Source organism: Malaclemys terrapin, chromosome 15, assembly GCF_027887155.1.
Source record: "Malaclemys terrapin pileata isolate rMalTer1 chromosome 15, rMalTer1.hap1, whole genome shotgun sequence".
NCBI lineage: Eukaryota > Metazoa > Chordata > Testudines > Emydidae > Malaclemys > Malaclemys terrapin.
The window spans coordinates 8741831-8850892 of record NC_071519.1 but is presented as its reverse complement, the minus strand read 5'-3'; the positions used below and the strand labels follow the sequence as shown (position 1 = coordinate 8850892).

At 47.8% G+C, this 109062-nt stretch overlaps 2 protein-coding genes and 1 long non-coding RNA gene across 3 annotated transcripts; 2 read left to right on the top strand and 1 right to left on the bottom strand.

Annotated features, from left to right (window-relative positions):
- The first annotated feature begins 31998 nt into the window (after nucleotides 1–31998).
- On the top strand, nucleotides 31999–46194 carry LOC128823091 (gastrula zinc finger protein XlCGF49.1-like). The gene is made up of 2 exons (XM_054005181.1): nucleotides 31999–32250; nucleotides 45233–46194. The coding sequence occupies exon 2, from the start codon at nucleotides 45241–45243 to the stop codon at nucleotides 45979–45981; it is 741 nt and encodes a 246-aa protein (XP_053861156.1). The 5' UTR covers nucleotides 31999–32250; nucleotides 45233–45240; the 3' UTR covers nucleotides 45982–46194.
- A 5911-nt stretch (nucleotides 46195–52105) lies between these two features.
- On the top strand, nucleotides 52106–56160 carry LOC128823127 (uncharacterized). Its single transcript, XR_008441679.1, has 3 exons — nucleotides 52106–52332; nucleotides 54332–55161; nucleotides 55590–56160. It is a non-coding gene; the product is annotated as an uncharacterized LOC128823127 (long non-coding RNA).
- Nucleotides 56161–81473: 25313 nt separating this feature from the next.
- On the bottom strand, nucleotides 81474–105358 carry LOC128823360 (zinc finger protein 3-like). The gene is made up of 9 exons (XM_054005603.1): nucleotides 105290–105358; nucleotides 104435–104521; nucleotides 102517–102738; nucleotides 101856–101878; nucleotides 100398–100510; nucleotides 100065–100097; nucleotides 96639–96727; nucleotides 95779–95905; nucleotides 81474–88601 (listed from the first exon to the last, which is right to left on the bottom strand). Exons 1-9 carry the CDS (start codon nucleotides 105356–105358, stop codon nucleotides 87559–87561), a joined length of 1806 nt encoding a protein of 601 aa, XP_053861578.1. The 3' UTR covers nucleotides 81474–87558.
- Nucleotides 105359–109062: the final 3704 nt, after the last annotated feature.

Below are 109062 nucleotides of genomic sequence, written 5' to 3'. Positions count from 1 at the left end.
AACTGGGAGGTGTCCTACCTTTCTATTATATCAGGGTGTGACAGTGTGGCTCAGTGCATGTGTGATGAAACACGGGTGCCAACTGGCAAAGGAGTCTCTGTTCTTCATAAGCAAATCGTGTCTCAGACTTGACAAACTCATCACACCTAATACACTGCTTTCATAATATTTATCCAGGAAGGAGAGCATGTGAGATATCTACTGAAAGCTTGTAAATTATTGATACTCATGATCACTACAGGATGTATGTATGGGTAATATATAAGGAATAATGCAACTATTTTGAAAATTATGCTTATTTGGTCTTGGAGTGAAAGTGAGTCATCCCAATCATGTTTCAGTGAGGACAGCCCATTCAAGTGGGAGGAAATTGTCACCCCTCCGTTGCTAGCCAATTATGTGATGTGGTGCTCAATTGTCAACCTTTTCACCAACCCAGAAAAGCCAATGGAAACCATCAAAGACAAACTATAGACATTGAAACCATTTGGAAGTGAAAAGGATGATATGACAGTGAGGGGATTGCCCTTTCTGTGAATAAAGAAAAAACACTAATTCAGTATATAACATGATGGAGAAAAACACTCTGGGTCCATTCACCAATGAGATCCCTGAGAAGCAATGGTGCTTCATGAAAGATAAGGCCATGGCTCCTAGGGACCAGCAATTTCTGCAATAGAATGAAATGTGAGGTGAGAATCTACTTTATTAGATATAAAAGGTAAACTACCAGTAAGTCTAGGTCACATTTTGTGATTTTGTTTTGTCTGTACCCATTTTTTTCTATCATTCACATTTGTTCCTGTTTAAATCTCTATCCCTTCTTAAATAAATTTCCTTTTGTTTTATAACTGCACTCAAGTGCTATGTGTGAAACAGGAGCACTGGTTTACAATAAAATTAGTTACCTGGGATACACCATTGCTTTGGGAACAGAGGATCTGGGTTTTTTCTAGGTCTCTGGTGAACAGGGGCTCGCCACCAGAAGGGGGTGCATTGAATGGACTCAAGAGCTGGGGTGCATTTCTTATCAACCAGCAGGGCTGGTGTAGCTCAGGGAGGGTGTTTGAATGCCTGACAGGCTGGTTCAATTTTGCTAACATCCAGCTGGCACAGACAACACTCCCCTTTGCTGGTGGCAGGTGACTACTAGCCTGTGCACTCCAAGAAGTGTCCCAATATGTATCTGTGTTGATCACCTGTCAAATCCACACATGGAAGGCACTCAATAGCATATTTCCAGAATCTAAAGAACTCTAAGATCTTGTCTACTTTTTCAACAAAATTTATGTCAATGATCAAAAAGCACTATAAGTTTATCACTATTGCATGTTCACATAACACTCCCTCTGTTGGCAGTCTCAAATGAGACTTTGCTGCTTATGGCTCCAGGCCCACTCCTGAAGCATTGTTGAAACTGCATGCTGAGTTATACCCACTGAGCCGTGTGTGGCAACCAGGTGTATGAATCAGAGCAGAAAAAAAAGACTGGTGCCTAAATATAATTTCTTTCTTATTAAACTGCAAATCCCAAGTACCTCTTCACTTGTCAGGATTAGAGGGAAATGCTCTATTTTAGGGAGAAGGAAAGGCCATTTGGGAGTTGATGGCCCAGAGCAGTGGCAGGCAAGGGCCTTGATGAGGGCTGGATTCAGCCATTGGTATCAGCTATTTCTTTTTTGTCATTCAAATGGATTTTGTGTCATGGCTGACATCCCAGCCATCATGCAAAATATTTCCCTATGGCCTTTTGCCATCCACACAGCCACTGGCGCCAACTTTCTCTGACACCGGTGGGTGCCCGTGCCCACCCGCCCCTGGCCCTGTCCCTACTCCACCCCATCCCCACCCCTGGCCCCGCCCCCATTCCAACCCCAGCCCCAAAGTCCCCGCCCTAACTCTTCCCCCTCCCTGCCCCTATTGGATCCCATCCCCAAATCCTCGTCCCAGCCTCGCCTCTTCCCCCAGTGTGTGGCATTCTCCCTCCTCCCACTCCCTGCCTGCCCCATGAATCAGCTGTGTCATGGCACAAGGGCTGGGAGGGAGGAGAAGCAGGATGCGGCGGCGCGCTTGCAGTGGAGGTGGAGGCAAGTTGGAGCAGGGGGGTGGGGCAGGGCCACGGGGAGCTGCCAGTGGGTGCTCAGCACCCACCAATTTTTTTCTGTGGGAGCTCCGGCCCCAGAGAACCCACAAAGTTGGCGCCTATGAACACAGTGGTATCTCACTGCCAAGTCCCTATCCTAGGAGGGGAGGGGGAAGGCTGCAGGGTGATCTCCCACCTCCATGCAGCCAGTGGCCTATGCTTGCCACTGCCACGCTGGAGCCTCCACATTTATTTATTGACAAAATTTGCAGAATTTTAAAATATTGTGCACAGAATTTAATTTTTTGGTGCTGAATTCCCTCAGGAATATGGGGTGCAAGGCAGTTGGGGGGGCTGTGAGAGGAGCACTGGGCAGGGTCTGTTGGGGGGAGATCGCTGGGCATAGGGATCTGTGGTGGAGATCTCTGGGTGAGGGGCCACTGGGCATAGGAGTTGCTGGCATAAAGGAACGTGGGATACTGGGGAGGTGTGGTGGGGTATGCTGGCAGTGCAGGGCCCGGTTTGGGATCACAGGTGGGAGGAAATGCAGGTGTCGGGGTGAAGGTGGCACTGTGCAGAAGTTGGGGTGAAGGCAGCACAATTAAATTGTTTTTAATAAAGGGCACGTGGCAAGTTTTCCAATACTGTAAGCTTATGTTTGTGTTGCCAAGAGCAAGTCAGGCATAGGGGCACCAGTTTAATAGTACTGTGTAGGGCCCCATAAATCATAAAGACAGCCCTGCTACACTACCAATGTCAATGACAGGTTCCGCTCAATAATGATCCACAGCAGTAGAGACCAATGCACGTTCATTTTCATCCTCAGATGCCACCAATAGAAGGTTGTGGGTTTTTTTGGTGGTTCAGGTTCTGTATTTTCTGAATCAGAGTGTTTCTCTTTTAACACTTCTGACAGCATGTTCCACACCTCATCCCTGTCAGATTTTGGAAGGCATTTCAGATGCTTAAACCTTGGGTCCAATGCTGTAGCTATCTTTAGGCATCTCATTTTAGTACCTTCTTTGCATTTTGTCGTATCTTTGATGAAAGTGTTCTTAAATCAGACAACGCTTGGGAGGGTTAGCTCAGTGGTTTGAGCATTGGCCTGCTAAATCCAGGGTTGTGAGCTCAATCTTTGAGGGGGACATTAAGGGATCTGGGGTAAAAAAAATAGTTGGAGGTTGGTCCTGCTTTGAGCAGGGGGTTAGATTAGATGACCTCCTGAGGTTCCTTCTAACCCTGATATTCTATGCTGGGTTGCCATCTAAGACTGCCATAACACAAAATATAAGGCAGAAGGTGGGTAAAACCCAGGAGCAGGAAGCATACAATTCTCTCCCAAGGAGTCCAATCACAAATGTAATTAACACATTATTTTGTTAATGAGTATCATCAGCATGGAATCATGTCCTCTGGATGGTGGTTGAAGCATGTAGGGGCATACAAATGTTTAACATATCTGGCACATAAATTCCTTGCAACGTTGACTACAAAAGTGCCATGTGGATGCCTGTTCTCACTTTCAGGTGACTAGTAGAGAATTTACCATGGAGACACTGGCTCCATGGAGCCGGGCCCACACTCCAGGGGGGCCCCGACCAGGCTCACTCTTCTCCACCCCCCGCTCTCTCCTGCGGGGGGCAGAAGCTTGGTGCTCCTGGCACTAAGGCTCCTGCTGCAGTAGGGCAGCCAAGCTCCCCTCCCCTGCCTCTTCTCACAGCTTGCTCCCTTCCCGGCCTCCCCCTCCCTGCCGCCGATCAGCTGTTTGCTGGCAGGAGGGTGGGGGATGAGCACAGCTGCAGCATGCTCACCTGGGGAGAGGAGGCAGAGAAGAGGTGGAGGTGGGGTCTTGGGGAGGGGGGTGGAATGAGCATACCTACTCTGACTGCAGAGCTGCACAACCAGGCTGAAAAAAGAAGGTACTGCTCAGCTCCCAGGACTTTGCAGCTGGACACCACCTTCTGGGTCCTAGTGCTGGTTGAGCTCCCTTCTGTGTACTGGGAGCCATCCTTCATCTTGTACAACAGTGAGTGCCCATGGTGGGGCAAGCAGGGCAGGGGGACAGAGGCAGTGGGGAAGGAAGGGGCATGGGATGGGGAAGAGAAGGGGATAGGGCAGGGATCGGCAACCTTCAGCACGTGGCCCGTCAGGATAAGCCCCCTCGTGGGCCGGGCCAGTTTGTTTACCTGCTGTGTCTGCAGGTTTGGCCGATCGCAGCTCCAGGCAAATGAGGGGCTGCAGGATGAGGGATGTGCTGGCGGTGGCTTCTTGCAGCCCTCATTGGCCTGGAGCAGCAAACCGCAGCCAGTGGGAGCTATAACACTGGTCTACAATTTTTGAGAAGTCATCTGCTTCAGAGATAAAATGTGCTATTTATTATGTATTTTGATGTGCTGAATTCAAATATGACAATTAAAACAACTGATTGGCTACTGTTTCTAAGATACATAAGTTTTTACATTTTATGTCTATGTATATTGTGTAGATAGTAGAGTTTTAATCATGAATTGTAAACCTAGGTCTTTTCATGTGTTTATGGTTGCTTTACATGATAATATTTCACCTGTCCTGTTTATTTAACACTTTAAAAATCAGCAAAAGGGTTATATAAATAAAAAATTTTATGAAACAAAAGGCAAAAAACTATTATGTACATAGTTTAGTCCTATTCAGTGTCTACTCGGCGCTTCTTGACTTGTCTCTTGTATTCATTAAATGGAGCATCTCTTGTCACTGTCCAGCAATAGTCTGCAAGCATTGTTGGGCTCCATTTTCTGCATTTCTCCATTGTTGCAATGTCCTGGTGAAATCGCTCGCCGTGCTCATCGCTCACTGCTCCGCAGTTCGGTGGAAAAAAATCTAGATGAGAGTGCAAAAAATGTATCTTTAGTGACATGTTGCAACCAAGGCTTTTGTATGCCTTGACAAGTTTCAGAGTAACAGCCGTGTTAGTCTGTATCCGCAAAAAGAAGAACAGGAGTACTTGTGGCACCTTAGAGACTAACAAATTTATTAGAGCATAAGCTTTCGTGGACTACAGCCCACTTTGATATGCATCCGAAGAAGTGGGCTGTAGTCCACGAAAGCTTATGCTCTAATAAATTTGTTAGTCTCTAAGGTGCCACAAGTACTCCTGTTCTTCTGTATGCCTTGAGGAGGTTTTCCACCAACAACCTGAGGTTGTCTGCCTTGTTGTTTCTGAGAAAATTTATTGCCACTAACTGGAAGGCTTTCCATGCCATCTTTTCCTTGCCACGCAGTGCATGGTCAAATGCATCATCTCGAAGAAGTTCACAAATCTGAGGACCAACAAAGATACCTTCCTTTATCTTAGCTTCACTTAACCTTGGAAATTTTCCATGGAGGTACTTGAAAGCTGCTTTTGTTTTGTCAATGGCCTTGACAAAGTTCTTCATCAGACCCAGCTTGATGTGTAAGGGTGTTAACAAAATCTTCCTTGATTCAACAAGTGGTGGATGCTGAACACTTTTCCTCCCAAGCTCCAATGATTGTCGGAGTGGCCAATCTTTCTTGATGTAGTGGGAATCTCTTGCACGACTATCCCATTCTCAGAGAAAACAGCAGTACTTTGTGTATCCAGTCTGCAGACCAAGCAAGAGAGCAACAACCTTCAAATCACCACAAAGCTGCCACTGATGTTGGTCATAGTTTATGCACCTCAAAAGTTGTTTCATGTTGTCATAGGTTCCCTTCATATGGACTGCATGACCAACTGGAATTGATGGCAAAACATTGCCATTATGCAGTAAAACAGCTTTAAGACTCGTCTTCGATGAATCAGTGAACAGTCTCCACTCATCTGGATCGTGAACGATGTTGAGGGCTGCCATCACACCATCGATGTTGTTGCAGGCTACAAGATCACCTTCCATGAAGAAGAATGGGTCATTCAGTTCATCTTGTGTTATGAGGTGTGGTTCAGAGGAGGAGGAGGATGGGAGAAAATGTGGGTCCTGTGACATTGATGGTTCAGGACCAGAAGTTTCATCCTCTTCCTCGTCTGACTCAAGTGAGAATGATTCTGGTGATCAGGAACTGGCACGCCTTCTCCGTGGGGTACTGGGCGTATAGCTGATGGAATGTTTGGATAATGCACAGTCCACTTTTTCTTCTTTGACACACCTTTCCCAACTGGAGGCACCATGCAGAAGTAACAATTGCTGGTATGATCTGTTGGCTGTCTCCAAATCATTGGCACTTCAAAAGGCATAGATTTCCTTTTCCTGTTCAACCACTGGCAAAGATTTGTTGCACAAGTGTTGCAGCATATGTGTGGGACCCACCTCTTGTCCTGATCTCCATTTTACAGGCAAAATAAAGGTGATAGGATTTCTTAACCATAGTGGTTATACTGCGCTTTTGTGATGCAAAAGTCACTTCACCACAAACATAGCAGAAGTTATCTGCACTGTTCACACAAGTACGAGGCATCTCTGCTCACTTTGGCTAAACAGAAATGTGTCCCTTTGCAAAATCAAACACTGACAAATAAGAGAGCACGACACTGTATGATTTCTAGAGCTGATATAGGGCAATTTGTTCAGCAGAGTGATGTAAGCTTTGTTATGATTACATCATCCATGACTTCTAGGAATAACATGATGCAATTCATATCATGTATGATGCAATACCAGCTTCAGATTGCATCATTCATTGTTTTGCCTAAAAAGCAAGTACTGTCCAAACCCAGTCATAGATTTATTCATAGATCCAGTCAAAGATGTATTTTAGTCATTTCTGGTTTAAATTGAGATCCCTTCCCTTTATAACTCATTTATCCTCTGCCATTCCCAAGTCAAGGGTCGTATATACTGACCCAATAGCATATCTTGAAGACTAGATTCAGAGTAACAGCCGTGTTAGTCTGTATCCGCAAAAAGAAGAACAGGAGTACTTGTGGCACCTTAGAGACTAACAAATTTATTAGAGCATAAGCTTTCGTGGACTACAGCCCACACAATTTTAAGCATCATTTTCATTCTCAGTGACCCAGAATTAGTAAAGTTTGACTACATTTATTTCAGAAGCATTTTGGCTGCAGAGCAGTGTAATCAGCCAAACCTGTGGACGTCAGGGGGCTTACCCTGGTGGGCCACGTGCAAAAGGTTACCAATCCCTGGGATAGGGGAAACGGGGTCCCAGCATGCGGATCCCCTTGGCAGCAGCTGGGGCTCCCTTGTTAAGCAGGCCAATCAAACCCTCACCCTGACAGGCCCCACCTCCCCTGCATCTGTACCACCCCGATTATCCCCCACAGACACCCTCCCCACTGAGCCCTAACCACCTGCACCTGGACCCCAGCCTGTAGATAAATCTCTGTATTAAGCATCTTCACATAACTTTCATATGACTTTGTATGATGCCTCTCTATATAACCTTGTATTAAGTCTATCCATATATAACCTCTAACTTTCATATGACTTTGTATTATGCCTCTTCATATAACCCTGTATTAAGTTATTTTCATACAACTTTGTATCAGGTGCTTTGATATAGGAACTTTGTATCAGATCCCTATGTAGAAAAACTTATAGAATACTTTGTATTAAGCCTTGGTATAATGTTATAGCCCCTAAGGATAGGTAAAGTAAAAGAAAAATGTATTTTTGCTAGCAGTAGAATAAGATTTCCCCCTCCCCACACTCCCTTAATCAATTGGCATGTTGAATGAATGAGGTGTGAATGAGCAGGCGTGGAAGGCAAGCACCTCCAGACAGCTAGTTGGAGAGGGGATGGAAGCCAGATCCAAGGACAATCAAACTTGTCACGTGGGCTCACTAAAGAAGAGCAGACATATTGATGGCCTCGGGGGGGGGGGGGAGTTAGAATCAAGCACAGATTTCCTTCTTCGGATGCATCGGGCTGTAGTACACGAAAGCTTATGCTCTAATAAATTTGTTAGTCTCTAAGGTGCCACAAGTACTCCTGTTCTTCTTTTTATAAATATGAGGTGTCTTGCAGAGGACCCTGGGTCTTGTCAACATCGGAGCATTGATCCAGATCAGCAGAAGCCTGGCTCCACCTATCTAACTCACCTGGCTAGTGAAGTTAAGGGGAGCAACTAGTTGGTAACAACAACAAGACAGAGTGTGTTTGTGTGTGTGTATGTGAGTGCATGAGTGTAATATAGATCATATGCATATGATACAGTGTTGATTGATGCATGTATTACCAGTGAATGTGGCATTTGCCTTATTCCCCCTGAAAAGATCCTGTGCAGTACTTTAAGTACAACAACCCCACCTCCCCTGCACCCAGACTCCCCCCTCACCCCGCTGAGCTCCAACCACTTTCACTTGATCTCCCCTGCAGATTTCCATTGCCCCTGCACCTGCCACCTCCCTGTGCATGCAGATCCCCCACTGAGCTGCCTGCACCCTGACTGCCCCCCACAGAACCCTCTCCCCCCCCCCACAGAACCCTCTTACTCCCATCTGGATACCCCCACACTAAGTCCCTCTGCACTTGGATCCTGATGCTGGGCTGAGCCTCCCTGCCCACATCTGATGTGCCTGGCACAAAAGGGGCAGGGCCCCAGGGTGTTTCTGTGGCAGGCCTGGCCCTTGTGCTGTGTCAGGGTCAGGTTCAGCCTCACTGCCAAGTCCCTGTCCCAGGGGAGGGGGAAGGCTGCAGGGTGATCTCCCACCTCCATGCAGCCAGTGACCTGTGCTCCCCACTGCCATGGTGGAGCTTTCACATTTATTTATTATAAAAAAAATCAGAATTTTAAAATATTATGCACAGAATTTGATGCAGAATTCCCTCAGGAATATGGGGCACTGTACAGCTGTGATGGTGGGACTGTGAAGGGGGTGCTGGACAGTAGGGGGTCTGTGGGTGGGGGAGCTGGGCAGAGGGTATGGTGTGCAGGGTGCTGTGTAGTTGTGGTGGGATGTCAGTGGGAGGGGTCTCTAGGCAGGGGGTGCTGGGCATAAGGATCTGTGGGAGAAGTCTGTGGGTGATGGGGCACTGGCATAAGAGCAGGGCACTGGGCAGGTGGCAATGTGGAAGGGGCACAATGGCAGCGCAGGGCTGGGTGGGCCAGTGTGCGTCTAGCAGTTTGGGGTTTGTAAATAGTGCCCTTGTGCTGGGCTGAGTGGGGCCACTCCTTCTGTGCTGTGTCTCATTGCCCCCAACCGGCCCCTCGCTCTGCGGACTGCCCCCCATCACATGCCCTATTTCCCCAATGGGAGCCCACAAATATGTTTGGTGCTGGGCCCACAAAAAGTTAATCTGGCCCTGCAGGTGACATTGTAAATAAGAAGCGGGTGACATTATCTCTCATAAAAGTAAACAAACTTGTTTGTCTTAGCGATTGGCTGAACAAGAAGTAGGACTGAGTAGACTTGTAGGCTCTAAAGTTTTACATTATTTTCATTTTGAGTGCAGTTATGTAACAAAAAAATCTTACATTTGTAAGTTTCACTTTCATGATAAAGAGATTGCACTACAGTACTAGTATGAGGTGAACTGAAAAATACTATTTCTTTTGTTTATCATTTTTACAGTGCAAATATTTGTAATAACAAATAATAATGTGAGCAGTGTACACTTCGTATTCTGTGTTGTAATTGAAATCAATATATTTGAAAATGCAGAAAAATATCCAAAAATACATTTAAATTGGTATTCTATTATTCTTTAACAGTGTGATGAAAACTGCAATGAATCACAATTCATTTTTTTAATTGAGTTCATTTGTTTTGAGTTAATCGCTTGAGTTAACTGCGATTAATTGACAGCCCCAATAATAACAATTCCTGTGGAAAGAGGCCAGGAGCTCTTGGGTGAGAGTGGAGTTCAGCCTCCAGAGCTAGTTCAGCTTGGGGCTGCCCTGCTGAAGGTATGGAGCATATAGTGAGGGGCAAGGATGCTGGGGGGGTGGGATGGTTCTTGTGATGTCTCAGATCTCTGTACAGCTCTCAGAGGCCCCTAAGACCCCTAGATTGGGGGGGTCCTTCTTCCAAAGTCCCTCAGTAATTGGGGATTCACATCTGGGAGGTCTGTCAGTTTCCTGCCCACTCCCTGCTAAAGAAGAGTGACTGGGATTCTGAAGTAAAGTGAATTAGGGTTGTGATTCCTCCTCTTTTGTGGCCCTGAATTGAGAGTGAGAGCAGCGGGTGGAGAAGCTAATGGCCCGGCTGTGTCTCCGTCACCTGGCTGGTGGTGTCAGGGATCCTGGTGTTACCGCAGTGGGACTCCTAGGCGGAGTTGCCATTTGCAGTCCATATACAGAACTTTTACCACAAGGGAAATCAGCAGGTTGAGAGGTGCTAGGATGGGGGGAGGAAGTGGACAAAGGGAACCCCAGAAATCAGCCAGAATCCAGATCTCACATTCAATGCTATGAGTTTCTGAAGAATTCCCACCTGGAAATTGAACCTTCATCTACATTGCCACTTACTACGGTATAACTTACATCGCTCAGGGGTGTGAATAACCCCCGCCCCCCCCAGCAACGTAAGTTACAGTGACCCAGAGTGGACAGCACTATGTTGGAGGGAGAACTTCCCTCACCAGCATAGATACCGCCACTCATGGAGGTGGATATATTATGCCAATGGGAGAGAGCATGTAGCACTTCTATGCAGATGAGTCCCTAGCATCTGTTCAGCAGAATCCCTTGCCTTCAACCTTCCCATCATGGGTGGCACATGAACAGCAGGTTGAGGGAGGCTAGCCCCCAGCCATGCCCCTTACACCTGAGGCCCCACCTCTTCCATGCACACATACGCCGCTGGAGGCCAAAGCACACACCCCCACTGCAGCCACCAGCCCCTGCACCAGGCTAGACCCCTAGTTGTGGAGCACCGGGAGGGCGGGCAGTATGTGTCTGCAGCTTCCCCCAGCCCCAGAGCATTAGGAAGGCAGGCAGAGTGGCCCCAGCCTCCTCAGCCCCAGAGTGTCGGGGAGGTGGGCAGCATGCCCCCAGCCTGAGCCGGGGACACTACACAGGGGGACTGGAGCTGCACACTGCCACACATAGTGCGGGTGGGAAGGGGTAAACTGGGGCGGGGTGTGCGCAGGGCCATGCCTGGGTGTTTGGGGAGGCACAGCCTCCCCCAGCCTATGGTACCTGCCACCCATGCTTCCCATCCAGACAGATCAGAGCCGGTGACTAGTACTGGGTTTACAATGACACTGGTGCTACATTCAGAAGGAGTCCCAGCACCTGGACGGAACCCTTGCCCCCCCACTCCACCTGTGTTCCACCCTGAGGCCCTGCCCCTGCTCGCTCCTCTCTGCCTCCATCTCGCCTCACCCCCCGTTCACTCCCCTCTGCCCACTGCTTGACCCTCTCTGCCCTCTCCCCCACCCACTGCTCACCTCCTCTGCTCTCTCCCCCACACTTATCCACTGATCATTCCTCACCATCCCCTGCTCCTCATGCAAACGGCTGGGAAGGGACAAGATGCCGAGCAGGGGCACAGTTTTGGGGTGGAACATGGGGGCATGGCCTTGGGGTGGAGCGTAGATGGAGCTGGGGTAGGGTTGCCAACTTGGTCATATTTTAAAACTGTCCACTCCAGCAGGAGTGCCAGAACCTCTCCTACCTTGCCTATTCCCTTGGAGGTGACATTCCTGCCCCGCCTCTTCCCCACAAGGCTCCACCCCCCATTCACTCCTCTTCCGCCCTTCACTGCTTTTCCCTTCCCACCTCTGATGCCTGAGTCAGGAGGGTCTTGTCTGTAGAGCTGGAGCTGGGAGGTGCATCCTCCTGAAGCAGGTAGGAGGCAGCCTGGGCTGAGTAGGGGCTGGTGTAGGTGATGACCTAGCGCTTCCCTGCTTCTTCCACTGACAGTAACCAGAGTTTGGGTTTCTGGTTAGTTGATCTGACCGGACACTGTCAGGTCCCATTTTTGACTGGACTTTCTGGCTGAAAACCAAGCACCTGGACACCCTACGGAGGAGTGGGGGAGGTTCATAGTCTGGGCACTAGGGCGCACAAAATCTTAATCCAGTCCTCCGGGTGACATAAATGAGGAGGTCTCCCCTAGGATCAGACAGGGAATGAGGAGGAATTGCTCCCCCCCCCCAGCACTGCAGGATCACTGCAGAAGGATCAAGCTTTGGGAGCTAATATTCTTCCTCCCACTCTCCAGGTGCCGATGCTGATCCATTGGCATTTAACCGAGTCACACGTGGGGTGACTGTCTGGAATGATGGCCCCACAAAGGGGGTTATCTCTCTCTCTCCTGCCTGAAGTGAGGCCGGAGCAGCTCCCACAAGGGGCCTACATACCCCTTACTGAGCTGGTAATTTTCTCTCGGTGTTTCATGCCTCAGGTCTCCCTCTGTATCTGGAGGTGTCAGAAATCCTCCAATCCAAGTCAGTGACAGAAGGCAGGGGATCACCCCCTGAGCTAAAGCATAGCAGAGCATTTCCCTGGGAAGCTGAGTATGACCTGGCTCCAGAGGGGCAGGGAGCTGATGCTGCTGGAAACAACAGAACCCAAAATCCATGGGATTAAACTCTCATTTGGGGGTAGAGGAAGAGGGGACCAATTTATGATTTTTGAATGGTTTGAGCTGGTGAAACTACATCCTCACCCTCAGCAAATAAATGTCTCTGCGCCCTCAACCTTCTTCCAGCTGGGATCGGAGGCATCCTCACTGGGGGATGAAGAGTAGCCTGTAATCCCCCCTAGCTCCATTCCTGGGATTAGGGAGCTCCTTGATGGGGATAAGGGAGGGAGCAGCCCCACACTGCCCTAATGCTGGGGTGAGGGGCCTGGTGGAGAGGGACGGTGCACAGCTGGTGTGTGAACTGGCAGAAGGCAAGAGTCAATGCTCCGGCTGCTGGAGCATCAAACTGATATGCTCCAGTGTATGGTTGAGCTGAAGTAAAGGCAGCAGGAGCACAGACCGCCACTACAGCCCCTGTGTAACCAACAGCCCTCCTCCCCAAGTTCCATAGCCTCCTCACCCAGATGCCCAAGAACGCGCTGCTGGCGGCCTCTGGCCACCCAGCCACTCCACCCCAGGGGATTGCCCAAGCAACAGAAGGCTGGCCTTCAATAAGTTTTAAAGTGCAGTGTGGCCTTGTCCTTCCCTCCTCCCCCACCCAACTCGGCGCTTCCCTCCTCTCCCACCCCTCCCGGGCTACCTTGGCAGTTATCCCCCTATTTGTGTGATGAATTAATAAAGAATGCATGAATGTGAAGTAACAATGACTTTATTGCCTCTGCAAGCAGTGATCAAAGTGGGGAGGGGAGGGTGGATAGCTTACAGGGAAGTAGAGTGAACCAAGGGGGGGGCGATTTCATCAAGGAGAAACAAACAGAAGTTTCACACCGTAGCCTGGCCAGTCACAAAACTGGTTTTCAAAGCTTCTCTGATGCACACCGCGCCCTGCTGTTCTCTTTTAACTTCCCTTGTCTCTGGCTGCACATAATCAGCGGCTAGGCGATTTGCCTCAACCTCCCACCCTGCCATAAATGTCTCCCCCTTACTCTCACAAATATTGTGGAGAACACAGCAAGCAGCAATAACAATGGGGATATTGGTTTCGCTGAGGTCTATCTGAGTCAGTAAACTCTGCCAGTGTACTTTTAAACATCCAAATGCACATTCTACCACCATTCTGCACTTGCTCAGCCTATAGTTGAACAGGTCCTGACTACTGTCCAGGCTGCCTGTGTATGGCTTCATGAGCCATGGCATTAAGGGGTAGGCCGGGTCCCCAAAGATAACTATAGGCATTTCAACATCCCCAACGGTTATTTTCTGGTCTGAGAAGAAAGTTCCTTCCTGCAGCTTTTGAAACAGACCAGAGTTCCTGAAGACGCGAGCATCATGTACCTTTCCCGGCCATCCCATATTGATGTTAGTGAAACGTCCCTTGTGATCCACCAGTGCTTGCAGCAGCATTGAAAAGTACCCCTTACGGTTTATGTACTCGCTGGCTTGGTGCTCCGGTGCCAAGATAGGGATATGGGTTCCGTCTATCGCCCCAGCTGACCGGTAGCTGTCTGGCGTTGCAAGCTTCCAGAGGGCTATCGCCACTCACTTCTCAACTTGAGGGCTGCTCTCATCCTGGTATTCTTGAGCTTCAGGGCAGGGAAAAGCAAGTCACAAAGTTCCATGAAAGTGCCCTTAGGCATGCGAAAGTTTTGCAGCCACTGGGAATCATCCCAGACCTGCAACACTATGCAGTTCCACCAGTCTGTGCTTGTTTTCCGGGCCCAGAATCTGCATTCCACGGCATGAACCTGTCCGATTAACACCATGATGTGCACATTGCCGGGGCCCGTACTTTGTGAGAAGTCTATGTCCATATCTATTTCCTCATCACTCTCATCACCGCGCTGCCGTTGTCTCCTCTCCTGGTTTTGCTTTGACAGGTTCTTGTTCTGCATATACTTCAGGATAATGCGCATGTTGGTTATAGTGCTCATAATTGCCACAGTGATCTGAGCGGGCTCTATGATCCCAGTGCTATGGTGTCTGGGCTGAAAAAAGGCGTGAAACTATTGTCTGCCGTTGCTTTCACGGAGGGAGGGAGGGAGTGGGGGCCTGACTACATGTACCCAGAATCACCCACGACACTGTTTTGCCCCATCAGGCATTGGGATCTCAACCCAGAATTCCAATGGGTGGTGGAGTCTGCGGGAACTGTGGGATAGCTACCTACAGCTACCCACAGTGCAACGCTCCGAAGTCAACGCTATCCTTGGTACTGTGGATGCAGTCCGCAGACTTAATGCACTTTTGTGTGGGGACACACACAATCGACTGTAAAAAATGATTTCTAAAAAACCCGACTTCTATAAATTTGACCTAATTTCATAGTGTAGACATACCTAAGGGTATTTCTTCATTGCAATGTCAGCCCGGTGTCGCACGCTGTGCTCAGAGTAGCACCCTGGAAGCCCCATATTCACCACTGTCATATAATGACAATATGGTTTGTACAAAGTCTGCCTTGTGAGGTATCATTTTAAAAGCCTTGATCTGCTGAACATTAATATCTTCTTGGATTGTATGTGCTAGCATTGTTTGGGAAGTTATGAAGTTTTGCTCTGGGTGCATTACTGAAATATGTTTTGAGGTTAGGAAATGCCCACAACCAGCCTTTCAGGTGCAACAATGGAAGAGCCAGACTCGCTGCTGGCCCATTAAAGGTATCCACACTCCCAAGGACTATCCCAGGAGCCGTGTACAATGCAGACTTCTCTGAGATAGCCCAGAGACAATGGACACTGCTTGACTCACATCATAGCAAAGGAACTTCCTAGCAAGTTGGAAGAAACTATGAAAGAGGGGAAGAGATATCATGACTTGGCCTCTCTCCCCCACAACTCAACACCTGGAAACACATCTGGAGGACAAAGACTGAACTGAAATAATTCAGAGATCAGAAGAGACTAATAATAATATATTCAAATCAAAGTCCCCAAACAGACTAGTATTGGTTTCTCAGCAGAAAATTTTCAATTTTGGGGATTTTGTTTTCCCAGTCAGACCTTGCCACGGGAAGCAGAAAGAAAATGTTTGAAAAGCCTCCTTCAGAACAGCTTTGCCTAGACACTCTAGGTGTGGGTCACTGTCATGGCCTTGGTGAGAATGGGGGCATTTTAATAATTTGGGGATGTCCCAGGGTGTTTGGGGGAGATTATGAGGATGTTACCTTTTGAGATAAAAACTAAGAAATACAGAACAAAGGTAATTATTTGAGAAATCTGGGATTTAGACATATTTTATTAAAAGCAGGGGTGGTCTGAGTTCCTGAGAATGTTTTTGTTTAGAAGGAAGCAAGGTGGCTTGGTCTGTCATTGTACCAAAGGGTAGATGGATGTTTGTAAAGGAGAGGAAAAGACTAAATGCACATAATGAGGAGAGAATTCAAACCCATGTGTACAAAGCACACTAGAGTAGTAGTCTATCACCTTACCCGCTTGGTCACCTCATCTGAGATGTCAAAACATCGACAGGAGGTAAAATCTAAGTCCAGCAGAGGTAGGGACAATAAGGAGTTTTTAAATACTAAGTGTAAGGAGGGTCTGAATGAGCTCCCCCCTCACATCTAGTGATGAGCTGGGGGAAAGACTTCAGGAACAGACCGTGTTTACATAGACACACCTACTCTGCCCAGCTATGCAGCAAGTATCCTTTGTATAAAACAAACAAAATATAAAGGTAATTCTTCTGTTTTCCTGCAGTCAGTAAAAAATTGATAAAAAGAAAGAATTATTTTTAAGCATTAATCTGTCCCCACCAAGGGTCTGGGAAATGTTTATTTTGTTTTTCAGACACTTTATGGGCAAGCTGGCACCAGTGGAAGAACAACTCAGAACACCATGGGTCCACTGTCGCAACAAAAAATTGTGTTCTGTGTTTGTGTTGTTTGTCTTGTTATTACTGTTATTTTGGTGGATATTGTAAATTCTTCAGGCATGACTCCCCCTTTTCATTGGACACGTCAAGCTGCCCCTTTTGGGATAAAGGGAAAATGTACCCTAATTAAACCTCTTCCACCCCCTGCTCCGCCACTTCCTTCCAAATTGTCTGTGACACAACCATCCCCATGGTGGTCTACCCCCATCTAGAGACCTGTGGTTCTTAATGCAACTGGTTTACAAATGACTATCACTCTGTTCCCCACTGACTGGTATCTCAGTACAACATTTGCTAACTGTTCTCAGTTTACCAAAGTAGGTGAAAGAATGTTGCTATGAGTTTTTTGAAACTCATTTGAATTGGATGGATGGGAATTAAACAAGAACATCCGAAAACAGCGAGCCCTCAGAAATTACCTCTTGGAAGGTTGAAACTCGTTGAAGGAAGCTCACTCAGTGGCTCGAATCCAATGCTTGGAACATGTCCTAGGGCTACTAGATGCGGGGGATTATAACATGGATTTGCACTTAGCTCAACCAACTGTTTGTTGGGAAATGTTATTCTAACCCCCAATCAGAGTTGGAAGGTGTCATAAACAGATAGTTAAGGATTGATGCCTCTTTTACCTGTAAAGGGTTAAGAAGTTCACCTATCCTAGCTGACACCTGACCAGAGGAACCAATGGGGGGATAAGATGTTTCAAAAGGAAGGAGGGAAGTTTCCTTTGTTTAGTTTCAGTTTAAGTTTTGACTGGAGTGGGAAAGCTCCAGAATTCTGCCTCTTATCAAGTAGTGAGTATTAGTGAAGGAAATAAATAGGTTTATTTCTTTGTAACTTGTCTTGGGCATTAGGGAATAATCAAATAGGGTATTTTTTGTGTAACTAAGTTTCTGCCCAGGGGAACATCCTCTGTGTTTTGAATCTGTTGTCTGTGATATCAGCTTATATGCTATCTCCCAGAGGGTTTCTTTTACCTTTCTTTTCTTTAATTAAAAGCCTTTTTTTAAAGAACCTGATTGATTTTTCCTTGTTTTTAGATCCAAGGGGATTGGATCTGGACTCACCAGGGATTGGTGGGGGTAAAAAGGGGGTAAATAAGTAATTTGTCCTTGTTTTAAGATCCAAGGGGTTTGGATCAGTGTTCACCAGGTAATTGGTGGAGGAGTCTCTCAAGGCTACCCAGGGAAGGAAAGGTTTTTTGGGGGGGAAGATAGAGTTTCCCAAATGACTCAAACTATTTGGGTGGTGGCAGTCAGACCAGATCTAAGCTGTTAATTGAGCTTAGGGGTTCACATGCAGGTCCCCACATCTGTACCCTAAAGTTCAGAGTGGGGGTGAAACCTATGACAGAAGGACCTCAGGATGTCATCTAGTCCTACTCCCTGCTCAAAGCAGGACCAACACCAACTAAATCATCCCAGTCAGGGCTTTGTCAAGCTGGGCCTTATAAACCTCTAAGGATGGAGATTCCACCACCTCCCTAGGTAACCCATTCCAGTGCTTCACCACCCTCCTAGGAAATAGTGTCTCCTAATATCCAACCTGGATCTCCCCCTCTGCAACTTGAGACGATTGCTCCTTGTTCTGTCATCTACCACCACTGACAACAGTCTAGATCTAGCCTCTTTGGAACCCCCTTCAGGTAGTTGAAAGGAGCTGTCAACTCCCCCCTCATTCTTCTCTTCTGCAGACTAAATAATCCTAGTTCCCTCAGCCTCTCCTCGTAAGTCCCCTGCCCCCTAATCATTTTTGTTGCCCTACCCTGGACTCTCTCCAATTTGTTTCTGTAGCGGGGGGGGGGGGGGGGCGAAAACTGGATACAATGCTCCAGATGTGGCTTCACCAGTGCCAAATAGAGGGGAATAATCATTTCCCTCGATCTGCTTGTAATGCTCCTACTTATGCAGCCCAATATGACCAGTTACCCATATTGAATGCAGACACAGCAATATTTGATAAATTGGTTACTGTCCATTCAGTAGGTTATTCCCTACTTATTCATAAATAATGAAGATGCTCTAAGTGGATGGGAGAGAGCTGTCCCATCCATGTAATTAATCCATCTCCCGAGAGGTGGTAGCTATATCAGTAGGAAAAGCTATGTCGGTGGGTGTGCAAGGTGGTGTCTACATGTATATATAAAGTTTAAGCAAACCCCATTCTTAAAACCACTGTGGTCTGGGAACAGAAAAGGAGCTCTCTGAGGCAGGGCCTGTCCTTCAAAATCCTTAAGATCACTGACTAGCCTATGCAAATGTCATGGGGGTACAGCTCAGTGGTAGAGTGTTTGACTGCAGATCAACTGGTCCTTGTTTCAAATCCAAGTGTCCCCTTAGAAGCCTCTTCCTTTAACAAAAATAATTGCATATCCATTTCCATTATGTTCAGGAGTTCCACTGAATAGGGATGCCTGAAATCAATGGAAACACTTAATATTTTCCTGTGCAAATGCATAAAAACCTAGCAAACATGTCCCTCAGCTTAAATCAGTTCCAATCCTCTAAGTGTCTAGTTTATGTTTTCATCAATTAAACAAAGGCACATGAAGACACATTTGCAGGTCCTTGGCCTCCATGGGCTACAATGTGTAGAAGAAAATGAACCACATCAACTTGGGAGGAATGGACTAGTCTGTATTACATTTGGTAAGTAAGTTGCCATTGGGACTGAACATTCTACTGGCCGTGGACAGGAACCTCTTACAAAAATAAAATAACCAAGTTTTACCAAACTACCTGTTACACATTCAATCCTCTTTTTGTGCATACAATATAAATTGGGGCTCTAATAAATGTCAACCTTCCTTTAACACAGATCGTTGTTCCTTGTAACTTTCAGATGCATTCAAGTGGCAGCTGTTTAAAGGTAATGTGCTTCTAGTTCATGATCAGCAGCAGAGTCTCTGTAAGTTTACCAACCATAGAGCTGGTTGTGTCTGCATTTAAGTAACTGCAGAGATAGTGTAGGACCAGGTAGTTAATTGCACAGTCTCACTTTCTGGTCTCATTGATCATTTGGGTAGAAACAGCAATGGTTTGGTGGTTTTTGTTTTTTCCCCCCCTTCATTTTCTCCTAAGGAATGTGTGATCTTGACCATGTTATTTTAAGTTCCCTGTGGGTCAGGAAAATTCCATCTCCTTGAAATAGATGGGTAAGTGACCTGTTTGTATAACCTAAAATAAAAGGAGCTTTTGTAAAGCAGTTTCATCTTTAAATATGCTGGGATAAAAATTGTAAATACTAAATTCCACAGCCAGACACCAGGCCAGGATCAATTGATGGGGCCAGGATCAATTAATTACAGAAGAAACAAACTCTTGGGAAGTAGATATAATTTGTCCCCAAAGCTTTCTTTGTTTTCATATGCTACCAGGGATTCTCTTCTAGAGGGCAGAGTTAAGGTTATCTGGGCATGTACCATCGCTCTGTATTCCCTGTTTTTCCAGAGTTTGAGTTTTACTGAACTTGATTTCTGGAAGGGTAAGAGATATTCACAGTAAAAGTTAACTCTATGTTAACAAAGGCTGTTGTTAGTGATGAATAATGAGACTAATCTCTCACTGCGGTAACTCCAATGACTTCAATGTACTCTTTCCCCATTTTTAGTTCCAAAAAAATAAGCAAATTAAAACAACCTTGAGAACTAAAATGCTGTGAGAAAGTGGACGTTTTAGTAGCTCAAATAATTCAGTTTCTTCTGGGTCTTGTGTGTGTGTAAATGGCACAACCCATTAATTTATAAGCACATCTTTCTTAACTTCTTTAAATATTATGTAGTACATTAACTATATCAAGTGGGTTGTTCAATGCAGTGAGGTTTTCATGCATTGCCCCAAACATATTTTTCATATTATGTAAATGAACACAACTCGTTGAACACAAAATTGTGTATTTCATGCTGTGAACTGTGTCGGTAGCTCAGATTCATAGGTTTATTCTCTCTCTCTCTCTCTCTCTGTGAGGCACAACAAAATAATTTAGTGATGCTGAAAACATTCCCTTCTCCTCCAGAACTGCCTTGGAATCATCTTCCCTTTGTAGATTAATCTGCCCCTGTGTCTCTACAAGGAAAATATAGTTTCTATGAAAAAGAAAACAATTTTTTAATTAAAGGGACTGAGACAGAATAGCCACATGATGGTGACACATCAGGAATGCAAAGCAACAGGTTTCTTGTTTGCACATTGATGGTGACAAGGGATTGAACTCGACTCCCCTCTTTTCACAGACACAGTTTTTTAATTCTTTGAGGTCAAACATAAGTTTAAATGTTGTACTTAAAACTCTGCCTTGTAGCTTCAACAGCCACAAGATGAGTTACTGCAGCCTAGAACTTGTTTCTGTGTTTAGGTGGTTTTCACCTAAACATTCAAGCAATTCACAGTAATGTCCCAAGCTCCCCAAGTCCCACTGATAGCTGAGCTCTTCCTGCCCATTGAGCCCAGCAGAGACAGTGGCTGGTGGTGAATTTGTACCCAAATAACTGACAGAACCAAGCAAAGAGCAAAGAAATGTTTGCTTCAGTCAGTAGGTCTCTGTTTCTCTTGCTCATTCTCTCTCCCCTTCTCTGATAATGAGCAACGGTAAGAGAAGAAGAGGTTAAAACATGTGCTAGGTGTTAGCTAGGTTTGGATGACAAATTTAAAACTATCACAGCGCCCTCTAGTGTGACACTGACACTATCAGATTCGGACCTTTTATTGACACTCCATTAATAACTGTTTCCCTGAAGTACTTTGCTATGATTATTTCAATAGCTCCTACACCAATACCTGCTGCCCCTTCTGGCTGGTTCATTGCACTATATGGAACCTGCACCTAAAATTACACCCTTCCTGGGAGCAAGATTCAAAACTGGCCAAGGAAACCCCATTGGGTTTCAAGTGCAGCCCAGGCAGGGAGGTAAGGGGTAGGGTGACCAGACAGCAAGTGTGAAAAATCAGGACAGGGGGTCAGGGGTAATAGGCTTCTATAGACAAAAAAGCCTCAAATATCGGGACTGTCCCTATAAAATCGGGACATCTGGTCACCCTAGTAAGGGGACAGCACAAGGGGTCTCAGAGCTTCTCCTTTGTCACAGGGAGAAGGGTTGGGGGGACTAATAGTCATGACTCCTGGGTTCTATTCCTGGCTGTGGGAGGAAAGGAGTGTCTAGTGAATTAGATTGGGAGGCCTAGGAGTCAAAGGGTATGTCTACACTACGAAATTAGTTCGAATTTATAGAAGCCGGTTTTATTGAAATCGGTTGTATACAGCCGATTGTGTGTGTCCACACAATAAAATGCTCTAGGTGCTCTAGTCGGCGGACCGCGTCCACAGTACGAGGCTAGCGTCGACTTCCGGAGCATTGCACTATGGGTAGCTATCCCACAGCTATCCCACAGTTCCCGCAGTCTCTGCCGCCCCTTGGAATTCTCGGGTTGAGATCCCAATGCCCGGATGATGCAAAACAGTGTCGCGGGCGGTTCTGGGTACATGTCGTCAGGCCCCTCCCTCCCCCGTCACAGCAACGGCAGACAATAGATTCGCGCCTTTTTACCTCGGTTACCTGGGTTACCTGTGCAGACAACATGGAGCCCGCTCAGCTCAGCTGAGCTCACCGTCACCATATGTCCTCTGGGTGCCGGCAGACGTGGGACTGCATTGCTACACAGCAGCAGCTGCTAACTGCCTTTTGGCGGTAGACGGTGCAGTAGACTGGTAGCCTTCATCAGCGATCTGGGTGCTGGCAGCTGTGGGGCTTGCCTTTTGGCAGTAAATGGTGTATTACGACTGTTAGCCATCCTATTACAAGTCGGGTCATCGTACGTTAGCAGAGTCTTCCCTGAGCAGCCGATTGTGCAATAGGCCTGAAGACCATCGTCATACACCGCCCCGTATTTGCTGCCAAGCACCCAGAAAGATGCCGAGGGCTATCAGTCACGCTGCACCGTCGTCTTAAGATGTAAAAAAATAGATTTGCTCTGTATTCATTTGCTTCCCCCTCCCTCCGTCAAATCAACGGCCTGCGAAACCCAGGGTTTTCAGTTTAATCTTTGGGGGGGACCAGTCTGTGACAGTTGTTTGTGTCTCTCCCTGATGCACAGCCACCGTTCTTTATTTTAATTCCCTGTGCCTGTACGCCATGTCGTCACTCGGCCCCCCTCCCTCCTTCCCCTAGTCCGTCAGATACTACATTTGCGCCACAGCTCAGAGAGCCGAGAAGCGGTTCGCGCCTTTTCTTTGAATTCTGGGTTGAGATCCCAATGCCCGGATGATGCAAAACAGTGTCGCAGGTGGTTCTGGGTACATGTCGTCAGGCCCCTCCCCCCTCGTCACAGCAACGGCAGACAATAGATTCGCGCCTTTTTACCTGGGTTACCTGTGCAGACAACATACCACGGCAAGCATGGAGCCCGCTCAGCTCAGCTGAGCTCACCGTCACCATATGTCCTCTGGGTGCCGGCAGACGTGGGACTGCATTGCTACACAGCAGCAGCTGCTAACTGCCTTTTGGCGGTAGACGGTGTAGCATGAGTGATAGCCGTGGGGCTGGCAGCCGTAGGGCTGCATTGCACCAGCCCCTTGCAGGCGATGGTATATTATGACTGGTACCTGTCATCGTCATACTGGTATGGCTGTCAATCATGGCCACCTGGGCAGACATGCTACTGTTTTGATGATGATGGTTACCAGTCGTAATATACTATTTTCTGCCAATTGCCCAATATTGTCTGCTAAGCACCCAGAAGAGGCCGAGGGCGATGCTGGGTGCTGGCGGACGTGGGGCTGGCAGACGTGGGGCTGCATTGCTACACAGCAGCAGCCCCTTGCCTTTTGGCAGACGATGGTATATTATGATTGGTACCCATCGTCGTCATACTGGTATGGCTGTCACTCATGCTGCAGCGTCGGCTGCCACCTTAAGATGTAAAAAATAGATTTGTTCTGTGTTCATTTGCTTCCCCTTCCTCCATGAAATCAACGGCCTGCTAAGCCCAGGGTTTCCAGTTTAATCTTTGGGGGGACCATTCTGTGTGACAGTTGTTTGTGTTTCTCCCTGTTCCTGTACCTGTACGCCATGTCGTCACTCGGCCCTCCCTCCCTCCCTCCCGCCCTCCTTCTCCTGGTCCATCAGATACTACTTTCGCGCCTTTTTTCTGACCAGGCGCCATAGCTAGCACTGGGATCATGGAGCCCGCTCAGATCACCGCGGCAATTATGAGCACTATGAACACCACGCTCATTGTCCTGGAGTATATGCAGAGCCAGAACATGCCAAGGCGAAACCCGGACCAGGCAAGGAGGCGATTGCAGCGCGGCGACGAGAGTGATGAGGAAATTGACATGGACATAGACCTCTCACAAGGCACAGGCCCCAGCAATGTGGAAATCATGGTGTCACTGGGGCAGGTTCATGCTGTGGAACGCCGATTCTGGGCCTGGGAAACAAGCACAGACTGGTGGGATCGCATCGTGCTGCAGGTATGGGACGATTCCCAGTGGCTGCGAAACTTTCGCATGCATAAGGCCACTTTCATGGAACTTTGTGACTTGCTTTCCCCTGCCCTGAAAAGCCAGGATACCAAGATGAGAGCAGCCCTCACAGTTGAGAAGCGAGTGGCGATAGCCCTGTGGAAGCTTGCAACGCCAGACAGCTACCGGTCAGTCGGGAATCAATTTGGAGTGGGCAAATCTACGGTGGGGGCTGCTGTGATCCAATTTGCCAGGGCAATGAAAGACCTGGTGATAGCAAGGGTAGTGACTCTGGGCAACGTGCAGTCAATAGTGGATGGTTTTGCTGAAATGGGATTCCCAAACTGTGGCGGGGCCATAGACGGAACCCATATCCCTATCTTGTCACCGGAGCACCAAGCCACCGACTACGTAAACCGCAAGGGGTACTTTTCAATGCTGCTGCAAGCCCTGGTGGATCACAAGGGACGTTTCACCAACATCAATGTGGGATGGCCGGGAAAGGTACATGATGCTCGCGTCTTCAGGAACTCTGGTCTGTTTCGAAAGCTGGAGGAAGGGACTTTCTTCCCGGACCAGAAAGTGACCATTGGGGATGTTGAAATGCCTATCATGATCCTTGGGGACCCAGCCTACCCCTTAATGCCATGGCTCATGAAGCCGTACACAGGCAGCCTGGACAGGAGTCAGGACCTGTTCAACTACAGGCTGAGCAAGTGCCGAATGGTGGTGGAATGTGCATTTGGACGTTTAAAAGCGCGCTGGGGCAGCTTACTGACTCGCTCAGACCTCAGCGAAAAGAATATCCCCATTGTTATTGCTGCTTGCTGTGCGCTCCACAATATCTGTGAGAGTAAGGGGGAGACATTTATGGCGGGGTGGGAGGTTGAGGCAACTCACCTGGCTGCTGATTACGAGCAGCCAGACACCAGGGCGGTTAGAGGAGCACAGCAGGGCACGGTGCGCATCAGAGAAGCTTTGAAAACGAGTTTTGTGACTGGCCAGGCTACTGTGTGAAACTTCTGTTTGTTTCTCCTTGATGAACCCTCCAACCCCCCCCCCCCCGACCCGGTTCACTCTACTTCCCTGTAAACCAACCACCCCACCCCACACTCCCCTCCCCAATTCGAGCACCGCTTGCAGAGGCAATAAAGTCATTGTTTTTTCACATTCATGCATTCTTTATTAGTTCCTCACAGAAGTAGGGGGATAATTGCCAAGGTAGCCTGGGATGGGTGGGGGAGGAGGGATGGAAAAGGACACACTGCATTTTAAAACTTTAAGTATTATTGAAGGCCAGCCTTCTGATGCTTGGACGATCATCTGGGGTGGAGTGACTGGGTGGACGGAGGCCCCCCCACCATGTTCTTGGGCGTCTGGGTGAGGAGGCTATGGAACTTGGGGAGGAGGGCTGTTGGTTACACAGAGGCTGTAGCGGCGGTCTCTGCTCCTGCTGCCTTTCCTGAAGCTCAACCATACGCTCGAGCATATCAGTTTGATGCTCCAGCAGACGGAGCATTGACTCTTGCCGTCTGTCTGCAAGCTGACGCCACCTATCGTCTTCAGCCCGCCACTTGCTCTTTTCATCCCGCCATTCAGCCCGCCACCTCTCCTCTCGTTCATATTGTGCTTTTCTCATGTCCGACATTGACTGCCTCCACGCATTCTGCTGTGCTCTATCAGCGTGAGAGGACATCTGCAGCTCCGTGAACATATCGTCCCGCGTCCTACGTTTTCTCTTTCTAATGTTCACTAGCCTCTGCGAAGGAGAAACATTTGCAGCTGGTGGAGGAGAAGGGAGAGGTGGTTAAAAAAGACACATTTTAGAGAACAATGGGTACACTCTTTCATTACAAGGTCGCATATTTCGGCTTGCAGGCAGCCATGGTAGGCCACAGTGTTTTGGCTTTTTTAACCTTCTTAACATGCGGGAAAGGTTTCAAACAGCAGCGCATTTCCCATATCAAGGATGAATTGGGTTGTCCATTTAAAATGGGTTTTCAATGTAAAAGGAGGGGCTGCGGTTTCCCGGTTAACAGGCGGCACAAACCCAAGTAAACCCCCCCCCCCACACACACACACGATTCTCTGGGATGATCACTTCACCCCTCCCCCCACTGCGTGGTTAACAGCGGGGAACATTTCTGTTCAGAAGAGCAGGAATAGGCGCCTCTGAATGTCCCCTTAATAAAATCACCCCATTTCAACCAGGTGACCGTGAATGATATCACTCTCCTGAGGATAACAAAGAGAGATAAGGAATGGATATTGTCTGCATGCCAGCAAACACCGGGACCATACGCTGCCATGCTTTGTTATGCAATGATTCCAGACTACGTGCTACTGGCCTGGAGTACATGAAGGAGAGCTTTCTGGAGATGTCCCTGGAGGATTTCCACTCCATCCCCATACACGTTAACAGACTTTTCCAGTAGATGTACTGGCCACGATTGCCAGGGAAAATTAATCATTAAACACGCTTGCTTTTAAACCATGTGTAATGTTTACAAATATTTACAAAGGTACACTCACCAGAGGTCTCCTGTGTGCCCTGAGGGTCTTGGGTGAGTTCGGGGGTTACTGGTTCCAGGTCCAGGGTGGCAAACATATCCTGGCTGTTGGGGAAACCGGTTTCTCTGCTTTCTTGCTGCTGTGAGCTACCTACAGTACCTCCATCCTCATCTTCCTCGTTCCCCGAACCGTCTTCCCTGTGTGTTTCTCCATTGACGGAGTCATAGCACACGGTTGGGGTAGTGGTGGCTGCACCCCCTAGAATGGCATGCAGCTCCACGTAGAAGCGGCAAGTTTGCGGCTCTGCCCTGGACCTTCCGTTTGCTTCTCTGGCTTTGTGGTAGGCTTGCTGTAGCTCCTTAATTTTCATGCGGCACTGCTGTGTGTCCCTGTTATGGCCTCGGTCCTTCATGGCCTTGGAGACCTTTTCTAATACTTTGCCATTTCTTTTACTGCTACGGAGTTCAGCTAGCACTGATTCATCTCCCCATATGGCGAGCAGATCCCGTACCTCCCGTTCGGTCCATGCTGGAGCTCTTTAGCGATCCTGGGACTCCATCACGGTTACCTGTGCTGATGAGCTCTGCGTGGTCACCTGTGCTCTCCACGCTGAGCAAACAGGAAATGAAATTCAAATGTTCGCGGGTCTTTTCCTGTCTACCTGGTCAGTGCATCTGAGTTGAGACTGCTGTCCAGAGCGGTCACAATGAAGCACTGTGGGATAGCTCCCGGAGGCCAATAACGTCGAATTCCGTCCACACTACCCCAATTCCGACCCGCAAAGGCCAGTTTTATCGCTAATCCCCTCGTCGGAGGTGGTGTAAAGAATCCGGTTTAAAGGACCCTTTAAGTCGAAAGAAAGGGCTTCGTCGTGTGGACGTGTCCAGGCTTAATTCGATTTAACGCTGCTAAAGTCGACCTAAACCCGTAGTGTAGACCAGGCCTTGATTTGAACCTGCAGTTTATTCTATCGCTGCTGCAAGCCTGAACCAAGAACTTTGCCATTACTGTATGTAATTGATTCCATTTAACCAATTCTAACTCTCATCTCTATCTTTTTCCTTTTATGAATAAACCTTTAGATTTTAGATTCTAAAGGATTGGCAGCAGCGTGATTTGTGGGTAAGATCTGATTTGTATATTGACCTGGGTCTGGGGCTTGGTCCTTTGGGATCAGGAGAACCTTTTTCTTTTACTGGGGTATTGGTTTTCATAACCATTTGTCCCCATAACGAGTGGCACTGGTGGTAATACTGGGAAACTGTGGAGTGTCTAAGGAGATTGCTTGTGAGACTTGCGGTTACCCAGTGGGGTGAGACCGAAGTCCTCTTAGTCTGGCTGGTTTGGTTTGCCTTAGAGGTGGAAAAAACCCCAGCCTTGGGCTGTAACTGCCTGTTTGAGCAATTTGTCCTGAGTTGGCATTCTCAGTTGGGTTCCTCCAGAACCGCATTGTCACACCCCCCTACTGGGAAGTCAGTCCCTCACTGCCTGCCTGGGATTCCCCCACTGCCTGCCTAGGACCCCCACCTGCCCTCCAGCAGGATCTGCCATGCTGTTTGCCTGGGACTCCCTCCTTCCACCTGTATCTGTGTCTCTGTATGCATCCGAAGAAGTGGGCTGTAGTCCACGAAAGCTTATGCTCTAATAAATTTGTTAGTCTCTAAGGTGCCACAAGTACTCCTGTTCTTTTTGCAGATACAGACTAACACGGCTGCTACTCTGAAACTCCTCCCACCAGAGGCCAAACTGATTCTTTACAGTGGCACCCCTCACACTGCTTGCCTCACATCCCCTGACCTAACATCAGGGATCCTCCCCTCCCCGAGCTCTGTGCACTGGGCATGGCAATGATCCCAAGAGCCAGCAGGGGAAGCCCAGACAGAGCCCCTGGCACAGCACCAGGCTCCCTCTAACCCCGCGCCCCGCCCCCCCAAGAGATGCCCACCCCAACTGTTCTGCAGCCAACAGACCCTCAGCGACCCACCTCCAGGACCCATAGCCTCAGGGCTTAGCACATCAGAACCACTCCCTGAAACCCCAAACCTCCAGAACCCACCAACCTGACTAGGGTTCCCCCTGACCATTCACCCAAACACCTCCCCTTCCCACAATGCCCCTTCAGCTCCAGCTGTAATCTCCCCACACAGATACCCTTCCCCCCCAGCAAAAGTGTTACCTCACAGTGTCTGATAAAGGAATAAAAAGTTATCACCACCCCCTGCTGGCCAGTCGCACAGGCAGAGGGAGCCCTGGGGGATGCTTCTTGAACAGGAGAATGGAAGGCCTGGAGGGCCAAAATAGGTAAGAAATTTCCATGCCCTGTCACTAGCAAATAATGGCCACCATGGATCCACCCCAGAGGTGGCTACATCTTAGCACTGCGGGAAGCAGCCCCTCACAGAGACCATTTTTCATGGGGTTTGGGAAACTTTTGGACCCACACTGCACTCAGAGGGACCTCCTCATCCCGTGCCAGCTAGAGAAAAGAAAAGGGTCCAGCCAACTCTCCTGTTACCAGCTGGGAACCACCGATTCCCCCAAACAGGGGGAGGCCTCTGTTTTGATGGGTATTAAATATGTGGCTGGTCTCTTTCATCGGCAAACATTTTAGCTGACATAAAGGGGGGAACAAATGATTCTCAAAGGAGAGGGGGAAAGACGATCATCAGACCATTTAACCCCTTGCGACCTCCAGGATGGACAACGACTCAGGGCAACAGGTTCCCTCGAAGTAAGGAGAAGTTGCTGGGATTTAGAAACATGGGGAATGGCCCGAAACCTGAGAGGATTTTTAATTGACATTTTATAATGACGGAGAAAGAGGGAAAACCTGAGATATGAGATCAATGTTCAGAAATGAAAAAGAAAGGCTGGAAATCTGAGAAATTTTGGATCCATTTTTCAAATTATAGAGAGGAAAGTGGAAAATCAGAGGGATTTTATATCAGTTGTTGATATGAGGTAAAATCTGAGTGTTTCACATGAATATTTGATAAACGAATAAAGAAGAAATTGGCAACATTTGCAAACATTTTATATCCATGTTCAAGAATCTGAGAAAAGATGTAAATCTGAGATTTTATAATTAGAGAGACGGGAAAATCTCAGGATATATTCAATTAGAAATAGATAACCAGAGAGAAGTGAGGCAAATGTTTAGGATCTTTTATATGAATCTTTGAGATGTGCAGAGAAAACGTGTCACAAACTACGCAATTGATAACATGAGAGAAAGACACCAAGATCTGAGGGGATTTTATGTTGCTATTAACCAACTAATGGAAAAGGGGGACTGTTGGATTGGATTTTATACGACTGTCCAATACATAAACACAAAGTGATGGTTCCCACCACTACATTGACATGGGCAGCAGGGAGCCCTTTGAGGAGCTGATTTAAGAGGGCAAGGGAGGGGGAGGGGAGCTGGAAGGTTCCCTGGATGAGGGAAGGGGGCATCAGTGGGGGATGGGCAGGTGACTGGCAACTGATTGCTGGGGGCAACTGTGTTGGTAGTTAGGGGACAGCAGGTGGGATTGGGAAACCGGGGTCTGGGCAGTCTCCATGGGGGACACTTGCTCCTCCCTTCCTGGCCCTGGCAGAGAACCAGCATCCCATCCTATCCCCAATCCAGGGGCAGCCATGTTTTGGGGAATGACTCAGGGCAACAATTTCCCACCTAAACAAGGACAAATCGCTGCAGATAAAATGGGTGGGAAAATCCCCCTCATTAGAGAAGATTTTAAATTAACATTTGAGACTCATGGAGAGAATGGGGGAAATCAGGGGAGATGAGAGAGCTGATCATTTGAGGGGAAAAGGGGGGAATCTCCCCAGATTTTATAGTCATGTGTGAGATAGAGAGAGAGAAAAGGGGCAGAACTAGAGAGAATTTGTATCGGGGGGGAGGGGGGGTGAGAGGCAAGTGGCACAAACAGGGAAAGGATCCAATTAACTCCCCTCCTCCCACCTCCCACTTCTCCCCTGGGGATTTCCTGGCTGCATAGAGACAGTTCAACCCCTCCCCCGCCCACGACCCACTGACCCCCCCGCAACTCCAGCTTCTCCCCTCCCTACCCGACACCGCCATGTCCGCCCACACCACAGGAGACCCCCTGCCAGGCCCCAGTCTTCCTCCCCCCCCACAAATCCCAGCAGTGCCAGGGGCAGATCCTGGCTGCAGCTCCACTGGGGCTCAGGCAGCTCCAAGGCTTCTCCCAGGTTCCCCAGGGCAGAGTCACTTTCCTGCCCATCCCCAGCAGTCCCCCCCCCCCCCGGGTCTCTCATTCAGCAGGGGGCTCCGGCTCGAGAACCCCCCCCCCGCCCCCGGCCACGTAGAAATGTGCTACTGCAGGGGTAGGCAACCTATGGCACGGGTGGCGAAGGCGGCACATGAGCTGATTTTCAGTGGCACTCACACTGCCTGGGTCCTGGCCACCGGTCCGGGGGGCTCTGCATTTTCATTTAATTTTAAATGAAGCTTCTTAAACATTTTAAAAACCTTATTTACTTTACATACAACAATAGTTTAGTTATATATTATAGACTTATAGAAAGAGATCTTCTAAAAACGTTAAAATGTATTACCGGCACGTGAAACCTTAAATTAGAGTGAATAAATGAAGACTCGGCACAGCACTTCTGAAAGGTTGCCGACCCCTGTGCTACTGGTAGCAGCCTGGGGCAGGGCAGTCTCCACGGGAGACTCTTGCTCCTCCCTTCCCGGGCCTTTCCATACCCTGTTGCCAGCAGAGAGTGGCCCCCCGCCCCCCCTCCCAGCCCAGAGGTATCCCTGTCTCAGGGCTCTCCCAGCCTCTGCCCATTAACCCTCTTCCCAGTTCAGAAATCACTCAGGGGAACGATTTCCCACCTGAACAAGGACAATTCATTGCAGGTAAAAATGGGGGGGGGGAGGAACACCCAAAACCTGAGATTTGAACTGGCTATTGGGGAAGCAGAGAGAAAATGGGGCACAATCAGGGGAGGGGAACAGAGACCTTCTCATGAATTTGAAAAAAAAAAGGGGGGGGTCACCATGGCTGTTGCTCGTTGCTCTCTAGAGAGAAGGGGGGCAGGGCTGGAGAGGATGGGGGGTGCCCACGGGAGGGGACAACGATAAATCCGAGGGGATCTCAGCCCCCCCCCTTCTCTCCCCGCTCCTCGGGGGTCACCTGCTCTTCTCCTCCCTCGGCCACGTCTGGGCTGCACAGACATTTTCCACCCGCCCCTTTCCCAGGTCCCCCCCAGCCCGGCAGCCCCCGTCCAGCCCCACGCCGGGACCCAGTGGGGCCGGGCCCCCCGATCTCCCCCGTGGGGCCCCAGGGCAGAGCCTGGCCGGGCCCGGGGGCGTTGGGCTCCTGCGGGGACAGCAGCTGCGAGCCCCCCGCGGGCGCTGCGAGATGCCGGGTCCCCCCCGGACACTGGGGCAGAGTCACCGCCCGGCCCCGCCCCCGCCCCCGGGGCTCGCTCCGGTCCCTGGAGGCTGCAGCTGCCCACGTGCCAAGTGCTCTGCTAAATGCAGCTTCTGCGCATGCACGGCTCTGCCCCCCCCCTCGATCTGCGCATGCCCAGAGCAGGGAAACACGGCGGGCCGGGGGTTCCATCTGTCCCTGCCCCAGCCTCTGTGGGCGGGACAGAGACAAGCGCTCGAGCTTCACAAATCCCTTCTCCGGCTCCGGGAGAGGCTCCAACGGCCCCGCACGAGCCAGGCAGAGCCGCAGCGTCCCGGACGCGTTCGCAGCCCGGCTCGTCCTCCCCCCAGCCCAACGTCACTTCCGCTCCCGGGAGAGTCAGGAACTACATCTCCCAGCCTGCCCCGGGGCGCTTCCGCCCTCTGCAGCCCAGGTAAGGGAGGGCCCCGGCCCCAGTCTGCCATTTTCCCCATCTCTCATCTCCTCCCCTCGCAGAGACCCCGCCCCCAGCCGGCGCCTCTCACCCCCACCCCCTCGAGAACAGCGGCCCCGCCCGGAGCCCCCGGCCCCTCCCCGCTTCTCAGGCGAACTCTCGTGTCCTGGGGGCGGGGCCTGGTCCGTGGCGGCCCCGCCCCTCGGCCGGGCGCTGCGCTGCGCTGCGGGGGGCGGGGCTGCTCGCGGGGCGGGGGGAGCCTCAGCCCCGGGGTCTCTGGCCCGGCTGCCGGCAATGGGGAGGGCGGGGGTCTCCTGCCCGAGGGGCGAGTCCCGGGGCCGGTGTCGGGCAGCGGGTCGCTTGCGCCCCCCCGCCCCCGCCCGAGTGTCCGATCCAGAGACACCCGCGTGTCCCCGCGCCCGGGGCCTGAGCCCGGCTGGGGAGTGTCCCCCTCGCACCCGAGCCACTCATCCGAAGAAGTGAGGTTTTTACTCACGAAAGCTTATGCCCAAATAAATCCGTTAGTCTTTAAGGTGCCACCAGACTCCTTGTTGTTTTTGTAGATACAGACTAGCACGGCTACCCCCTGATACTTCACCCCGGGGTGTGAGCGCCGCGCGCCCCTGTCCCTGCCCGGCGCGCAGAGCCCCCCGTGTGCTGGTCACTGGCTGCGGGGGTTCAGTGTGTACTGACCGCGCTGGTGCTTTTTCTGTGGCCTGTTGTAAAACTAGGGCCACATCTGGATGAGTTTCTGGACCCCCCGGAAGACCCCTGTGCACCCCCAGGTGTCTGTGTCCCCCTGGTTGAGAACCACTGATGTAGGGAGCCCAGGCCCACCCGCCATCCCGGCTTCCAGCACCGCACCCTGGGCGGCTGGTTCGGCTTTGCTCACCTTGCATCAGCCTCAACTCCGCTTCACTGGGTCACCACCACCTACCTGTCCTTAATCGTTCCCCAAATGAGAAGGGGTTTAATGGGTGCAGCTTGCAGAGCCCTGAGACACAGCTGCCTCTGGGGTGGGCTGGGGTGACCATTCTCTGCCAGCAACAAGGCGAGGAAGGGGACAGGAGGAAAAAGTCCCCACTGGAGACCGTCCAGCCCAAAGTTACACAGTCCTGGCTACTGCTACCCCCAACTGCCCAAGGGAGCTCCCCCCAGCTGCCAGTCACCTGCCCGCCCCTGCTGCTGCCTCCTCCACACTGACAGGGAGTTTTCCTGCTCCATACTCCCCTCACGTACCCTCTTAAACCACCTCCCAAAGGGCTCCCTGCTGCCCATGTGAAGGGTGTGTGTGTGGGGGGGAAATTATTACTGTCTGTTTATGGAACTTCCATATACAATCCTGTCAAACTGTCCAACTCCTCTCACTTAATATAAAATCCCTTCAGATCTGAGTGGTTTTCTCTCATTATCAAATATTTCTTTTTAGACCTATTTCTTCCCCAGTTCTCAAAGATAGATCTAAAATATCCTGTGTGCAGTGCTGTAGTAGCCATGGCCATCCCAGGATATTCGAGGCTGCCCCCTTGATTATATACAGATGTTCGGTGTTCTTCTCCATCCCATTCCTTATGAATCTGAACATGTTCGCTTTTCTGCTGGCAGCTGTGCATTGAGTGGAGCTTTTCATTGATCTGTCTACAGCAACATGCAGATCCCTTTCTTTAGTTGTGTAGCCGATATGTTCTGCTGACACTGCTAGGTGTAATGCATGTTCAGTGGGAGTTTCTCCCCTACTAATGTTGAAGTGTCCTTCTCCTATAGGTTAGTATATTAATGATCTCATCTTGGTGTCATGTGTGTCAATTCGTTGCCATGGCACTCCTGTGCTCAAACATCTGAGGATGCTCTACCGAAAAGCCGGTGTTAGCTCATGTTCCTGTGGTTGGCTGGTGTCTTTACGGATGAAATTCCCCCTTAGACACTTGGTTTCCAGTTCTCCAAACCTTAGGGGTGACTGTTAGGCCATTTATCTGTGCCAGAGTTCATAGGCCTCAGCCTTATGCTAACTGCTCAAGCCAATATTGTACAGGATACAGGCCTGTAGGTTCCTTGCGGTACTGCTGCATAAAATGCTAAAGCTAGATCTATGGGCTATAGTTGATAGTTAATTTACCCCCCAGTGTATAAATAGCTGCAGTTTTTCTCTCCAATGTGCATTGCTTTGCATTTAGAAAGACAAGGTGGGTGAGGTAATACCTTTTATTGGACCCACTTCAGTTGGTGAGAGAGACAAATCTCTGAGGTACACACAGGTCTTTTCTTCAGGAGAATAGCTTAAACATTTGCCCTCCTTTCTCTCTAGTTATCTATTTCTAATTTAATATTCCCTGAGATTTTTTTCCATGTCTCACTCGTAATAAAATATTAACATAAAATATCCTCAGATGTTGACCTTTCTCAAATTTTTGAATAAACTTAGAAAAGTTTTGCAGATGTTTCCCGTTTTCTCTCAATTTGTCAAATAACAATATGAAATTCACTCTCATTTTACCTCTTTACCTATTATTAACTATCAATATGAAATCCCTCATATTTTTCCACTTTCCTTTCTAATTTGTGAAAATTGATAATAAATTCTCCAGATTTCCACCCTTTCCTCTTTAATGACTTAACATGGATATCAGCTGTCAGATTTTGTCATGTAATTATCAAATGTCTGTTAAAAAGCATCTTGTGTTTGGAGACAATCCCATGTTTAGTTGCAGCAAGTTTTGTTTTGGAGAGAATTTATTGCCTTAGTTATTCTCCATCCTGGCTGTTGCAGAGAGTTAAATGGTCAACTTTCCCCTCTCGTTTGAGACTCATTTCTTTCCCCCTTTACCTTCATTAAAATGTTTGCTGATGAAAGTGACTTGCCCCATATTTAATACACACCAAAGCCAGAGGCCTTCCCCTGTTTGGGGGAACGGTGTCTCCCAGCTGCTCACAAGACAGTTGGCTGGACCCTTTTCTTTTCCTTGTGGGCACAGGACAAGGGCTTGGTGCCCAGGCTGTGCCCAGAGTGGCTGCGAATCTCCCTGCTACTGTATTAGCTGCTCATTTTCCCCTCACCATGTTCACCAGCAGTATCTCAAACCCCCATGCAAATGATCTCCATGAGGGGTTGCTTCGCCCAGTGCTGAGATATAGTCGTGTCTGGAGTGGGTTCCTATTGGCCATTATCTGCCAGTCACCGGGGATGGAAATTTCTTTAAAAAATTTGTCTTCTCCATGCCATTCATTCTCCTATTAAAGAAGCATTGCCCAGGGCGCCCCTCACCTGTGTGAATGGCTGGCAGGGGCTGCTGATAACTTTCTATCCATTTATCAATTACTGATATGAAATCACAACAGGTTTTGCTTCTCTCCCCGTTTTCAAAACTGGAGGAACTTCAGGTTTTGGAGGAAAAACTTGCTGTGAATCCTTCTCAGAAGAAGGGGCAGAGGGAGTGAGGGAGGAGGAAAGGACTCTGGCCTCATCCCTCCTGAGCCATGTTTCTGGTTTCACTGAGACCAGTGTTACTCAAGAGACACTTCAAGGAAGAACATGAAGTAACTCCAGATTAACATGGGGGCAAATAAAATCAGGAGATGTCCCTGTGGGGAGGGGGTTTCAGTTGTTGCTAAATGGGGGGAAGCCCTCAGTCTCTCTGTCTCTCTCTCTTCTCAGGATATTGGGGTTGAGCTTCTGGGTCAGATGCTGCTGCCTGCATTGTGATCTGGGAGCCCGGACTGAGCAGCTGCTGCTCCACCAGTGAGGTCTGGGCTTGGGAGTGACTTGGAGTGAAGCTTCCTCTGTGCCCAGGCAAGGTGAGGACTTTCTCCAGCTGTAATTAGCTCCATGGGCGAGCCCTAGGTTCTGCCCACACCAACATCTGAGCCAGATACTCCAAGTGATTGATAGAGACCTCAGGGAATGTGCTGGGATTGGACATGAAACTGACTCTCCTCACCCCACATCTCTCCTCCCCTTAGCAATTGCAGGAGCTGATCCAGCCATAGGAGAGTGAACACCCAGGAATGGTGTCAAGTATCAGAGGGTAGCCGTGTTAGTCTGGATCTGTAAAAAGTGACAAAGAGTCCTGTGGCACTTTATAGACTGACAATATGTCTCCAATACTTCTGTTAGTCTATAAGGTGCCACAGGACTCTTTGACCCAGGAATGGCTGTCTGTCCGCCAGAGGGTGAGGGACAGGAAATGGGAAACACAAAGAGAAAAGGGAGAGAAAGATTAATAGGGGCAGTGGGAGAAATAATTGGAGGGAGAGATTCCCAGATCTCTAACCTAGCCACACACACTTACTGCAGCATCCGTGGACAGATTCACTTTCCAGTGAACAAGGTGAGGTGCAGGGAGAGGAAAAGTCAATTCCTGACTCTCCCTATGCCCTGGGCTGTGGGAGAGTGCTGCCCTGGGGACAATGTCAGGGGGAATCCCCCCCAAGTCACTCCTTTTGTTCTGCTCTTGTCTCGTATTTGGTTCCCAGACTTTGTCACTGGGAGGGTTTCAAAATGTCTTGGTTGTTTAGTGCTAGTAGAGTGGGTCGGGTCAGTGGAGTAATACAATGACCAAACATTTCCTCAGTATAGAATCGTAGAACTGTAGGGCTGGAATGAACAATGAGAGGTCATCTAGTCCATCTCCAACACTGAGGTGTTTGTCCAACCTGTCCTTAAAAATCTCCAATGATGGCGATTCCACAACATCCCTTGGTAACGTATACCAGTACTGAACTAGCCTTCGTCACAACTGAGTCACGTGGCTGGCTCAGATGCAATTTGTGATCCACTATAACCCCCAGATCCTTTTGAGTAGTACTGCCCCCTAGCCAGTTAGTCTCCAGTTTGTAGTTGTGCATTGGATTTTCCTTCCCTAAAATGTAGTACTTTGCAGGGTGGATACCCATCAATCTTTAAAAAAAAAAAAAAAAATCAAACAATTGGAATGTTTTGATTAAATGCTTTTTGAGGAAAAAGCCTATCTAAAGATAGATACCTTATAGCTCAAAGATCTCATCATGGAATAGGGATTATACATTCTAATTCTATAGTATGAGACAGTGTATTCATGTAATGTTTAAGAAAAGTTTTGTAAAATCCAATAGTTCATGGATTAGAGACCCAATCTTATAGGGTTCCAGGGGTATCGGTATCGATTATCGAAGTTAATCTTTCTATCTACCCAGTGGGGCTCAGTGCTCAGTCTAGAAGATACCATCAGAGATGGTTAGTTTTGCAATTCTCAAACTGTGGATTTGTACTCCAGAGATAACATGCTTGTTAACAGCAAAAATGTTTTAAAATAAATAATATATAGAGGTGAGAAATAACAGACCTCAACCTTATTGTCCCTCTGCAAATTTGTGTACACAGAGTCAATCCCCTACCTCTCTCTAAAAGTGCAAAGTTTCAAAAAGTTCAATGAATAGAAGATTGTTGGGGGCGGACTAGATCTGGACAAGGAGAAAAAGTCTGGAGATAAATGTGAGAAGGGAGGGACAGGCAGTAGAAACAAAAGTGAAACTGTTCGAGCAGCATACTCCAGAAGTCTTGAGGTCTTTCTGACTGTAGCCATCATTGAATTGAGATCTGCCATACCATTCTCTCACTAGAAGGAAAAACCTATAATGGCAGCAGTCCGTAAAAGAGACCCAGTTTGGGAACATTTTAATGAAGTTCCTTTACTTGTGGGTAAGACAGGCATGGGTGCAAAATGCAAACTGTGCAACAAAGAAATGCAAGGCCTGGTTGCCCGGTGGGGGCGACGGACCTGTCTGGTTTTAAGATTAAGTTAGATAAGTTTATGGAGGGAATGGTTTAATGGTAAAACATAGTAGCCAAGGAAAACCAAGCAATGGTACGTAAATAGCATAATGGCAAACAAGGGTCAAGCTAGAGACTCTTGCCTACATGCTCGGGGTATTACTGATCGCCATATTTGGGGTCGGGAAGGAATTTTCCTCCAGGGTAGATTGGCTGAGCCTCTGGAGGTTTTTCGCCTTCCTCCGCAGCATGGGGCAGAGATCACTAGCAGGAGGGTCTCTGCCGATTGAAGTCACTAAAACACAGGATTAGGGACTTCAACGGCACAGTCCAGGGAAGGGTCTTGTGGCCTGCAGCATGCAGGGGGTCAGACCAGATGATCATAATGGTCCCTTCTGACCTTAAAGTCTATGAGTCTATGAGTCTATGAATGAAACATCATGAGAAGTGTTACTTTTCAGGAGGAATCTGCGTTGAAGATACCATAGGATATTGGCTATCTTGAGAACCACTTTGTGCACGGGCAGGGCGACCAGGGTGGGCGTAGAGGTGAAAAGGACATTGAAAAGGGTGTCCCCTCCTACTCCGCCATCTCCTGCACCTCCAGCCCCAAGTTCTCGGCCACGTGCCGAAGTAGCGCTTGATGCTCCCTAAAGTCATCAAGTGGGCTAGCCCTCGAAGGTCCTGCGACCGCTTTGTCTGGGCTGTGGGAGGTCCCGGGGTGTCGGCTGCCACTGGGGATAGTGGCAAAAGGGTGGGCACGGGTTGTGTTTGTGACCAACAAGAAGTACAAACAATGTCACACCTCCTCAACTCCCAAGAAAAGAGGACAAAACACTCAACCTATTTGGGAGAAAAGTTTATTCTACCACCAGCTTACAATTTCAGGTGGCAAACCATCAGTCCCTGTTGGGCAGATATAACTTTAACCTCTGGGACGGTCTCAAAAAGTTCCAGGAATCCCTCTCACAAAGTCTAGACCAAGAGTTTGCCACCCCTGGTGGAAGAGGGTACTGCGGTGGCCGGATGCTCCCTGTAGATGGCACGGGATGCGGCAGACTTGGCGGCTTGGGTGGTTGCATCAGCGGTTTTTATGCAGTTCCTGGCTCCAAATGGTGGGCTTCTCCCAGGAGATGCAGGCTTCAAGTCAAGACCTCCCCTTCGACAGAGTTGGTCTTTTCTCTGAGCAGATGGACGCCAGGTTGCATGGGTTGAAGGACTCTAGAGCTACCCTTCGCTCGTTGGGCATGCACACACCAGAGTCTGCTAGAAAGCACTTCCAGCCGCCAAGACTCTAGCAACCCCATCAGGGCTCTGCAATATGAAGGAATGCTAATTTTAGTTGTCGATGCCCTTCTTCCTCCTGCTCACCTGTGCAACCTGAACCCGCCAAACATCTACAGGGCCAAAAGTGCTCATTTTGAGGGTGTGCCGGAAAGCGTCGCCCCAGTCAGCCACCTGGACCCTTCCCACCTTTTCCTCGACCACCTCTCTCCCTACCGTTCGACCTGGTCGCAGGTTATGTTGGACTGCTGGGTCCTGGACATAATAGCTCGGGGCTATACCCTGCAATTTTTGGCCGCCCCTCCCTCCCACTTTTCTGTCCCTTTTCAGGGACCCTTCTCATGAGAAACTCCTCATTCAGGAGGTCGAAAAGCTCCTGGACTTGACGGCTGTGGAGGAAGTTCCTTGGGAAATATAAGGAAGAGGATTCTATTCCTGCTACTTCCTAATCCTGAAGGCCAAAGGGAGCCTAAGACTCATCACCTCAACAAGTCTCTCAAGAAGTTGAAGTTTCACATGGTCTCTCTGGCCTTCATCATCCCTTCCCTGGATCTGGGAGACTGGTATGCCACTCTCGACTTAAAGGATGCTTACTTTGATGTCTACGTATTCCTGGGACACAGGCGTTTCCTGTGTTTCATGGTAGCCGGGCACCACTTCCAGTTCACAGCACTGCCCTTTGGCCTGTCCTCAGCTCCCAGAGTGTTTACCAGTGGCAGCTTACCTGACACGTTGAGGAGTGCAGATCTTCCCATATCTTGACAACTGGCTCATCAAGGGCAGGTCTCCGGAGCAGGTGCAAAGGAGCCTTGATCTGGTGTGCTCCACCTACAGTGACCTGGGCCTGCTAATAAACACAGAAAAGTCCACGTTGATGCCAGTCCAATGCATAGAATTTATTGGAGCAGTTCTCGACGACTCACGGGCTAGGGCCTGCTTTCCGGAGGTGCATTTTTGGGCCATGTTGGACCTGATTTCCCACGTAAAGAGCCACCTGCTCACCACAGCCCGCACATACCTGCAACTTCATCTGCGGCCTCTGTAAGCATGGCTGGCCTTGGTCTATATCCCCAGCAGGCACACCCTGGACCGAGTCGTCATGGTGCCAAGCCACATCCTCTCGTCCCTGGACTGGTGGCTGGATCCCAAGTCGGTGCTGCAAGGAGTTCCCTTCATGACCCCATCCCCGCCGCTCACCCTGGTCTTGGACATGCAGGTCCTGACAGACAATACCGCCGCAATGTATTACATCAGCAGACAGGGCGGTGCCAGGTCTTCAGCCCTTTGTTGGGAGGTGCCCAGCCTCTGAGACTTCTGTGTGCAGCATGCCATTGATCTGGTAGCCGTCCACCTGCCTGGAATCAAAAACGTCCTGGCAGATCACCTCAGCAGGACCTTCTCGTCTCGCCATGAACAGTCACTCCATCTGGAGGTGGAAAACCTAATCCCCCGCAAGTGGACCTGTTTGCATCCAGGCAGAACAGAAAGTGCCACGTGTTCTGTTCTGTGCAGGGAAGGGACAAAAGCTCCCTGTCAGACGCCTCCTTGATTCAGTGGTCGAGAGCGCTGATATATACCTTTGCACCGGTGCCTTTAATCCACGAGGTCCTACTAAAGATGATGCAAAACAAAGCAAATGTCATCCTCATAGCCCCCGCATGGCCTTGCCATTGTTTGGCAGGCTGTTGAGTCTTTCAGTGGCCACCCCGCTGCAACTGCCTCTTTGCCATGGTTCTGGAACAGCAGATCCGGCCAATCTGCTGCATCTGTTCCTGGCAACGCTGCACCTGACAGCTTGGCTTCTGCGTGGATAAGTATGGACAAATGGCAGTGCTCCGATGGTGTCCAGCAGGTCCTGCTGGGCAGCAGGAAACCGTCCACCATGGCTACCTATGTGGCAAAGTGGAAGCAGTTCACGTGTTGGGCCTCTGATTGACACATTTGCACTGAAGAGGCCCTGCTGCAGCAGATCCTGGACCTTTGCTGCCTCTTAAGCTCCAGGGCCTGTCGCTCTCTTTCTTCAGGGTACACCCGGCGACCATTTCGTCATTCCACCCTCTGTTTCAAGGCAGGACCTGGGGATTACAGTGGATGAGAAGCTGGATATGAATCAGCAGTGTGCCCTTGTTGCCAAGAAGGCTAATGGCATATTGGGCTGCATTAGTAGGAGCATCGCCAGCAGATCAAGGGAAGTAGTTATTCCCCTCTATTTGGCACTAGTGAGGCCACATCTGGAGCATTGTGTCCAGTTTTGGGCCCCCCACTACAGAAAGGATGTGGACAAATTGGAGAGAGTCCAGCGGAGGGCAACAAAAATTATTAGGGTGCTGGGTCACATGACTTATGAGGAGAGGCTGAGGGAACTGGGATTGTTTAGTCTGCAGAAGAGAAGAGTGAGGGGGGATTTGATAGCAGCCTTCAACTACCTGAAGGGGGGTTCCAAAGAGGATGGAGCTTGGCTGTTCAGTGGTGGCAGATGACAGAACAAGGAGCAATGGTCTCTAGTTGCAGTGAGGGAGGTCTAGGTTGGATATTAGGAAACACTATTTCACTATGAAGGTGGTGAAGCACTGGAATGGGTTACCTAGGGAAGTGGTGGAATCTCCATCCTTAGAGGTGTTTTTAAGGCCTGGCTTGACAAAGCCCTGGCTGGGATGATTTAGTTGGTGTTGGACTAGATGACCTCCTGAATTCTCTTCCAACCCTAAAAAAAGAAAAAGGTCTTCGCCAATTCCATGATGGTGTGCAGTTCTTGAAAGGTCTGGAGCACCTCTACCCTCGTGTCTGGGACCTTGCCCCCCTCGGGATGTGACTCTTATGCTGTCAAGGCTCATGGGTTCCCATTTTGAACCCTTTGCTTCCTGCTTCCTCCTGCTTCTCTCCTGGAAGATCTCCTTCTTGGTCGCTATAACTTTGGCCCATGGGGTGTCCGACATCAGGACACTCACATCAGAGCCGCCTTATATGGTCTTCTATAAGTACAAAGTCCAGCTGCGTCTGCACCCGGCTTTTCTGCCCAAGCTAGTCTCTCAGTTTCATACTGGTCAAGACATATATTTACTGGTCTTTTGTCCAAAGCCTCATGGAATGGATGAGGAATGCAGGCTGCTTATCCTGGATGTCAGAGGGGTGCTGGCCTTCTACATGGATAGAATGAAGCTGTTCTGAACATCAACGCAATTGTTCATTTCTATCATAGATGAAGGGTTGCCCAGTGTCTGCCTGGAGAATCTCATCATGGATCATGGCCTGTATCCACTACTCTTATGAACTGGCGAAGGTGCCCCTGCCCACTAGCATGATGGGTCATTCCACTAGGGCGCAGGCGTCATCAGCAGCCTTCTTGGTGCAGGTGCCGATCCTAAAAATCTGTCTGGCTACAACCTGGTGAGATAATGCGATGTTTATTGGGGTTAGTTTCCAAGCAAGCATATTCCAAAGCCCTTCACACCAGTTGGGCTTATCTCTATATGCCGATAGAGTCTGTTCCCCAGTGTTCCCTTCCCAGCTCTGACGCTGCAGACCATTTACCCTGTAACCCTCTTCCCAACTCCGATGCCGCAGAGCCTTCCTTGCCTGTGTCCCAGTTCCCCGTTCCCCCCCTTAACAAACATGATTCCAATCTCCCTTCCCATTCCTGTTTGACCCCAGTTTATATAGCAATATTCTCAGCTATACCCTAACCAATCATTTTACTGAAATTTAACTAGCCAATCCTAACATATTGTAACATAATTCCCTAACGAATTCTATCCCATTACCCTAATTAACTTACAGCTAGCAAAATTAATTATACAGCAGACAGAAACAATTAGAGAACCAGACAGATTAACAATAGAAAAGGGGGGGAGCATAAAGATAAAACAATTCAGAAATGAGGGTTTCACAACCACAACCATCGATAAGTGATTTCTTGCCAGACAGGATGCTATCAGACTAAGTTTTCTTTTACATCTTCTAGGCTCTTTCCTTTCTCTGGAGCTGATAGGAACCCTAACCTATTACATCAAATACTCAAATTTATAAGAAAAGATATATCTATGCAAATAAGCAGATTAAACCTGAGGGCTACAACAGGATGCTATCAAACTAAGTTTTCTTTAACCATCTTAAGATCTGTTTCTTTATCTGGTGGTGATGGGCACTATCCGGACAGGATCGTCTTCCTAACAGCCCAATAGCACCTTATTTCAGTGTGATTGGTTTGGGATGTGAGGACGTGACCGTTCGCTTCCCAGCTTATGGATGCCTCTGCTGCTTAGCCAAAGGCCTTAGCCTAAGAACAAGGCCTCAGACTATCCTAGTGAGAGAAGGCCCAGACACAGGCAGACTGTGATTTTGATTCTTTGTTTTTATACCCCTGTAACTAGCTAAGTGATAAAAATACATCTAAGTTCTTAAAGTATAGGCTTTATGGACAGGCCTGAATATCTCTATTCTAACAGTAGGTTCTACCCCTTCCCCCATTCTGTGTCTGCCTTGTCTATTTAGATTGTAAATTCTACAGGGCATGGGCCATCTACTATTTTGGGTTTGTACTTTGCCTAGCACAATGGGGACCCACTGTTGGTCCTTAGGCACTAAGGTAATTAATATGATTTACAATAACAACAACTCTCCTGCCACTTTGAGCCAAGGAAGCGGGTCTTGGAATGTGTGACAAAGTTCCTCCTCTATCTTGGTGGGTCCTGCGCTTATTGGCGGATTTTCTTGCCTCAGACATTCACCATGTGGGTTGGGGAACAGCCCAGAGACCTTCCCCTCTGGAAGAACCCACAGTCCAGGTCAATTGGGAGGTTTGGGGAGAACCCAGGCCTGCCCTCTACTCCAGGTTCCAGCCCAGGGCCCTGTGGACTGCAGCTGTCTATAGTGCCTCCTGTAACAGCTGCATGACAGCTACAACTCCCTGGGCTACTTCCCCATGGCCTCCTCCAAACACCTTCCTTATTCTCACCACAGGACCTTACTCCTGGCATCTGATAACACTTGTGCTCCTCAGTCCTCCAGCAGCACACCCCCTCACTCTCAGCTCCTTGCACCTCTTGCTCCCAGCTCCTCACACTTGCACCACAAACTGAAGTGAGCTCCTTTTTAAAACCCAGGTGCCCTGATTAGCCTGCCTTAATTGATTCTAGAAGCTTCTTCTTAATTGGCTCCAGGTGTCCTAATTAGCCTGCCTGCCTTAACTGGTTCTAGCAGGTTCCTGATTACTCTAGTACAGCCCCTGCTCTGGTCACTCAGAGAACAGAAAACTACTCATCCAGTGACCAGTATATTTGCCCTCTACCAGACTCCTGTACCCCACTGGTCTGGGTCTGTCACAGATGTTACTGCTTAAAAATGAGCTGGGATTAAAACCATGGAATATTCTTTGTGACAAGTATCACACAAATTCCACTGACCTCCCTTGTTTTCTTTGCCTGGAGTAGGGTTTCCAGTTTCCAAACCTAATGTGATCTCGCAGCTGGAACGAGGGGAGGAACCGTGGGTCCCAGACCTCCAGGGCTCTGAAAAAGAAGTGCTCCTGAGAACTGCCTGCACAAGTAGGGAATTGGTTAAACCAACTCAAAAACTATCCATGAATACAGGAAACATTTGGGATGCCCTACAAAGACCTTGTGAGCTCTCCAAGTTCAGAACTGTTCCCTGCAGATGTGGAATCACTAGGCAGAAGTCACTCATGGCTTCCCACCTATCCTGACTGACAACTGGCAGCAGGTCCCTCCCCATCTCGCTTTCCCCTGAGAGTTCTGGTAAAACGCAGACCCAGAACTGATCCCTTCCTCTCTCTCCTCTGGGGAAGGGTTTGGGGAAAATCAGCTCCTGATAGGTTTGATTTCTCCTGCACATATTTTGGTTTCTTCATCCCTTTTTCCATTCTTCTCTCTGAGATTTCCTTTCTCTCCGGTACAGGCAGTGACCTATGTCTGGATTCTCTCTGTCTTCCATCAGGTGTTGGGATGGTGGGTGAGAATGAGGAGGAGAAACCCCAGCAGGAAGATGCTGAGCAAGTAGAACCACATGGAACATTATCAGGAAGATCCAAAGGGAATGTTTCTGGGAGTTGTGGACTCCCAGAAAAATCAAAAGCCTGTGAGACTCAGCAGAGGCCAGAGGAAAACTTCAGTAGCCACTCAGACCTTATTACACATGAGAGAATCAACTTGGAAGAGACACACTACACATGCCATGAGTGTGGGAAAAGCTTCAATGGGAGCTCTCACCTTCTCAGACATCAGGGAATCCACAGAGGAGAGAGACCCTACACATGTTCTGAGTGCGGTAATAGCTTCAATCAGAACTATACCCTCATCAGACATTGGAGAACCCACACTGGAGAGAAACCCTACACGTGCTCTGAGTGTGGGAAAAGCTTCAATCAGAGCTCAAACCTTATCAGACATAGGAAAATCCACACAGGGGAGAAACCTTATGAATGCTCTGAGTGTGGGAAACACTTCATTCATAATTCAGCCCTCATCTCACATCAGAAAATCCACACAGGAGAGACACCCTACATATGCTTTGAGTGTGGGAAAAGCTTCAATAATAGCTCTGACCTGATCACACATCGTAGAATCCACACAGGAGAGAAACCCTACACATGCTCTGAGTGTGGGAAAAGCTTCAATCAGAGCTCAATCCTTACTAGACATCAGAAAATTCACATGAGAGAGAACTGTAATAAATGCCTTGACTAGAGCTGGCTAAAGATTTTTCTTTAAAAAAAATCACATTTGCTGATTCCCAGAGAGCGATCTTTGTACCATCTTCACTGTGGTCTCTCAGCTCCCCCAGATGAGTTGCCTGCTTCTGCCTTTTTCAGCTCACCCTCCTTTGGGGTCAGTCCTGTGATCTATTCTATCAATTCCTTTCCGTTCGAGTCAAAGGAGTGTGTGTCCCTCCAGCCAGGAATGTTCATCAGCTCTTATTCTCTATCCCCTTTTTAATGATCCCTAACATCCTGTTTGCTTTTTTGATCGTCTCTGCACGCTGCGCGGACATCTTCAGAGAACTATCCAAGATGACTCCAAGATCTTTTTCCTGACTTGTTTTAGCTAAATTAGCCCCCATCATATTGTATGTATAGTTGGGGTTATTTTTTCCAATGTGCATTACTTTACATTTAGCCACATTAAATTTCATTTGCCATTTTGTTGCTCAATCACTTAGTTTTGTGAGATCCTTTTGAAGTTCATCACAGTCTGCTTTGGTCTTAACTATCTTGAGCAGTTTAGTATCATCTGCAAACTTTGCCACCTCACTGTTTACCCCTTTCTCCAGATCAGTTATTAATAAGTTGAATAGGATTGGTCTGAGGACTGACCATTGGGGAACACCACTATTTACCCCTCTCCATTCTGAGAATTTACCATTAATTCCTACCCTTTGTTCCCGGTCTTTTAACCAGTTCTCAATCCATGAAAGGACCTTTCCTTTTATCCCATGACAACTTACTTTACTTAAGAGCCTTTGGTGAGGGACCTTGTCAAAGGCTTTCTGGAAATCTAAGTACACTATGTCCACTGGATCCCCCTGTCCACACGTTTGTTGACCCCTTCAAAGAACTCTAATAGATTAGTAAGACACAATTTCCCTTTACAGAAACCATGTTGACTATTGATCAACAGTTTATGTTTTTCTATGTGTCTGACAATTTTATTCTTAACTATAGTTTTGACTAATTTGCCCGGTACCGATGTTAGACTTACCGGTCTGTAATTGCCGGGATCACCTCTAGAGCCCTTTTTAAATATTGGCATTACATTTGCTAACTTCCAGTCATTGGGTACAGAAGACGGTTTAAAGGACAGGTTACGAACCTTAGTTAATAGTTCCACAACTTCACATTTGAGTACTTTCAGAACTCTTGGGTGAATGCCATCTGGTCCCGGTGACTTGTTAATGTTAAGTTTATCAATTAATTCCAAAACCTCCTCTAGTGACACTTCAATCTGTGACAGTTCTTCAGATTTGTCACCTACAAAAGCCGGCTCAGGTTTGGGAATCTCCGTAACATCCTCAGCCGTGAAGACTGAAGCAAAGAATCCATTTAGTTTCTCCGCAATGACTTTATCGTCTTTAAGCGCTCCTTTTGTATCTCGATCATCAAGGGGCCCCACTGGTTGTTTAGCAGGCTTCCTGCTTCTGATATACTTAAAAACATTTTGTTATTGCCTTTGGAGTTTTTGGCTAGCCGTTCTTCAAACGCCTCTTTGGCTTTTCTTATTACATTCTTGCACTTAATCTGGCAGTGTTTATGCTCCTTTCTATTTGCCTCACTAGGATTTGACTTCCACTTTTTAAAGGAAGTCTTTTTATCTCTCACTGCTTCCTTTACATGGTTGTTAAGCCACGGTGGCTCTTTTTTAGTTCTTTTACTGTGTTTCTTAATTTGGGGTATACATTGAAGTTGGGCCTCTATTATCTATTGTCTTTAAAAAGCGCCCATGCAGCTTGCAGGGATTTCACTTTAGTCACTGTACTTTTTAACTTCTGTTTAACTAACCCCCTCATTTTTGCATAGTTCCCCCTTTTGAAATTAAATGCCACAGTGTTGGGCTGTTGAGATGTTCTTCCCACCACAGGGATGTTGAATGCTATTGTATTATGGTCACTATTTCCAAGTGGTCCTGTTATAGTTACCTCTTGGACCGGCTCCTGCGCTCCACTCAGGACTAAATCTAGAGTTGCCTCTCCCCTTGTGGGTTCCCGTACCAGCTGCTCCATGGAACAGTCATTTAAAGTATCTAAAAATTTTATTTCTGCATTTCGTCCTGAAGTGAAATGTTCCCAGTGAATATGGGGATAATTGAAATCCCCCACTATTATTGGGTTCTTAATTTTGATAGCCTCTCTAATTTCCCTTAGCATTTCATCATCACTATCACTGTCCTGGTCAGGTAGTCTATAATAGATCCCTAATGTTATATTCTTATTAGAGCATGAAATTTCTATCCATAGAGATTCTATGGAACATGTGGATTCACTTAAGATTTTTACTTTATTTGATTCTACATTTTCTTTCACATATAGTGCCACTCCCACCCCTGCACGACCTGTTCTGTCCTTCTGATATATTTTGTACCCCGGAATGATTGTGTCTCATTGATTGCTCTCAGTCCACCAGGTTTCTGTTATGCCTATCATATCAATATCCTCCTTTATCACGAGGCACTCTAGTTCACCCATTTTATTATTTAGACTTCTAGCATTTGTGTACAAGCACTTTAAAAACTTGTCACTGTTTATTTGCCTGCCCTTTTCTGATATATCTGATTCTTTATGTGAATGTTTATCATCTGATCTGGCCCTTACATTATCCTCCTCCATCCTCTGCTCCTGACTATAATCTGGAGATTCTCTATCATTAGACTCTCCCCTAAGAGAAGTCTCCGTCGGATCCACACACTCCTCTGCAGCAGTCGGCTTTCCCCCATCTCCTAGTTTAAAAACTGCTCTACAACCTTTTTAATGATTAGTGCCAGCAGTCTGGTTCCACTTTGGTTTAGGTTGAGCCCATCTCTCCTGTATAGGCTCCCTCCATCTCAAAAGTTTCCCCAGTTCCTAATGAATGTACCCCCCCTACTCTTTATACCATCGTCTCATCCACGCATTGAGACTCTGAAGCTCTGCCTGCCTACCTGGCCCTGCGCATGAAACTGGGAGCATTTCTGAGAATGCCACCATAGAGGTCCTGGATTTCAGTCTCTTCCCTATCAGCCTAAATTTCCCCTCCAGGACATCTCTCCTACCCTTCCCTATGTCATTGGTACCTACATGTACCACGACCACCGGCTCCTCCCCAGCACTACACATAAGTCTGTCTAGATGCCTCGAGAGATCCGCAATCTTTGCACCAGGCAGGCAAGTCACCATGCGGTTCTCCGGGTCACCACAAACCCAGCTATCTACGTTTCTAATGATCGAATCTCCCATTACTAACACCTGCCTTTTCCTAGCAACTGGAGTTCCCTCCCTCGGAGAGGCAACCTCAGTGCGAGAGGTAACCCCAGCACCATCTGGAAGGAGGGTCCCAACTATGGGAAGGTTTCCCTCTGCTCCCGTTGACTGCTCTGCTTCCCTGGGCCTTTCATCCTCCTCAACAGCGCAGAGGCTGTCTGACCGGAGGTGGGACAATTCTATAGTGTCCCGGAAAGCCTCATCAACATACCTCTCTGCCTCCCTTAGCCCCTCCAGTTCCGCTACCCTGGCCTCCAAAGTCCGTACGTGATCTCTGAGGGCCAGGAGCTCCTTGCACCGAATGCACACATATGCCACCCGCCCACGGGGCAGGTAATCATACATGTTGCACTCAGTGCAATAAACTGGATAGCCCCCACTCTGCAGCTGGGCTTCTGCCTGCATTGTCTCCTAGTTAATGAAAGGGTTGTTTAAGCAAAAGGTTTTGAATGTAGTTTGGTTTATAGGGTTTAAGGGGAATAAAGGGACCCCGCTCCTTTCCCACTCCCCTTCCAAACTCCCTTGCGAAACTCCCTGTTAGCAGCCCCTGTTTGCAAAAGCTCCCTGGTCGCTTGTGCGCTGCTTTATAAAGCCCTGGCCTATGTGAATGTCCCGCCCACTGATTAAGGCTCAGCCACTTACCAGAGGCTTCTAGCTTTCAGACCTTCCTTTGAAGCTCACAGCTTCCAACTGCCAGCCACAGCACACGGTCCTTCAAACAAACAAACAGACTGACAAACACAAGCTCAGCACACAGCAAGTAACCCCCAAACACAAACAAACACACACTATAGACAGTCACTTACCCCAAGGGTGCTGTATTGCTCCTCCTTCACCTGGAGAACTCCCTTGTGAAACTCCCTGTTAGCAGCCCCTGGTCGCAAAAAAAAAACAAAAAAAAAAGTATAACCCCTTGTGCCTACGGTTACCATACGTCCTCCTTTTCCCGGACATGTCCGGCTTTTCAGCACTCAAACCCCCGTCCAGTGGGAATTGCCAAAAAGCCGAACATGTCCGGGAAAATGGCGGCTCCTCCCCTGACTCTTTGGCTCTGTTTAAGAGCCGAGCTGCCCGAGCGCTATGGGCTTCAGGCAGCCCCCTTGCCTCCAGACCCCAGCCGCCGGCCGGGCACTTCCCCTCCAAGGCTCCGGCGGCGCAGGGTCCAGAGGCATGGAGGCTGCCCGAAGCCGGTAGCGCTCGGGCAGCCCGGCTCTTAAACAGAGCCGAAGAGTCAGGGGAGGAGCAGAGCCTCCGCGGCTGCCCGAGCGCTACCAGCTTCGGGCAGCCCCCATGCCTCTGGACCCTGCGCCGCCGGAGCCCGGGAGGGGAAGTGCCCAGATGGGGGCGCAGGGTCCAGAGGCAAGGGGGCTGCCCAAAGCCCAAGCGCTACTGGCTTCACGGTTTGCCGGGCAGCCTCCAGACCCTGCGCCCCCGGCTGGGCGCTTCCCCTCCCGGGCTCCTGCTGCGCTGGGGAAGCGCTGTCCGGGGGCACAGGGTCTGGGGGCTGCCGGCAAACCATGAAGCCAGTAGCGCTCGGGCAGCCCTTTCCGCGTGGCTAGGAGTGGGAGGGAGGAAGGGGCGGAGTTAGGGCGGGGAAGGGGCGGAGTTGGGGCAGGGCTGGGGTGGGGACATGGGCGGGGCCAGGGCCCGTGGAGGGTCCTCTTTTTTTATTTATTAGATATGGTAACCCTACTTCTGCCACTTGGTGTCAGTAGCAAAAAGGGCTGGGTTCAATGTCTAGGGGACGAGAGCAGCAGAGTTCCCATGAGTGGAAGCAATGAGTGCAGAGTGCAAACCCACCAGCTTAGGGTCTCACAGGAGTCCTGAAGTGACAGTGGCTGCAGGTCCCATGGTCAGCACTCTGAGCTCCAAGGCTTTACAGCAAACCAACACAGCACCAGGAGGTTCCACTGGGATTTGAACTCAGCTCAGATAGCAGGAGTCCATGTGCTTGATTTCCTTGTTCCTACGTGTACCAGAGTGAGTTTCTTTCCTTCCTATTATCTCTATATATTATTATTATAAGGAGATATTGAGTCCAGTCCCCTGCCATCACAGCAGGACCAAGTACTGCCCCTGACAGATTTTCCCCCTCCCAGATCCCTAAATGGCTCTCTTAAGGATTGAGTGCACAATCCTTGGTTTAGTAGGCCAATGCTCAAACTGCTGATCTATCCCTTCTCTCTCTTCCTGCTGGGTCACTGATGCCCACTAGAGCTAGGGCTTTGGTCCAGCTGGTTCAACAGGCTGGCTGCAATAGGTTGGGGCCCTAGAATTTAACAGGCTGGCAAGAGATTCCTGCGGGTTGACCTGATGGTTGTGTTTCTTGCTGCTTCACCTGATGCCCACAAGTTAGGTCCTTGTACCTGCAGCTGCTACGCACTTCCTCTTGCTCACATGGCACTTAAGAGAAGCAGTTCCAGGGCCAGTCTTAATAGTCAGGGAAAGGCAGGAGGGAGAGAGTCCCAGGCTGGAGCCCAACACACCTTTCCTCCTCTGGGCCCTAGAGCAGAGGCAGCTGTTGCTGAGAGCTCTAAGGGAAGGCTTAAATGCCATAGAGCAACCGAGGGCAGGGCAAGAGGAGGGGAGGACCATGCCCATGCGTGAATTCAGAGAATTATTGATATCCACTCTACATACACATTGATAACAGTGTGCAGATACTATGTTGCTGAATATGATAAATTTGATAGACTCTGAAAGAGCACATCTTTATATAAATGATACCCAGAAATTGCTGATATCAATATCAACTGTCAATTTCCCTGTATAAGCAGACATCCTTAGAAATATCAGTATTTGGCCTTACAGAAACTATGAGGCTTCCCTCTACTGCAAATAAAGGATAAATGTTGTCATGTTTTACATAAATTTTCACCTTACAGATAACTTACATGTTTCTCACTGTCCTGAGTTCCACGGGACATGGGGAAGCTCTAGGAGACGGCTCCCCTTGGGATCATGTATTACGTGGATCCAAAGGCTGGGGGAATTCCGCCAGACCCAACCTGCAGCCAGGAATACCAATTCCTAGAAGCTCCCTCCTACAGAGAACTCAACTGAAGGGTCGTGAAGAAGCTGGATGTTAGGTAATTTTGGCGGAGTGCTTAAGGCGATGGATCAAAAATTCATTGGGATGTCCCCACACAGGTGGAAATGCTGCTGACTATGAAACTTCCTGTCTCTTGTTTTTAGTGCTGTAATATTAGTGGTGAAACATGCTACTCACGAACATACTCTCTCTCTCACACACACACACACACACACACACACACACACACACACATTTCAAGAAAATCCTTGCAAGAAGTCAAAAGTGCTTGCTGGATCTCACTGCTCTGCTTGATAGAATCCTAACACAAGCTGAGCTTGTCAGGCATAGGTCAGGGCTGGCAGGGAGTCGGGTGTGGGATGGTTTCAATTACACAGACAGGCACTAGTGACAAAGGTCTAGAATGTGTGGGAGTGTAAATCTGGTTGGTCAATGTTAGACAATGTCAGCTGGAAGGGGAGTGTGTCTATGAGAGGTGCAAATCTCATCTCTAATATGGCACATTCTGCCAAACATGAGAGGTACCTTCATTTATGCTCCGTGAGGTTTGATCTCTGTTTTGTGCACTGTGTCTGCGAATGAAAATGATAGACTACCATATTCAAGAAAAAATGCATCAACACATGTGATTGCCCCGACCACTGACAGAGAAATGCCACTGAGTTGAAGGTAATGATGGTCCTCTGTACTAGATAGGGACTGGCTACAGAGTTTGCTTACACACACACCAGATGCATTCAGCATTAGATCTTTTAATGCTCTACCACAGGGGTAGGCAACCTATGGCACGGGTGCCGAAGTCGGCATGTGAGCTGATTTTCAGTGGCACTCGCACTGCCCAGGTCCTGGCCACCGGTCTGGGGGGCACTGCATTTTAATTTAATTTTAAATGAAGCTTCTTAAACATTTTAAAAACCTTATTTACTTTACATACAACAATAGTTTAGTTATATATTATAGACTTATAGAAAGAGACCTTCTAAAAACGTTAAAATGTATTACTGGCACTCAAAACTTTAAATTAGAGTGAATAAATGAAGACTCGGCACACCACTTCTGAAAGGTTGTCGACCCCGCTCTATCAGGAGTTCATTTAAAGGAGGTATTTTACACACAGTGCCACCTTGTGGCTGATTAATGGGATGCTAAACTCTAGTATACTAAAGGGTGCACTGCAGGGCCTCCAGGCTATTTGCCTATCATCCTTCTCTGGCTTCTGTCCAAAACCCTGGCAGAGCAACGAGACAGGCATTTGTAGATTCACACTCACAGCCCAGTCAGATCGTAGATTCTATAGCCTGGAGAGATTGTTTTCTTCATTCAGGAGTCTTCTCCTCTCCCTGCGTAGCCAGCAGTAATGCTTGATGGTCCTAACACACACGCCCCCTCTCTAGTCAGAAGAGACCTCACTAGAAGTGTGGAGAATAGTTGCCCACCTAGAATAGGGGCAGTTGTAGTGATATGATCTAGCTAAACAATAAAAGGATTAGAAAACACAATTTATAGGGATAGACTAAAGGAGCTCAATCTATTTAGCTTAAGACAGGGAAGTTTAAGGGGTGACTTGATCTCAATCTATAAATATCTAAGTGGGGAACAAATATTTAATACTGGGCTCCTCAATCTAGCAGAGAAAGGTTTAACATGATGCAATGGCTGGAAGTTGAAGCTAGACTAATTCAGACAGGCGATAAGGTGTATATTTTTAACCATGAGAATAACTAACCATTGGAACAACTTACCAAGGGTTGTAGTGGGTTCTCTATCACTGACAATTCTTAAATTGAGATTGCATGTTTTGCTAAAAGATCTGCTCAAAGAATTATTCTGGGGATGTTCAATGGCCAGTGTTATACAGGAAGTCAGACTACATGATTATAACTGTCTCTTCTGGTCTTGGAACCTCGGATGCAAACTGCTTAAGTCTCTTAGGCCTGGTCTACACTAGCCTGTTATTTCGGAATTAGCCGAGTTATTTTGAAAAAAAAAAAAAAAGATTCCGTCCACATGACCAAACGTTTTTTTTCTATTTAAAGGGCTCTTTCATTCAATTTCTGTACTCCTTGGCAAGTGGAGTAGCGCTTAAATCGAGATCGCAATCCCGTGTTAAATGTATTGTGAACGCAATTTGACATTATTGGCCTCTGGGAGCAATCCCAGGATGCTCCCTTGTGACCGCTCTGGATAACACTCTCAACTCCAATGCAGTAGCCAGGTGGGCAGGAAAAGCCCTGGCAACTTTTGAATTTCATTTCCTGTTTGCTCACGAGCAGCACAGGTGACCATCAGCACAGTCCACCATCACAGGCGACCATGCAGAGTCCATCATCACAAGAGATCACGCCGTCCCGGATTCGCAGATGAGCTCCACCATGGTCTGAACAGGAGGTACTGGATCTCATCGCATGCTGGGGAGACGAGTCTGTTATGGCAGAACTACGTTCCAAAAAAAGGAACGCAAATACCTACGCTAAAGTCTCCAGGGCCATGACGGAAAGGTGCTACTCCAGGGACACAGAGCAGTGTCATGCAAAAATCAAGGAGCTCAGGCAAGCGTACCAAAAAGCCAGGGAGGCAAACGGGTGCTCTGGGTCACAGCCCCATACATTCCGCTTTTACCGTGAGCTCCATGTAATTATGGGGGGTGATGCCACCACTACCCCACCACTGTCCGTGGACAGCTGCAAGGGGGGAGTTGCATGGAGCGAGGAGGAAGAGACATTGGAGGACGAGGAGGAGGAGGACAGTGCACAGGTGGCAAGTGGGGAATCCATTTTCCCCCCTAGCCAGGAACTAATCTTAACGCTGGATCCAATAGCCTCCCCTGACTCCCAAGGCGGGCTCCTGGTCCATGACCCTGGAGAAGGTACTTCTGGTGAATGAGAGCCTGATCGGAGCCACACGGTGGGGGACGTGGGGGGAACCCAGCCATGCTGGGTTGTTCGCATTTAGTGTAAATGTAGTTCTCATCCCTGCTCTGAGCCTTATTGGAGCCACATGGTGGGTGCGGGAGCAGTGGTGGTGGTTTGCAGTGATCATCCCAGAGAGCCCGCAGGCCCTCCTTTTATATGGCAAATCCACCAGGCATTGCTTGCTGTGGGAAAGGGGGCCCAGCAGTTTGAAAGCACTGAAATGAATGTAGAAGAAGCAGAACCCCGCGTGCCCCTAGGGGCTGCCTGCAAGATAAATTCTGTTGCCCGGCCATGTGTGATGCCTTACTCATACCAAAGTGCCCCCTTTGTTCTCTGCAATGTATTTTTTAAAATACTACCCTCCCTTCTTCTCCTCCTGCAGGTGCAAATATTTCAATGCGGCCCCTATCTACTCTGTCCAGAGGCTAGTCCAGATTAGAAGATGGAAAAAATGAATTTGGGATGACATGTTCGCTGAGCTCATGCAATCCTCCCGCACTGATAGGGCCCAGCTGAATGCATGGAGGCAAACAATTGTAGAGTCCCGTAAAGCATTACAGGAACACGAAGAGAGGAGGGACATGGGTGATGAGAGCAGGCAGGATGCTATGGTCAAGCTCATGGGGGAGCAAACTGACATGCTCCACTGTATGGTGGATCTAATGCGGGAAAGGCAGCAAGACCATAGACTTCCGCTGCAGCCCCTGTATAATCAAACTCCCTGCTCCCCAAGTTCCATAGCCTCCTCACCCAGACGCCCAAGAACAGGGGGGAGGCTACGGGGATCCAAACACTCAACCCCAGAGGATCGCCCAAGCACCAGAAAGCTGGCATATGCAAATTTTTGATTTGGTTTCTGGACTTGTCCTTCCCTGCTCCTCCACCCCCCCTAACACAACCCCCCTCTCCCCAGTCTACCTTCTAATTTCTCTCAATGCGTTGTGCATCAAATAATAAAGAACAGTTTTTAAACAATTTTGACTTTATTTACTTTCATATATATAGGGTGCGGGTAACTTCAAGAGAAACAAACACAACTGTCACACCGTACCCTAGCCAGTCATGAAACTGGCTTTCAAAGTTTCTCTGATGTACAGCAGGCCCTGCTGCGCTCTTCTAATCGCCCTGTTGTCTGTCTGTGTGAAATTGGCCACCAGGTGAGTTGCCTCAACCTCCCACCCCGCCATAAAAGTCTCCCCCTTACTCTCACAGATATTGTGGAGCACACAACAAGCAGCAATTACAATTGGAATATTGGTTGTGCTGAGATCTGAGTCAGTAAACTGCGCCAGCTCCCTTTCAAACGTCCAAAAGCACACTCTACCACCATTCTGCATTTGCTCAGCCTATAGTTGAACTGCTCCTTACTATTGTACAGGGTGCCTGTTTATGGCTTAATGAGCCATGGCATTAAGGGGTAGTCTGGGTCCCCGAGGATAATTATAGGCATTTCAACATCCCCAACAGTAATTTTCTGGTCTGTGAAGTAAGTCCCTTCCTGCAACTGTTCAAACAGACCAGAGTTCCTGAAGATGTGAGCGTCATGCACCTTTCCCGGCCATCCCACGCTGATGTCAGTGAAACGTCCCTTGTGATCCACCAGTGCTTGCAGCACCATGGAAAAGTACCCCTTGCGGTTTACGTACTGGCTGCCACGGTGTGCCAGGGCCAAGACGGGGATATGCGTTCCGTCTATCACCCTGCCGCAGTTAGGGAACCCCAGCGCATTAAAGCCATCCACAGTGGTCTACATTTCCCAAAGTCACTACCCTTGATAGCAGCTGGTCAATGATTGTGTTAGCTACTTGCAGCACAGCAAGATTTGCCCACTCCAAACTGATTCCTGTCAGGTTTTGCAAGCTTCCACAGTGCTATGGCCACTCACTTCTCAACTGTGAGGGCTTCTCTCATTTTGGTGTCTTTGCGCTTCAGGGCAGGGGACAGCACGTCACAAAGTTCCATGAAAGTGGACCTACGCATACAAAAGTTTCGCAGCCACTGGGAATCATCCCAGACCTGCAACACTATGCGGTCCCATTAGTCGGTGCTTGTTTCCCGGGCCCAGAATCGGCGTTCCATGGCATGAACCTGGCCCAATGCCACCATGATCTCCCAATTGCCACATGCCGTGCATCTAGGAACGTCTGTGTCCATGTCCTCATCAGTATAGTAATCACACTGTCGTCGCTTCCTCGCCCGGTTTTGGAGGTACTGAACATACTGCTGGATAACGCGTGAGGTATTTACAATCGTCAAAACTGCAGCAGAGATCTGAGCGGGCTCCATGTTTGCCGTGCAATGGCGCCTGCATGGGTAATCTTTGAAAAAGGGCGCGAAATGAGCTGTTTGGTTCAAGATGGCTGATAAAAGGTGGTAAATGGTTGTCTTCTGTAGCTTCCACGGGAACCCAGGACAGCTTCCGGCACTTTCTCCAGATTGTCTGTGCGGCTCTGAGCTTCCGGCACTTTCTCCAGATTGTCTGTGCGGCTCTGTTCACGATGGCTGAGAAACGGTGGGGAATTGTTGCCTTCTGTAGCTTCCATGGGAGCCCAAGACAGACAATCTGGAGAAAGCAGCGGAAGCTGTGCGGCTCTGTTCACGATGGCCGAGAAACGGCTGGAAATGGTTAGATGAAAGAGTAGATAGAAAGAGGAGAGGACATTCAAAGTGGATTCAACATACTAGGAGACAGGCAGTGCACCGTGCTGCACCGTCTGCTGGCAGCATGGCGTCTGCTGTAGCTTTCACGGAGGGAGGAGCGAGTGACGGCACACACCCAGAAAAACCCATGAGAATGTTTTTGCCCCATCATGCACTGGGAGCTTAACCCACAATTCCAATGGGTGGCAGAGATTGTGGGAACTGTGGGATAGCTACCACAGTGCAACGCTCTGCCATTTGATGATAGCCTGGGTACTGTGGACGCACTCTGCCAAATTCATGCGCTTTAGTGGGGAAACATAAGATCAAATGTATGAACTCGATTCTGGACATTCAAATAAAATAACTTCGAATTAATTTCATACTGTAGACATACCCTTAGTGTCTCATGAGAAGAACGCTCATATCAAGACTTCAGATCAAGCTTTTGGTACCAAGCTATAGGCAGAGGGACTACAAAGCAGAAATTAATAGTGAGTGCCCTTAGTGCTCAAGCTGATGTGCACAGACAAAGTGTGAAGGAATAGTTGCAAATGTTTTTGCTCCATGGGCAATGATGAACTAATCGACAACCTGAAAAACGTTGAATGAGTGTAACTGTCAGTGCATTGAATCACAGATATGTGAAATTGCTTCCTCTCTTGGATCACAATTTCAAGGTTTATGAAGGCAGTTTGTGTCTGCAAACTAAACCTGTGTATTGTGCCAAAGTTAAAGAAGAAACATCAGAATTTATTGCAGCTGAGATAATAAACTGTTCTGAATAAGTATGGAACCCAGATAATACAAAGACAAACTTTGGTGGTCGATACAGACATGGAAGAGAACATTTGCACACCAAAGTAAAGATGAGCTTAAAAAGTGATAGGCCTTGGATGTCCTGCTCACATCGTGCACAAGTATACTGAATTACAGGGGATATTATCCTGGTAGACATTGAGAGCATTCTAATTAACATTTTTGGATATTTTTATATATTCACTGTTTGTGTGGAAAGACTGCAAAGTTTTTATGAGTATGTGGGATGAGAATATTGGAATATACTGGGATACATATCTGTTGGAAGATTATTACAACAAAATGTAATATGGCCAGAAAATTCTTAGCATGTGTAGAGGACAACTTTCTGATTCATAAAGTTGAGGAAACAACCAGAGGGTTATCCATTTTGGATCTGGTTTTGACTAACAGGGGAAAATGAGTTGGGAATGTGAGGGTGGTGGGGAACTTGGGAGAGAAGTGATCATGATCTGATAGAATTCAAGATCCTGTGGAAAGGAGGACATGAAAACAGCAAAGCAAGAGCACTGGACTTCAGACAGTCGGATTTCAACCAACTCAGAGAAATAGTAGGCAAAGCTATCTGCAGATTTGATCAGTGTGCTCTCTCTTCCTACATCCAGGTAGTTAATGAAAATGTTAAACAACATCAGGCTGAGAAGAGGAGGTTAGACTACATGACTTTTGTGGTCTGGTCTAACCCTATGATTCTACCATTCTATGACCACCTCTGCTCACATTTTCCTATATCTTTCTAGAAAACACAAGAGACCTCCATCGGTAATCTTGTTAAGGGAAAGGCTTCTCTGCAGAGGAGCGTTGGGAAAAAAATCAAACTACGAGCCTGGAGTTGATGAAAAGGCTGCTGTGACTGGCATTGGCAAGGCGGTTGCTTGGACTGCAATTGCTGCAACACAAAAGCCTGTGCCACACGTCCTTGTGATTTGCTGGAGATGTCTGCACACAGAGACCCTAATAGTGCAATCTCAGTAGGTTTTGCAGGAATTGAGAGTTACTCTCCTTTCAACTTCCTTTAATTTTCATTACCAGAGAGCAGCAATGTGGCTAATCTGGCCAAGGCCCCGTTAGTACATAGTTTGTTGGCCTGAGATAGAATTTTGGGTTTCATTTTTGATACTCTTATATCCTTACTAATATGTGTAAACAAGGAACAAAGAAACTATGTTGCTTCTGCCCAGCCAGATGGGCTTGTTAGTATAATGGAAAAGTTAAGGGATAGCAGTAAAGTGTTACTAGGTATGGTAGGAGTGTAATATATGAGCATACAGTGGCAGGCTGCCTGGCTCCTCTCTCAAACCAAGGTAAAGCAACCAGTTGGGAGGGGCAAGGAGGGGGATGGGGGAAGGCAAAAGTACACTAAAAGCCAAAGAATAGCCTGGCCTTGACCAGTACACAACCTCAATTCTTACCTCTCCCATGGGATAGAAAAGAGGAGGTACCAAGCTCCCAGATTCACAACTCTCCAAAACAGAACATGACCATAAATTATAAGGGGTGGGACCAGGAGCATGCACTGCAGGTATATTTGGGCCTGCTAAGAAAGAGAAGTAGGGAAAAGGGACACGGATAAAGGCTCTGCGGTTTCAGAGCTGGGAACGGAACACTGGAAAACAGACTCTGCTGGCATGTGGACTATGGATATTCTTGCTTGAAACTAACCCCAATAAACATTGCACTGCCTGCACTTCCGACTGCTGGTCTCCTGATTTCTGCCTGCATGACAAGAACCAGGGCAGGGGATGAAGGGAAGCCCCCCAAACAGACAGCTGCTCAGTAAAGAGGAGATTCAGGATCCAGCACGCAGTGGTGCCTGGCTCAATGTGTCTCCTCTCCCCACAGCTTGGTGATCTTTTGAGGAAATGGAGAAGACTGCCTTTGCCTAGCTGTACATTGCTTGCAAAAGAAACAGGTCTTTTTGGTGACAAGTGTTGAAAGGCGCCACTAGACAAATGCGGAGACAAGAAAAATGTCCCCATAACTGAACTTGCATCTGTGGATGTTGAAGCCACAACACAAAGTGTTAAGCACTATATGACCACAGCTGGTGTCAGAAGAGTCTCTACCAAAACCTTTTTCCACCAGCAGGAGCCCCTCTGCGCACAGAACTCCTGGTAGCTTGATGTCTGCAGGCAGTGGAGAACTCTATTTTGGCATCTCTTTGTCTCTTTTGTGGTGAACATCTGCAGTGGCTGTTAAGGCCTCAAGATAGTGGTCTTTGGGAAGAGCTGGCTTAAGAGCCTTCCTACTAACCAGGAGATCCTGGCTTGGCCTGCCAGTTCTTCCTTGCTGAACCTAGTGTCTCTGTTGGCTCCTTTTTTGTATCTCTTTTCATAAAAAGAAAAGAGCTGTCAGCACAATCCTTCTAAGCACTTATTTAAGACAGAGAGAGACTTCCTTGCGGCTAAGTCTTAGTGTAATTGGGTATGCCTCACCACTGCTGTGCCTCCTGCTGGCCATCCTGGGAATTAGCTCTGGGTCACCGGGGCGCCTTCATCTAGTGGCATCTGGCCACCATCTCTTCTATCATTAGGACCCATGTTGTTCTCAGGACTGCAGTGTCCTCTTATGGACACAGCCCTCTGGCTGTGCCCCACTCAGTTCTCTCCCCCCTTCCGGGGGGGGGTGGCTGTCCTCTTCCCAGCCACTTGCCTCAGTGGCCAGCTGCAGTCCAGAGTGTAGCCACATGTATCAGTGGCAACTGAGGCAAAAGTGGTGAACCTCCAACCCCCGACGTCTGTTTCCCTGGACTACTTCCCCACAGACCTAGCACCTTTCTCCACCTTTTTATTAGGGCCTCAGTCTGGCAGTAGTCAACCAGGAGCTCACTCATGTTCCCCTTACCCACTCATCACTACTCTGATCATGGTGCCCTCCCTTCTTCTTCCTTCAGGGCCGTCAATCCTCCCTCCTCAAACTCCAAGGAGTGACTGACTCTTGCTGTGCTGAGCAGCCCTTTATATATGGGCTGCTCCAGAAAGCCTTCTCCTGATTGGCTCTCCCAATAAGCCCTTTCCTGATAGTCTGGATTCTACGCAGCCTTTGCAAGGCTGCCTTAAACTTTCTCCCGCTTGTTTGGGGCAGCCACACCACCAAACTTAGAAAGTGGCAGATGAGAAGTCTAGAGCTGAAGGAAAGGTTTCCATGGCTCAGAACTGAGCCGAGGTTGCTGCGACTGAAACACAGATCACTAACCACTATATGATCACAGTGTCTGGTGGGAGAAGCACATGTTAGAAGCCCTGTGTCAACTGAGCTGTGGCTTTCTGTGCTCAGAGAGCCATACACCTCAAGGTCTGCCAGTCTTGAGGGAAATGGGGAGTGTCTGTACTTTGGAATTTGCAGGTGTTGTCCTTTATCATCAAATAGATCACTTGCAAATACTTTCTGGAGGTAGGTATTGTGGCTTATAGCTGGCTAAAGTGCCTGTCTAGTAAACAGGAGATCCTGGGTTCAACTCCAAGTGGTACCTTATTGTATGGCTTTTATCTCCTCTGCTCACATTTTCCTGTGTCTTTCTAGGAAACAGGAGATACCTCCCTTGGTAATCCAAGTAATTGCTTGCTAAGGAAAAAGCTTCTTTGGAGAGAAGCATTGGAAAGAATCAAATCACAAGCCTGGAGTTGATGAAAAGGCTGCTGTGACTGGCATTGGCATGGCGGTTGCTTCGACTGCAATTGCTGCAACACGAGAGCCTGTGCCACACATCCTTGTGATTCACTGGGGGTGTCTACCCAGAGATGTCATGTCACCTTCCTTTTGATTGTCATTGATGAAAAATGGAACAGTTAGGAGAAAAGTCCCAGAGAGTGGCACCCTTGCTAAGCTGGCCAAGGCACCTGCCAGGTAAAGTGGAGGTTAGCGATGCAGCACCCAGTGGTGCCTTGCCAAATGTGTCTGCTCTTCCCACCTTTTGGTCAATCTTTTGAGGAAACAGAGAAGACTGCCTTTGCCTTGCAATGCAAATGCTTGCAAAAGAAACCGGTCGTTTTTTCTGACAAGTGTCAGAAGGAGGCACCTAAGAAATGTGGAGACAAGGAAAAGGTCACCATAACTCAACTTGCATCCATGGCTCTTGAGGCCACAACACAGAGCACTAAGCACTGTACTATCACAGCTGCTGACAGAAGGGTCTTTTCCAAAGGTATTTTCCACTAGCAGGGTCCTCTCTGTGCGCAGAATTCCTGATAGTTTGGTGTCTGCAGGTACTGGAGATCACTGTTTTGGCAGCTCTCTCTCTCTGTCTCAGTGAACAGCCGCTGTGGTTGTTGAAAGTCTGCGATGGGATCTCCTGGATGCAACCTGAACAGTGGGACCCCTGAGCCTTTTGTCCCACTGCCTGGACCTCCCTCTCACACTGTGATGCTGTGACAAGCTGTGAATCTCTGGCACATATTGCACTTACACAGACATCCACAGGTAGGGACACATCCAACTGAGTTACATGAATGCTTCTCCCAGCCACTCATAAAACTAATGATAGAGAGCCTCCTGCCAATTCCCCCCAGCTCTGCAGCCTTGCGCCCCTGGATCATACCGTCTTGTCCTAGTCAGAAGCCTGACCAGTGTGAGTTTATTACCCAGTCTACCCCACTCTCATTGTGAACAGAACATAGAATCATAGAATCATAGAATATCAGGGTTGGAAGGGACCTCAAGAGGTCATCTAGTCCAACCCCCTGCTCAAAGCAGGACCAATTCCCAGCTAAATCATCCCAGCCAGGGCTTTGTCAAGTCGGGCCTTAAAAACCTCCAAGGAAGGAGACTCCACCACTTCCCTAGGTAACGCATTCCAGTGTTCAACCACCCTCCTAGTGAAATAGTTTTTCCTGATATCCAACCTGGACCTCCCCCACTGTAACTTGAGACCATTGCTCCTTGTTCTGTCAATGCACCAACCTTCTAACTGAGCTGAGATTTCCCAAGGACTTCAAGCAAAATACGATATTTTAAGTAAAGTATAAAATAGATTTATTAACTACAGAAAGAAGGATTTTTAAGGATTGTAAGTGGTAGGCATAAAAGATCAAAGTAAGTTACCAAACTTTACACTTTATTACACTAGGCAGTACTTAGGTCAAGCAATTGTCTCACACCACTAGATGTTACCCTCCTTAAAACATAGAATTCCCCCTGAAACCTGGATTACTGTCCTCAGATTACCTTCATTTTCTCAGGATTCCTGCTGCTTCCAGCATAGGTGGGGGAGGAGAAAGGCAAAAACGTGATGCCACAGTCTCCTATTTTATATTCTTAGTTCAAGTGCCTAGAAATACTTGCCCAGACATGTCCGGGTGGGCTCTGCTGAGTCACTAGCTTGGGGAATCCTTCTGGTGTGGCCTTAGATTCATAGGCCTGGTCTACACTATGGGTTTAGGTCGACTTTAGCAGCGTTAAACCGAATTAAGCCTGGACACGTCCACACAACGAAGCCCTTTCTTTCGACTTAAAGGGTCCTTTAAACCGGTTTCTTTACACCACCTCCGACGAGGGGATTAGCAATAAAACCGGCCTTTGCTGGTCGGAATTGGGGTAGTGTGGACGGAATTTGACGTTATTGGCCTCCGGGAGCTATCCCACAGTGCTTCATTGTGACCGCTCTGGACAGCACTCTCAACTCAGATGCACTGACCAGGTAGACAGGAAAAGACCCGCGAACGTTTGAATTTCATTTCCTGTTTGCCCAGCGTGGAGAGCACAGGTGACCACGCAGAGCTCATAAGCACAGGTAACCGTGATGGAGTCCCAGGATCACAAAAGAGCTCCAGCATGGACCGAACGGGAGGTACGAGATCTGCTCGCCATATGGGGAGATGAAGCAGTGATAGCTGAACTCCGTAGCAGTAAAAGAAATGGGAAAGTATTAGAAAAGATCTCCAAGGCCATGAAGGACCAAGGCCATAACAGGGACACACAGCAGTGCCGCGTGAAAATTAAGGAGCTACGGCAAGCTTACCACAAAGCCAGAGAAGCAAAGGGAAGGTCCGGGGCAGAGCCGCAAACTTGCCGCTACTACGTGGAGCTGCATGCGATCCTAGGGGGTGCAGCCACCACTACCCCAACCGTGTGCTATGACTCTCTCACTGGAGAAACACACAGGGAAGACGGTTCGGGGAACGAGGAAGATGACGATGGAGGTACTGTAGGTAGCTCACAGCAGCAAGGAAGCGGAGAAACCGGTTTCCCCAACAGCCAGGATATGTTTGTGACCCTGGACCTGGAACCAGTAACCCCCGAACTCACCCAAGACCCTGAGGGCACACAGGAGACCTCTGGTGAGTGTAACTTTGTAAATATTTGTAAACATTACAAAAAAAAAAGCAAGCGTGTTTAATGATTAATTTGCCCTGGCAATCGTGGCCAGTACATCTACTGGAAAAGTCTGTTAACGTGTATGGGGATGGAGCGGAAATCCTCCAGGGACATCTCCAGAAAGCTCTCCTGGTTGAAATGGGGTGATTTTATTAAGGGGACATTCAGAGGCGCCCGTTCCTGCTCTTCTGAACAGAAATGTTCCCCGCTGTTAACCACGCGGTGGGGGGAGGGGTGAAGTGATCATCCCAGAGAATCGTGTGTGTGTGTGTGGGGGGTGGTTTACTTGTGTTTGTGCCGCATGTTAACCGGGAAACCGCAGCCCCTCCTTTTACATTGAAACCCCATTTTAAATGGACAACCCAATTCATCCTTGATATGGGAAATGCGCTGCTGTTTGAAACCTTTCCCGCATGTTAAGAAGGTTAAAAAAGCCAAAACACTGTGGCCTACCATGGCTGCCTGCAAGCCGAAATATGCGACCTTTTAATGAAAGAGTGTACCCATTGTTCTCTAAAATGTGTCTTTTTTAACCACCTCTCCCTTCTCCTCCACCAGCTGCAAATGTTTCTCCTTCACAGAGGCTCGTGAACATTAGAAAGAGAAAACGTAGGACGAGGGACAACATGTTCACGAAGCTGCAGATGTCCTCCCACGCTGATAGAGCACAGCAGAATGCGTGGAGGCAGTCAATGTCGGAGATGAGAAAAGCCCAATATGAACGAGAGGAGAGGTGGCGGGCTGAATCGCGGGATGAACAGAGCAAGTGGCGGGCTGAAGACAATAGGTGGCGTCAGCTTGCAGACAGACGGCAAGAGGCAATGCTCCGTCTGCTGGAGCATCAAACTGATATGCTCGAGCGTATGGTTGAGTTGCAGGAAAGGCAGCAGGAGCAGAGACCGCCGCTACAGCCCCTGTGTAACCAACAGCCCTCCTCCCCAAGTTCCATAGCCTCCTCACCAAGACGCCCAAGAACACGGTGGGGGGGCCTCCGTCCACCCAGTCACTCCACCCCAGATGATCGCCCAAGCATCAGAAGGCTGGCCTTCAATAAGAGTTAAAGTTTTAAAATGCAGTGTGTCCTTTTCCATCCCTCCTCTCCCACCCATCCCAGGCTACCTTGGCAATTATCCCCCTACTTCTGTGAGAAACTAATAAAGAATGCATGAATGTGAAAAAACAATGACTTTATTGCCTCTGCAAGCGGGAGGGGAGTGTGGGGTGGGGTGGTTGGTTTACAGGGAAGTAGAGTGAACCGGGTCGGGGGGGGGGGTTGGTTTGGAGGGTTCATCAAGGAGAAACAAACAGAAGTTTCACACAGTAGCCTGGCCAGTCACAAAACTCGTTTTCAAAGCTTCTCTGATGCGCACCGCGCCCTGCTGTGCTCCTCTAACCGCCCTGGTGTCTGGCTGCGCGTAATCAGCGGCCAGGCGAGTTGCCTCAACCTCCCACCCCGCCATAAAGGTCTTCCCCTTACTCTCACAGATATTGTGGAGCGCACAGCAAGCAGCAATAACAATGGGGATATTCTTTTCGCTGAGGTCTGAGCGAGTCAGTAAGCTGCGCCAGCGCGCTTTTAAACATCCAAATGCACATTCCACCACCATTCGGCACTTGCTCAGCCTGTAGTTGAACAGGTCCTGACTCCTGTCCAGGCTGCCTGTGTACGGCTTCATGAGCCATGGCATTAAGGGGTAGGCTGGGTCCCCAAGGATCACGATAGGCATTTCAACATCCCCAACGGTCACTTTCTGGTCCGGGAAGAAAGTCCCTTCCTCCAGCTTTCGAAACAGAGCAGAGTTCCTGAAGACGCGAACATCATGTACCTTTCCCGGCCATCCCACGTTGATGTTGGTGAAACGTCCCTTGTGATCCACCAGGGCTTGCAGCAGCATTGAAAAGTACCCCTTGCGGTTTATGTAGTCGGTGGCTTGGTGCTCCGGTGACAAGATAGGGATATGGGTTCCGTCTATGGCCCCGCCACAGTTTGGGAATCCCATTTCAGCAAAACCATCCACTATTGACTGCACGTTGCCCAGAGTCACTACCCTTGCTATCACCAGGTCTTTCATTGCCCTGGCAAATTGGATCACAGCAGCCCCCACCATAGACTTGCCAACTCCAAATTGATTCCCGACTGACCGGTAGCTGTCTGGCGTTGCTAGCTTCCACAGGGCTATCGCCACTCGCTTCTCAACTGTGAGGGCTACTCTCATCTTGGTATCCTGGCATTTCAGGGCAGGGGAAAGCAAGTCACAAAGTTCCATGAAAGTGCCCTTACGCATGCGAAAGTTTCGCAGCCACTGGGAATCATCCCATACCTGCAGCACGATGTGGTCCCACCAGTCTGTGCTTGTTTCCCGGGCCCAGAATCGGCATTCCACGGCATGAACCTGCCCCAGTGACACCATGATTTCCACATTGCTGGGGCCTGTGCCTTGTGAGAGGTCTATGTCCATGTCAATTTCCTCATCACTCTCGTTGCCGCGCTGCAATCGCCTCCTCGGCTGGTCCGGGTTTCTCCTTGGCATGTCCTGGCTCTGCATATACTCCAGGACAATGCGCGTGGTGTTCATAGTGCTCATAATTGCCGCAGTGATCTGAGCGGGCTCCATGATCCCAGTGCTAGCTATGGCACCTGGTCAGAAAAAAGGCGCGAAAGTAGTATCTGATGGACCAGGAGAAGGAGGGAGGGAGGCCCGAGTGACGACATGGCGTACAGGTACAGGAACAGGGAGAAACACAAACAACTGTCACACAGAATGGTCCCCCCAAAGATTAAACTGAAAACCCTGGGCTTAGCAGGCCATTGATTTCACGGAGGAAAGGGAAGCAAATGAATACAGAACAAATCTATTTTTTACATCTTAAGCTGGCAGCCGACGGTGCAGCATGAGTGATAGCCTCTCCAGTACGATGATGATGGATACCAATCATAATATACCATCGTCTGCCAAAAGGCAAGGGGCTGCTGCTGTGTAGCAATGCAGCCCCACGTCTGCCAGCCCCACGTCCGCCAGCACCCAGCATCGCCCTCGGCCTCTTCTGGGTGCTTAGCAGACAATACTGGGCAATTGGCAGAAAATAGTATATTACGATTGGTAGCCATCATCATCGAAACATGTCTGCCCAGGTGGCCATGATTGACAGCCACTCCAATATGACGACGATGGGTACCAGTCATAATATACCATCTCCTACCAAAGGGCAAGGGGCTGGTGCAATGCAGCCCTACGGCTGCCAGCCCCACAGCTATCACTCATGCTACACCGTCTACCGCCAAAAGGCAGTTAGCAGCTGCTGCTGTGTAGCAATGCAGTCCCACGTCTGCCGGCACCAAGAGGACATATGGTGACGGTGAGCTCAGCTGAGCTGAGCGGGCTCCATGTTGTCTTCACAGGTAACCCAGGTAACCCAGGTAAAAAGGCATGAATCTATTGTCTGCCGTTGCTGTGACGGGGGAGGGAGGGGCCTGACGACATGTACCCAGAACCGCCCGCGACACTGTTTTGCATCATCCGGGCATTGGGATCTCAACCCAGAATTCCAAGGGGCGGCGGAGACTGCGGGAACTGTGGGATAGCTGTGGGATAGCTACCCATAGTGCAATGCTCCGGAAGTCGACGCTAGCCTCGTACTGTGGACGCAGTCCGCCGACTAGAGCACCTAGAGCATTTTATGTGTGGACACACACAATCGGCTGTATACAACCGATTTCAATAAAACCGGCTTCTATAAATTCGAACTAATTTCGTAGTGTAGACATACCCTCAGAGGATGATGGAAATGTCAATTTGACCTCTCTCCTCTTCTACTAAAGCTCAGAGACAGGAAGAGACATTTTCAGCCTAAGAGCCTCAAGAGAGCAAGGCTAGGGAGCAGGCAAAGCTAAGGGCCCCGTTACATGGAATATAACTCCTGTCAGCTCGTGTGAGGTGGTATCAAAACCCCTCCCTGGGCTTCTAGGAAAGAGGTAGTATCAGCTCCATGTGTTTTCCTGGAAGAGCCTCTAGGTAGGAGGAAGAAAAAGTAGAGAGGGTTGCGATGCGCCTAAATTAAATCAGAAAAGGATTCTTCTTCTTGGGGTTTGTTTGTGTTACTCTTGTGATCCTTGGAGGAAGCTGAGGCATCATTTGAGTTTGTGTCAAAGCCTTTGGTTGGGCTCAGTTTGTGACCCTGAGCACAGGGGATCATTCACCCTCCGGTCTTGTCCCCTCAGGGCAATGGAGAAAGGACCAGATTCTAAAATTAGAGGAGCCAGAGAAAGCCTAGTACAGGTGATAAAAAACACCCACTGTTACTTCTCTAGTGGTCTAGTCTATTCATTACATTTTGGTGCTTTTACCACCACAACCCGGATTTGATTTCCAGTCATTTCAACAAATAGCTTCACTTGTTGTCTCCTCAATTGATACTTCATCATGCTCAGATGGGTTTTGGAGACCATGTGAAAATCAAACTGCCTCAGAACAGAGCATAGATATGTTCTCATTTTGGACCTTTCATACAAGTAGAGCTGGTCAAATAATTTATTTCCTTACTTGCTAGCTAGCCTAACCTATATAATAATAATAATTAATAATAGTTCAGGTTGCTCCAAGATGATTTTTTTTTTCAGTTTTCTTGTTGAAACAAAACTAAAAAAAAAATCATTTTTGGCCCACCAAAATATTTCAGTACATTAAAAATTTATCCAAAAAACGTTCACTCAGCTCTATAGACTAGTCTTTGGAATTAACCATCTGGAGAGAAGGATCATTAGCCTCTTCCATTCCTGAAGTCTAGCTGCTGAAGCGTTCTGAGGATGAACCAGATTTCATAGCCTTCCACCTGTATGCCGCTGGTTACCATCTTGCTCAAGGTGAAAGGCAACATGGTTTAGTGGCAGATCTACATATAGCCCTCTGTTCAGATGTCTAAAGAGGAGTATTTATTTCACATTGCATATAAAAATAAAATAAATTGTGTTGAAACCTAAACCTGGAATCAAGGTGTAACAGGTGATTTTAAATCAAGGACAAAATCTCTACTGAGTTGAACAGAAGGAAGGCTCTTTCATCAGGTCCTTTCAAATGCTAAAAGTTGAGATGGTTCTTAGAGGTTCCAGGCACATAATCAGCCAGAATTTTCAGAAGATCTCACACCCACCACTACAGCCAGATTTTCAGAAGAACTCAGCTCCCAGTTAGGCACCTACATTTTTGCCCAGTTTTTCATCTTGGGTCAACCTTAATGTCTATTGTTGTTGTTATAATGTTGGTTAGGCTAGCTAGCAAGGGGGAAAATAATTTGCACATGTCTATTTGTGTAAAAGGGCATGCAGCCTGGACTTTGAGGTGCACAGTGGAAACATGCCCACATTCTGCTATTATCAGTGGGAAGCTTTGATTTTCATATGGTCTCCAAAGCCCTTCCCAGCATTATTTAGAAAAAGAGGGAGTCAGGAAAAAATCACACATTTGTTTGAATTGCAAGTGAGGAATGAACTAAGGTTTTTTGTTGTAAAGTTACTTTGACTACATAGTTAGAAAGAGAGAAGGTAGCTAAAACCAAGAGCCCTGTTATAGTGTGCCAACATCCTATAAGGCTGTATCAAAACCCTTCTCTCAGAAATACTATCAGCTCAACAAGTTTTTTTTTCCTTGAAGAACCTTTAGGTAGGCAGAAGAATCAGGTGAGAGGATTGCAATGGGGTAAATGAAAGCCAAGGAGGAGGGTTGTTCCTGTTGAGATTTGTTTGTGTTTCTCTTGGCATCCTGGTGGAGGAATCGGATGCATAATTCAATTTTTTTCATTGCCTTTGATTGGGATGATTGTGACACTGAGTACAGGGGTTCCTTCACGCTCTGTACTTCTTCCCACAGGAAACTGGAAATTGGGCCAGTTTCCAAAGTTGGACAGAAAGTAGCCTGAGACAGCCTAAAAGAGCTAGTGGCTTGGAGACAGTACCTCTTTAACCCAGGTTCAATTTAAATTTATTAAATTATTAATTAGTTTATGTATTTATTAATTAAATTAATTCATTTTTTATTTATTACATTTAAATTTATTTAGATTTATTAAATTAAATTAAGATCCTAAAGTTTCTATGCTCAGATTTTTTAAGTAGCTGGTAATCTCCCAAATAATGATCTATTCCTTTCCTCAACATGCAGGCTAACCCCCTCCTTTTGCCCTTAAAAGATTAATTGAAGGAAAAACTGATGAAGAAGAAAGCATATAAATTATGGATGTATTTGAGAAAGGACTTGGACTAAAAGAACCAAAAACACCAATGCTCCTGGCTGATTTTGAACCAGATACCTTTTTCATGTTAGACCAACATAATTACTGCTACACCACAGAAACCACCTACAATTATGCTTTGGAAAAAGAGGCTGAAGGACCCCTCCACCCCCTTGTGTTCATTGTCAAAACTGGAGCCCAGGACAATGCATTGACATAAATTCAAATGACGCTTCAGGTTTCTCCAGCAGGATCACAAGAGCAACACAAATCCCAAGAGGAACAATCCTCCTGTGCCTTCATTTACCACAGCACAACCCTCTCTGCTTCTTCTGCCTATCTAGTGGCTCTTACAGGAGAGCCCACTGAGCAGAGAGCAATTCTGTTCTAGAACCCAAGCCAGGGGTTTTGACACCACCTCATTTGAGCTGGTATGTTTCACAATGACAGGCCCTTCAGTTTTGCCTGCCCCCTAGTGCTGCTCCTGGTTTATCAACTCTGCATGCTTAGGAAGCAGCTAAACTGCTGTACACCCCTTCCCACCGGCCGCCTTGTTTCCTCTCCTTGTCCTCCTCGGCTATCCCAGGCCCTTTCCCACAAAAGCTTTTGTCAGAAGCTGGACTGGAGTGACCTAAGTACCTGCAGGTTTCCCTCCCACACTTCCTAAGGCAAACAGTCATTCCCTTCTCTGACACTCCTGGGGTAGGTTGCCTTCGAAAAGCCTTTGCTCCCTGCTTTTGGGTTCAAAAACACTGTGTTGGGTTCCCTGTTTCTTTGGTTAGGAGTGGTTGTTCTCACACCTATCTCCTTGCTTTCCACATACAGTGAGGGAAGGATATTATAGCCTAGTATTCTGGCATTAAATGACCAAACTTTTCTGTCTGAAATGACCCTTCCCAGTCAGTGAAACCTGCAATGAAAAACTTTCCCTTGACTTTACTGCATTTGGATTTCCTGTCTTATTGAATGGGTCCCTGGGAGCTGTCAGGGAAATGTCCATGGAAAAGGGGAGCAGATGTGAGCTTTGTTGGTTGGGAGATTTGGCTGTGTTTTGTCTCATTCTGAGATGGGCAAATTGGAGGAGCTCTTGCAGCATTTCTGATTATTGAGTTAAAAAAGAAGTTTGTGGTGCACTTTGTTTTCCTGTTCTTCAAAGGAAAACTGATTGAGCTGTTGCACTGGCTACTAAGAAAGCTCTATTAAATAGGACCAAAGGTATTAGATTTCTGTAGTGTGGTGGTTCTCATGTTTGCCTCACCTGTAAAGAGGACACTGGTGTTTGAAACCAGGCAGGACCAATAAGCTTTCACTCCCTTCTGAGTCCTTTTGTCTTCTTTCAGTCCATCTGCTTTCCTTTCTCAAATACATCCATAAATTCTATGATTTCTTCCTCATTATTTTTCCTTTCATGAAACTTTAACATCTAAAGGAGGGGGTGAGCCTGCATTTTTATGGAAGGAACAGACCATCATTTGGGGGATTACCAGCTACTTAACAAGTCTGAGCATAGAAGAATCCCAACCCATTCTCCTGCATATTTAGCTCCCAGACAGCAGTTTTCCCCTTGTCTTTTTTTTTTTTTCTTGAGCTAACTAGAAACAGCCTCAGGTCCCCTTTTCATGTCAGATAAATCTAGTATTGACTGATGATCACATTTCCCCTCCTTTCCTGTCTAGGCAGGGTCTGGGTATGTGGAATCAGAAAATCACAATAATGAGGAATCAGAAAATTACAATAAGAAATGTCTAAGCCAGCCTTTCAACACATAGCACCACTTTTCCATTTTGAAATAACATTATTTCCTTAAAAAAAACGAGGAGTACTTGTGGCACCTTAGAGACTAACAAATTTATTTGGGCATAAGCTTTCGTGGACTAAAACCCACTTTATCAAATGCATGGAGTGGAAAATACAGTAGGCAGGTACAAATAATCAGCACATGAAAAGATGGAAGTTGCCTTACAGAGTGGGGGGGACAGTGCTAATGATGCCAATTCAATTAGGGTGGATGTGGCCCATTTCCAACAGTTGACAAGAAGGGGTAAATAGCAAAAGAGGGGAAATTACTTTTTGTAGTGCTTACGAGGCCAATTCAATCATGGTGGATGTGGCCCATTCCCAACAGTTGACAGAGGGGAAATTATTTTTTGTAGTGAACCAGCCAATCCCAGTCTTTATTCAGGCCTAATTTGATGGTGTCCAGTTTGCAAATTAATTCCAGTTCTGCAGTTTCTTATTGAAGTCTGTTTTTGAAGGTTTTTTTGTTGAAGAATGGCCACTTTTAAGTATATTATTGAGTGTCTAGGGAGATTGAAGTGCTCTCCTACTGGTTTTTGAATGTTACAATTCTCCATGTCTGATTTGTGTCCATTTATTCTTTTGCATAGAGACTATCTGGTTTGTCCAATGTATATGGCAGAGGGGCATTGCTGGCACATGATGGCATATATCACATTAGTAGATGTGCAGGTGAACGATCCTCTGAAAATGTGGCTGATGTGGTTAGGTCCTATGATGGTGTCCCTTGAATAGAGGGAAATGTTAGTTTGTTCTCTCTTCCTGTTCTATCTAAACTAACAGGAAGAGACTTTTTCTGTGTAAGATGGTTGAGAGGCAAGAGAGTGCATTTCATTTTGGGCTCATCATATACACAAAAAAGCACGCTTAAGGCAGCAAGATCAAACGCCCAATGTGGAGCTCAAACCCACAACCCTGAGATTAAAAGGTCTCATACGCTACTGACTGAGCTAACCAGGTTGCCTATAATGGCTGTTCAAAGGCACAATCACAGTGTAGAAGGAGCCCTAAGGCTGCTTCTTTGCAAGTTGAGATTCCTTTTCTGACATTTGCCTTCTATCTTTGTTCCTTCGCTCTCCAGCTAGCAAAGCGGGGCTATTACAAGGCTGGTTAGAAGCTGGGTTCTAGACCCGAGAGCTGGGGTTGATTTACCAGCTCATCAGAGAAACTAGCATGGGAGGGTAGAAGTTAATATTCTCCCACCAGGGGGAGATGCTGTTGACTCATATAGTGGGGGAGAGTCAGAAAAAGGTTCTCCGTTTTTAGAGATGGGACAGATAAGCCGGTTCCCCGCAAGCCACACACACATTTTTGCAGGATATCAAACCCCCTGTGGAGAAGCTCCTCAAAGGAAATGTGGCCCCAGAAGTGTCAGAGAAGGGAATCACTGTTTGGCTTAAGAGGTGGGTGAGGGAGACCTGCAGGTTCTTAGGTCCCTCTAGCATCTGATGAAACCATTTGTGGGAAAGGATCCGGGGTAGCCGAGGAGGACAAGGAGAGGACAGAAGGGCTTGCAGCTGGTGTGCAATCCCCATGCTCCCGGTGGCCCGAGAGAAGCTGGGTTCAGCACTTTGTCGGCTTCCTGAGAGCACAAAGCTGACAAAATGAGAGCTACACTGGGGGCAGCTAAAGCCAAGGGACCTGTTATAATGAATCAGCATCCCATCAGGTTGCATCAACCCCCCTCTCTGGGATTCTGTCCCAGAAATACTGTCAGCTCAATGATTTTTCCCCTGACAGAGCCCCCAGATTATGAACAGAAGAAGCAGAGAGGATTGCACTGGGGTAAATGAAAGCAGAGGAGAATTGCTCCTCTGGTGATTTTTTATTTTGCTCCTGTGATGCTGATGGAGAAACCAGAAGCATAATTTGAGTTTGTGATACCATGCCATCTGTTTTTGGGGCTCAGCTTCTGACACTGAGCACAGGAGATCCTTGACTCTCTGTTCTTGTCCCTTCAGGGCAATGGAGAATGGACCAACATCTGATATTGGTGAAGTAGGAGGCTGAGAAAAACAACACTGGCTGTCAGAAAAAATACAGCCCTACCTGGCGCTTTAAGCAGTAGGTTCTGGTGTTTTAACAGCCATGGCTGGGTTCAATTCCCCTAGAAAATAGAAGTTTTTCAATGAAAATCTCCATTCATTTTGCATTTGAAATTGAAAGGAAAAGAGGGCTCCTTGTCCTTATCAACAAGGCAAAGAATGGCTTTTTTCTCAGTAAATATTTTTAAAAGGTGCTGAGTTGACCTGCAGATCTCATTTCATTTGTATTTACAATGGAATGATTCTCTCTAGGATAGACAGGAATTCTTCAGCTAGACTCGGATTCCACAGGAGTACGAGAAGCAATAGTGTCTAAATAGTACCTGCCTTTTTTCGGAGAACAGCAATGTCCAAGTTTTCCATGGACATTTCCCTTCCAGCACCTCAGGCCCCATCCAATAATACAAGAAACTGAAATGCAGTGAAATACACAGAAAGTTTCTCACCATAGGATTCACTGACCAGGTTGGGGAGAAAGTTTTGCCAGAACACTTGGTTATAATATCCCTCCCTGACCTTAAATGGAAAGCAAGGAGATAACTCTCAGAGCACAAAATCACTGCTTATGAGTCTCACATTCTACACTGTCAATGTACTGTACCTTTCTCCCTCCACCTGTATATTGAACTGCAAAGCCTGCCTCCCCTCAAGCCATGCCAAGACTCTTCTGGATAAGGAGCTTGGAATTTACCCAGCCAAGTGCCCTGAATGCACTGCTTTTGAAGATGTTTGAATTCCCTCCAACTTTTATCATACAAATGCTAAGTAGTTGGTGTTGTAATGTTACAGGGGAGGTTGAAATTAGGCTATTTCTTCAGGTAGAAGACAATCATTGTGTCAGGAGGGGGATTTGAATTCATGCCTCCTTATGGGGCCCAGAACAACAAATGACAGAAAGACATAACCTTGTAGCTGATGTGATGTGTTAGACCATGCAGCCAGCCTGATGCAGTTAGTTAAGTGATTTATCAATCTTAGTTTTCTTTACCTTGTTATGAACTCATAGAATATCAGGGTTAGAAGGGACCTCAGAAGGTCATCTACTCCAACCCCCTGCTCAAAGCAGGACCAATCCCCAGACAGATTTTTACCCCGTTCCCTAAATGGCCCCCTCAAGGATTGAACTCACAACCCTGGGTTTAGCAGGCCAATGCTCAAACCACTGAGCTATCCCTCCAACTCTTCAGGGAGGCAGAGATGGCACATCTCTGTCAACTTCTAGACACCTTCTGAAGCACAGTTGATTTTTATATGTAGTCTCCCTGCTCCCTTTTTAAGAGAATAAGAGATGGTTGCTACCATTCTGAGAAAGCAATGTTGAACCTCAAACTCCTGCATCGTGGGCCAGATGGCCAAGCAACCAGCACCCACAACTTCTACCACCTTTAGTTTTCAAAATAGCTCAACCCTCAGTGTGTTCAGCCTTTCTGAAAACCTGGCCAAAATTTTTGTTGCCTAAGTGGGAGCTGAGTTCTGAAAATCCGGCTCTAGGGGTGGGTGTGAGACCTTCTGAAAGTTCTGGCCCATGTTCTGGAAGCTCTAAGAACCTTCAGAACTTTTATCATGTGCTAGAACCTGATGAGAAAACCTTCCTTCTGCAGAATTCAGCAGAGATTTTCTCATTGACTTACAATCACAATGTTTCCCAATTTTAGGTATCAACAAAATGCATTTATTGTATTTTTATATGCAATGTTAAACAAACATCCCTAGTTGGGTAGAGGGATAGAAGTAGATCTGCCACTAAACCACATTTCCTTTCATCAGTAGCTACCTGAGCAAGGTAGTAACCAGTGGCCAACAGGTGAAAGGCCCATCGTCTATGCTTAGAGCAGCTAGACCTCAGGAATGGAAGAGGCTAATGGTCACTTTCTCAGGGATGGTTACTTCCAAAGACTTGTATATAGAGTGAGATGAAAGTTTTTTGGATGAATATTTTATTTGCTGAAATATTTTGGTTAACCCAAAATGATTTTTTGGTTTTGTTTCAGCAAGAAAATTGGAAAAAAATATTCATCTTGGGTCAACCTGAATGTCTATTATTGTTGTTATAAGGCTGGTTAGGCTAGCTAGCAAGGGGAAAATAATTTGCATATGTCCATTTGTGTAAAAGGGCATGCAGCCTGGACTTCAAAGTGCACAGTGGAAACATGCCCACATTCTGTTACTAGTCAGTGGGAAGCTTTGATTTTTTATATGGTCTCCAAAGCCCTTCCCAAGACTATGTAGAAGATGGGGGAATCGGAAAAAAACATCTGTTTGTTTAAATTGCAAGTGAAGAATAAATTAATTTTTTTGATATAAAGTCACCTTTTCCTAACGGGGAATCAAACCCAGACCACAGCAGTGAGAGTGCCAAAACCTAACCACTAGACCTCCAGAGAGACAATGATGTTGCTTTTCTTCTCACTTATGCTACACTTTCTTAGGCTACTTTCTATCCAATTTTTGAAGCTGCTCCATTGTCCGTTCCCAGAAGGGCTAAGACCAGAGAGTGCAGGAACCCCTGTGCTCAGGGTCACAACCTGAGTCCAACCCAAGGTACTGAAACAAACTCAAATGATGCTTCAGCTTCAGCTTCCTCCAACAGGATCACAGAGCAACACAAAGAAAACCCATGAGGAACAATCCTCCTCTGCCTTCATTTACCCCATTGCAACCCTCTCAGCAGCCTACCTGCCTGCTCTTCTGGGCAGGACACTGAGCTGATAGGAGCTCTGGCATAGAGACCAAGGGAGGGAGTTTGCTCCCCCTCGGTGTGAGCTGATAACATTCTGACTCCATGTAACAGGGCTTTGAGCTCTGTCATCTTATGAGTTCTGTGTCCTCAACAAGCAGCCAAAGTGCTGAAACCCCCAGACCCTTCTGCTGGGAGCATGGTGATTGCACAACAGCTACAAGCCCTTTTCCCCTCTCCTCGGCTTCCCCGGTCCTTCACCACAAATGGTTTCATCAGACACTGGAGGGATCTAAGGACCTGCAGGTTTCCCTCACCCATCTCTTAAGACAAACAGTGATTCCCTTCTCTGACACTCCTGGGGCTGGGCTTCTTTTGAGTTTTTCTCTGACTCCCTGTGAAAATGTGTGTGGCATGTGGGGAACCGGCCTGTCTGCCCCCTCTCTGGGAGCTGAGAAGCTTTTTCAGACTTTCTCCCACTAGATGAGTCTAACAGCACCTCCCCCTGGTGGGAGAATCCTAAATTCCACCCTCCCTCCCTGGTTTCTCTGACCAGATGATGGCCACAACATGCTAAATCAACCCCAGCTCTCTGGACTAGAAAGCAACATCTAACCAGCCTTGTAACAGCTCTGGTTTGCTCGCTGGAGACACAACAAACCAGGAAAGAAGGCAAATGTCAGAAAGGGAACCTCAGCTTGCAAATAAATGCTCTCAGGGCTCCTCCTACATGGAGACTGGGCAGCTGAACAGCCTCAAACCTGGCTAGCTCAGTTGGTAGCACATAACACTTTAAATCCCATGGTTGTCTATTCAAGCCCCACATTGGATGGTAGTGACAGCCACTCTTCCACTTATATTCACAACCCAAAATGAAATAAACTTGCTGTCCTCTCTACCATGTTAGGCAGGTAATGTTGCTTCCTCTCTCTGAGCTTCAGTAAAACATGAAGAGAACAAACTGACATTTGCATCCTCTGTTGAGAGAGGATTTTCTCCTCTTCCATTGTACCCCAGGCAAGAGAGGGGATAATAACCATTTAACAGATAATTCCAGAGAGAAGTTTGTTCATTATAAATAGGACGATGATCAATTGGTCTCCATGTCCACTGACGGTAGGACAAGAAGTAATGGGCTTAATTTGCAGTCAGGGAGATTCACATTAGATATTGGGGAAAGCTTTCTAACTCTAAGGGTAGTTAACCTCTGGAATAGGCTCCCAAGGGTGTCTGTGGAGTCTCTGTCCTCAGAGGTTTTTAACCACAGGTTGAACAAACCTCTGTGAAGCTTAGTCTGCATATACTTGGTCCCATAGACAAATGGACAGCAGCTAAAGGGGAGGACATATGACTTCCCCATGTGTCTCCTCCCCACTCTGCCCACAGCCTGGGGCGTCCACTCTCTCCCCTCCCCACGATACCTGTTGTGGTGGGGGGAAGAGGTGCTCTGTCCTCCTGCTGCGCTGGCTCCTCACGTTTGGCTGCTCCCGCCAGGCCCAGGTGGGGAAAGGGACAGAGCCGCTCCCGGTTGCTGCTCCATGCAGTGTAGCCAGCTGCTTGGGAGAGAGCCCAGCTGGGATGGGGTAGCAGCAGCAGCCCATTCCCTGCCCAGGTTCTGCTTCTGGGGACAGGGGCTGAGCGTGGCAGATGGATGTGGGGGCTCTGATTCTCTTGGCCACTGTCCCTGGAAGCAAAGTCTGGGTGGGGGGCAACTCCCCACTGCCGCAGCCAGGCACTGTTCCAGGCAGCTGCTGCACTGCACTGGGCAGCATACCAGCATGGCCACAAGAGGCTCTGGCCCCACCCCTTCCGCTCCGCTTCTGGGTCCATCCTTTCACTCCCTGCCTGGGCCGGCTGCTGGGGGCACTTGACCCCACATGCCCCCGATGCATCGTCTCTGCTTGGCCCTGCTTCAGCAGAGAGGGCTGGGTTTCATGACCTCTCCAGTTCCCTTGTAGCCATACATCTCTAGAATTCTACGCCATAGCAATATAATATAAAAACGAACAAAAGTGAGAACACCCCAATATAACATCTAAACAATTCAGCATGAAATGACATTCCACAGCACAAAGTGACAATACGTAGGAGTACAAAGCCCTACAATTCAGCACCATGCAAATGAACGCACCATAAGGCAAAATGACACTATGCAAAACAGCTCAGCTCAAACCAACGCAACACAAGGCAGTGCAAAACTGATACAACACCTAACAATGCATCAGAGTGCAAAGTGACACTATGCAAAACAGCTCAGCATGGAACAATGACACTGCACAAAACCATACAGTAGAATCATATAGAATGGAAGGGCAGTGAGGGACCCTGAGAGTCAGGACCAAGTATCCCTAGGTCATCCCTGACAGGTATTTGTATAACCTCTTCTTAAAATCCTCCCGTGAAGGAGATTCTGAAAGTTTCCATTGAGGCCCCAATCTAAGAGCCCAATGAGGATACAAAAATCTCCCCTTTCATTTATTTATTTTAAAAAGTCCATTTTTAGCCTTCAAGTTCAGGCAGAAAACATGGCCCAAGAGTCTCAGAAAAACCAAGAAAGTAATAACATTACCCCCAATAGGTAGAATTTTAAACATCTCATGATTTTTAAACTGCCCTCTGGATTTTTGAGTCCCGACTCCTAGTTATTGAGTGTTGGGAGCTGCATAAATCAGGTGTATTGTAGTGAATAACCACCTGCCCGGTTCCTGCTATGGGAGATGTTATTTACCTGTAGCCGACTGCCCAAGCCAGAAGCTGACAGAGCAGAAGGCTGAGAGAGGCTCCTAGGAATGAGACTCTGCTTTGCCCTGCTACGTAGAGCTGCTTATAGTCTCTGCAACAGGGCTTCAGTCACTCAACCCAATTCCGTCACCCTGACTCTTCTCTTCTGCAGACTTAATAAGACCAGTTCCCTCAGCCTCTCCTCATACATCATGTGCCCCAACCCCCTGATCATTTGTTGCCCTCCGCTGGACTCTCTCCAATTTGTTCACATCCTTTCAGTAGTGGGAGGCCCAAACCTGGATGCAGTTCTCCAGATGTGGCCTCACCAGTGCCGAATAGAGGGGAATAATCACTTCCCTCGATCTGTTGGCAACACTCCTACTAATGCAGCCCATTATGCCGTTAGCCTTCTTGGCAACAAGGGCACACTGCTGACTCATATCCAGCTTCTCATCCACTGTAATCCCCAGGTCCTTTTCTGCATAACTGCCGCTTAGCCAGTCAATCCCCAGCCTGTAGCGGTACATGGGATTCTTCCATCCTAAGTGCAGGACTCTGCACTTCTCCTTGTTGAACCGCCTCAGATTTCTTTTGGCCCAATCCTCTAATTTTTCTAAGTCACTTGGACCCTATACTGTGACAGGTTGGATCACAGAAACCTCCTTCGGAGCTGCCACTCCAATGTGCCAAGACTACCACTATCCCTATTTTCCCTGCCAGCTCAGGACTCCAGCACCCTGTCTTGCTGAGCCAGACACTCCCATCTGTTCCAACATAGACCCAGGGTCTGAATTACTTGCCCCAAAGCTGCAGGTTTACCTGAAAACAGCTTACAGAAGTGTGCTTGTCTTTAGCACTCAGATGCCCAACTCCCAATGGGATCTAAACCTAAATAAATCTGTTTTACCCTGTATAAAGCTTATGCAGAGTAAACTCATAAATTGTTTGCCCTCTATAACACTGATAGAGAAATATGTACAGTTGTTTGCTCCCCCAGGTATTAATACATACTCTGAGTTAATTACTAAGTAAAAAGTGATTTTATTAAATACAGAAAGTAGGATGTACGTAGTTCCAAGTAGTAACAGACAGAACAAAGTAAGTCACCAAGCAAAATAAAATAAAATGTGCAAATCTATGTCTAATCAAACTAAAAAGAGATAAGATCCTCACTAGTTCCAGAATGTTCCCTTTTACAGGCTAATCTCCTTTTAGCCTGAGTCCAGCAATCACTCACACCCCCTGTAGTTACTGTCCTTTGTTCCAGTTTCCTTCACGTATCCTGGGGGGTGGAGAGGCTCCTTCTTTAGCCAGCTGAAGACAAAATGGAGGGGTCTCCCATGGGTTTAAATAGACTTTCTCTTGTGGGTGGAGAACCCCCTCCTCACTCCTATGCAAAGTCCAGCTCCAAGATGGAGTTCTGGAGTCACCTGGGCAAGTCACATGTCCCTGCATGACTCAGTCTTTACAGGCTGAAGCCATTGTCCACATGGTATCTTGTATGTCTCCAGGAAGACTTCTTATATGGATTGGAGCATTCCAAGATGCATTGTTCCCCAAGTGCTTCCTGATCAGGTACTTAACCTTGTGAATCCATCCTAAAGAAACTGACCAAATGCCTCCCAAAGCTTACTTAGAAACCAAGCAAGTACACAGCCCATATTCTTAACCTCATATACATATATGTGTACAAATAGGAGGAATAGATATAGTAGACCATAACCTTTACGGAGATACATTACATGGCACAGGCAGCACAACATATTCCAGTTATGTCATACATACATTTATAAGCACCCCCTCCCCATAAAGCCTTTTGGGGTACACTGTCATACCTATCCCTACCCTCCAGCGCTTGGATTCTTTACATGCTTTCACAGAGCTAAGAGCACATGTTCCATGATTTCGTAGGGCAGAGTTTTAGGGCTATTTTGATTCAGTTATCTATGCCAAAGGGTGCCTTCACTGTGTGGATTTCAGAGGTGGATGCACATTGTGACCCTTCTCAGGGTGCTGAGGGCTGTGAGTCTCCTTGTTGCCATCTGCCACTAGAAAGAGGGACTTTTACATTTGGCAGCTGGATGTCAGCGATGAAACTCATCGAGCCTGTCATACATTCAAGCACCCTCTTCTGAGCTGCAGCAGCCCTGACAGTTGACAATAGAGGCACCCAACCCCTGAGTTCCTTCAATGTGTCCCCCTCTGGAGTCCAGCCCCGATCACCAGACACTCAGAGAAATCCCAGATCCTCTCTTCCCGAAGCAATGGTATATCCCAGGTTACCAGTTTTACTGTAGACCACTGCTACTGTAACACACATAGCACTTGTGTACAGTTATTGAACAAACGGAAATTTATTTCACAAGGGATAGAGATTTAAACAGAAACAAATGTGACTGATGGAAACCAACTGTTACCAACTAAACAAAATCACAAAATGCAACCTACACTTAATAGTTACCTTTCCTATCTAAGTAGATTTTCACCTCACACATCAGTCTATTGCAATGATTACTAGTCCCTAGAAGCCAGGGCCCTGCCTTTCATAAAGAACCACTGGTGAGTAGGGATCTCCTTGGCGAATGGACCCAGAGTGTTTTTCTCCACCCTGTTATAAACTGATTCAGTCTTTTCTCTTTATTCACAGAAAGGACAATCTCCTCATTGTGATATTGTCCTTTTCACTTTCACAAGGATTCAATGTCTATAGTTTGTCTTTGATGGTTTTCCATTTGTTTTTCCGGGTTGGTGCAAAGATTGACAATTGAGCAATACATCGCATAACTGGTCAGCAAGGGACAGAAGACAATTCCCTCCCACTTGAATGGGCCGTCCCCACCAAGACCTATGATTGGGGTGATTCACTTTAATGAAAATACTATATGGGCATAATTTTCTATGTACTTATATTACTCCTTAAATATGACTCATACACACCTCTTGTAGTGCGTAGGAGTATCAATAATTTACAAACTTTCAGTAGAGATCTCACTGCTCTGATTCCTGGATAAATAACATAAAAGCAGTGTATTAGCTGTGGTGAATTTGTCAGATCTGATACAGGAGTTGCTTGTGAATAACAGTGACCCCTTTGCCAATTGGCACTAATAAGCTTTTGTCACACATGCACTGAGCTACACAGTCACACACTGATATAACAGAAAGGCCAGCACAAAAAATAGAAAAAGGAACAATAAAATACTAAAATGACAATGGTTGGAACTCTCCATTTCTCTCAGTCTTTGCATTCATGGGCACTAAAAGCTGTAGCTACAGTGGAGGAACCAGGAAATAGGACAGCTGGCTCAGCCCTCCATACTAGTACCTTTCTCACATACAGGGAGATGGGTCAAATTTGGAATTGATGTCATGACTCGCTTCCCATAGGGGATCAATCTGTCTAAGGCTATGTCTACACTTCAAACACTGGAAATATTCTTCTGGCAACCTAACACTGTCTACAGTGGGACTCAGGTCACATTAACTACTTCTCTCAGTGGAGAGGACTTTTCACACCCCTCAGAGATGTGGCTATGTCAACATAGCTTTTCAACATAGAACAGCCTTTAGATGTCTTATTAACCTGAAAGGTAATGGACTTCAGACTTTTCCTTCATATTGATGGTTGACGATTGCAGCTTTCCTACCTGCTGAACACATCCTGTGACAGATGTCATGCCTTTTCTTTGCAAATTAGAGAAGTTGGGAAGTCAGTAACCCTTACAGTCTAAGTGGGTAAAAACTTATACACCTTGTCTTTTCAAATATTTAATAGAAATAGACTTTGAAACTAAGGCTGGGTCTACACTACCCGCCTGAATCGGCCGGTAGAAATCAACCTCTCAGGGATCGATTTATCACGTCCCATCGGGACGCGACAATCGATCCCCGAATCGACGCTCTTACTCCACCAGCGGAGGTGGGAGTAAGCGCCGTCGACGGGAAGCCGCAGAGGTCGATTTTGCCGCCGTCCTCACAGCGGGGTAAGTCGGCTGCGATACGTCGAATTCAGCTACGCTATTCACGTAGCTGAATTTGCGTATCTTAAATCAACCCCCCCCCCCGTAGTGTAGATGTAGCCTAAGCAAAAAAAGTTCTATTTGAAACACAAAAAGTTAAAATCTATACAGGACCAATATTCTCTTATACACTCTTTCTCACACACATTCTTCCATCCCAACCATTGGAGTGAGGTTTTCTACCGGATCTTCTTACACTACAGGGGGTAAATTAAATCAAATTAACTTTTCAAGATTAGCCATCATTTCCTGTACGACTAACAAAACAAGACAAGTATCACTTTTCCAAAATAATTCAGATTATCATACAATTAGTCTCTTATTCTTTAACCAATAACGTCACCTATAATTTCATTTTCATTGGTAACAAGAACATATTCAAAGATCACAAATTCTTATTATATATGTTAATTTTCTTTTAATGCCCATTGCCAACAACTGAACCCTGGCTCAATTTGTGGTTTGTCTCAACGTAGGTCCCAACCACTTCTGTGAGTTCTTATATCTCTGGTTCTTCTGAAATATGTGGCCCATGTGCACCATGAGGAAAAATACCTCCCTTTTCACACTTTTTAATCTTTCAAAGTAGGTGAAGAGAGGAGAAGTGATGTAAATGCCTAAAACACAAGAGAGAACTGTCTGGTCTACACTAAAGACATTTTTCGGTATAACTATATTGCTCCGAGGTGTGAAAAATCCACACCACTGAGCAATGTAATTACACAGTCCTAACCTCCTGTGTAGATAGTGATACGTCAGCAGGAGAGCTTCTCCTGCCAACATAGCCACTTCCACTTGTGGGGGCTACACTAATAAAGTCTGATGGGAGAGATCGCTCCCATTGGCTGAGAGCATCTGTAATAGAAGTGCTACAGCAGCGCAGCTACATTATGCAGCTGCGCCGACATCAGCTTTATTGTATAGCCATAGCGTCAGACACAAAACCATAGAATCAGGACTCAACATGCGTGGATCCAGAAGTCTGAAATTGGAGCCTGACACATTAGTTGCCTCATGGGTTACCATCATTTCTACAGTCTGAAAGTCCTTGTTACCCAATCAGGCAGCCAGTTTGGGATCCATGGGAAAGGAATGTCCTATGAAGCACTCTCTCTTTGGATCCAAATGGTGAAGGATGATTGTTCTCAGTCTAACCCTGGTATCCTCTGGAACTGTAATCAGTGACACTGAACTAGGAAGTGGAGTTGTACAAAACATTGTCCTTGGGTCATTGGTCACCATAGCTTCCTTTACTGGGGTGGAAACCAAGAACTGAGTGTGGACTCTTTCAATCCCAGTTCTTTCCAAATCCTTGACCTTGGTTAGGGTAAATTTACACTTGTCTGAAGTAGAATCCTTTACAAAACCACTCAAAATCTTAGCCATGTTAGTGAGGAACGGCTTCCCGAAGCATGCCCAGCTTTTCTTTAATTAGGTGGCACAGTTCCAGGCAAGGGACTGGATACAGCGCTGGATCATAAACTTTGTTTGTTACCAGAGCTGGAGATTCTACTCAAAAATAGCTATTTTTCTGCAGCTATTAGATTTCCAACATTGATTTTATACACATTTTCAACACCTACAAAGGATAAATTCAACAAAAAACCCACTTCTATTTTCTCAACATCTGTGTCATGAAGGGCAGCATTCCCCATAACATAGAATTAGCTAGGAGAGATCTTTTGTAGGGCCTGGGCTACACATGATTTGGCAATCAAATACATGGGCATTTTGCCTACTTCAAAATCACTTACCGTGGAATTCTCTCCCCAGATCATCTGAGACAATATTGACTTTAACAATTGAACTACACTGTGATCATATGCATTTCCTTCAGTTACTTGGGGTTTGCTGTTGTTCACCATTTCCGAGTAGAGATTTTAAATCACTGCTATTTCTTTGTTAGCATGTCCAGTAAATTAGAGAGTTCTCTCCTGTTGACAGATCTGCACTTGAACTTTCTCCATGTCATCATAGAGGGATGGGGAAAAAGCAAAGCTGAAGTGAGAAATGATGACTTTAGCTAATGGTCATATGTCTTAAGTTCTCCAATAAATCTGAGCTACATCATATCAAACTGAACTAATATCCAACTGGGTGACCAAACAGCCTTCAGGAAAGATAGAAACCCACACCACAGAGAGACAGAATATATGACAATGGAAGTGTCAAGTGAAATTCCAGAGCAGGTTACATCTGATTATTCAGAATCAGGACAAGACATTCTCCCATCACATTCTCCTCTGATTCATTCAAACCTGCTTCACTCACCACTGTTTCAATAGTCAGCTATGTTATTTACAACATTTTTAGTATCCTAGCATTGCCATAATGGGGGACAAAATAGCTACCTTGTAAGAAGTGGCTTTACCAATAGATGGAACCTCGGCTATAAACTCTAAATGATCAAACTGTGTTTGGGATCCATTTGAATTCCCCTTTCAGGTCTTTGACACTTTCATCTCCACTCATAGTGACTCTGATATAGGATTAAAGAAGTCAAAGCATCATCTCCAAGCACAGACAACGGAGAATGCTTCATCACATGACACTTTGAGAAGTGGATGGATAGAATGTGATGAAGATAAACTCTGCATGGCTCACACAAAAGGTAACAGTTCTGCGGTGATGGGGAAGGAGGGAATCTCTGAGTCACCCTGTATCCTTCTGGTGTCACAGGGGCTGAAATGACACTTTTTTCCCTGCCCCTGGTCCTCTTCATTTACATATAATTTGTAAAGTTCCCAATATTACTGCTCTTCAGCACAACCCAGAGCAATGTGAGAATAACTGGCAATGATATAATCTGACTCATTGGTGACTCTAACAATAACTTTGCAATAGGAGGAATGGTATAAATCTGATGGTCCCTGGTTCCTGAGAGGAAGGGCACACTTCCATTACTCATGAGACAATGGAGTTGATAGAAAGGACAAATGGGTCCACCTCAAAACAGGGGAAACTGCAAAAAGGCAAAACTGGGCCACTCATCTGGTCAAGTTGAAGGATAACAGTGCTGCAAACAGTTCAAACAGCTTCAAAAGTTACTATGTGGGAATCAGGAAAATTTTTAAAGAAAAAGTATTGATAGCACTAGAGGTTTTTATGGTGTTGATCTCCCTTGCAGATTCTCTGATGGCTAAAATGCTCTGAGTACCAAGAGAAGGTATTCCCACACTCACTGCATTCGTAGGGCCTCTCCCCTGTGTGGATTCTCTGGTGGGTAAAAAGGTTTGAGCTGCGATTGAAGGTTTTCCCACAGTCACTGCATTCATAGGGCCTCTCCCCTGTGTGGATTCTCTGATGTTCAGAGAGGGCTGAGCTGGTAGTGTAGTTTTTACTACACTCACTGCATTCATAGGGCCTCTCCCCTGTGTGGATTCTCTGATGCCTTATAAGGTGCGAGCTGCGATTGAAAGTTTTCCCACAGTCACTGCATTCATAGGGCCTCTCCCCTGTGTGGATTTTCTGATGTTCAGAAAGGGCTGAGCTCTTAGTGAAACTTTTCCCACAATCACTGCACTTATAGGGCTTCTCTCTTGTGTGGATTATCTGATGCCGAATAAGGTGCGAGCTGCGATTGAAGCTTTTCCCGCACTCACTACATTCATAGGGCCTCTCCCCTCTGTGGATTCTCTGATGGCGAAAAAAGCCTGATCTGTGAGTGAAGTTTTTCCCACACTCACGGCATTCATAGGGCCTCTCCCCTGTGTGGATTCTCTGATGTTCAGAAAGGGATGAGCTCTTAGTGAAGCATTTCCCACACTCATGACATTCATAGGGCCTCTCCCCTGTGTGGATTCTCTGATGCTTAATAAGGACTGAGTAGTCACATAAAATTTTCCCATCCTCAGTGCATGTATTTTTTCTCTTTCCCCTGAGGATTTCCTGCTGTGTTGTGGTTTCATTGAGGTCCTTCTGAGTTCCCTGACAGGAAATACATTTACCCACTTTCTCCCCTGGATGGTTTCCCTGTTCTCTTTCTGGTCTGCGCTGAATCTCACAGGAGTTTCCCTGCTCATGACTCCTGGACACATTCCTTTTCGATCTTTGCGATAATGCTCTGTGTTTATCCACTTGCTCAATATTTTCCTTCTGAAAATTCTGCTCCTCTTTGTCACATACCATTGCATCACCTGCTGGGACAGAGACAGAAACCTCAAAGAGGGATGGAAAGGGGAAGGCCAAACCAAAACAAGTGCTGGAGAGAGGTCAAATAAAAATCAGGAACTGAACTCCCGCAAACTCTTCCCCCAAATGTAGTAGTACGATTTTATGTTGGTATTTTATATAATTTGGAATGAAGGATAAAGAATAATTATGTAGCATGTATTAAGTGTACTGGTGTATGATCTGATCTCATCCTGCTAGACACCCTTTTTGAATAACAGAAAGGAATGGACTAATGGGCAAATGGGTAGAGATACATCAGCCAGAATCTGTGTCTGGACTGATTTCAAGGCAGTAACAGACCTTTGAGGGTCACCAATTTGTTGTAGGTTTAGCATTTTAAAATAAGTAGAATGCCATGATTGTTTTCTTTTGCATTGCAATTTGATGTTCCTGTTCAAAATGTTCTGTGTAAATTAATTCTGTTTTGTGTGTGAATGAGGAATGTATGTGTTAAGAGGAAAGTGTGAAGGCCATTGCTGAACCAGATGTATGAGGAAGGAACTGGAGACAGACGCAAGGGCGCCAGGAGGCTGCAACATGCCCCTATTGAAATGTCAGAGGAGGGCTGATTGATGACTCTAAAGATGAGATAGGCACCTATCAATGGGGACAAGGTAGCTGTGATGAAAACCAACATGGGATAACTCCCTGAGGAACTTGATGAAAGAACAAGATAAAGGATGAGAAGGACAATTTAAGAAAACAAGCACTCGTCAAACAGCAATTGATTACAGCATGACGGTGCAAAACTCATTGGTCCCAATGAAGGAAAATCGCTATATAAACAGGGTGCCTTGCCAGGAAACTTTGGGTTCATCCTGCCAAGACTTCCCCAGAGCAATGTGTCATGACCAACGGAACCTGGCTTGTCCTACTCATGATCAACCTAGCTGGCCACTAGGTTGACTCTGGACTGGTAACTATAACATTGACTGGTTTGATAGTGTGTGTGTGTCTGTGTGTGGTGTGTGATTGAATGCATATGGTAATTGTTGTATCTTCAGTAAATGTGACGTATTGCCTTTTCCCCTGAAAAAGATCCCGTGTGCTTCTTATGAGCATAACAGGGTAACACCCCCAAGGTAGCTAGCTAGCACATCTTGGAGGGACTGTTCAAATGAAGTGGTTCATCAAGACACACTTGGTTTACAATGGACCATGGGAGAACCCCATCTACACTGAGTGGACTGTCATGTAAATGTGCTGTCTGGAATCTAGGTAATGGCTTCCTGCAATGACTGAGGGAAATTGGGCATGAACATGTGACTTGCCCATGTGACTCCAAACTCCATCTTGTTGCTGTAATTTTCCACAGTAAGAACAATGGGATGCTCTTCACATGGCAAAAGCTATAAAAGGCCCTGGAAACACCTCCATTTTGTCTTCAATCCTGCTTTTTACCTCTGGAGGAACTTTGCTACAGACTGAAGCTCTGAACAAAGGGCTGAATGACCCATCCAAGCTGTAGATGTACTCCAGAGACTTGACGTAAGCCAACATTTTATTCCATCACTGCTACAAGTCTGAACCAAGAACTTTGCCATTAATGTATGTAATTGATTCCCTTAGCCGATTTTAACTCTCACCTTTCTTTCTTTTTATGAATAAACCTTTAAATATTAGATACTAAAGGATTGGCACCAGCATGATTTTTGGGTAAAATTTAAGTTGTATATTGACCTGGGAGTGGCTGGCCCTTTGGGATCAGAAGAAACGATCATTTAATGACACTGGTTGAAAACTACTCATCTCTGAATCCGGTGTTTTTGATGGTGTTATAAGAACCGGAATGCCTGAGAAAACTGCCTTTATGTTTTCTTGTTAACCAGTGTGGTGAAACAGGAGTTTACTTTTGTGGCTGGTTTGGTCCATCTTATAAAAGAATAGGAGTACTTGTGGCACCTTAGAGACTAACCAATTTATTTGAGCATAAGCTTTCGTGGGCTACAGCCCACTTTATCAGAGGCATGCTTTTGCTCAAATAAATTTGTTAGTCTCTAAGGTGCCACAAGTACTCCTGTTCTTTTTGTGGATACAGACTAACACGGCTGCTACTCAGAAGCTTATAAAAGAATAACCACCAGTTTTGGGTTGTGTTTGCCCTATTTCTCAGCAGTTCGTCCTGAATTTGGCATCCTCAGTTGTGACCCACTAAGGCTCGGTGACAGGGTGCCAAGGGAGGGGGCTGGGTCATGGATTTACAGGGAGTTAGGTGGCCCAACCTTCATACAGTCTCCCTTGGGACCGCCCTCTTTCGGGCATGTCTACAGTGCATCAGGAAGTCAGCTGCCTTCCAGGCTGCGTCTCACGCTAGTGCATTAAAAATGGCTGTGGAGACATTGCTTTGATGTTAGGGCTCTGCTTGGAGTTCAGACCATCCAGCCCACCCACCCCTTCAACTCTTGGCTTTAGAACCCAAGCTACAACCCAACCGACAGTGCCTACACCTTTATTTGTAGTGAGTCAGCATGGACTCTGGCTGGGAGGCAGCTTCCAGATGCAGTGAAGACATACCCTTAATGTGCGACATGCTAGTATTAGCTTTTTCCAAGTGCGAACCCCGGTTCCCCTTAGATGGAACCATAGAGTTAAAAGGGACCACAAAGGTCATCTAGCCAAAGTGCAGGATTTGCTGCGACTAAACCACCCAAGACAGATGGCTCCAGCCTCCTTTTGAAAACCTCCAGTGAATAATCTTCCACCACCGCCCGAGGCGTCTGTTCCATTCTCCTACTGTTCTTCCAGTTAGGAAGTTTTTCCTGAGATTTAATCTAAATCTGCTGTGCTGTACTTTGAACCCATTCCTTCTTGTCCTGCCCTCTGTGACAAGAGAGAAGAACTGTTTTCCATCCTTCGTATGACAGCCTGTAGCGGGGAAGACCAGCAGGGACCACAACCTGCCCATTGGGCTACAGAGCCAGGAAAGCCACCTCAAACCCTCTGGAAGCTGAGGGGCAGGACAGGAAGCAGAAGTACAAAAGGAGGGCCCTGCAGCTCAGTTGGGCTGGAGTTTCTGAGGGAGACAGACGCTTATCACCCGCTGCCGGAGCGGGACACCGAGGACCTGCTGGGGCGGCCGCCATAGGACTGGCCAAAGCTCTCAAGGTCGCCAGCCAGTCGAGGTGCCAATGAGCTGATGGAGCTGCCACAGACCACCGATCCCAGGAAAATTGAGGCAGAGATAACAAACCCTGGGGATTGTAGGAAGTAGCCCAGGGAAACTAGACCATCGTCTGGCTGAGTGTTGGCCTGACACTAAGTAAGGGTATTGTGGGAGGATCCCCCCTGATCCAGTGGCAGACTACACTGCCACTGTTTGGGCCCGGGGCTGGGACCCAGTGGAGTCAGGTGGGCCAGGGTCCCCCTACCTCCTGCCACCCCACCTTCAGCCAGGAGGCCTGTGTTGGTCTACCGTCCGCTGAGCTAGGACGCTAGACTGGGGCTTGCCCCTGCCTGAGCCCTAGACTGTTTGGTGCTCGCCCTGGGCAAAGCCCCTAATTGTTTGCTGCCCCACCCTGCCTGAGGGCCTGGGCTTGGAGACTTTGCAGCTCTGCCCTGATTGCAGGCCAGAGCACTGACTGTTGGTGGCCAGTCCTGGCTGAGGGCCGGGCACCATAGATTAACTATTGCTCAGCCTGGATCAAGTGGCCTGAGCTTTGAAGACTGCTAATTCCCCTTAATTGATTGCAGTGCTAAGAGCACGACAGCGAGGAGGTGTGGCCTCCCTCAGAGATAGACCAGGAAGGATAGCCACACACGCTTACGTAGCCTTTCGAGTATTTGAAGACCGCTATCATATCTCTCCCTATTAACTCTTTTTTTCCCCAAACTAAACACACCCAGTTCCATCAGCCTTTGCTCACTGGTTTGCGTTCCATCCCTTTGATCATCTTTGTCACTTGCCTCTGGATTCTTTCCAGTTTCTCTACAATCTGTCTAGGCAGTGGTGACCAAAACTGGACCCAGGACTCCCCCTAAGGCCTAACCAGTACTGAGTAGAGCGGTACTATCACCACCTATGATTTGCATGCTATGCTTCTCTTAATGTATTTGCTTCTTTTTTGCAGCAGAATCACACTGTTGACTTCATGTTGAGACTGTGATCCACCACAACTCCCAGATCCTTCTCAGCGGTGCTGCTGCCATGCCAGTTATCCCCCATTCCGTATCTGTGCATTGGGTTTTTCTTCCCAAAGTGTAGCACCTTACCCTTGTCTTTGTTGAATTTCATTGTTGTCTATAGCCTAGTTCGCCAATTTGATCCCTTTGAAGTTTTGCTCTATCCTTCAAAGTGTTGACAACCCACCCCAGCTTTGTGTCATCTGCAAATGTGATCAGTATGCTCTCTGTTCTTACATCCAGGTCATTAATGAAGATGTTAAATACAGGGGAGTCGCATCATATGCGGATTCAACTTACACGATTTTAACTATATGCGCTCAGCAAAAAAAATAGAAAAAGAGAACAACAATTTTAATACTGTACCTGTAGTGTGGGGGATTCCACCCGCCATTACACTCAATGGTAATTTTGACTATACGCGATTTTTGCATTACACACTGACTTTAGAACCTAACCCCCACGTAGGATGCAACTCCACTGTAACACCGGACCCATAACAGATCCCTGTGAAACCCCATTTGAGAAATCCCTCCAATCTGACATCATTCCGTTAATAGTTACTCTTTGCTTGCAGTTGTGTAACCAATTATATATCCACTTAATGGGAGTACCGTTGAGCCTGCATTTCTCCAGCTTACTCATGGGACTGTGTCAAAAGCCTTTTTGAAGTCCAGGTCTATTTTATCCACCAAACCAGTTACCCTATCAAAGAAGGATATCAAGCTGGTTTGTCATGCTATGTTCTTAGTAAATCCATGCTGGCTGCTATCGATTACCCCTTCATCCTCCAGGTATTTGCAAATTGAATGTTTTATACATTGCTCTAATAGCTTCCCTGGTATTGATGTCAGGCTGACTAGTCTATAGTTCCCCAGCTCCTCCTTTTTCCCCTTTGTAAAGATGAGCTCTATGTTAACCCTTCTCCAATCTTCTGGGACCTCTCCTGTTATCTGAGTTTGAAATATTGCCAGAGGCTCTGACATTCCATCAGATAATTCTGGGGTGAACAGCAAGAAAGGAAGTGGGGGGCTGGTTTGGGGGATTAAGAGCTCTGTTATCAACATTTGAGTTGTTGAGCTTGAGTTGATGGCTAGCCATCCACGAGGAGTCATCAGAGGGAGGCTGAGATTTCAGTTTGGACAGAAGGAGACAGGTCTGGAGTAGTGCAGTAGATCTGTGATTCATCAGCATACGGACAGTAGCTGAATTTGTGTTTGGGGGTCAGATTTCCCAGAGATAAAGTGAAGAGGAAGTGACCAAGGACTGAGCCCTGTAGAACCCCCACAGAAAACTGGAGTGGAGGTGAGGACGATCTTCCTAAGGACACACTGAAGAAGTAGTTACAGAAGTAGGAGAGCCAGGAAGAAGACAAGATGTCAAGAAGACGACCATGGTCAGTGGTATTAAAGGTGGCTGACAGGTCAAGAAGAATAAGGATGGAGTACTGGTTCTGAGCTTTGCTTATGGAGAACTCATTAAAGACTTTGGCAAGGATATTCTCAGTGGAGGGCCCCAAATATCTGCCTCCCTGAAACCTTCCTTTCCCACTGCCACCAGATCCTTCCCACTCCTTGGAGCAACCACTCCCCATCCCCTTTCACACTATCCTCAGTCTTTTCCACTTCCAAGTATCCCAGATCTCCTACCCAATCCTCCCCCTCCAACAGCACCACTGCTGGGACCTCCACCCCCTTTTCTCCATTCCCAGGCTCCCACTCCCCCAAACCACCACACTCCCTGTTCCCAGGAGCTTCTGTCTCTGATTCCTCACCTCCTCTTCCTTCCATGGTACCCATCCTTCCCTGATACCCTCCAGTCTTCCACATACCTATCCCTTTCTTCCCACTACACTGTATTGTGCATTTTGCTTGCATTCTGAAGGAGTTCCTATTAGAAGTTTCTCCCTGATTCCAAAATGTCAGGGCTGAGAGCAATATTTTAAAGTGTTTTAAAATCCACTAGCAGACTCTGGCCTCTTCTGAGCTGCAAAGTTTTGTCAGCAGAGCTCTGTTTGTTAGAGATGTGAAAAATCACATCCTTAATTGACAGAATTATGCTGGCAAAATCTCTCATGGAGACCAAGAGTGCCAAAAAAGTCTATTAAAAAAATAAGGAAATCAAATGCCCATAACCTACAAAAATACTGAGTACAGGTTGTCCAGTTCTGTTTCATGCCTTTCCACTATGTTGGTGGTGGCTAAACTTAAACCTCTGAAAACCAGAAAAGGAAGATTTCAGAGTAGCAGCCGTGTTAGTCTGTATCCACAAAAAGAAGAACAGGAGTACTTGTGGCACCTTAGAGACTAACAAATTTATTAGAGCTCTAAGGTGCCACAAGTACTCCTGTTCTTCTTTTTGCAGAAAAGGAAGAGTTAATATACACACCACCCCTAAAATGCAACCTTAGCTCTGCCCCTAGCCCTGCAGCTGGGACTAGCCACTGGGAATGGCTCAGTAAGGCTGATGCAAAGGTTAACAAACTAACAAAGGAAGTGGAGGTTTCTCCATTTCTTGAAGTCTTCAAGTCAGAGTGGGTGCCTTTCTGGGGGAGGATGTAGTCCAACACAAGGTATTCAGCTCAATACAGCAGTAACTGGATGAAATTCTATGACCTGTGTTATACAGGAGGTCAGACTAGATGACCTAATAACCCTTTCTGGCCATAAAATCTATGATTCTACAATAGATATGAAGGACTAAGAATGTGCCATTGTTTGTGTTGTGTTCACAGATGGGAATACCAGCATTTATTGGCATGCCCTCCAGCTGTGTGCACTGGGTCAGCTGTAGCTGTAACTGGATGGTGGAGGGAGCAGTTGGAGCAGCTTGGCAGAGCTGTGACTGATATGAAGGGAGGTGCATGTGAACCCTGAGGGACCAAGTCTGCCCCATTTCAATGTACTCAATGGGCTATTGCTAAAACAGGGCAGAGCAGAGGTGGCATTTGGGGAAGGGGGGGGGCGTGAATCCTAACTCTTCATTTCCCCTTTTAAGAACCGAGGGGACAGGAATCCTTACCCAGCGAGGTCACATTCTCATAGTTCTCCTGCATGACGTCTCTGTAGAGGACTCTTTGACAGGGGTCCAGCAGAGCCCACTCTTCCCTGGTGAAATACACAGCCACCTCCTCGAAGGTCACCGGCCCCTGAAAGAGGAAGTGTCCAACACTCAGTACCTGCTGCCCCACTCACAGCCCCACTATTCATGAAGGGAGAGGAGTCAATCAAATGGAAGCTCTGGCAGGCTCAGTCAGCAGAGTCCCCCCCTCCCCCGCTCAGAGCAGCCAGGAGGCAAAACAGGAGGGGAGATAGAGATCCCCTACTCCCCTCCAGCAGACAGAGGGGGAAGGGTCTTCTCATTCATCGCACACCTCCAAGCCAGAGGCTGATGTGGGGGATGGGGCCCTCAGCAGGCTCCAGGGTTGGCTCCCCAGTAGGAGTCCCAACAGGCTTCCCATTGCCAGCAGCTGGAAGGTAGGTGAGGAGTTATCTACTCTACGCCCCACTGATGAGTAACGCTTCTGCCCCTTCATATCTCATAGCAGCCTCTGGCGAGTAGATTTATGTTCTTGCACTGGGAATCTGATACGTTTTCCCAGGGCTGTCCAGCGTTTCCCCACCCCCAACACAACCCCATTCCACAAATAGGGTAATTTCCTCCCCCAAACCCCATGGGTCTGTTCCCGGAATCCAGGACTTGAGTTAAACAATTCCCAGCAAGTTTGTCACACGCCTTGTCCCCCTCCCTTTCTCCACCCTGGGTATTTCCTGCCCCCCTCCCACCTCCAGACTGAACTCCCCAAAGATCCCAGGCCCTCAGTATTTCCTGCCCCTCTCCCTCCAGCAGGAACCCACTAGCAACCCCGCAATAATCCCTACCTGGACTGGCTCCACTACAGCCAGTTCCCTTCCCTGTCCCGTGGGAGGCTGGGACAAGTTGGAGTCAAAGGTGGGTGTTACTCTGCCTCCTGTCAGGGTGAGAAAGGTGACAGGAAAGATTTCAGAAGGACCTTTAGTTCCTATCACATCATGATTTGCCCTGGCCCTTTCCCTGCACAAGATGTTTCTGACTCGCATGCTGGGAAAACATTCCATCACTTTACCACAGCCCAGACACAGCCCCTCCTGGCAGCACTAAACCCACTGTGCTAGTTTTAAAACCCTGGGAGCAACTCCCCCACCATGGGGACCAGGCGGAGGCAGGGATAGGACAAAGTTTGCCCAGTGCTGGTGCAGTAAATGAAATGAAGTTTGCTGGTGATATTAAGATGGAAGCCATTGTCAATAGAGACAAATAGTGGAACATTAAGTGGGGCTCACATCCATTTTATGTATTATGTGCCTCACCCTCATGCTTCAGGAGTTTCAGCCACCACTGCGAGGGGTCAGGAAGGGATTTTTCCCACCACAATGTACTAGGGTTTATTTGATCTCCTTCCTCTGAAGCTTCAAGAATGGCCAGAGAAGAAGACAGGATATTGGGCAGGGTGGACTAGGGCTGTGAGGTGGCACTGATCACTCAGTCAGTCTCTCTCTCTCTTTCTCAGGGGCTTGGCTGGCTGGTTCTTGCTCCCATGCTCAGGGTCTAACTGACACTATAGGTGGGATGGGGAAGGAATTTTTGTCAGTGGGGGGGTTTCATCTTCCTATGCAGTGTGGGGCACTCACTAGGATTCCCCAGAAATATCTCACTTAACCATTTCCATGCCACCTCAGGAGTCTGGGGCACTGGTGCACCTCGGTCCCTCCTATTTTCTGCCTGGGGCATATAATAGTCCAGTTTCCTGTGGGCTGCAAGACTTTGGTCGCACTCCAGCGGTTGCGTTTAGTGGGCGGGTGCTGGGTGGTGTTAGCAGCCAGTGCTAGACAGGAGGTCAGGACAGATGATCCAGTGGTCCCTTCTGGCCTTAGACTTATTGACTCTATGACTTGTTGTGGGCAGGTTTGGGCGTTTGTGACCTCCGCCCCCCTCACTTATTTCTCCTTAATTTTCTGTCTTCTCTTTCCCCCTCTCCCCTCCCTCTCCCTGGGAGACTTAGTGACCAACGATCCCTGGGTTCCTTTACTCTCCTGTGATTGCTGACAGCACTGAATGTCAGTTTGGATCCAAACTTTCTGCCTCGTCCCCATCTCTACTAACCACCGAGGGGGTTTCAGTCTCGCTGACTGTGATACAGGAAATGAAAGGGTTACTGTGCACAGCTGCAAACTGCCTAATTTCCCAGCTGAAATAGATAAGCAAGTACCACTTATTGGAAGCCACATTTTTTCTGACCCCCGAACATTTACTAAAAAAGTAAGAATAAAACATGTATCCGTGCTGAGTTTATATATAACTTGTATATTTAAAGAGGCTGACAGAAAATACTTGACCACAATGAACAGGGGAGTGAGATTTTCTTTGCTTTCGATCATAATGAAACACTCAACATCTCACAGCCTCCTGACTGCCTTTCCTGAGCCCCCAGGGGTCACAAACCACCAGCTGAGAAACACCAGCCTAGATTATTTTGTATCGTCATTGACTACCCATGGGAAGAGAGTGCTACATTGTATGCGGACAAAGCATGAATGAGCCAAGTGCAATGGCATATATGGACCAACCCTGGGAACTGTTAATTCCAATAACACCCACATTTTGAACTCTCTTCTCTACTTCACTGTAAAAGGAAGACGAAAGTTCATAAGATCTTACAATACCCTATAGCAACAAGGTGATGAAAAGTAGGTTAAATTATTTGCAGCCATGAAGGCCATGCACAGGTGCAAGAAGACCAACTACAGAAAATTAAATTAGTCCAAAAAGGGGGCCAGTCGTTGAGGGCCAGTACTAAGATCTATGCTTGGTGAACACGAAAACGTGGGAACAAAGTTACCTCTGCCAAATTTGGTCTTAGGGACATGGATTTAATTAGTAAACAAAATAATAAAAAATAAACTATGGCACCCACTTTTATTCCTTTTCGGACTTTTAAAAAGAGATGCGGGGGTGGGAAGAAAATCATCTCCCACCTCACCCCTGACATGGCAACAACGCTACTAAACTGATATATTTCCTTTCGGAGAGGCTTTTTTTCATTATATTTTAACTTGCATAACCTCCTCTTTCTCCTCATGATGCATGATTATTAATTTGCACTTAGTGTTGACCATAGTTCTATCCTGTTTCTCAGAAAGGCTGTAAGGGCTTGTCAGTTAAAATATGTTCCAAAGAGACCCATTGCTCCCGTGATTAGTGACTTTATTAAAGTCTCTCTGTGCTTGTAAGATAAACTATTTTTCTAAAAAGACCCCTCTTTTTAAGAGCAGCATTAGTAATGAAATCTACCCTGTTTCCCAAAAGCCACTGCCTCTGTGCCTTTACTCTCTGGTGCAACACCTTCAAATAATTCTGCTGAGGATGTTTCCAAGAAATTAATGATCATCAGGATGGCTAAGAATGCATTGGAGGAAAAAAATTAAGATTCTATCTGAAATGAATAAAATCATTCCTAGAAATATAAATTAATTTAAGGCATAATGTAAGCATAAAAAAAAGTTTAGAGCAAAAAGTTAATTAAAAGACCCAAACGTTGCATTCTTAAGGAAGTGCAGGTTATGCAAAAAAGAAATATTGAATTGTTGTTTTAACAAAATTAGATACTAATAGCTGTTTTATTTATTTAAAGTGTAAAAATCAGCTACAACCTGTGTCACAAGCGGTAAATGGTGCACTAAAATAATTAGAAGTTAAAAAATTTGAATTCATTACCAATTTAAAAAGTCACAACAACAAAAGTCTATATATTTTATTTAAAAAGCCAAAAAACTCTAACTAGACTAACAAACTTTCAAATAAATATGTTTTAAAAAAAAGCTCCGCCTTTGTATTTAAAAAAAAAAGTATCGAGCAGCCACTCAAAAACAGGAAACGTTGTCAAAGACCTTAGTGGTCTTTAAAAAAGAGCTTTAAAATCAGACTATGTAAACTTAATTAAAAACACTATTAATATAACTGCAATTGAAACTGCAAAATAAAATTCTTAAAATGAATGTAGTCAGTAAAAAATGCAATAATTAAAGAAAATAAAGGCAAAAAAATTAATGAATACTAAAAAAACTGCAAAACACTTTAAATGCTTACGTGATATTGATGAGCTAAAATATTTAAGAGACAAGTCAGTTGAAAATATAGTGGTGCAAGAACAAAGTAACATCGCTTCACATCATTACACAGCTTCCAGGTGCTGGAGGCTGCGATCCCCTGTCGTTAACATGGTTATTGATCTGAAATCTCCCCATGGCCAGTCAGAGACAGACACGTACCTGTGTTGCTCCCCAGCGCCCGTCGCAGTGTCTCTAGGGGAAGGAGAAGTTGGGAGAGGTGAGAATTCAGGCCCTTGCATTCATGGAGAAATCCCCATTGCTTATTCATGTAACTGTGGTTAACTACGAGATGGTGACAGAGATCAGAGGCCGATAACGCAGCCGCTGCAGACAGAGCCAGCCCCACAGGGCTGCTTCATGGGGAAGGGCGACCCACTGAGCTGGGCTGTGAGATGGAGCCGAGGATCAGTGACATCACTAGAGTCCCCGACTCCTCCCCAGGGTGAGGGTCACTCTAGCCAGAGGAGACACCACCCCCAGACTCCAATTCACCTTTGAATCCCAGCAGCACCTCCTGCAGCATGGCACTTTTCAGAGAGAAATCGCTGAGTCTCTTCTCCAGCTCCACAAATGTCAGTTCTGGCTTCCGAAACATCCCGTCCTCCCTGCTGGGGAAAGGAGGGCTGAGAAATAGGCCTGATCCCCCGACCCTCAGCCCAGCAACCCCCAAACTACAGGAAACCTGGATCTGAGCTTTGTAGCCTGAGTTGGTCATTGTCATGGTGAGTCATCTCAGCCCTGTGCTCCCCACAGAGATGGGAAGTGGGGAGATACTAGAGCAAGGAACGGAGATATTGTTCTGTAGCTTTCTCAGGGATGCTCTGGTTCTGTGGGGTGCTGAGCCACCTCCCACACTGGTTTACTGCAGTAACAAGGGGCACCAGCACTGGGATTATGTAGAAAGGGAGGAGACACAGACCAAAGAGTGGGCAGGTCCTACATGCTGACAGTGGCCACAGACAGAGCCCAGGTCTTCAGCAGGGAATGAACGTGGGCCCTTAAATAACAAACCCTCGAGCCCTTCAGCTGAAGCAGTAACCCTGGGGCATCCAGCTCATTTGGCAGAGAGGGCCATATTGCACTGTCCGTTAAGGCCAGTGAGCCAGGGCATCAGTTTAGGACTCTGTGCCCTGCTCCATTCACAGCAGAACACCCACTGCTCTCCATGGGACACCCATGTACAAGGAACAAGGGGAGAATCTGCCCTTCGTATCTGAAATATAATTTTAGCTCTTATTATTTTGCCAAGTCTTTGTCTGTCACACTCAGTATCACTCAGGAGGAAAACAGCCCCCTCCCGGACACCCCTGTTGGGCCCCTGCTAGTTCTTCCCTGTGTTTCCCTTCCTTTCCCATCCTCCTTTCTCCATTTCTCTCTTGCTTCCTTGTCCTTGTGTCTCTCCTCTTTTCTTCCCTCCCCACAGAAACCCCCTATTCCCACCCCACAAAGGCTTCACTCCCACCCCCTCCTCGTTCCACCTGCTCAAGTGATCAGCCACAGAACGTTTAATGTTAACATCAAAGTGTCGTCATTTCAGTTGACACCCCGATGACATTAACAGGGGACAGGAGAGTTCACGCTCTCAGAGCTACAGCTTCAGGCTGCTACCAGCCCCAGCAAGGCAACACTGTCTCCGTTTACACTGGGGAGGTGCTAAGGGCCAGCAACTCACTTTAAAAAATGTGAAAGCTGAGATTCTGCGCCCTCTGAATACATGACGTGGCCACATCAGTCCAGGAGACAGGCCAGGTCTGTCCCATCGGCGCTATGTCTAGCAGCCCTGCTGTGACCTCATTAGCGATCAGACAGTAAACGGCTCTTCTCCTACCCGAGTCAGCCACTAGGGGAGACAGAATCACATGCTTCAAGGGCAGGGGGCAGCTTCCTATTCAGTGCAGTTATCAAACCTAACGGCCCATGAGGGGGAGGGAAATGGAGCCCAGGACTTACCTGCCCTCAGTGCTCCCAGCACCCTAAAAAGGGAGAGAAAGAGGAGGCAGTCAGTGGGAGTGTCCCTGGGTGGGGAGGTCTCCTGGTCTGCAGAGGTCACCATTGAAGCCTCGGGCAGTAGGGGAATTTCAGGTTTACATTCCCAGAGCAGCTGCCACCCCCTACCAGGGACTTTCCCCTACCCAGCCCCACCAATCCCTGCGGGCAGGTCGCCACTGCGGAAAGCTTCTCCCCGGGCACTTTACAGGCAGAAGATATTTCTCTGCATTGAGAATCAAATTCCCCCCAGTGCTGAGAGACCCAGAAGGCCCCCGGCCCCACTAAACCCATTAACCTGCAGTGAGAGGGGCCTTAGGCCTGGCTCAGGACCTCAGCATGGCGGGGAGGGGATTTCACCCTCCAAGTGCAAATGCAGACAGACATTTCCAGGAGACAAGGTCTTGGGGCTGCAGTATCCAGGACTCCCAGGACCCATCCCTGGCACCACTGCTAGACTCACTGTGTGACCTTGGGCAGGGCTCTGCCCCTTCCTCTGCCTCACTTTCCCCATTTGTCCCATAGGGATAATGCCCCTGACCCCACTTTGTAAAGTGCTTTGGGGTCTAGGGCTCAGAAGTGCCTATAGAAACACTGCGTACGATCATTGCAATGACAGCCTGACCTGCAGGGGTTGGCTCAGCGGCTGCTGCCCCTTCTCTCCTTCCCTCTCAGTGAGCAGGGAAATCTCCCGGGACAGGCTGCAGATGCCCTCATCCCTTCTCTGGACAATGGCTCTCTCTAGCTCTTCCAGCCAGGACAGCATCTGCTGCTCCTGCTCCTCCAGAAACCCTCGCAGCTCCTGCCACTCCCAGACGATCTTCTGCCTCTCGGCTTCTGTCTGTTTCTGCAACAGGGAGAGGGCGGCTCAGTAACAGGGGAACATAGAACATAAGAACGGACATACTGGGTCAGACCAATGGTCCATCTACGCCACTATCCTGTCTTCCGACAGTGGCCAATGCCTGATGCTCCAGAGGGAATGAACAGAACAGGGAATCATCAAGTGATCCATCCCCTGTCGCCCATTCCCAGCTTCTGACAAAGAGAGCTTAGGAACATCATCCCTGCCTATCCTGGCTAATGGCTATTGATGGACCTGTCCACCATGCACTTCTCTAGTTTTTTTTTTAACCGAGTTAGTATCTTGGCAAAGAGTTCCACAGGTTGACTGTCCGTTGTGCGAAGAAATACTTCCTATTGTTTGTTTTAAACCTGCTGCATATTCATTTCACTGGGTGACCCCAGTTCTTGTGTTATGAGAAGGAGTAAATAACACTTCCTTATTTACTTTCACCACACAAGTCATGATTTTATAGACCTCTATCATATCCCTCCTTAGTCGTCTCTTCTCCAAGCTGAACAGTCTCACGCTTTGTCTACACTGGCACTTCGTCAGCAAAACTTGTTATTCAGGAGTGTTAACACCCCCCCCAGAATAACAAATTTTTACCGATGAAAAGCACCAGGGTGAACAGCGTTTTGTCAGCAGGAGCGCTCTCATACCGACAAAGCTGCTGCCGCTTGTGGGAGGTGGAAGATTTTTGTCGGCAGAAGACCTCTCTCCTGCCAACAAACAGCAGCTACACTGCGCGCCTTTTAGCAGCACAGCCGTGTTGCTAAAAGCTATGTAGTGTAGCCATAGCCTCAGTCTTATTAATCTCTACTCACACAGAAGGTGTTCCGTACCCTTCATCATTTTGCTGCTATTTTCTGAACCTTTTCCAATTCCAATAGATCTTTTTTGGGATGAGGTGACCAGATCTGCACACAGTATTCAAGGTGTGGGCGCACCATGGATTTAAACAGAGGCAATAGGATATTTTCTCTCTTATTGTCTATCCCTTTCCTAATGATTCCCAACATTCTGTTGACTTTATTGACTGCTGCTGCACATTGAGTGGATGTTTCCAGAGAACTATCCACAGTGACTCCAAGTGGTAACAGCTAATTTAGACCCCATTATTTTATGTGTATTTGATATTACCTTTTCCAATGTGCATTACTTTGCATTTATCAACATTGAAATTCATCTGCTCAGTAACAGGGGAAAATCATAAATGCGCCTCGGGGCGGGTGGCAGAGTTATTTACCAGAACACAAGATCTCTTGTGGCGAGTAATGGGAAGTTCATTTATCCTGGGAAGGGAGGAGGGCTCAGGGCTGGGGTGAGCTGTACATCACCAACAGTAGGGACTCTTCTCCCCAAAACCTCATCAACTTGCACTGAGCCAAATCCTCCATCTCTGCAGCCCACATTTCATCTCCTTCCCCCGCATCCTCCCTAGGAGCTAGAAAGGATCCCTGGTCATTGTGACATCCAGACAGCCCATGGGCAGGTCTCTGGGCTAACACAGACTGACCTTCTCCTGCCCAGCAGCCTCCTGGATCCTAAGGGCATCATGTTAGGCCCGTGACCCTGCCCTCTCCCTGGGCTCCAGTGGGGATGGTTCTCTGGCTGAGGCTGGCAGGGTGGGCCCTGCATTCACCAGGTCATTCTTATGCCAGGCAAACCTAAGTGGCGGGGAGCTCTGGGCACCTACCAGCAGCTCCTCGCTGTGCCGCTCCTCCTGGGCTTTGGCTGCTTCTCTCTCTTTTCCCAGAGGGGCCAGATGCTTTTTTGGTACCTCCTGGAAGAAGCAGGGGAGGGAGGGTTAGAAACTGCTGTAAAGGGCCTCCCAGCTGTCAGATTTCAGGGCCCATCCTGCCTTGCAGACTCCTGTGCAGAGTCGCTGGGACTCAGACTGAGAGGAGATGGTGAAACAGGGAGCAGCTTTCCCAGAGAAAAGGCAGGACCCCAGGCTGCAGTGACGGGGTGCAGCCCAATCCCCAGCTCCCCACATGACCGGGGCCTCACCAACACCCCAAGCAGCCAACTTCAGACAGTCCCCCACTTTCCCCAGCTCCAACCCCCAAAGCTCCCGCAGGGCCAGATCTGGACTTGGAGCCCCCCAAAATCCCCAATCCCCAGCCCTGACCCCCCAGCACACCCCAAACTCCCAGCAGCCCCAGTCCCCAGTACCAGCCGCTTCTTCCACCCCACAGCCCGGCTCTGACACCCCAGATCCACTCCCCAGCTCCCCCATCCCCTCGCTCCTGGGCTCCGAGCTCTGCAGCCGAGCCGCGCTCCAGGCCCCTCCTGCAGCTCCCAGTCCAGCCGCTCCCGGGCTCCGTCGCCCCGGCCCCGCAGCAGAGGCTGCTCCGCTCCGTCCCGCCCTGGACACTCGCCCCGGGCATCCCCGGCCAGCCCCTCTCCAGCCGCGGGGAGCTCGGGGACCCACCCGGGCAGGGGGCGAACCAGGCAGCCGGGCCCGGCCCCTCCTGGCAGGAGCGTGTCCGCCCCACGCGTGTCTCTGCCCACCCGGGCCCTGCCCGCTCCGCGCTGCCCCCGGACCCACCGCGCTGCCCCGCGGGCTGCAGGGCTGGAGCAGCCTCCGCGCTGCGCTCCCGGCCCCGGCCATGGCCATGGCCCCGCTGCAAAAACAAAGGTTTCCCGGGCTGGGGCAGGAAGAGGCGGCTCCTCCCGGGGCCTGGCCCTGCCCCGCCGGGCCCCTCGCAGGGGGTTTGTGACACTCGGGGAATCAGAAACAACAAAGAGTCTGGTGGCACCTTAAAGACTAACAGATTTATTTGGGCATAAGCTTTCGTGAGTAAAAACCTCACTTCTTCGGATGCATAGAGTGAAAGCTACAGATGCAGGCATTATATACAGACACATGGAGAGCAGGGAGTTACTTCACAAGTGGCGAACCAGTGTTGACAAGGCCAATTCAATCAGGGTGGATGTAGTCCACTCCCAATAATAGATGAGGAGGTGTCAATTCCAGGAGAGGAAAAGCTGCTTCTGTAGTGAGCCAGCCACTCCCAATCCCTATTCAAGCCCAGATTAATGGTGTTGAATTTGCAAATGAATTTTAGTTCTGCTGTTTCTCTTTGAAGTCTGTTTCTGAAGTTTTTTTGTTCAATGACAGTGACTTTTAAATCTGTGATAGAATGACCAGGGAGATTGAAGTGTTCACTTACTGGCTTGTGTATGTTACCATTCCTGATGTCCGATTTGTGTCCATTTATTCTTTTGCGGAGGGACTGTCCGGTTTGGCCAATGTACATGGCAGAGGGGCATTGCTGGCACATGATGGCATATATGACATTAGTGGATGTGCAGGTGAATGAGCCCCTGATGGTGTGGCTGATGTGGTTGGGTCCTCTGATGCTGTTGCCAGAGTAGATATGGGGACAGAGTAGGCAACGAGGTTTGCTACAGGGATAGGTTCCTGGGTTGGTGTTTCTGTGGTGTGGTGTGTAGTTGCTGGTGAGTATTTGCTTCAGGTTGGGGGGTTGTCTGTAAGCAAGGACTGGCCATCCTCAACCTGGAGGGGGGCAGGAGACTGGCTGGATCTTACCAGGAGAAAAGCAGGGGGAGGGGCTGGTTTTGCTGAATCATTAGACTAAGGAGACCCCGGCTGAGAATGCAGCGACCACGTTTCAGTTCAACGTTGGAGATGTAACACAACACATATATAATCACCTTCCTCTAAAGCGTCTAAATCCCATGGGCACAACTCTCCAGTGCACAGCTTGTGAGCTCAGCCAACTAAGGAGAGCAGCACTGTGAATGAGTCATGGAGGCATCTACCTCTACAGCAAAGTGGCGCAGTGGAAGTGTGCTGGGCCCATAACCTAGAGTTCAATGGATCACAACCCTCCTTTGCTAGCCCGTCTTTTATTAGTTACAGCCCTGGAAATAATCCCGCCTGCCTTTATTTGTTCCTGAGAGAAAAGAGGAGCAAATTCTTTCACTGTTTGCTTCCACAGCGATTAAAGGAAGGAATAAACCCCCAGCAGAGCCCTACCCCACAGACCCCACAGGGCTTCCCCTGCCTGCAGTGGCCAAAGTGGCAGCAGGGCCCCTGGGGCTTCCCCCTCCCCGGTGGCACAATGTGCCCTTTGGGACTTTCCCCCTCCCCACCCAGCAGTGGTGCTGTGGGCCCCCTGGACTTCCGCCCCCCACAAGATTCAATCAGGGGTATTTATGGTATAGGTCGGGGGCCATGATTTTTTGTTTCTTGTCCATGAGCTGTCTATGACATTTACTAAAAATACTCGTGATTAAATCATAGCCTTAGCTATGCCTCCAGTCACATGGTTTCTTCTGCAGCAGGGCATCCTTTCCTGGAAGAGCAGTGTGGTATTTCCTGGGCAGAGGCAGCCTGATGCATACTCTGCAAGCCATCTGCAAGATTCAAACTTTACTCCTGGGTGCAGAATCTCCTCAGGAGTGAAACCTACTCAAGGAACCTTCTTGGATTGTCACTGCTTGGTTAACCACTCAGCCACCACACCAATGCCCAGAGAGAGTGCCAAGCCCTACTGCTATGAGGGGCTGGGGTTGGGTCATACACATTCAGACTATACACTCCCCCAGCTCCAAACCACTGCTGATTTCCCATTTAGGACATTAGCCTTTACTGACAAGGTTTGTCTGTGTTCTTTCTTTTAGCTCACATTGCTAGTTAGAAGGATCAGTATTGATTCTTTCCCAAAAAATACACAACCCCCTAAACCCGCTTTTAGCAATCAGAATAATTTAGTGTCACCTTATTTTTGCCTGTCCCAGTACAAAAGAAGAGGCTTTTGTGGGTTTCCTGACTCAGAGGATGAAAATGAACGTGTGTCGGTCCGTTCTGCAGTGGATCGTTATCGAACGGAACCCGTCATTGGCATTGGTAGTGTAGACACAGCCTCAGACTCGGTGCTTGCGAGTGGGGAAGTGTTGCCTCTAGAGGCACCCAGGGGTGGTGTGGAATTGTCCCAGGTCACTGGGTGGGGGCTCGAGCAGGTTCTGTGTTGTTGAAAAGGAACCCAAGAGATTGAACCCGGCCTGTGTTGCTGCCCACTCCAACTGGCCGAAGGGTCACAGAAAGAAGCAGGGGGGAGGGGAGGCGCACCAATGAATTTCTGCAACTATTCAGTGGGGCAGGGGCCTGGCAGGAAGGAAATACCTGTGCAAGCCCCCTTGGCAAAGAGGGGGATCTGTGATGTCCTCCGCACTGGAGATACAGGCCAGGGATGGGGCAGTAAATGGAACGGGGCAGATTTGGGAGTTGGGAACCCCTCTCCCTAGGTATTTCCCCTGCAGGCTTTTTTCAGTGTCTCTCTCTCCTCTTTCCCTGTCTAACCCAGCGGTTCTCAAACTTTTTGAATTGATGACCCATTTCACAAAGCAAGCATCTGAGTGTGACCCCCCTTGTCAATTCAAAACACATTTCTTCTATTTAACATTATTTAAAATGCTTAATTTATAACCCGGTTCTTTAAAATTAATTTAACTTTTCTCACCACTTTTAAATTAAGCCTAAAATACACTTTGATTGAATTATTGTTAAAAGCAGAATTTAAAAAAAAATACTGTTTAATACTGGAGCTGTGAAGACATTTGTCAATATCACTTTTCTCAGCAGACTTTGCGCTCCATTGCCACCCTCACTTCTGCGCTGCTGCTGCCTGCAGAGCTGGGGGCTTGTGACCTCCACATAATAACCTCGCAGCCCCCCCGGGGCTGTAACCCCCAGTCTGAGAACTCCTGGGCTGCCCCCTTCCCCCTCTGGCTGGGACACTTGATCCCTGTCCCGTTTCCCGGGGGGCACGTGCTCTCCTGGAGCTGGATCGGCCCCTCCTGAGGGGAGCCAGAGGGGGGGAGGGGGCGGCGAGCGCTGCAGCCCGGGTGGGGTTTGCAGGGCACAGGAAGGGGCTGGAGCAGCTGGGAGCGGTGGGTGCCGGGAGGAAGGAGGCAGGAGCCGGGAGAACAAAGAACCGAGAGCATCAGACCCCGGGCAGCTCCTGAGAGACCAGACGCTGCTGCCTCCATCGTGACCTGGGAGCTGAACAGCTGCTGCTTCCCCAGCGGGGTCTGTGCTGGGGAGAGCCCGTCATTAACCCCTCCGTGCCCGGCCGGGGGGGACCTTCTCCGGCTAGAAACCGCCCCGGACTCTGCTGACGGCAACTCCCGACCTGAGACTCCAGGTGACTGAGACCCTGGGGCTGGGCAGGTGACTGACTCTGCACAGTGCCCCCCCCCCCCATCTCTGCTCCCCGGGTATCCGGGAGCCCAGAGCTGCTGCCATAAAGGCCAGAAGGGATCATGGTCAGCAAGGCTGACCTGCTTCACCAA

Coding starts and splice junctions, on each gene's coding strand:
- LOC128823091 (XM_054005181.1), top strand. CDS start 45,241: ATGGTGGGTGAGAATGAGGAGGAGAAACCCCAGCAGGAAGATGCTGAG.
- LOC128823360 (XM_054005603.1), bottom strand. CDS start 105,358: ATGGCCATGGCCGGGGCCGGGAGCGCAGCGCGGAGGCTGCTCCAGCCC. Junction 102,739..104,434: donor GGCACAGCGAGGAGCTGCTG/GTAGGTGCCCAG, acceptor TCCCTGTTGCAG/AAACAGACAGAAGCCGAGAG. Junction 88,602..95,778: donor TGAGAATGTGACCTCGCTGG/GTAAGGATTCCT, acceptor CTGTCCCAGCAG/GTGATGCAATGGTATGTGAC.